The following is a 144,179-nucleotide window of genomic DNA, read 5'->3' on the forward strand; positions in this document are numbered from 1 at the left end:
CATCGTGGGAAGTCCTCTGCTACCCCCTCTTCCTTTCGGAGTTGTGCTTTTATTTGGGTAATGGCGCCACCGGAAGTCCCCAGTTATCACCTTTTCTGGCTGTGCCGGAAGAAGGTTAACGCACTTTATTTTGAAAAGTTCCAGGAATGTCCGTACCAGAGTTTTAGTGTTGAAATCCATGGCTGTAGGTCCCAACAGATGCTGTGGTGAGAATTTAGTGTAACTAATATTAAAGCATAGATACATCCTTCCTCATATCAGTGGTTGAGGCTGCTGGTGGTGCTGGTATAATGGTTTGCCCAATATTTTCTTGATGCTCTATGAGTTCCTTGGTACCAGATGAGGATTGTCTGAAAAAGTCAGTCTACTTGTGTGTTGTTGCTCACCATGTCCTTCCTTTATGAATATTTTCTGATGGCTACTTCCAGTAGGAACATGCACTATATTACAACGCTTGGATCATCTCAAACTGGGTGCTTGAACACAACAATGAGTTAACTGATCATCATCCAAAAGAGCACCTGTGGGATGTGATTGAACAGGAGATTTTGCATCATGGATGTGCAGCTAAAAAAAAATCCACAGCATCTGTGTAATGCTATCATGCCAAAATAAAGAAACATCTCAGAAATATTGTGTCATACCTTGTTCAACCTATGCCACGAAGAATTAAGAAAGTTCTGAAGCCAAAAAGGGAGTCCAACCCAGTACCAGAAAGGCATAGCAAATAAGGGACCCAGTAAGTGTATTTAGCTTTCTTTCAACCTTGGCTGTATTTTCTTCCCCACTTTGGTCCTGCAGTGAGCTGTGTATTCTGATGTTTCTCGACAGTTCAGACTTTAGGCTGCTGATTAAAATGCTGAAGTTCAAGCCTCAGCACAGGAAAGCTGGCTTAACCTCATCTGCTCAAAGGATGCAGCACCACGGCTGACCTACCAGTCCAGTCTGAGCTTCTTCAAAAGCCGGATCATCAGAAAGTGCACATATGACACAGAAAGTCATTTTATGTATTATTAATGTCTAGTCTTGTTTGAACAGTTGGGTAAACACTTGAAAGATGAGAGGGAGAGTTGTATTTCTCCTTTGCAGATGTGTGAATAGAAAACTAATCATTAGATTAGACCCATAAGATTTCCACAAGTGATAAATGAACATACAGCTTTTTTTTCTAACTTATGTTTAATAATCCAGCTAAAAGTGAAATATCTTTCTCAATGTCCTCTTCTGGCAGGCTTCACTGTCCTTATGTCAGAGACATTCCTGCTTCACTGCTGCAGCATAAAAATAAATGGGCATATACTGCCATCTTGTGGTTGCCAGCGAGCACTACAAAATCCCATCCTTCCGAGTGAACGTCAAGGAGAACTGAAGCTGAACGCCTCCTGTTTTCCTCAGACCTGCTTCCCTGGTTTCATATTATGAATAATGCATTAATACCCTTAATTATTTCAATGACAGAAAAATACCTGATGCTGTTTGCAGAGTTAATTGAATCTATCACGCATGAGATTAAAGAAACACATGAATGGTAAACAGAAATGTGGTTTGCCAACTCCATCAGTTGATGCAGATACACACACAAAAAAAGAATAAATTCTGAAATAGAAACTGTAAAGGTGCAACAGTAAGTATTCAACTTTTACCAACAGTATATATATTTTTTTTATTTTGATTTAGTTTGCTTATAAATACAAACAGAAAGCAGTGCGCAATATCTTGTTATTGTTGCTTAAAATGCACAGACAAAAAAACCAAGGATAAACAACCTAAAAATTTGCGACATTGAATGCCGGTGTGTGTGTGTTCCTGTCTTGGCATCACAGTGAGAACCATTTTCCCGATTTCACCATCAAATTGAGGACCGTTTGTACCAAAGTGAGGACATTTTGCTGGTCCTCACGACCTGTTTTGCTAATTGTTAGGTTTAGGATTAAGGTGTGAATTGAGTTTAGGTTAAGATTAGGGTTAGGCATGCCCTGGTAATGGTTAGGTTTAGGGTTATTGTCAGGGTTAGGGCATAGAAAGGGTTGAAAATAACTGAAAATCAAGGAAGTCAATGGGAGTCAACACATGGTCCTCACTACATATAGTAAAACAAGAGTGTGTGTGTGTAAGAGAGAGAGAGTGAGTGAAAGGTTTTCTATATTATTTAGGTCTGGAGACTGAGATAGCCATGGAAGGTTGACTTTGTGTCTGGTAAATCATTTCTGTGTTTATTTGGCATATGTTCAGATCATTACCCCACTTGAAAAACCCAGTGAAGAGCTATTTTCAGTTTTCTGTCAGAGACTAACATTTTTATCTAGTAGGCCCAGGTATTTTAAAGAGTTTGTTCATGATACCATGAGGGATCTGTGGAAGAGAAATGGGACCATCTTCACCCTAAACTGTATATCTGGTTCTTGATTCTGCTCTTGTCTGTGGTTGGGTTGCATGTAACCATCAGTGGTAGAAACTGAAAGGCTTAAAAATGCTGGGATGCGATTTGTGGAACCAAAATTAGGTGAGTCTATTCAACACAATGACTGGCAGCTGTGTGGAGAACATGAGTGGAGAGACTGAGGGACATAGCTTGAATAGCTACATTGAAAAATAAAGAGGGATGATAACAGTGATTGAACAACAAAATCATAAAACAGAACACAGATCAAATCAAACTATCATGAATCATAATGCAGATTTTTTCTTTTATCCTTGTGAGATAATCTTGCTGCAATAAAAGCTGAATTTAGGTTTCGGCTTTTTACACAACCCTTTTTACCAGGGTTTCCAAAGAGGCTCAGGGACTTTGGTTTTGTTCTTAAAGTTTTTTATGTGTTTATAGTTTCAGTCTGGTGTTTCTCCGAATCGATCTTACATCGTTCCGGTTATTGTGGGTTAATATGCCATCTCTTCTGCTCCTTGTTCCACTTGCATCTGGGTTCCCCATTGCTAAGGATTTTTTTGTCAGTTTGGTCTCACAATTCTTAAAAGTCTTGTGTTTGGTTATGCTCTGTTTAGTCAATATTTCTGTTTCCCATTTGTGTTCATCAGTCATTCTTCTAATAGTTTTCGTCTGTTCACTCTGGCTTCCTGCTTTCTTCTAGCTGCAGCCCGTTGCCTTTAGACTCACCTGTTTTGAAGCAAGTATTCACCATCCCAGTATATTTGTCGGTTTTGGATGAATTTGACCCTTCTTACTTCACCTGCTGTCAGGTCTTCATCTCATGCTAGATTCCTGACAGTGGAGGCCACTCTGAATCCATGATGAAACATAAAAATTAAATCTTATGAATATAACTAGACCACAAAAATTCTGGTTCTGATTTGTTCAAACCTAACAAACATCAATTTGTAAATTTTTATCAGAAATAAGGGTAAAAGTCATAAATATTTTTATTATGCCCTATAAGAGTTGCATGAATGCATTTGATAATGCATTTACTGAGTCTGTCTTACTTTACTCTAAGATAAGTCATTTTTTTATTCTTCTTTAAAATTTTTAGGGTTTACATTTTTTTTTTTACATTTAGAGTTTACAAATTATTTACATTTCAGTCTACAAACAAGAACGCGATGATGACCTCCAAATGATGATCTAGTCAGATTTTCTAACTTAAAGCATAAGTACTTCATGACAAGCTGTCAGGTCTTTGGTAGAAATAGTTTCTGTCCCAACTGTGATTCATTGTGTATAATTAAGTTGTAAAAGCTGCTGTCCTGTCATGCAGATAGTTCCTGTGAGGAATATTCACTCGTGGTTTTACTATGTGGTACTTTAGCATAACAGTCCGGTCAGTAAAAATGCATAATTGAAATTCAGTAGCTTGTTGCCATTGTATCTTAGAAGTTGCATGGAGTAATTCATTAAAAGGAGCCAAAGTCAGCTTTTCATAGCCTGTGACTCAGCTGTCAGGCTGAACTACTGAAGGCTTTTCTACCCCCACAAGGTGAAAAACACAGTCCTGTCGATCAGGTCACCACAGCACAACAAAACCAACAGAAAACACATAGGACATTTTTGGCGGTACCACTGGACTCAACCTGGAGGCATAAGGGTTCTGTTATATCCAACAGGCCCATGTCAGACTGCCATGGTTTATTGATACAAGCAGCTGGAGGCAGACAAGGAAGCGAGAACAAGCAGCCAGCCCACAGGTTTTCTGTGACATGAGAGAAAAAATAAATACATTTACCCAACATGCTCTGTATCACTCATTGACTGAATAGCATTTTTATTTTTTTTATCCAATTTGTTTCTGGAGTGACACCCACAGAATGTAACAAAACTAAAAATCTTCCACTATGAGTGATCTCTTTGGCCAGAACAGCAGCTGTTGTGCTAAGATTCCTGTCAGTGAAACAGTGTCTGCAAGAGTCGTCTAAACCCAAGTCCCAGCTGGTTCCATGAGAGAGAGCAAACAGCCTTAACCTGGACCTTCAAAGTATGCACCTTCTGATCTGCTTCTTCTGCTGAGGAAGGCCTGTCATTTTCTTCTCTCTCAAACTTTTAACGTCAGATATCACAACCTGTGAATAGGCCACAAGCCCTTTCTGTAAAGTCCAGATCGAGACCAGTTGAACCTTTTAATTAACTTAGATAATATTTTGACTGCTCATTTTAAAATCTGAAAATTTTATAGAGTTAGTATCTATGTTATTTTGTTTGGTCATCTATGATTTAAGTAAATATTAGTTTTTCTTTTATTACCATCAAGACTTTTTTGCTTCTTTAATTTTGGAATAGAAACGGTTTCCTGGGAGGGATTCATGTTTCCATACAGAGTTTGGATCGGTGTTTGACAGATAAGGAGACGGATTATTTATCTACAACAATAGAGTTTAAAGTAGCCATCAGACCTGCTAAAAGAGGTATCTACTGCAGGTAAGATATTAACTGCTTTTAACCTTCTAACACAGTCTCACATCAAAAATATTGAACCATCACTTTTTATCTACTTTTTTAAACAAACACCAAAATACCCGCGGCAGCATTGTTAAAGCTGAATTACTTAACATATACATCAATGTCAGTCATAAAAAACAGTCCAAAAATAAAAGCACACTACAGCATTTTTGCATTTTTTAGGAATAATTTATTGCCAGTAGGAAAGCGTGAGCTTGTGGCAGTACTCCATAAAAACCTTAACAAGACCATAACATTGCTCAGACACACACAGACACATGAAAACTTCCCCAGTGCCCATGAATAACTCTGCACTATAAATATATTTGGGTCCCATTATCTCAGTGGAAAAATAAAGAAGTTTCAGAGTCAAAATGTACAAACAGAAAAAAAATAACACAAGAATATGCAGTCGTTCATTGAAGACCCATTTTGCGAAGAGCATTTAGAGACGATAAACTTTTACAAGTACACTGTGATCAAAAAAGCCACGCTTCTATCTTTTTTTTTACGTTTTTTTTTTTTTTTTTGAGTGAATGTAAGCACAGAATGGTGGATTCACACCATTTAAATCATTTTTTCATTGAAAATAAACAGAAAATAAAAGCAAAGAATATCTACAAATCCTAGTAAACTTTGAAATCAAAACTGTACACGTAAATTTACATTTGAAATGAGGATTCGTATAAAAACATCTCGCTTGGTTTTGTCTTAGAAAAACAGAAATATTGTCAGGATTACATTTTTTTTAAGATGCTTTTCTGATTTACACTGAAATGTTGATCCTTCAGAAAACTCACCTTCTCTGCGAGATGAAAGTTACTAAAAGGGAACATATTATGCTTATTTTCAGCTTTTTCAGTTTTTTGTAGAGCTCCACTTTTGTGTTTTTTTTCACAATATACAAAAACAAAACAAGAATAAAGAACTTTCTTTAAATCTCGGGTCATTTTCTATCAACTTTTAGATCTGCTTTTAGTTTGATACATAATATAATTTTTATTTGAGGAATATGAATTTTATAACCATTAAATCCTTTTTTGTAAATGAGCTCCGGCTAAAATGACAACACCAAAAGTATACTAGGCAGTAACGTTCTGTCAAACAACTACAGCTAGTCTCTCAGTTTTATTTTTATTTTAGTGCATAGAAGGCTATAATATCACTCTGGTCGAATGTTTCTCAAGATTAGTTTGATCTTTATAGGTGCGGTGAAGCTGCTAACATAAGCTCGGACTGAATGTTTTAAATCATTTCATTTTTATTTATATTTAAGCCTTGGTTTAGTTGAAAATCCAACCAGAAGATGCTACTTCTAAAACAGAAAACAAAAGCATAATAGGTCTCCTTTAAAGTATTAGTAATGCCATCTCAAAGTGGCAAAAGTTGATATAAGCAGAAGTAGAACCAACAGAATGCCCCTCTTTTCCTTTTAATATTTTCTCTGGCCTTTCAATTATCTCTTTTGCTAATTTGTACCCTCGTTTCGTACCCATTTTGTCCCTTTCTGCCTGGCCAACATTAACGTATGGGGCCCATATAGGTTGGAAATGGAGAGAAAAATGGGTCCCAGATGGGAATGTCTGTGAGTTGCATATACCCCTTTTCCATGGTCTCTACTTTGGCCGGTTCCACTCCTCTTTCTATTACTGGATTTTCCAGCCCGGTACTGGCTGCCTTAGTACCTGCTCATCAGCAGGTCCCATCGGCACTGAGCAGGGCCGAAATGTGACATGAACAGACTGCTGTTTATTGACTGGCCATAAGCGTTGTCAGCCATATGTCAGCAAGATGAGAAAGTGTTCGCTGAGGTAGCGGAGAGAATGACAACGCACACCGTGGTTGTTCGAAATCATGAACGCCATTTATGGCCATCATCCAGCGAGTTGTGGACAGGAGGGTGGTCTGGACTCTACAACCTCACTGTTTAAGATGATGTGTGACAGTGGGTGTTTATTTTACTTTGCACAGCAAATGACTTTGTTAATGGAAAAACAACAGGTTTTGTGCCGGGTAGAGCGAGGTAGAGCTGACTGGAGCCGTGCAAAGCTGGAACCGTGGATGGAAAAGAGGCAATAGTGACCCGATGATAACTGTATGTATAAGTGTGATGTAATACAACCTGGGCAAAAAGTGGAAACTTGACAACCTTTAATATTTGAATTCATTTTCACTGCTGTTTAAGACCCAACTGACACCTGTAGGCTGCCCAACTTGTTTTCCAAATATAGATTATATTAACTTAATTGGATCTCATCCATGAGGCCCATTGACAGCCTATGTCCATTTAGTCCTAATTCAGTCTAAGCAAAATTCAGTACCGCATACGCACGTTGGCTGGGTCCTTCCAATTCATACCTGGGAAGAAACTGCTTTGTACCAATGTATTTAAACTACTGCATATCTTTTTATTTTTCTTTTAAGTCAAGTATCTCATGAAATAAATATCATGTGTAATTTAATTTGACTGTATATTGATTTCCAAAAACACCCTATTTCCATTGATTGTTGTTCTGATTCCTGTTTGGTACAGTTGATTTATATGGTAAATCATATTACAACCAAGAAAAACTGATCAGGGCAAAATAATCTTAAAGTGGAACTAAACCCCCAGTAAAAGAATAACTCCTCCCCCAGACAAATTTTGAAAAATGTTACCAACGTGGGCAGTGGCAAGTGTGGGGATGAGCAGAGGGGGTTAAGCAGGGTGTAGTCATGAGGACAGGAGAAAGTGGTAGCACCCCCTTCATCATTGGAGGTTAAGAGAGGCCCTGTGGGCTTGAGTCCTATCAGTTTGAGCCGCTGGCTCAAGGTGCTGACTAGGCGTAGTGGAGGAGCAGTTCCAACTCCTGACTCGCTACGGGGGTTTGTCAGAGTGAGATGGTTTTACCGCGGGGGCTCTGACGTAAGCATGTACCAAGCTGTACCGTTTGAACCAATAGGAAAATTCAACTGCAGTTACCACCACTCAACCCTAAGAGGGCAGCACTAAGAAAGTTTAGGACAAATATTGCAGAATTAAACAAGTTTACATGAAATTAAGAAAAATAGCACAGTAACATAAAGATACCCCACCTAAGGCCCAGTTTATACAGTTTATCTGCAAAAAAAGTTGATTTGGGGTTTAGTTCCACTTTAAGCAATCTGCTGGTGGTGGATATTATTTACTGGAGTCATATATTCCCATTTCCCTATAGTAGAATATCAGCAGCTTATAGAAAATTACTTTAAATCATTTGCCGTTTAAGTGGCATGAACTGTCCCCCTAGCCGAGACCAAATAACACATTGTCCTACGAAATGACCAAATCCAGAAAGGTACAAAATGGCAAAGGGGTGAATGACAAGCACCCCGGCCCTTTACAACTACTGTCAATTCTTTTGCATGACAGGTATGTGCGTGGTGCTCTTCTATGTTTCCACATACTGTGCATTTTTAGTGTTGTGTCAGGGCCTACCAATGAAAGTAGCTGTGGGTTCAGGCACTTTTGTTTGGATCCAGTGTCAGACTTCAGTGTGCTGTTGGGAATTCAGCATCGGGATGGTCAGCTGTTCAAAGTGTCCCTCCTCGCTGCTCTCGTAGTCGCTTATCATCACCTCAGACTCCTCGCAGCATGCCGACATGTCTGAGCAGGAGGCCGTGGATGTGTACAGAGACATGGACATGCTGTCTAGAGCTGAGGAGTCAAAGTCCCGGCTGCAACCTAAGGCATACCCCCCTCTGTAACCGTTGTTGCCCATGGTGGAAGCTGGGGTGATGGTAGCAGAGGTGGAGGAAGTGCCCTGGCCCTCAGTGTCACCACCGTCACTTGGGTAGGAGTGATGCGGCAGGTACTGGTTCAGGCTGTAGAGCTTGGGCAGGCCAGGGCGCTGGTGGATCGAGCTGGAGCTTCCCGGGCTGGGCTTCTCCAAGGATCGGTTCAGGGAACGCAGTGTGTCACAGCGATCGGTGTACTCTGGCAGAGGTGGCGGTGGGAGGTCGTCGTTTGCAGGGAAATCCTCTGGCGGTGGAGGAAAATCACTCTCGATGTCAAAGCCACCGGGATAGTAGTCGGTGTCTATGGCACTCGGATCATTGTACTGAGGCGCAGGAGTCTCCACAACCTCATAATGCGGAAACTCCTGGATTCCAGGAAGTTGAACACTTGGCATCCAATCAGATGTGTCCCAGTGATATCCTGTTGGATAAAGGCACAAATAATTAGGCATCTGCAATGAAAAATGGCCATACGTCATGTTAATGGTAAAAATCAACATCATGCAACAGTCACAGCTGAGTGAACACAAAAGGGACCTTAATCCTGATGTTTACGGCTTTATGCTTGCTTTAAAAACACTGATTTGTACAAATTATAAAAAGCTGGGTTTAGTAGAACATATGCCCCTTTTCCACTGGCTTGATTTGGCCAGCCCGGAACCTCTGCACGTTGTGTGTTGCATTTCCATAGACCCGCTTTTGCTCCGCTGAAGGGAACACCTCCTGGAGGCGCGGCTTTAAAGCATCATGTGCAAGAAACACCCAACCGCCAATGTAAAGAAGAAAAGCCCGAAACGCGTTACAAAAACAAGAAGTAACACGTCTATTGCCGGGGGATTAAATCTGCTGACTGCATTGACAATCAGATTTGATGAGTAGGATTTCGACATCCGTTTTATTATTATTAAAAATGTCACTTTCCCTTTAAGAGACTTTGAAAAGATTTGAATTAGGTCCCATTCTATTTCTAATAGTTGTTGCCTATATATTTATTCAGCTGCCGCTGAACATTGCAGTCTCCTATTATTGCTAGAAAAGCTTGCACCTCGTCGTTGCTCCAAGGGGTGACGTTTCCGGATAACTGTGCAAACTCCATCATATGTTTCTCTCACTCGCTTGAATGCACGTTTGAAAATAGCGGTTGGTTTTTTTTCACGCTGGTCAACTCTTACTGCTGGCCGCTTCCACGGCCAATCAGTGAACAGCCGTTTGTTCACGTCACGTACAGTAACGACTCGGCCTCGATTAGCCCTGCCAAGAAGGAGGTACCAATAAAGTAGGTACCGGTACTGAGATAACAGTAATGGAATGCTCGCAAAGCGAGCCGAGTGGAGCTGAGCCGGACTAAATCGAGCCAGTGGAAAAGGGGCAATAGAGTTTCTGGGTTATTGTAGTTTTTAAAATTAATATAGAAGTAGTTGTTTAGACATTAAATAGACAGAAATATATTTTTCAATATGACAAATGTATCAGTTTAAATTGTATTTTATTACAGATATTTGTCTAAAACAACATGGTTCAAGATTCTCAGTCTGTTCGTTCATGGGATTAGAGTCCTTTTGGCTTTTTCAGGTTGTTTTTTAAGGTATGGTGATAATGTTCCTCGCATTTTACTCAAGACATGCGTGTGAATTGATCCAAAGTGTGATACATTTATACGCTTGGATTTTATAAAGCAGCGACTCTACAGAGGGTTTAAACATGATGAAAGCAACATAAATAGCTGCTTCCATCCACTGCTACATATTAAAGTTCTCTTAAAGCAAAATGTTGCATGGTAGCATTTGAAACAGTTTATCTGAGATTCCTCAATATTAGGAAAATGTAGTGACCATATTATTGGCGGATACTGGGTTGAGGGTAAGTTTTAAATGAACTAGGACTGCACAATATAGTGCAGTAGTAAATACTGCAAAGATGAAATCCGTTACAATATATGCCTACTTTCATCTTCCTTTTCTTTTCATCTGTGCTTCCATCACTCTGTGGCCTTTAGCATTTTTAAGCAATGTCATTTGTGTCCAGCGTGAAACAACGATCAGAAGTTTCAGCTCCATCCAGTTTTTTCCTTATTTGTTTTACTTCTGTCTGGCAACATGACTGCAGCAGTCCAATCTTTTGCCTTCTAAAAATGAATCTGCAAGTTCCGAAATCTGAATTTTAAAATGTTACATAAGCACAGCAATGAAGCCACTGCAACATTAAATTGATAGGTTCAAATGCCATTTGTTGAATTGAACTTGGGTAAAAACGGGTCTTCCAGCTTCTGCCTGACTGTACGTTTAATGCAGATCTGTTCGTCTTGCATCCTGTTTCAGCAAAAATAATCCCTTTAAGTTTATTATAGAATATAGACTTTTAGACTTTTGGAATTTTAAAAATACATAATGAGAAAACAGATACAAAAACACAAATGGGAATACATTCAGTTAGGCACTGAGTAAGCAACACATTTGATCATACATTATGTCACAGCCTCAAACCATGCAAGGTAGTGCTTTAGAGGAGATCAATCAAAGATGGAGTCAACATATGACAATGTCACTGCAGTGTTCTGTCATTCCAGCTTCACCTTGCAGCGAAGGTTTAACACCTTTTTACCTCGGATTTCAGAGTTAGTGGTTAAACGTTTCAGGATGGGGTCAGGAGCAACAGTGACCACCAGACAAACAAAGATGTAAAAAGTCACCTCTTGGGTTCTTGAGATCATGAGCCAAAAAAGACTCTTTATGCGAGGCAGGATGGGGGAGAAAGAGAAAGAACAAGATACATTATAAACCTAAACAGTCAGCTAAGAATAACAATGAAAAAGCAATGGGCACATAATGAGAGGCACGTTAAAAAACACATAACAGCTTTGCCATTTTCTTACACATCAGGAGGTTTGTGACCTGTTCTGGCCAATTTCCTTTAGTCTTTTTACACACATACAATTCCAGTCCGAAGATTGTATATATGGCCAAAATGAATGATCCTTTTATTAATGTGTGCTAATAATGCAACATGCAACTTCATTTAATTAAAAAAACAAGAAATGGGTAAACAAGTTTGAATTCATTGTTAGTTTTCTTTAATCCACACAGGTTCAGAATTATGGGCTCAAATATATACATACAGCCCACTAATATTTGATGAATGCCTCTTAGCAAGATGCAGGGAAACCACACAATTTTAGAATCCAACAACAAGCTTCTGTCATGAATTGTGTTTATTTAATTGACCACCACACTTTGGTAGTTGACGTGAGTTTTTAACTACGCCTGCATACATGACGAGATGCAAAACATTGTTTTCATCTAAGGGTGACAGCTTGGGTAAGATGGTTAAAACTTGGAGACAAGTTGGTGTTCCAACAGGACAACAACCCCATACACACATAAAACCTGGTTTAATGAAGCTTACATAAGGCTTCTTGAATGGCCTCTCCAAAGCCATGGAGACTATGTTCAAAAGCTGGGTAGAGACAAGAAATTCAAACTTTTTCACCCAATGCCTTTTTTTAAAAAGTCACTGAAGTTGCATAATCAATCTGCCCTGATAAAAGAACAGTTCGAATAAATCACTAGAATCCCCAAAGTAACAAGACATTCCTGTCCAAATCACACTAAATCTAAAAATGAGGAGGACAGCATTGGATGAGAGTTGTTTGTGTAAGATAATGACAAGAGTCACAACCTGCACTTGACATCCAAACACAGAGGACAACAATACCAGTGGACGCAAGCTAGAAGAGTACCTTCTCCTTCCACCGTGTCAACAACAGGATTGACAAGGTGGATAACCGTCACAATGGAGGCTTGTGAGAGGCAGAGGAGGGGAGAGTGAATGAAAAAGACCTAAGATTAGTACAAATTAAAGCCTTGATCATTCATAAAACAAAAAACAAGCAAACACAGGTGGAATGTGGTTGGAGTGATGGCAGCACAGGCAATAGGTCCCACACACATTGCTGTCCTTGTTGCTGTTCACACTGTTTTAGTCTTTTAAGCATCAACACTGAGTCTCTGAGGGGGTTTATGGCTGGGGATGAGACAATGTCAGAGGGTTTGTTTGTAGCGAGGGGAATGGGGAAGGTCAGGTTCTGTTTGTGCAAGATAACACACAACAACTACATACTGTGAGCCAGAGGGTGCCACTGACAGTACAGATGGAAGAATCAGTGAAATTCCCCAGAGATACGAACACAGAGAAGATTGTGTGTTCAGAAAGCAGACTTATGTAATGTTTTTCTTTAAAATTTGAAAATGTTTGGCATTTTAAAAGTGTGGATGAACACTGTGATGATGGAATAATCTTTATCATATACAGGTACATCTCAGCAAATTAAACTTTCATCAAAAAGTTCCATAATTCACTTCAAAAAGTCAAACTCGTATTTTATTGATTGCTTATGTGCAAAAAAATGTTTTTCTTTACTGATACTAGCTGCAGTCAATGTCTTGTGAATCTAGAATTGGCTTGGATTCACAATCCTCTCAAGACTATGGCTATCAATTTTGAACACTTTTTCCTTCCACTAAACTTTCCATTGATGTGCTTGCCAACCCCTGTTGTGCCTTTGTGACTGTACTGAACAACGTTCAAGTCAGTGTTCCCTATGATTACTTAGGCCAGACTAAAGACATCCCATAATAAATCTGCAATGAAAATATACATTTTATTAGGTCTCATGTGATCTTCAAATTGTCTGAGAAACTGAATTTTTGTTTTTTATTAGTTGTAAGCCATAAAAATTAAAGGTACAATCTTAAAATGTATCCCTATGTGGTAAATGTATACATGTTTCACAATTTGAATAACATTTTTGAAAAAAAAAAACTTTTAGATCACCTTCTGCTTTACTGAGATGAAACTGTACATGAGATGAAGATAACATAAATAAAATGGAAAAAATAGGAGAACACAAAATGAATGTGTATACCCTGGTAAAATACTCTTTGATGTTAAACATCCATTTGCATCTAAAGTTTGGATGAAAAAGAGTGAGAGAAACAAAAAACAGAAAATAAGAATAAGTAATAAATAAAAGGTAAAATAAAAGTCACTGATGAGCAGATTTTGAACAACAGTTCAACTTGTTTTTGAAGATGAACTCAAACAGACTCGCAGAGTAAGTAAAAAAAAAAAAAAAAAAAGCCAGGTCTTAAATAAATAATCCCAGGAGAATTACAAGGCACAGGGAGTTGTGATTTCTTCCGTCTGTACCGACAGTGACTGAGGACTTACAGGCCGGACCCCCTTGCTTAAAACCTTGTTCTGGATCTGTGGACTGATTTGATCCATATGGGAGCTGAAGCCCCGCAGCGAAAAGAAACAGAAAAAAAGACATGTGACCCCACAGCCACTACCAGGTCATTTGTTCAGCACATGCAAAAATTCAAAGTTAGCTGTAAATATACGAGGCACTGCACAAAAGGAGAATAAACTTATTACAAAATGCTTGTTTGTTAAAAATAATGTAGCATTTCTGAAAGTGTGCTGTCAGGTTAGCATGTCCTGAAAAGATGGGAGCGTACCGTTGTCGTCGCATGACTCTGACTGGAAGGAGCTGAGGGAGTGGACCTCGGACATGCTGCCTCTGGTGTTGTACAGCTGGCAGGCGCTCTCCTCCACAGGCTTCTTGGTCAGGCAGGAGTCTAAGTCCACCACTTTAGCTGCAAAAGTAAAGATGTAAATAAATCGAGCATTAGGGGACAGTCAAATTTTAATCTCAAATACAAAACAAATCTTCTGTTAACTCATGTTAACAACTCATGTTAACAATCACATCTTTCTACATGTGTTGTAAATTACATTTACAAATATAATATATGATAATATATGAAAAGCTACAATTATAATGACTTCTGTTAGCTGAATTCTTTGCATATTATAAATAAATATAACTAAGGAGAGGCATTTCCTCTTCAGAGGAGTGCAAGAACTTTATCAGACAACAGAAAGGCTAACCAGATGACAAAAAGTTGCTTCATTTGATTCTGTTGAGCTTTCAAAAGACTGCAGAAGCTTTTCTTTTACTGCCTTGGTGTCTTGAATCTTAATGTGCCCCAACTTCCTCCCTCCCAGCAGTCTGTACTCAGATTTAGCAGGCTGACAGCGGACAGTATTGTGAAAATTGGCGTGAAATGATCGTTATGACGCCTGTTATGTACTGATTTAATCAATTATTTAAGTATAAATACAGGGGAAGGCTAAAACTGCAGTTGTATAACTGACGGTCCTTTCTTGATTTATTCATATTAATTTATAGAACACCATTAAAGTTTCAGCAACCTTTAACTGGTCAAACTGGAAAATATTGGTTTCAGCAGATACCTAAATTCAGAAATCTTTATTGGATCAAAATCCAAAAAAAGAACTGGATTCAGGAAACCTAATGCAAAGTGCTTTTTAATAAAGGCATACAATCAGGTATGTAAAATAGCTGCCAGATGGAAGCAAACTTACTGTCATAATCATAGTCCCAGTTGGGCTTCTGTATGGAGTCACTATCTGAGACCGAGTTGGACGGGGGAGGAGGGGGGAGATTGGGTGCCACGCTGCAGACAGCAACGGTTTTACGGTGTCCATGAACAGAATCTGGGTTGAATGTGGTGAACTCTGGGTGCTCTGGGATGGTTGAGCCTTCGAACGAGTTTCTGTCTAAGTTGTTCCGCGAGTCACTGGGAATGCTGGGAGTGTAGGAGATGGGACGCACAGGCACCTGAGGAGGGATGTCAGAGTAGATGTTCTTGTTGAGTTTGGAGTCAAAGTAAGGCCTCTGGAGAAAGGAGTGAGGCATGCTGGAACCCCCAGGGTGTTTGTCGTCGTTGCCTGTTTTTGACTTTCTGCAACAGGCTCTTTTGCGGATGATGATGAAGAGAAGGACCAGTATGAAGATGCAGAACACGAAAACCACAATGCCGATCGCCTCCTCTAGCCCGATGTTCCAGGAGGTAGAGACAAACTGATTCTGGACCTCTGCTGGGTGTTCACAAATCTGTCCATGGAAACCCAGTGAGCAGTTACACTTAAAAGAACCGTATGTGTTTTGGCACTGGCCTCCGTTGGTGCATGGGTTTTTGATGCACTCATCAACATCACTCAGGCACCTTGGACACAAAACGGTGGGATTCAGAGAGGCACTGATGCAAAACATCAAACATATCCAGTTGGAGAATTTCAATCCCAACAGACAAACCTGTCTCCTTGGAATCCAGCTTCACACTCACACACAGGACCATCCAGGCTGTCGATACACTTTCCACTGTTTTTGCAGGGGTTGTCTCTGCAGTACGGCCCTAATTGGCACCTGAATTTCATAAATGACCCGTATGAAAATACACAAGGGCTCAACTTCTGAAATGTGTTTACAGTGCTCATTTTTGTAATTTCTGCTGCATTAGTAGTTTTGTTAGCAGGTAACTTTCTAACGTTACAACCACAAACTTTTTTTTTTAAGTTGGATTTGATGTGATAAACCAACATAAGGTAGTGCATATTTGTGAAGTGGAGAAATATAAAAAAACTTTTTGTACAAATCTGAAAAACATTCAGTGTCTTTGTATTCAGACTCTTCGCTAAATAAAAATCCAGTGCAACCAACTGCACTCAGAGTCCACCTGTGTGTAATTTAATCTCAGTATAAGGTCACAATGGAGACGTACAAGAAGATGAGTGAATAATCAACATCATGAAGACCAAATAACACACCAGACAGGTCAGGGGTAAAGATGTGAAGATGTTCCAAACAGGCTGGGCAAGTAGATCAGAGAGAGAGCCATGAGGCCCATGCTAACTCGGGAGGAGGTACAGAGATCCATATTTCAGGTTGAGGAATATACAGTATGCAAATCTGTCCTTTGTGGAATGATGACAACACTCCATCTCTTCAGTGAGACACAGTATTGGCAGCATCATGCATGCGTCTGCAAGCTTTCATTTAGCAAGGACAGGTAAGCTGGTCATAGCTGATGGGAATATGGATGGAGCTGAATGTTGAGCAGATCCTGAGCTTAGATCCTAGCTTATTCCTATGTTAGAATTGCCTAGACTAAGTTCAGAATTAAATCAAATTAAGAATCTATAGCAAGAATAAAAACATATACACATCTATTCTGATTGAGTTTGACATATTTTGCAAGGAAGAATGGGCAAAAGATCTGCTCCAATAGAACTAGCAATAATATCAGTCAAATGTTGTTTTACAGTATTGACTTAAATAAGCTGAAAATAAAAGAACACCACACTTTTTAGAATATTATTTGCAAAGCAACTTGATCTTTGTGTGCTTGTCCTTCTATTTTATAAGTAAGCACTATTCTGTATTAGTCCATCACATAAAGTCCCAATAAAATACAATAATGTATGTGGTTGTAATGTAACAAATGCAGAAAAGTTCAAGGAGCAGGAATACTTTTCAAAGCCTAGTATGTTACAAACAAATTACACATATTAGCTGTGCAAATGTATATATATCTACATTTATATCTACAGAACATAAATGTTAATGTTAGGAAGATCCAGTAAGAAGCAGCGTGATACCTCTGTCCTGAGTACTGCCCTCTGCACTGGCAGTAGAAGTCATCTGCACGAGGTACACAGGTGCCACCGTACAGGCAGGGGTTGGAGGCACAAGGACTTATTGCAATCTCACAGTGTGTGCCCATGAAAGATGCAGGACACTTGCAGAAGTAGCCTGTGGAGTTCACCCAAGAGAAGGCTAATGAGGAAGTGCCACTGAGTGTAACATTTCTACAATCAGAATTCTGATAAGGAATGATTTTCTTCTTTATTATGCAGGTGTTTCCTTTGAAACTGAACAAATTAAGCATATTTCTAACAAAAACCCTCTGAAGAGGAGACTGCCTTGATTTGTCTCTTCTGTTTATAATTTATGATTCTCCAGGTTGAAAGTTAAATTAATTTGGTGCATATGATCAAAGTAGCAAAAGAATATTTACCTCCATTAGGCGAAGATACGCAGCTCCCTCCGTTGGTGCAGGGGTTGCTGGAACAACTCTCAGCAGGTGCGAGTGCACAGCCTGGTGCCACATCCACGATGTCTTCCAGCACCGCGTGGGCCCGCTGAGCTCTGGTGTTGAGAGGCAGCTCTTGGCCGTTCAGAGCGATGGCCTCCATGCAGCCACGCAGCCCATTGGTGACAGGCAGGCTGCGGCCGAGGCGCTGGGTGGAGAGCTGGCGGAGGTGTCCGCCGAAGTAAATGTTGTTGTCGAGGTTGAGAGTGCGCAGAGTGCCTGGAGCTGTGCCCGAGGCGGCGTGCACCCGGTCCAGTACCAGTTTGGCATAATTACCATCCACCTCCAGAGAAACAGAGTGCCACTCCCCGTCGTTAACTTGAGCGCTGTGCACTGACACCAGGCCGGGGCCGCTGCCGCAGTCAAATTTGTACTGCAGGCGTCCATTTACAATCTATTTCGAAGGTGAACACAGAGTTTGGATGAATAAAGGCAGAATATATCAAAACAGGCCAACCATGTAACCTGGCCTCAACTCTGACTTTTATATGGTAACAAATTGCTTTATTCGATGATATATTTCTATTCAAACATCTAAAATATAAAAACATAGATGGCAGCCTGAAATTTAAAGCCTCTTTGTTTGGCATGCAGGGTGCCCTTCCAGACAGACTAAATAAAAGGAATGTGTGTATGTCTGTTTCCTTTCACTGAAAAAATAACTTGTGTTAGTTTTTTTCCTCCCAACTAGCCACATTCCCATACTCAACCGTGTCAATGTTTTGTTGAGTTTTTAAATGCCCTTTTGAACTCATCAGTTCTCATACACATAACTGACAGGGCTCAGGAAGGGGCAAGGTTTGTTTTGCATTTATTTGGCTCTTTAGATATGGAGATGTTGGGCAGTTAAGAGGGCACAGGTTAAAAGTCTGAAGATACACATGTTGAACAAGACTACAAAATGAGTCACAACACACCTCAAGGATGCTATAGTCTGTCCCTTTAGCATACATGACAGTGGCATGGCTAGAGAAGGTCCTGAGCCTGAGAGACAGTTTCATCAGCTCCTTGTTGTCATTCTCCATCAGACGGTACTTCACATAACCATTTCCACTGAATGTCAGTGAGTGGCCATCTGAAACAAGATAAAAGACATTCACTAAGAACAGGTAGAGCAAAAATACATTGTGAATCCAGAAGGGGTGAAACATACATCGAGCTCAGGAGACAAGATGATGCACAACACTGGGTTCATGAGACAATATGTTAGCAATATTTTTTTTTTAAATAACCCCTTTTTGTTTACTTTTTTTTTACAGAAAATGGTTTTATAAACCTCAAATATGTGTAAAAGAATCTCTATTCAGAGTAGAATTACTCAGTTATGTATTAAATATGTTAGGGTTTGACCTAGAGGGGATCTAATTCAATCAATCCAATACTTTATTAATCCCAAAGGGAAATTAAATGTTGTTGTAGCTCATATTATGCAGGTTTTTACAGGTTTCCTCAAGGAACTGTTGTAGATGCTGATGGCCGTGGGCAGGAAGGATCTCCTGAAGCGGTCTGTCTTGCAGCAAATCTGAAGAAGCCTCTGACTGAAGACACTCTGTTGTTGTACAACAGTCTCATGAATGATCAGGGTTCTCCATAATGATCTTCATTGAATGAAGAATCCTTCTTTGCACAATGATCTCCAGGAGTCCCCAGAACAGAGCCATACTTCTTTATTAGCTTGTTGAGCTTTTTTATGTCTTTGGCTCTGATGCTGCGACCCCAGCAGATGATGGCAGAAGAGATCACACTCTCCACAACAGACTTATAGAAGATCTGCAGCATCCTGCTGCAAACACAGAAGGACCTAAGCTTCCTCCTGAGCTTCCGGTCTGCTCTGTCCCTTCTTGTAGAGTCCTTCACAGCTGCATCTCCACTCCAGTCTGTTGTCCAGGTGAACACCGAGGTATTTATACTCCTCCACCACCTCCACTTCTTCTCCCATGATGGAAATAGTGTTTGACCTATTCCTGTTTCTCTTAAAATCTACAATCATCTCCTTTGTTTTATTCACATTCAAGATTAGATTATTGTTTCCACACCATGCCACAAAGTGGTGTAATGCAGCCAACTGGCCCTTTAGTTTAGCATCAATAGTAGCAATAAAGCTGATGGCTTACTCTAGTGTTGTTAGCAGCCAATACCTAACCAGTCAAGGTATTCTTACAGTGCTTACAAATCATTTGTATATTGTCTACCAGCATCAGTTTCTTTCAACAGAGCAGCCAGAATTGCTTCCACACAAACAATTACTGAGGATTTCTTTATAAATGTAGCAAGAAATAAGCTGGTCATCAAAATGGTACTATTTTCAGCTTTATCTGCCCTGACTGGTGACCCATCAGTGAGAGACTCAAAGATTTGATTTTTTCCATTCAGTAAATGCTCCATTGTCAGCACTACCAGCTCGTGCTGACATCACCCTTTCGTGTTTACGCCATTCCTAAAAAGAGTATTTTTAGTATCACTAAAGCATTCAAAATGAAGTCAAAGTACAGTACAGACCAAACGTTTGGAAACACCTTCTCATTAAAAGAGTTTTCTTTATTTTAATGACTATGAATATTGTAGCTTCACACTGAAGGCCTCAAAACTATGAATTAACACATGTGGAATTATATACTGAACAAAAAAGTGTGAAACAACTGAAAATATGTCTTATATTCTAGGTTCTTCAAAGTAACCACCTTTTGCTTTGATTACTGCTCCGTACACTCTTGGTATTCTGTTGATGAGCTTCAAGAGGTAGTCATCTGAAATGGTTTTCACTTCACAGGTGTGCCCTGTCAGGCTTAATAAGTGGGATTTCAAGCCTTATAAATGGGGTTGGGACCATCAGTTATGTTGTGCAGGAGGTGGATACAGTACACAGCTGATAGTCCTACTGAATAGACTGTTAGAATTTGTATTATGGCAAGAAAAAAGCAGCTAAATAAAGAAAAACGAGTAGCCATCATTACTTTAAGAAATGAAGGTCAGTCGGTCCAAACAATTGGAAAAACTTTGAAAGTGTCCCCAAGTGCAGACGCAAAAACAGAACAACGCATCTTGTTAACCACTTATAAATTTCAGTTTCAGAATACAGTATATGTGAGTAAAGACGTGAGACCATTTCAAATACAGTTCCCTACAAGCCCTACAAAGAAACTGGCTCAAATGAGGACTGCCCCAGGAAAGGAAGACCAAGAGTCACCTCTGCTGCGGACGATAAGTTCATCCGAGTCACCAGCCTCAGAAATCGCAGGTTAACAGCAGCTCAGATTAGAGAACAGGTCAATGCCACACAGAGTTCTAGCAGCAGACACATCTCTAGAACAACTGTTAAGAGGAGACTGTGTGAATCAGGCCTTCATGGTAAAATAGCTGCAAGGAAACCACTGCTGAGGACAGGCAACAAGCAGAAGAGACTTGTTTGGGCTAAAGAACACAGGGAATGGACATTAGACCAGTGGAAATCTGTGTTTTGGTCTGATGAGTCCAAGTTTGAGATCTTTGGCGGCGCAGAAGAGGTGAACGGATGGACTCTACACGCCTGGTTCCCACCGTGTAGCATGGAGGAGGAGGTGTGATGGTGTGGGGGTGCTTTGCTGGTGACACTGTTGGGGATTTATTCAAAATTGAAGGCATACTGAACCAGCATGGCTACCACAGCATCTTGCAGCGGCATGCTATTCCATCCGGTTTGCGTTTAGTTGGACCATCATTTATTTTTCAACAGGACAATGACCCCAAACACACCTCCAGGCTGTGTAAGGGCTATTTGACCAAGAAGGAGAGTGATGGGGTGCTGCACCAGATGACCTGGCCTCCACAGTCACCGTACCTGAACCCAATCGAGATGGTTTGGGGTGAGCTGGACCACAGAGTGAAGGTTCAAGGGCCAACAAGTGCTAAGCATCTCTGGGAACTTTTGGAAAACCATTTCAGGTGACTACCTCTTGAAGCTCATCAACAGAATGCCAAGAGTGTGCGGAGCAGTAATCAAAGCAAAAGGTGGCTACTTTGAAGAACCTAGAATATAAGACATATTTTCAGTTGTTTCACACTTTTTTGTTCAGTATATAATTCCACATGTGTTAATTCATAGTTTTGATGCCTTCAGTGTGAAGCTACAATATTCATAGTCATGAAAATAAAAAAAAAACACTTTGAATGAGAAGCTGTGTCCAAACGTTTGGTCTGTACTGTATATAAAAAGCTATTTAAAAAAAAAAGTGTGTTTGTGGTTCATTCGGGTTGCCAGAGTGAGAGAGATAACAAAAAGGCCAAATTAGGTAAAACAAAAGCCTTTTCAGTTTTCAACCTCAGTCTGTCATGGAAAAGGCTGAATTTGGAAATTATTAGCCTCAAAGCATAATTGCTAAAGTTATATTTTGGCTTATATGACTTGGGCAATTATGCTATGAGGCTAATGGTTTCCATTTGAAGACAGTTTAAAATTCCAAATCCATTTCATTTTGTCTGTGTTTTTAATACTACAAATGTGTTTAAATGCTACTTGAAAGACATGGCATGACATCACATTTGCTCCAAATATACATAATGAATTATAGTTCTTAATGAAAAACCACAGGCATCGACAGGTCAAAGCTTTACAAAAACTAGAGATTAGAAATCGACCAAAAACTCTGATCGGCACACCTCTAGTTCTCCTCAGTGTTTTATGCAACAGACTGCTGCGAGCAGGCCCGATGAGCCGGTTCTGTCAACACACCAGCGCAAATAAAGAACTAATTCCTTTATTACTTCAAAATAAGACTCTCAAACAACATTACAGGTCGACATGCTTGAAGCACACACCCATAATAACTGCTTACACTCGCCAGACAAAGGCATATGCTGCCAGCAACTGGACAGGACTCACTTTGAGTAATATTGTGGGATTTTCTCGTGACACCCCTACTACCTAAAAAATCTTACAATATGCTGCATTTTACATTGGATTTAATATCAAAGATAGTAAGAAATGTGCAAAAGGATTTATTATATAAAGAGAAATATTCTTACCAGAGCATTTGCCCTTCTTGCCCTCAGGACACACACAGCTATAAACAGTATCTCTAGGGTCTGCCACACAGTCCATCCCCTCTGGACAGGGGTTGTTTTCACACAGGCTGTTCAGCACAGGGCACCTGCCACCTGAATGCCACAACACAGATCAAAGTTAAGAACAGGACCTTTAACAGACAACAAAACATCCAATATGTGTGCTTGTGTGATTAAAGTACCGTCACACTGGCAGGTGGCGGTCCTCACATGCCGTGATGTGACAAAGCTCAGGCGGGCAGTGCTGTAGGTTGACATGGCGCTTTTATCCAGGGAGACAACCTCGTCGCAGAAGTGCAGCGGACAATCCAGACCTGCACACAGCTTCTGAAGCACACGAACGATGCGGACCCCGATCATCTCCTCGATCACAGCCGCAGAGGAGTTCAGCTTGCGGAAGACAACCTTAGGAAAATTCAACAGCAAATGACTCAGTCAAAGGGATTAGTACTAATTAGAGTGTTATTCCTGCTCATTAGCAGGCCTAAAACAAAGAAACAGATGTGATGGAAAATTATTCTTTGTGGTAGTTTTATAAATAGATTTAGCAAACATTAGTGGGTTGAAGACACTTAAGAGAGAAGATGTTTGCTACCAAGTTGCCGGAAAATAATCAATAATCTTTTAACTTTAGACTGTTGAATTTTAAATTATGCAAATAAAACAAATCTCATGAGTTGAAAAAAATTATTTCTTCTGGAACTTCTTATTTTGGCTAATCTTACCTCCTGGGATTGGTACGGGCTGCCAGACCTCTCCAGAGTCAAGAGGACGTCTAGATCTCCTTGCTCAGGCTGAATGCTCACTAAATGAACCTCACTCCTCCTAACCCCAGCGATGTTCCTGAGTGCTCGCTGGAAGTTACGCCAGTAGTCCCCAACAAACTCCTCTGGAGCGATGTTTCCAAAGCGCACCGCGATGGAGTTGTCCAGGGCCTGACGAGCTGCTTGATGAATGTGCACATTGACGTCTGCGGGAGTTGTGAAGCGCCCGTCAGTCACCGTCACATTTAGAGGGTAGTGGCCGACGTCGAGTGGCCGCAGGGCGATGATTTTGCCATCTGAGGCCGACACTGAAAACAAAGCTCCGCTCTCATCCACAGATGAGGAAGCTGAAGGAGCGAGGCTGTAGGTGAGGGTGTCGTAGATGTCCTGGTCAGTGGCGTGGATCTTTCCTAAAACGCCCCCAGGGTATTCATCGCCAGCAACAGAGACATAAATGTCCAGTGGAAGTACTGCTGGGGGATAAATGCTCTCCTCAATGATATGCACGCTGATGAAGGCAGTGGAGAAGAGCTGAGGCTTGCCATTATCTGACACCTGCAAAAGAGAGGAGGACTGTGAACCTTTGTCTGTTTTTCAACACCAGAGGGCAATAAAACTCTTCCACTGCTTGCTCAGTCCCTCAGTTAAAAGGATCCACACTTTGCAAATGCACCAGATAGAGAGAGACAACAAAACATTAACGAGATCAAACATTTTAACAACCACACTTTCACAGGATTTGATATTTGGTTCTGCAGGAAAAAGAAAACCACAATGACTCAAATCTGAGTTCGAATCTTGTGTGCACAACGACATGACACTTTTCATGTCCCATCTGCCCACACATTTCTCCTCTGTTCCTTCCACTGATGAAGCTAAATCAAAGCTGCTGTCTCCTATTTAGTCTTCTATAAGGTGAACTGAAGCAGCTGCTTGACTTAATATCTAATTCCTTTCAGCTTCTCCGGAAAAGTTACTTTCAGTGCTACAAGCTCTTCATAAAATACTTCAGGGGGGCTTAGGTGATTGAGGTACTTAAAGAAACGCAGACTGGTTTCAGACTGAGTGTGGATGAACCAAAGTCTGCTGCAGCTTGACAGTTAAATCATTGCAAACTCTCAACCCTTGTCTCACCTTGCCTCTGTGACTCACCTGTGCTTGAAGTAGGTAGTGTTCTTTAGTTTTCCTGCTCAGCACCCCCATTGTCACAACAACTCCCTGCTGGTTGATGTGGAAAGCACCGCCCTCATTCCCGTCCACAATAGTGAAGGTGAAAGGTGGGCCGTTGTGTGAAGCGTCTCGATCGCTTACAGTGAGCTGAAGAATACTTGTGCCTTTTGGTCGATTCTCCTGAGACACGAGAGGTGCAAGCAGTGTTCAAAAGACATGGTTTACTTTACTGTATTTTATAAATGCTGTTTTGTGATGAAACATGCACTAAAAGAGCATCTGAACCTGATCCCATCTACAGGGAATACAGGTGCATCTCAGTAAATTAGAATGTTATTGAAAATGTATTATTTTTTCAGTAATTCATTTCAAAAAATGAAACTCATATATGATAGATTCATTACACACAGAATGATATATTTTAATCTTTTATTTCTGCTATTTTTTATTTATCATGACTTATAGCTAATGAAAACCCAACATTCAGGTTTAAAGAAAATTAGAATGATTCTAAAACACCATTAAAAAAAGTATTTCTCATTTAAAAATGTTATATTATGGCTTAATTTATGATCAGAAGATTGCTAACTTGGCACTTGTCCAGCAGGTATTTATTGACATCCTCCACAAGGAAGGTAAGCAATGTAGAAAAAAACAATAGAGATAGCCACAGAATTGAGAAGATTGTTGATGCAGCAATTAATGGGATCCCATTGAATTCATTTACAATTTAGTATATAGACATTAGCTTTAAGCCATCTGCATTTTGATTTGATTTCCTAAAAATAAAAAAAATCTTTTCAGTAGTATTTCTTTAAAAAATGATATTTGACCTCTTTATTATATTCACATCTCAATAACTTTAGTGGTCATATGTTAAAAAGACAAATGAAAAAAAGGATTTTTTTTTCAATAAGTAAAAGTCATAACTTTAGGCACATGATTTTGGATGTGTCAACCTAGATACCACAGATCCTAGTTGAAGTACCACCAAAATAAAAAAAATGTCTTGATAAAGACAGACCCAAAACACATAGAGAACCTCAAGTGTCGCAAGATTTTGGTAATGCAAAAATAACCCGATGATTCCACCAGCAACAGGGAATATTTGTTGACTTCTTCTATGAGTGACGCTGATCAACAGATGATTATCAGCTCATATATAAAAGATGTACCAAAACGTTTTATCTATTTTTGAGTAATGATGAAAATTTTACTTAGTCATATTTAAAATTACTTTTATTTTAAATATTCTCCTGCAACCATAGCCATGAAAATGAGTTGAAAGCGTAAACAACAGATCTTTACTGTTTTTGTTACTTTCGTCAAGGAAACAATGAAGTCAAACCAGACCAATGAAGACTCTGTGCTCCTGTAAAAATAGTTTATGAGTAACGGAAAGTCTTCAAAGCTGTCTATACCCATGTTAACACTGACTGTAGAAAATAACATGGTAATGTTAGAACTTTGCTTTAAGCTCCAACCTTCTCTAAGATTCTGCTTTAACCCTGATCACTTCTGACTTTTACTAGTTTGTTACCTGGACAACAGGAGAGATAACTGGATGTTTCATTTTGTTTATAAAGCTTGTGTTTGTTCTTATTGATCAGAAGTACAAGTTAAAAGAACAATATGACGTTTAAAAGAAGGTATTTGCCTTTTTGTGCCTTAATAAAGTCCAGATCTGACATTCTATTGTATCTTTTACATCCTGACTCCCTATTACATTCAGTCTCAGGTGCTAAAAAAAGCTATTGATCTTCCTGTGGGTGTGTACAGTATGTGTACCCTCTGGGTATTCCGTGCCTTAGATTTAAAGGAATTTACTGCAATAGTTGGTCAAGCCCTAATGTGAAGAGGTAAAACAACGTTCAGGTCTGACGCACTGTTGCAGGTTGGCATGTGTGCTGTCCTCCGATTACATATACAAAGAAGTTAAAGTCTAAGCCAGTATAAAGGAAAAACTTTGATAACCATACAGCCTGATTCATGGAATGCCCTGACAGTGGTAATTGGTCTCATTTATGTTGCATTAACTGAGTTGTGGAAACCTTTTTTCACCTGTGTTCAAACCACTCATCCTGTTTGTCTCGTAAAGTGAAATGAGACTACATTTTTGTGAATCAGCATTGGATAAATAAACTCTATTCCATTTTAAATATTGTCTGATCAAGGAGGTGTGAGACAAGCTGTAAAACCCATGTCAATACCCAGTGTGCATCTATAATCAATATCTTCAAATCATTTTAGTGTCATACATGATGTCCCTTATCCCACCACTGCATGTAGAAAATACATGTTTAGGGTTCCAACACATTTTAGGTTGAAATTTCATGCTCTTTTAAGGTTAGATGTTTACAGTGTTCTACCTGCTTTTAAAGTAATTAAAAATACGATTTTACTATTAATGTATGGCCAGAGATGGATGGATGGATGGATGATGGATGGATGGATGGATGGATGGATGGATGGATGGATGGATGGATGGATGGATGGATGGATGGATTTGTAGGAGCTCTGGAGTTTGACTTTCACCAAATCCAGCAAACATAAAAACTACTATTCATACAGCCTATTTATCATTTTATCCCTGATAATAAAAAGATCATGAACAAAGGGCTCAACTAGTTTAGTGGATGTTTTAAGTCTGACAGTACCTCTCACAGTGGGGTCGGTGTGACAGAGTCTTAATGAAAATAATCCAAAATGAAGTCTAAACATACCTGGCGAGTTTGTTCATTAGTTAATTTTAGTCTTCATTTATCATCTTACATATCACTCTTCTATGGCTTTCTAAAAGGGCATGGAAGAAGACATTCTCTCTTCTACTGAGCTTTAATCACTCCATTGATGCATCTCCTGTTAAAGCTTCTCATCTTTCCTTACTCTAATAAGCCATCCCTTCTCATCTTTGCACCTTGCAGATTTTACTCTCCATCACTCCCTCCATTCCTGATCTGCATTCCTACACTTAAGATTCAACCTCTGTCTTTCAACCCCCATTCTTCTTCCTTTTTCCTACCTTTGTTCTTCCTTCATTGTCCTACTTGGTTCTTGATATTCTACTCGCAAAGCCATCCATTATTTCTTTCTCTTAATCCCTCTCTGTGTCCATGGCAATCCCTCCTGCAGCCCCTCGTCTCTTTCTCCCTCTCAATTTGCCCTTTTCACTCTAATCAGCAATCTGCACCAACCCCTACCTCCCCCTCTCACCTGGATGATGAGGCTGTAGTTGGCCTGGGAGAAAAGGGGTGGGTTATCATTGACATCTGAGATGTCGATGTTGATTATGGCGCTGCTGGAAAGAGGAGGCACACCATTGTCCGTGGCAACCACCTTCAGCATGTACCCAGATGTCTGAGAGAAGCACAGAGTAGAAATTACTGTAAATAAACAAAGCTAATCTTCTAAGCAATAATATAGATCACTAAACAACTCTCCCTATTAAGTCTAGCATGAGTGTGATTGGATATTGCATAGACTGCAATTAGTTCCTCAATGGATTACATTGCATGAGAACAGTCATTAATGTATCTGCTGCTCCACTCACTCTCTCTCTGTCCAGCTGGCGAGCAACTTTAAGTTCCCCTCGGAGCGGATCCATGGTGAAAGGGCTGCCTTGATTGCCGTCCACAATGGAGTAATGGATGTGATTGTAGGAGGGTCCATCAGAATCCTCGGCCATCACCTTTGTGTCAAAGAAAATGACAATTAATCAGTTAACCGCCGGTTTGTGTCATTATGTCAATATAAAACGGGACGAAATTCAAGTCGGCTTCTAGATGATCAAAGGGTGCTTAAAAACAGCTACAGAACATTCTTATTATTTATTAACCAAGCATTTTTCAATACCAAGGTAATTTAATGTGTGTAATAACTATATTGCTCTCTGAATTAAAAAAAACCTGGATTTTAAATTAACTTTTGGATATTTTTTTAAACAACTGGCATTAAATCGTCAATTTAAATTAACGGTATGTCATCTGATCTGAATCTGACTATGTTGCTGGACTGCAATGGGAGGAATTAAAAACAGATGGTATATAAATTGAAAATAATAGGACCTTTTTTTTATTAAGTGCTTTGAGATGAGAAATAAGTGCTACACCAATAAACCACATTTAAGAAAAATATTAACTATTGTTGCTACTTTTATCGTTCGACCAGTGATTGACATCAGCCACTATTCCTTTCACTGACTCAGACTGCTGATCTGCTGGTAAAACACTGAAAAAAACTACTTTTTCTTTTACATTTTGTTTTGAATTCAATAAAACTCAACGGTCAGGAGGATATGGTTTGATACATAAATTGTAATATTCTTGCAATTCCTTCAATTTCTGTTGGATTCAAAACTACTTTTATTATCAAGAAACCAAGAGCATTTGTTTTCTTTTCTGGCCAAAGATTGTAACATTTAAATGTTGAACCGCCGCCTTAACGTGGTGGAGGGGTTTGAGTGCTCGAATGATCCTAGAGGCTATGTTGTCTGGGGCTTAAATGCCCCTGGTAGGGTCTCCCATGGCAAACAGGGTCTAGGTGACGGGTCAGACAAAGAGCGGTTCGAGAATCCCTCATGACGACTACAGAATCGAGGCACATGACGTCGCCCGGTACGGCGGAGCCGGTGTCCCACCCTGGAGCCAGGCCTGGGTTCGGGACTCGTCGGAGAGCGCCTGGTGGCCGGGTTGCTCCTCGCGGGACCCGGCCAGGCCAAGCCCAAACGAGAGACGCGAGACCATCCCTCAGTGGGCCCAAAACCTGCAGGGGGAACCGTGAGGGACCGGTGCAAAGAGGATTGGGCAGCAGACGAAGGTGGAGACCTCGGTGGCCCGATCCCCGGATGCTTAGGGTGGCTCTAGGGACGTGGAATGTCACCTCGCTGGGGGGGAAGGAGCCTGAGCTGGTGCAGGAGGTCGAGAGATATCGACTAGAAATAGTCGGGCTCGCCTCCGCACACAGCGTGGGCTCTGGAACCCATCTCCTCGAGAGGGGCTGGACTCTCTTCTACTCTGGAGTGGCCCGCGGGGAGAGGCGGCGGGCTGGGGTGGGTTTGCTTGTTGCCCCCCAGCTCAGCCGTCTCGTGTTGGGGTTTACCCCAGTGGATGTGAGGGTCGCATCCCTGCGCCTTTGGGTTGGGGAGAGGTCTCTGACTATCATTTCGGCCTACGGGCCGAGTGGTAGTGCGGAGTACCCGGCCTTCTTGGCGTCCCTGTCGGGGGTGCTGGATAGTGCCCCTCCTGGGGACTCCATTAAACACGACAGTGACACCTGGAGAGGCGTGATTGGGAGGAATGGCCTCCCCGATCTGAATCCAAGCGGTGTTTTGTTATTGGACTTCTGTGCTAGGGAAGAGAGGGGCTGACCTGTCCACTGATCACCACCTGGTGGTGAGTTGGATCCGCTGGAGGAGGAGAAAGCCGGACAGACTTGGCAGGCCCAAGCGCATAGTGAGGGTCTGCTGGGAGCGTTTGGCGGACCCCTTGGCCAGGGATGTATTCAACTCTCACCTCTGGGAGAGCTTTGACCAGATTCCGAGGGATGTTGGAGACATAGAGTCCGAATGGACCACATCTATTGTCGATGCTGCTGCCCGTAGCTGCGGCCGTAAGGTCTGCGGTGCCTTTCGCGGTGGCAATCCCCGAACCCGGTGGTGGACACCGGCAGTAAGGGACGCTGTCAAGCTGAAGAAGGAGTCCTATCGGCTGTGGTTGGCTTGTGGGACTCCTGAGGCGGCTGACGGGTACCGTGGGGCCAAGCGTGCCACGGCCTGGGCAGTGGCAGAGGCAAAAACTCGGACCTGGGAGGAGTTCGGTGAGGCCATGGAGAAGTACTACCGGTTGGCCCCGAAGCGATTCTGGCAAACCGTCCCAACGCCTCAGGAGGGGGAAGCAGTGCTTCGCCAACACGGTTTACAGTGGGGGTGGGGAGCTGCTGACCTCGACTGGGGACATTATTGGCTGGTGGAAGGAGTACTTCGAGGATCTCCTCAATCCTGCCATCACGCATTCCCTGGTGGAAACAGAGGCTGGGGACTCGGGGTTGGACTCTTTCATCACCCAGGCTGAAGTCACTGAGGTGGTTAAAAAGCTCCGCGGTGGCAAGGCTTCGGGGTTGGATGAGATCCGCCCTGAATACCTCAAGTCTTTGGATGTTGTGGGGCTGTCATGGTTGACACACCTCTTCAACATTGCGTGGCGGACGGGGACAGTGCCTTTGGATTGGCAGACTGGGGTGGTGGTCCCCCTACATAAGAAGGGTGACCGGAGGGTGTGTTCCAACTACAGGGGGATCACACTCCTCAGCCTCCCTGGTAAGGCCTATGCCAGGGTATTGGAGAGGAGAGTCCGGCCGATAGTCGAACCTCGGCTTCAGGAGGAGCAGTGTGATTTTCGTCCCGGCCGTGGGACACTGGACCAGCTCTATACCCTCTACAGGGTACTTGAGGGTTCATGGGAGTTTGCCCAACCGGTCCACATGTGTTTTGTGGACCTGGAGAAAGCATTCGACTGTGTCCCTTGTGATGCCCTGTGGGGGATGCTCCAGGAGTATGGAATCGGTGGCTTTTTACTAGGGGCCATCCGGTCTCTTTACAAGCGGAGCAGGAGTTTGGTTCGCATTGCCAGCACTAAGTCGGACCTGTTCCCGGTACATGTTGGACTTCGGCAGGGCTGCCCTTTGTCACCGGTCCTGTTCATAACTTTTATGGACAGGATTTCTAGGCGCAGCCAAGGGCCGGAGGTGGTCTGGTTTGGGGACCAGAGGATTTCGTCTCTTCTTTTTGCAGATGACGTGGTCCTGCTGGCCCCATCTAGCCAAGACCTACAGCATGCACTGGGGCGGTTCGCAGCCGAGTGTGAAGCGGCTGGGATGAAGATCAGCTCCTCCAAGTCCGAGGCCATGGTTCTCGACCGGAAAAGTGTGGCTTGTTCTCCTCAGGTTGGAGGGGAGTTCCTGCCTCAAGTGGAGGAGTTTAAGTATCTCGGGGTCTTGTTCACGAGTGAGGGAAGAATGGAGCGGGAGATTGACAGACGGATCGGTGCGGCTGCCACAGTAATGGGGGCGCTGTGCCGGTCCGTTGTGGTGAAGAGAGAGCTGAGCCGAAAAGCGAAGCTCTCGATTTACCGGTCGGTCTACGTTCCTACCCTCACCTATGGCCATGAACTTTGGGTCATGACCGAAAGAACGAGATCCCAGATACAAGCGGCTGAAATGACCTTCCTCCGTAGGGTGGCCGGGCAACCCCTTAGAGATAGGGTGAGGAGCTCGGCCATCCAGGAGGGGCTCGGAGTAGAGCCGCTGCTCCTTCACATCGAGAGGAGCCAGTTGAGGTCGCTTGGGCATCTATACCGGATGCCTCCTGGACACCTCCCTCAGGAGGTGTTCCAGGCACGTCCCACCGGGACATTTTGGAAATGTCAGGTCAGGCAACAAAATACACACTGTTGCCAGTAAAAGCCTGATCTGTGAATCTCTAGTTCAGGAGCCTCAAACTCCCAGACCCTGGGCCACTTTCGGCCCCCGCCCCAATATGAAATATATAACGGAGTTTAGCTCTTTACGATTTTTTTCAACATAAAATAAATATATTACAATTGCAAAATGAAGACAGTAGCTTTCCTGTATTAAAAAAAATCTAAAATCAAATACTAAAGTTTTTTTAAAGCAAAATAATTACAAAGGAATAGCACGCCAAAGAAAATTAGGAGGAGAAGAATTGGAAGAATACGTGAAGGAGAAATAGGTTAATATTAACAATAGAAGAAGAAACCAAAGATGTCGCTAATCAAACCTAAAAGAAAACTTGATGACGAAAACAGACGATTTCAAGACTGGTGGACATTGCAGAATTTTTTTGTTGAGTTTGGCAGAAATGCGTTTTGCCTTATATGTAAAGAGAAAATTGCTGTTCTTAAGGAATATAATTTCAAGCATCATCATGCGACTAAACATGGCGAGTATCACACGGAAGATGACAGAATAAAAATGTGTATCTGCTCCAAAAAGGATTACAATTCCAGCAAGAACTTTTCTAGAAGTCCAGTAAAGATGCTGATGCTGCGGTTCAAGCAAGTTATGGTATTGGTGAGTTAATCGCTAAAGCGGGAAAACCATTCACTGAAGGGGAATTTCTGAAAGACTGCAGGTTACGAGTTGCTGATATTCTCTGCCCTGAGAAGAGGAGCTTATTCAATAACATTTCTCTGTCAGCTAACACTGTGGCAGAACAAATTTGTGGGCAGTCAATTAACATTTATGAACAATTACAGGACAAAGCCCAAAGTTTTACTTCATATTACGGGGCGCTGGATGAAAGCACTGACAGGAGTGATACTGCACAGCTGGCAATATTTATCAGAGGTGTTGATGAGACGTTTGAGGTGACAGAAAAGTTTCCAAGTTTGTTTCCTATGTATGGCTGCACAACAGCCACAAATATATTTCAGCAGCTATGCGAAGTCATCGAGCAACTTGGTTTGCCATGGAACAGACTGGGGGGCGATATGACAGGCAAAAACAACGGATTGGTCGCGCTGGTCCAAAGAAAGGTAGAGGAGGAAAAGCAGAGGAACACTAACAAGCACTGTGCAACAAATGCTTGATATCAGACCACGTCATGTCTGTTGTACTGAAATGCGTGAATTACATCAGATCCAGAGCTTTGCAACATCGCCAGTTCTGTGTGTTTTAGGAGGAAGTCGAGGCATGTTATGGTGATGTTCTGTACTTCACTGAGGTCTGCTGGCTCAGCAGGGGAAATGTGTTGAAGAGGTTCTTTGAGTTAAGAGAAAAATTGAGGAGGTTCATAGAAGATGGCAGTCTGGATGTTCCTGAGCTAAATGATCCAAAGTGAATAATGGATTTGGCCTTCCTTGTGGACATAACACAGGAGCTAAACATTCGGAACCTAAAACTGCAGGGTCCTGATCAGCTCATAACAACAGCCTTTAAGAGTGTTAAAGCTTTCTGTACAAAGCTGAAACTGTGGAAGAGTCAGTTGTCTTTAAAAAACTTAAATCATTTTGATACCTACATATCTTTGGTGGAAGAGGGTGCAGCATTCTGTGCTGATGCATATGTGGCTGCTATTGAAAATCTGCAGCATGAGTTTGAAGAAAGATTTGCAGACTTCAAGGCACACTGTTACACATTCCAGCTCTTTGCAGACCCCTTCTCAGCTGATGTAGAGAAAGTGTCTAGCATACTACAAATGGAACTTGTTGACCTTCAGTGTAGCAATAACCTGAAAACTAAATTCAGAAAGGCACAGGGAAAGGCGGACGAGACTGGAAAATTTCTGCGAGAGCTTCCTCCATCGTTCCCAAAACTGTCAAGAGTTTTCGGTCATTTTTGGAAGCACATATTTGTGTGAGAAACTGTTCTCAACAATGAACTTTAATAAACATAGGAACAGATCCAGGCTTACAGATGCCCATCTTCAGTCTGTACACAGAGTTGCAACGGCAACGTGCATCAGAGCAAATGTGGCTCAGCTTTGTGAGCAGAAACGCTGCCAAGTATCTGGCAAGAAATAAAGCTGTGTATAGTAAAAATAATAATAAAAGAAAAACATTTACACTCTGAAATGCATCAGCAAATATACACATCTACTTCTTGTTGTGTTTCCAAGGTTTAAATAAGTTATCAGAAGAAAATGTTTGTGCTCAAATACGGTTTTATTAATTTATTTTTCCTTATTTATGTCTGGAGAGGGGCTAATCTGCATATTGCAAAAGAATAGGTACACAGGCATTCTGGGTTATTAATTTGGTCATTTTAAGGTTTAAAAATGTCTTTCAGGAGTTACAGAAAATTTAACAGTTTCTATAAACTGGAATAATAAAAAAAAAATTATTTGGCAAGTTTTTTTTTGCAGCTTTAAAAAACATAGCAGAAGACACAGATATGTTTAGGGATGAAGGTTAGTTCTAAGTAAAGCTATTTGTCAGTTGCTTATATGAATACAAAGCATAATTATTTTTAGCACAAAGGTGACATAAGTTTTAGGTCTGTCACATTTTTGGTACCAATTTATGTTGTTTTTTGTTTAAAGGTTTCCATTAGTCAAGGATGAGGGAACGAGGAAAATACACGATGTTCATTTTATTGTATTATTGGAAATAAACACTATATTGCAGTTCTTTGTGTGTTCGAGGTTTTTTCCTTCTAACTTCTAACCCGGGCTTTGTTTGTTTTTCACTTGTGTTTTGCAAGATAAGTGTCATATCATATGTAGAAAATGTTTTGAAATCATTTATCATGCCCTCTCTCGTGCCTTTTTCTACGTCACAAAAAATGGCATTTTACCGAGGATACACTTTCAAGAGCCAATGGCGATTTATTTCAGCTATGCAACAAATTCTATATGCACGCACTGAAAACCCCAAGAAATGTACTGTAATGTCACTCACAGATAGGGATCCCTGGGGAAATTAGCATACAGAGAGGATTTACAAGTATGAGACAATGGCAAGCATTAAAATCAAATTTTCAGATGGTTAATTTATATTCAGGTACCTAAGATAGATAAAGTGTTGTGAGTGAGGATCATTTTCAAACAGAGGGAAGACAGAAATTCAATACAGAGTTAAAATGTGACTCCCTAGGTTACAAATACCTGAAGTTAGATAGGAGGCCTAATGAGTCACATGCATTACATTTGTGTGTCAAATATTGCATAAGAACATAAGTTGCAGTGAGCATGAAGAACAGTGGTCCTAATTTAGCTGTTCCACCAGATGGTGGTTTGCCACAGGTGCAGATATGCAAAAATGAAGTCAGCAAATAATGGGTGTAGAGGAGATAGGCCGTGACCAAAGAAATGAACAACAGAGGGAGAAGGTGGATGAACTGACATTTGCCTGGAGGCAAATTAGGAGTGATGAAAAATGTCAACCCTTTCATATGGCTTTAGAATAATTCTGGGTTACATCACTGAAAAAAAACATCTGGCCTGTATAACATAAACATGTCTGTGAAAAAAAAATGAGCATCCTTACTGTTAAAACGGTCTTCCCTAGCTCGGCATCCTCGCTGATGACGGTAGTGTAGATCTCCTGGCTGAAGACCGGCTTGTTGTCATTTACATCAGTAAGGTTGATGTTCACAGAAGCAATGTCACTGAGCGGTGGAGAGCCCCCATCTGTGGCCTCTACGGTGATGTAGTATTCATGGGAAACCTCATAGTCCAAGGCTTCAATCACAAATACGTCACCTGCAAGTAAACAGGAAATGGGACTTCTGTAAATAAGATATAAAAAGTTTTCAAATGTAGCTTAGAATCAGAATTACCTAAGTCAAAAATGACAGCTCACAGTATAAAACAATCTTGCCCCAAGTGTTAAATGTGTTTTTGTTCCTGCTGCAAAAACCATTTTCACCAGGAAATCTGTGGCGATTAAGTCAATTTTGGAACCAGGAGCCAGTCAAGGAACTGCAGCTTTACGCTGCTCTGCAGCTCACCGTGATGTGACTGACAGATATAGCTACTTAGATTTACAGTAACTTTCCATGAGCAACAGAAAAATAAATTATCTCTAAATATTTGCAGAGATGCAGAAATGTTGTTAGATGTAGCCACAAAGGTGGTCATAAATAAATAAAGTTGAATCCAATTATTCTTTATGTTGACATACAAGCTAACATTAGCATTGAAGCACAAATAGAAGCTATTGGAAAATTTTAAAATAGCAACTCCTAGGGGTTTAAAAATATATTGTATTGCATTATTAAATCTATACTATATTTCTCTTTAAAGTGAAGTCAGTTTTGCAAATTCTGCTCATGTTAACCTGACTTTGTTTGGTAAAGTCTAAGTTATAGTCATTAGCTGCAGATGTGATGGATAAATGCTTTGTGGTTGGAGCCCAGTATCTACATTTAAGTCTGTTATTTTGGAATACAAAGAGAAAGTAGTCTTTATGTCACCCTGTTGCACTGACAGAGTCGACCAAAAAGTCTGCTAGCAGAGCAAACACTTGTTTACAACAGTACTGAATAAATAATAATCCTTAAATCTGTTTGGCTGTATTTGCGGTACTTGGTAGAAAAAAAGAAGAGACACTTTAGATAGGAGCAGTTTGTCCATATTGAGTGGCTAATGACGCTAAAATGGGAATCTGCTTCAGCTCTTCCTATCGGCGCTGAACTAAAGGGCTTTTTTCACTATGTTTTAGTCTTGACTGCATTTCATTATTTTAAGTTTAAAAAAGTATTTAGACTGATCAAATGTGAACTGGATAATTCTACACTGAACAGAGATTCTTTAAAACACAGATTGAGATTTATGAAACCTTTATTCTATTTGTGAAATAAAACAATGTTTTATCAATGTAATTTCACCATATACATCACCTTAGAATTAGTCACATAAAAACCGCCACATATGGACTTGTCAAACCTAGTCAAAAACTGGGAATCTTAGTTTTTCCACATTTTGTCTCATTCTCGTCTTATGAGCTTATTTATGTACAGTTACACCCCTGATTGTTTAGGATCTCTTTATTGCATTGATCTGTTTACCTTGAGGCAACCATTTCAGAAGAGAGTTATTACAATGCTGAGTAGTTTTCAGTAATGTTGTTGTGGTTGTTGGTTTAATGTTGGCAGCTAGGCACCTCAAAACCGCTTCTTCCAGCAGTAAGTCATGTGTTATTCAGGTAGAATAGCTGTGCAAAGCTAAAGCAATAACCCTTTGTTAAAAACACGTGCAAGTAAAGTACGTCAGGACTGATTCCCCCTCGTACAACATGTCTTCCCATGTGCCTGTTTGAGAATAGCAACTAATTACTGCTTGCAGAAGGAAAATAAAACCCCATCGTACTTTTTTTTTTGTGCCTGTAACTTTGGGGCTGCATGGGTCTTATTCAGTGAGATAATCACAACCCAGCCTGAAACTAATTCCTTTACAACATCCTAGAGAGCAAATAATAGCTCATGGTGAGTTTAATTTAAAAAGATTTCTTGTTACAATGTAAATCATGTTACCAGAAACGTTGAATATTAAGGCTGTACTTGCGGAGAAGAACACATCTAAAAATATGTTCATTAACAATAGAGCAGCATGAATTTTAAATTAAACTACAAAGCAATGAAGAATCTTTTTTTTTTTAATCCACAACCAGAAGCCATTCCCATCAAAATAAATTTGAAAACTGATATGGATCTAAACTGACCAGTAAGTTTGATAACATTTGGCCTGATAGTTTTAGCATGAAACAAAAACACAACCCATGCTGAAACCTTCAGCTACCAACTTGGCTGAGAAACGAGAAATTTTAGATTACATTAAAATAAAAACTGCCTGTTTCTCCACATACCTGTGTGGGGGTCCACACTGAACATGCCATGTTCATTCCCACTGATGATGCTGTAGGAAATCTCTCCGTTAGCATCTGCGTCGCGGCTGGCAGCCTGCACTCTTACAACCTGGGTGCCCACCGCCACGTCCTCGGACAGGCTGGCTGTGTATTCGCGGTGCTCGAACACTGGTGGGTTGTCATTTATGTCCAGCACCGAGACCACCACTTCACACAGCGAGGAATAACGTGGAGAGCCGTGGTCGCTAGCGCGGGCCTTCAGCTCGTATACGGATTGCAGCTCGCGGTCCAGGGGGCGCTCCAGGGTTATCACACCAGTTTGCTCATTGATAGAGAAGAATCCATCAGCAGAGTCAGCCAAGGAGTAGACGATGTCACTGTTAAGACCTGGAATAGCCAAAAAAGACCTTTCAGGAATTTTTGCTAAATAAAATCATTAATGACAGTTCAGCAATCACTTGTTTTATTCATCATGCGAAAGCTTTCAGTTTACAATTAGTTTGAGAGTCTGGCTGTACATAATTATGACTCCTCCCCAGGATCTCACTCTGCAAGCTGGTGAGAATAACATTGATCAACAGGAACACGGATACTCCTTGTAACCCATTTAACTGCTGCTTTAAAAGAAACATGCTGATATTTCTAAAGGTGTGTTGAATTTTTAGAATTTTAGAACATGGCTCCATTTAGTGCCTTGCAAAGTATTTTGTTACTATTTCTCACATTTCAACCACAAACATAAATACATTTTATTGTCAGTCAGTCAGTCATTTTCTACCGCTTATTCCATAGTGGGTCGCGGGGGAGCTGGTGCCTATCTCCAGCAGTCTATGGGCGAGAGGCAGGGTACACCCTGGACATGTCGCCAGTCCATCGCAGGGCAACACACAAACAACCATGCACAAACTCATTCATACACCTAAGGACAATTTAGAGTGACCAATTAACCTAACAGGCATGTCTTTGGACTGTGGGAGGAAGCCGGAGTACCCGGTGAGAACCCACGCATGCACGGGGAGAACATGCAAACTCCATGCAGAAAGACCCCTGGTCGGGAATCGAACCCAGGACCTTCTTGCTGCAAGGCAACAGTGCTACCAACTGTGCCACCGTGCAGCCCTACATTTTATTGCTACTTTCATATTTTTTGTAATACAAATCTAATCTGTGTGGCATATAAAAGCATTATTGATGCAAACAGAGCTGTAATTGCAAGTATGTTGTCTCCACCTGCTTTGCTGAGTTTGAGTTTAGGTGAAGAGCATCTGGATTAATACCAGACTCTGCGCTGCAGCTGGCAGGATTCCAGCTCTACAGAGCGGACAGAGACATGGAACTGTCCGGCAAAGCGAAAGGTGGAGGAATCTGTTTTTACCTCAACAGTGGTTGGTGCAACGACATGACAGTGATTCAGCAGCACTCTTCTCCAGACCTGGAAGCCTTCATCATAAACTGTAAGCCTTTCTATTCCCCCCGTGAGTTTGTTTCGTTCATCCTGGTCGGTGTTTACAGGTCCTTCTCAAAATATTAGCATATTGTGATAAAGTTCATTATTTTCCATAATGTCATGATGAAAATTTAACATTCATATATTTTAGATTCATTGCACACTAACTGAAATATGTCAGGTCTTTTATTGTCTTAATACGGATGATTTTGGCATACAGCTCATGAAAACCCAAAATTCCTATCTCACAAAATTAGCATATTTCATCCGACCAATAAAAGAAAAGTGTTTTTAATACAAAAATGTCAACCTTCAAATAATCATGTACAGTTATGCACTCAATACTTGGTCGGGAATCCTTTGGCAGAAATGACTGCTTCAATGCGGCGTGGCATGGAGGCAATCAGCCTGTGGCACTGCTGAGGTCTTATGGAGGCCCAGGATGCTTCGATAGCGGCCTTTAGCTCATCCAGAGTGTTGGGTCTTGAGTCTCTCAACGTTCTCTTCACAATATCCCACAGATTCTCTATGGGGTTCAGGTCAGGAGAGTTGGCAGGCCAATTGAGCACAGTGATACCATGGTCAGTAAACCATTTACCAGTGGTTTTGGCACTGTGAGCAGGTGCCAGGTCGTGCTGAAAAATGAAATCTTCATCTCCATAAAGCTTTTCAGCAGATGGAAGCATGAAGTGCTCCAAAATCTCCTGATAGCTAGCTGCATTGACCCTGCCCTTGATAAAACACAGTGGACCAACACCAGCAGCTGACACGGCACCCCAGACCATCACTGACTGTGGGTACTTGACACTGGACTTCTGGCATTTTGGCATTTCCTTCTCCCCAGTCTTCCTCCAGACTCTGGCACCTTGATTTCCGAATGACATGCAGAATTTGCTTTCATCCGAAAAAAGTACTTTGGACCACTGAGCAAAAGTCCAGTGCTGCTTCTCTGTAGCCCAGGTCATGCGCTTCTGCCGCTGTTTCTGGTTCAAAAGTGGCTTGACCTGGGGAATGCGGCACCTGTAGCCCATTTCCTGCACACGCCTGTGCACGGTGGCTCTGGATGTCTCTACTCCAGACTCAGTCCACTGCTTCCGCAGGTCCCCCAAGGTCTGGAATCGGCCCTTCTCCACAATCTTCCTCAGGGTCCGGTCACCTCTTCTCGTTGTGCAGCGTTTTCTGCCACACTTTTTCCTTCCCACAGACTTCCCACTGAGGTGCCTTGATACAGCACTCTGGGAACAGCCTATTCGTTCAGAAATTTCTTTCTGTGTCTTACCCTCTTGCTTGACGGTGTCAATAGTGGTCTTCTGGACAGCAGTCAGGTCGGCAGTCTTACCCATGATTGGGGTTTTGAGTGATGAACCAGACTGGGAGTTTTAAAGGCCTCAGGAATCTTTTGCAGGTGTTTAGCGTTAACTCGTTGATACAGATGATTAGGTTCATAGCTCGTTTAGAGACCCTTTTAATGATATGCTAATTTTGTGAGATAGGAATTTTGGGTTTTCGTGAGCTGTATGCCAAAATCATCCATATTAAGACAATAAAAGACCTGAAATATTTCAGTTAGTGTGCAATGAATCTAAAATATATGAATGTTAAATTTTCATCATGACATTATGGAAAATAATGAACTTTATCACAATATGCTAATATTTTGAGAAGGACCTGTACATCCCGGCGCAAGCTAACTTGCAGGTCGCACAGCGCATGCTCGCCGACCAGATACTGAGTGTGGAGCGGACCAACCCGGACTCCTTAGTTATTGTCGCTGGCGACTTTAACAAAGGTAATCTCACCCACGAACTTCCCAAATATAGACAGTTTATAAAATGTCCGACAAGAGAAGACAACATTCTGGATCACGGTTACACCACCATCAGAGACGCTTATCACGCCGTCCCACGTGATGGACTGGGCCAATCCGACCACATCATGGTCCACCTGATTCCTGCATACAGGCAGAAACTAAACCTCTGCAAATCTGTTGTGAGGACGACAAGGAAGTGGAGCAGTGAGGCTGTGGAGAATCTCCAGGCGTGTTTAGGCTGTACAGACTGGGATGTGTTCAGGACTACTACCAACAGTCTGGACGAGTACACAGAGGCTGTGACTTCCTACATCAGCTTCTGTGAGGACAGTTGTGTACCATCATGCATCAGGGTGAGTTACAACAATGACAAACCCTGGTTCACAGCTAAACTCAGAAGATTAAGACTGGATAATGAAGAGGCCTTCAGGAGTGGGGACAAAGACATATACAGAGAGACGAAGTACAAGTTTGGCAAGGCAGTGAAAGAGGCCAAACGACTGTACTCTGAGAAGCTCCAAAACCAGTTCTCAGCCAACAACTCTGCGTCTGTCTGGAAAGGGCTCAAGCAAATCACCAACCACAAGCCGAAAGCCCCCCACTCCATCAACGACCGACGCCTCGCCAACGACCTGAACGAGTTCTACTGCCGCATTGAAAGACAAAGGGGCAGTCCTGCAACCATCCCGCATGACACCCCCCAACGGCTGCAGCCACAATCCACCACCCCCATCTCTCCAACCTCAAGAGGGGCTTTTGGCACCTCCAACCCCCACCCTGAAGTTCCCCCCCATCAACCCCCTACCCACGCCGGGGACGGCTCTTTTCATCCAGGAGAGGGACGTCAACAAACTCTTCAGGAGACAGAACCCCCGGAAAGCTGCTGGACCGGATTCTGTCTCACCAGCCAGCCTGAAGCACTGCGCTGATCAGCTGTCTCCAGTCTTCACAGACATTTTTAACACCTCACTGAAGACATGTCATGTGCCAGCCTGCTTCAAGTCTTCCACCATCGTCCCTGTTTCCAAGAAGCCAAGGACCACAGGGCTTAATGACCTCAGACCCGTCGCCCTGACCTCTGTGGTGATGAAGTCCTTTGAGCGCCTTCTGCTCTCACACCTAAAAGACATCACCGACCCCCTCCTTGACCCCCTGCAGTTTGCCTACAGAGCCAACAGGTCTGTAGATGATGCAGTCAACTTAGCCCTTCACTTCCTCCTCGGGCACCTGGACTCCACAGGAACCTACGCCAGGATCCTGTTTGTGGATTTCAGCTCTGCCTTCAACACCATCGTCCCAGCTCTGCTCCAGGAGAAGCTCTCCCAGCTGAGTGTGCCCGACTCCACCTGCTGGTGGATCACTGACTTCCTGTCTGACAGGAAGCTGCGCGTGAGGCTGGGGAAGCACGTCTCTAACTCCCTGACCATCAGCACTGGTTCCCCCCAAGGCTGTGTTCTCTCTCCTCTGCTCTTCTCCCTGTACACCAACAGCTGCACCTCCAGTCACCAGTCTGTCAAGCTTCTGAAGTTTGCAGACGACACCACCCTGATCAGACTCATCTCTGATGGTGACGAGTCCGCGTACAGATGGGAGGTGGACCATCTGTTGGACTGGTGCAGCCAGAACAACCTTGAGCTCAACACTCTAAAGACAGTGAAGATGGTTGTGGACTTCAGGCAGAACCCAGCCCCACCTGCCCCCATCACCCTCTGTGACTCCACAATTGACACTGTGGAATCTTTCCGCTTCCTGGGAACCATCATCTCCCAGGATCTCATGTGGGAGCCAAACATCAGCTCCCTCATCAGGAAAGCCCAGCAGAGGATGTTCTTCTTGCGGCAGCTGAAGAAATTCAACCTGCCAAAGACTATGATAGTGCACTTCTACACAGCCATCATTGAGTCCATCCTCACCTCCTCCATCACCATCTGGTACACCGCTGCTACAGCCAAGGATAAGGGCAGGCTGCAGCGTGTCATTCGGTCTGCTGAGAAGGTGATTGGCTGCAGTCTACTGTCGCTCCAGGAACTGTACACCTCCAGGACCCTGAAGCGGGCAGGGAAGATTCTGGCTGATCCCTCCCACCCCGGTCACAGACTCTTTGAGACTCTCCCCTCTGGCAGGAGGCTGCGGCCCATCTGGACCAAAACCTCACGCCACAAGAACAATTTTTTCCCATCTGCCACCAGCCTTGTTAACAAAGCCCGGAAACCACCCTGACACTCTCCCTTTCCCCCACACCCTCCCTTTTTTGCTGACAGGACACCTGTAACCTGCAACTCTATGCGTTACATTAACGTTCAGCATGGACTCCTGCTTTACTTGCACAATGATCACCTGCACTGTTGTACTGCTCTCGCATCCTATATTGCTCTACATTTACCCTCACTCACTTAAAACTGTGCACATATATTTATATTATATTGTAGATATGTTTATACTGTTTAATTTGTACTGTATTGCACCGACTACGCCAAAACAAATTCCTTGTATGTCCAAAAACGTACTTGGCAATAAAGCTTATCTGATTCTGATTCTGATCTGAGGCTTTTTAGTACTGCCATGTATTTTTTGCCATCCACATTCCAATTAATTCTGACAAGCTTCAATGTTTCTTACTCATGTAAAGCCACTACTATGTTTAACAGTTGGGCTGGTTTGTTCATGGTTCAACAAATAGCATAATAATACTACCATTGGCCTCACAGTTTAGGGGGGCAGGTGGTTGGTTTGCAGTTAATCTATCTTTCTGTTTTCAGATGATGAATTGAACACTTCTCTGTGACATGTTCAAAGCTTAGAATTTTGTTTTAAAATCTACTTTTATTCTATCCACTGCTTTATCCCCGACCAGTCTGGTGTGCTTTTTGATCGTTATGATGCTGTTTGTTCACAAATGTTCTTTAGCAAACCTGTGAGGGCCACAAAAATTCTATTGTGTATAGGGGTATTAGAGTAAAGGGGGCTGAATGCATTAGGACGACAACCTTTTCAGATTAATTGTTTATCTTCACAAATATGCAGTACTTTGTTTGTCTATCACATAAAATCCCATTTGAAATACACTACTCCTTGTGGTTATAATGTGACAAAACGTGCAACAGTTCAAAGGGGAATAAATGCCTTTGCAATGCACTGTAAATTATCCATGCTTCACTGTGCTTCTGGTGAACACCAGCTGTAAACGTCTGATATACCCCGTCCTCATAACTCATGTCCTCCCACAAGTGTTATGTACCCAGAAACAAGACAAAGACTGATCACAATAATAATCATAATGCTTTCCTGCAGGTGGTCCCCATTTGGAATACGCTATTATAGTCCCATTTATCAGGTGAGTGCCCTCCATCCTGTCTAAATCTAATTATCATGGTGGAGAGATGACCATAGGGAACTCCGCATATATAGATTCTCATCGCTTTTATCCGGTCGGAACATTTAGAAGACGATTGCTTGATGATACTTAGGAGAATTGTTTTGCGTTATTTCTGCCTATATCGTCTTATATGGTTATTCTAATGATGCTCATCTCAGTCCCCTTGCTGAAATGCTGAAAATGAAACAGAGCTGAAAGCATTTGGTTAATTAAGCTGTTACTTTATAAGCAGAAAATAAAAAGGTTGCTCACATCACATGCAAAGGGTCCCTTTAAGCTCATAAAATTGTTTACTATTATATGAAACCTTGCTCATGTAGCGCAGCATGATTTCAGCATGCAGCAAGGTTGTTCACAGCCAAGTTAGTTCTCTTAGTTCTGAGGCCTATGGCTGTCAACCTTACAAATGTGGATTGCCCTCTCTAGGCCAGTGGTCAGGCTTTGCTTCAAGCAGAGACGTTCAAGTATCATGGTGTCTTGTTAACAGGTAATGGTAGGATAAAGAGGGAGATGGATGCGAGGAGACACCGTGGGATACCCAGAACTAGCTGAAGGGACTATATTTACCTTCTGACATGGGAATGTATTGGAATCCTCCAGAACTTCGTAAGGAGGCCAGCTGGGAATAGCAGCCCAATTTTGGATAGGCATAAGACAGTGAATGGATGAAGGAACATGGAAAGCCAAAACTAGACTGGAAAATGATTTTAATATTGTTTGTTTTGTGATCTCCATGTATCATCACACCCCTACCTGCTTCATGTTAGGAAACATGGAATTATGAGATGATTATACCATACTGTGGTGACAATTATGATTAAAGCACATTTCTTTATTCTTTTTAACTTGCATTTGACTTGCATCACCATGATGCCCCATTCCTTTTCAACAAGCTTTAGCATCTCTGTCACACATTGCATCAGCATTTTGCAAGTGCTGTAATGCAAACATTTATATCGTGATGACAATATGGTATTTTGCGCACCTCAATGTAATAGTAAAATGATAGATGGATTTAACGAAATCTTTGTCCAAAACATTTAATAATGCAAATGTGATGTTGCTTAAACTACAACTAGTCATTCATTTTAGGCAGGGGCCCAGCTCTTTGAACAAATCTTTAAGATTGACTGCAGTAACTTTGTGAAGATCAGTATGTCTCTGACAAAGCAACAAAAAGGACACAGCACAAAATGTTCAAATTCCTCCAAAGTGGTGAAACTTTAGAAGCAGAATGAAGGGAATAAGATTGTAGAGCAGTGCCGGGGGCAAAGAGATACACTCAAATCCAGGTGGTGAGATAAAGGACAAAGCAGAATCAGAGAGAGAATTTAGAAGTTTATCACAGATCAAGGGCACCAGTATGGCTCTGTGTCTCTGTCTGGTTTATAATCATTGCACTGATAAGTGCTGCTTCTCAAAGATTGTTACAGGAGGCTGAACTGGGGGAGCAACTATGTGGGCGAGGAACAGACATCATAGAGAGATCATACAGGCTGTGGCACACAGCAAGCAGTGCCAAGAATGAGTCCACTCTAAAATATGCAGAAACTATGGAAGATAATGCAATATTTTTCTCTGAGGAGGAGGGTTACATTAGATTTTAAAGTTTGATGCTTGGCTGGAAAGACAACTGATTGAAGGCAGCGTTAACTGGGTCAAACCTACATATTTTGGGTCTCTGCAAATATATCTGAGCCAAATATGCAGTGCTTGCAGCTAAATGAGAAATACTACACAGACAAACAAACAAAAACAAAAATTCTTCAGATATGTGCACATCTATGAGCCGATTGAAAACATCCCTACCTGCAACAAATAACTAATATTTACTGCCCCTGACTGAACTTCAGGGTGCACATTGTTTTTTTCCACCCTTTCTAAAACTGCTCTCATCTATGTTGTAAAATCAACTAAAATCCAAAACACATTTTTGCAAGGCAAGACTTCGCAATGAGAAGTCTTAATGCCAGGTTTGTTTACACCATTTATTATTTGTCTCTAAGGGGCCCATTTGAGGCATGTTATTCACTCTGTCAGCAGCCCCACTCCCAAAGAAAATAGAACGAGACAGACAGAGTTGATTCTCTGTCAGTCAACAATCTGAAACGGTTCCTTGAGTTTGGGTGTCCTGCTTCAGTAAACTCAGAAAGCAATCTGGAATGGCAGGTCCACCAGTCTCCAAGAAAAAAAAAACCTCAAGTAATTCCAACGGTTGTTAAATTGGAAGGTTTTAAGCTCTCGGAGCTATCCATGTGTGAGCCTCTTAGTGATTGGCAATGTTTGCTGAAAGGAATAGAGGCCTGAGATAAATATGTGGCCCCCATGGTGATGCGCTAGGTAAATGGAAAATTGCAATCCTCCCTTTTGAGAATTTACCCTGAAGAGAGAGGAATTTCATTAGAGTGTAATGGAGCTTTTAATTTCAGGGGTTGATCATTCATAAAATTTCACATTTGTTATCCTTCCCCCATGCCATTTAGCCTAATGCAGCTCTACGGTGAAAAGATAATAAGGGGACAGTGAGTCAGCACTGAGCCAAGATGAAGTGTAAACGCCTTAATTGTAAAGACTGATTGTCAGAGTATGTTCTTGAAATCCCCTGAGGTTAGTGTTTCTTTGTGACCAGGATTAATACACTGGCTCGCTGGTAATTTGCTGAATTCGTGGGTTTATTTTCTACCAATTAACTTTTATTGCAACAGCAGGAAACAAAGTCAATGTAAACAGATTTATCAGTGAATGTCAGGCTCTGACATTAAGCTTGGAGCCATATTCAACTATGAACTATATGGTAGTGCTTTTTAAACTTTTTGTAACAGTTGCCACCACAGTTAACAGAAGGTCTTCTAAGTACAACCTTTGGGACAGACATTGTGAAACAGCGGTACAGCAGGACATGTGTTGAACTTAGGCCCGGTTTGTTGCCGTCAATTTCTACCCTCATTTCCTACCCGTGTGTTGCCATTTTGTTCCCTCAAACCTCCATTTTATTATTTTTCCTACATGCATCTAGACCATATGCATCAGTTTTTTTTCTCTTTGCATATATTTTCTTCAGTTATGGAGTTGACTAATCATAAAATGCTCAGATCTCATGTATATACAATTTTAATTCAATTTGCTCTAATAAATACATTTTATCACACCCTCTATCCTTTAATTGTGTTGATTTTTCTTAAGAAAAAAGGCAGATTATGATAAAATGATTGTATATTGTCAATTGGGAAAGTTGGCATGAAACATTCCCAAGCCAGGTACAAATAGATGCGTGGTTGGTATGAAATATTTCATACCAGTCGACCCCTTCTGGCACCAAACGCGGAAATGACTAGCAAAATGTGGGTGACTTTGGTTTACTTGGTGGAATAGTCATCTTGGAAACTGAAAGGTGTAGGTTTGATTCAACCTTCTTCCTACCACTTGTCGATGTGTGCCTGGGCCAGGCACCTAACCCTAGGTTGTCTTTTGAGTATCAGTGTATGAATGTGAGTGCGATTGGGTGAAAAGCGCCTTTTCCATTGCAAATAGAACTCAGCCATTACCTGGGATATTGAAGGCTGTCAGCTCGTTTTGCAACAATTTTACAAGTGTAATTTTCACATTTGCGTGGATAAAAGGTCCTAATCTGAGTGTAGGACTTTGAGATTGCCCCAGAATTATTGAGAGGCTGGGTTGTGTGCTAAACGACAATGATCAGTGGACCTTTTCTAGGAATATTCTGACTTCCACTCACCCATCATATTTAAGACCAGTGTGTTGGTGCTGTTTCTTACTTTATACACGATTTATATTTAAGCGCACTTTTTGTGATCCAGAATGGACCAAAGGAAGCAGGCATGCAATAGGTGGACTGACGACGAGGTGCAGGCTTTTTGAGCGTTTTTGCTGATGAAGACATTCAAAAGGATTTTGAGTCAGGAGCACAGAATGATGGGGTGTACACCACAATTGTTGCAAAAAACGTATCGTATTTTTTACTGAACCCATTACAGTGGAGGTGCAGTGCAGGTTTAGGGTAATTTAAATAACTTTTCTGTACCGTTCAGAGCTGTGAAAACAGAACGCGCACAAACCGGGGACTCCTTTTACCTGGGTAAAAAAAAAGGGGCTTATATGGCTCTAGTGTGAAGTGCTTTGTGGGGTCTGTTCAACTAGAAAAGAGCTATATAAATTCAGCCCATTTAAAAGAGGAACATTTTCTTATCATTTGCCACTGCAATACTGGCCGTTTATTTATGCATACCACTTTTACTCAGAGGTTCAAGTGTCCCATTTCCAAGTTGAATTAATTAACAGAAAGGTCTTGTAGTAGAAAAGCAGAATGTCTCCAACAATGGACGGACAGACGGACAGATGGTTGGAAAATGTCCAGACTATGTAGGAACACTGCAGTAATTTTTTGATTTAATTCGTTTTGTATTGATTCTGAATCATTCTCAGCATTTACACGATGTGAAGATAGCCTTTTAAAGCTGTAAAAAATGAAACCTGCAAGAGCTGGTGATCCTGGTCTCCTTCATGGATCAATGAAGATGAAGGAAGAAAATAGGGTCCCCCAAACCGTGACAAGTTTTCATTTTTACTCAAGAACCTTTTCACATGGCTTTCCATGTAAAATAAATCAGGCGATAAAAAAAAAAATCATGACAGTTTTCAAGTGATTCATAAAACAAAAGCATATCTTCTCATAACTGTATTATTCAGCAAAAGTGATAACCAGTGGCATCAATCTGAGAAAATGAGAAGTCTTGTTTTGTCTTCTGGGAAACCATGGCCATAATGACTATGCATTGCATTTAACTGCTAAGTTTGACATGTTGTGTGAGAGTATAAAACTCTGTGATATGGCAGGAATGTAGACTCTAAAGTCAGGCCTAAGCTTTAGAAATATGGGCAAACTGTAAATTTGCAATCACATCTTAAAAGGAAAGCAAAAGAAAAGCAGAGCGGCTGAAAATCACTCGTAACAGGCCATGATGGGTTCTAGAGTACAAAAATGAAGTACAAAGAAGAATAAAGCTCCTTACCTGCATCAATATCATTCGCCAGCAGTTTTCCAACAAATGTGCCAGTCTCTGTGTTCTCAAACACCGTGATGGAGTAAGACTTGGATGAAAACTGTGGTAGGTTGTCGTTGATGTCCTCCACAGTGATGTGGATTTCGGCTTCGCAGTATCGCCCTCCTCCATCCACTGCCCGCACTCTGAACCTGTGTTCATCTTGCTCCTCTCTGTCAAGGGGCTGAAAGGTTTTCAATTCCCCTGGAGGGTAGAAATACACACATACAGGTCAGATTTGAGTTTGCAACTACAATGTAAGTGAAATATTGAGCTTTTTAGCAAATAATGTAAAACCTTTCCACTTCCCACCAGCTAAACAAAAAGCTTTCTAACAACTAATGGCTTTCAGGAGATAAAAGAGGGAAATGAAAAGTAACTGAAGCACAGGAGGAGGTAGAGCAAGGTAAAGAGAAGGGGAGGGGGGCTGATGAAGGAAAACATCAGAGTTGGCAGTAGTGAGCAGCTTGTAAGCATCTTGGGAAGCAAAGCAGCCAGCATTACCATAACCACGGTGGAAAACTCCAGAGCCTCTTAGCGATCATAATCAGCAATTCTCCTACTTGTCTGCACTAAAAAAAAAAAGAAATCCCTCTCCACAGCAGTAGCATGGAGTGCTGCCAGAAGACAGCTGGATGGCGTTTTTCATTCTCTGTCTGCGCGACAGCAGATGTGAGGCAAAGCAGCTAAAATCTACTATCTTAGTTTGGTATGCCTTAACTTTGCATAGAATCTAAAAAACCAGGTTGCTTTTGATTAACTAGTATTGTTTTAATTTCTTTATTTGTTTTAGCTTACTTTTCCACCCTAACCAGCCAGATGGAATGTCTGGTTTATAGTGATTCCCAGAGGAAATAATTTGTGAGAAGTATGGCAGACATTAAATTAATCTAACTGTGCTTCGCTTTGTTTTTGTTCCAGTGAAAGACTCTAAGAAGCACAGCAGGGAAATGTTCTGGGCCCTTTTTAAAAATGTATAAATAAAAAGTAAATAAAAAGCTGGGTAAAACTCCCCAACCTATTTTGGGGCTGACACAATCAGAGAAGTGCACATACAAAACAAAACACTTGCCAAAAGAATGACAATTCTCATGCTGACTGTCAACCTGCTCGCTGCTTTTTGGTAAGTTGCTTTAGGCTGAACCATGACAGACTAACACTTGTGTCTTACAAACTGCTCCCCACCAACTTGAGAAGCTCAATAAGAAAGGGACTAAAATCCAACATGGCTTCATAAAGAAAGAAAACTGCAAATTTAAATGTCATTTATCTTAGTTTTATGTGATAGACCAGAATAATGGTCTAAAATCTTCAGTGTGTTCGTATTCAACCCTCTTTACTCTGATACCACAAAATAAAATCCAGTGCAACCAACTGCCTTTATAGATAACCTAATCCCTCCACCAAGGAGTAAATTAATCTCAGTATAAAATGTTGCCTTAAATGTTTGTCATAGATGATTAGTGAACAAATGGCATCATGAAGACCAAGGAATGCACCAGACAGGTGAGGGATAACGTTTAGAAGAAGTTTAAAGCAAACCTAGGTAATAAAAGTACATCCTAAACGTTTAACATCTCAAGACTGGCTGAGATGTCTTAAAGGCAAACGTCTCAATACTTGACTCAGTAATTGCAACAAAAGGTGGTACTACGAAGTATTGACTCAGCTAATAGTAAATGCATGTCACACCTTTCAGTTGTGTTAAAAATGTAGAAAACCATGTATCATTTTCACTTTATTTCACAGTTATGTGTTAGTCTACTTTGTCAAATCTGTAACATTTTTCAGTTGTAAAGTGACAGAACGTGAAAAAAGTAGGAACTCATTTCTTGGTTTTTGTATTTGTCACCGCATAGATACCCACCTGTGTCTGAGTCAATGATGAACAATTCCGATCCAGCTCCCTGGAGTTCATAAGAGATTTGGGCGTTTGAGCGGATGTCAGCATCTGTGGCAGAGACCTGCAAGATGAGCCTGCCAGCCAGGGAGTCCTCTGGGACGCTTTCACTGTAGATGGACTGGAGGACACAAACAGGAGCAGACACGGAATATTAAAGAGGGGAAGAAACTAAGGTCCAAAGCAGGAAGTAACAAGCACAACAAAGGCAAATCACATGAGTAGATTTTACCTTCTCGCATACTGGGTCGTTATCATTGGCATCCAACACTTTGACTTCCACAACAGCTTTAGCGGTGAAGATGCCATCACTGGCAGTGATGTTAAGGAGGTAGTTGTCTGTCACCTCACGGTCTAAGGGCTTTCTGACAGAGACCTTCCACTCATTCTGGAGGTGTTCAATGGCAAATTGGCCAAGTGGGTCCCCTCCTGTAATATGACACATAACCCAATGTAGCATGACCAACAATATGGAAGAAGAAGAATAATGCAATCACAAAGCTGACCTGTCACTTCTGAAGCAAACATTTATACTAAATTGACCACAAAACCAAATAAAAAACAATGTGTGAAATATTTGATACCTCCTAATATTTTCCAACTTGACATAGCTCTTCAACCTTTCAAATTAGCACGTCAGTATGTTTTTACCTGCTGTATTTAAAACATTTGCATTATTGCACATTTCTGTAGCATATAGGATTAAATATTTGCAAAACGTTTAGTGGAATCTGGAAATAAGGCACTCTCCACACCTAATGGCCCCCCGATAAAAACGTGTAAAAAAAGCCTTAAAATAGATGTTGAATTCGTCACTCCACAATAGCACACTTTGCTTCAGTTCCCTAACAGAGAGCTTCTTTACACTCCCTTACCATCCTCCTCACAGTGCATGATGTAAAGATTAGCTTAGGTTCTGGTCCAGCCTTGTTTATCACACCTTCTGTGGTTTTTAACTTTAGAAATATTGTGCTGACTATTTAATGACTTAAGGAAATCAACACATGGCTGCCTTACTAGACTGTCATGTTCTCTCGCCATCCCATTTGAAAGAGCGGCTAAGAGAAATTAGCTTGATATACTTATCTTTTTTTTTTTTACCCCTGTGATTTTCTTAAAAACGGTTGAGATGTTTCCCCTGCTGAATAAATGTAGTCAAACTGAAAATCAGTTTGACTACATTTTACTCCATTAATAATACATTTTTTAAGAGACTTTTCACACATCTCTACCATGGGTGCAAATAGTTGTGGATCACACCGTAACTCTTACAGCATCTCTATTTTAAATAATCTCACCCTACGCTTTATTTGAGAAACATTGTTACACTAAGAAGTAGAAAACCCCACCTGTGATGAAGTAGTTCACTTGTTTGTTCAAGTCTTCAGAATCCTCATCTGTGGTGCTGAGGATGGCGATCACCCCACTGGGTGGGGGGTCATCCTCACTGACCGTTCCCTTGTAGATCTCTGCAGTGAATCGGGGCGAGTTGTCGTTCACGTCGGCCACCATCACCTCCACACTGGTGCCGGTAACGTGCTGGACCATGTCGCCTTGGTCAGTGGCAAGGACAGAGATAACGTACTTTTCTGTTTTTTCACGGTCAAGGTCCTTCAAGGTGGTCACCCATCCTGTTTCACTGTTAACAGCGAACAGCTCAAAGATCTCCTGTGAGGTTTGTCTGAGGTCCAGGCTGTAGACAATGTGGCCGTTGGTTCCGGAGTCGAGGTCAGTGGCTTTGACTTGAATGACCTGAGTCCCACTTGGGAGGTTCTCAACTGTGACAGCCTCATAGGGTTCTGCTTCAAAGATTGGTTTGTTATCATTGACATCTTTCACTTGGATATTTACATTAACTGAAGCAACTATTTCATAATTCTCATGTTTAGTTTGAGCAAGTAGAATCAGTTGGTACCATTTGGTCATCTCATGATCGAGTCTCTTCTCAAGCTTCAAGGCTCCAGTATCTCTGTTTACAACAAACACTTCATCCGCATTGCTTTCTGGCGTGCTGCCTCTTGCAAGGCTGTAAACAACTGACTGTCTACTCTCTGCCTGAATTATATCTATCACTGTTCCAATAGTAAGGTCCTCAGCAACAGTATACCTATAAAACGTTTCTGCAAACCTAGGAAGTGGGGTCTCTGATGAGACAATCCTGATGTAAACCTGGACAACTGAATGTCTGGGTGGATTCCCAGTGTCCTTAGCCCTTACGAAGAATGCATAGAGCTCATTTTCAAGTCCAATAAGGCTTTCTTTGGTAACAATGACCCCAGAGGTTTTGTGGATTTCAAAGTTTTCCCCCACATTTTCAACATCTGCTTCAATTGAGTACTCTATGTCAGCATTACTTCCCTCATCCATGTCCGAAGCGGCAATTTTGAGCACAGATGTTCCTCTTGGGACATCTGATGCAATGGTGGCCTTGTACTCAAATGCCCTGAACTGTGGAGAGTTGTCATTTGCATCTGTGACAATTACGTTGACGACACAAAATCCTACTTTTCCGCCACCATCTTTAGCTATCAGAGAAATTGGAATGACCTTCTCAACTGGGTTTTCACGATCAAGGGTTTCAAGAGTGAAAATCTCTCCTTTTCCATTGATAGAAAATTTGTCTTTGGCGAAGTCGTTGACTATGTGGTATGTAATCTGGCCATAGATCCCTTCATCATCATCTGTTGCCTCTGCTTCTGCTACTAGGGTGCCAACAGGTGAGTTCTCAACAACTTCAACCAAATACTCAGTCTGGGAGAAGGTAGGGTTGTGGAAGTTGGCTCCGATAACTGTCACCATGACGACGGCTGAGTTTCTAAATACACCATCTGACACTGATATGCTAAGATTGTAAAAAGGCTGCATATGTGGCCGGCGATGGTTTGAAATAACAATGGAACCAGTTTGTTTGTTGATGGCAAAGTTCTGCTCCTCGTTTCCAGATATAATCGAGAACTCCAGCTTGTTTACATCTGAGCTGTCAGCGTCAAAAGCTTTGACTTGGCTGACAAAGTGCCCGCGTGGGGCTAATTCACTGATAGTGGTTTCGTAAGTGTGCTCAGTAAAAACAGGAGCATTGTCATTCAGGTCTGTAACATCTACTGTCACAGTGATGTCACTCGTCAGAGCTGGGACGCCACCGTCCACTGCCCTGACTCTCAACTTGTGTTGCTGGACTTCTTCATGATCGAGAACTTGAGCTGTGGAGATTATTCCAGAGTCACGGTCAATGGTAAAAAAGTCTGAGCTCTTTCCCCTTTCCTCAACTAGCTGATAAAATACTTCCTTGTTATTTCCCATGTCAGAATCTCTGGCAACCACCTGCAAAACCGATGTGCCAATAACAGAAGCCTCAGATATATTGGCATAGTAGGAATTTGACAGAAACACAGGGGCGTTATCATTTACATCTTCCAGTATGATATCGACAAACACCTCAGAGTGAGCCCCAGTCAGAGAGTCTGTGGCCCTTATGTTTAACTTATAAGCAGGATGTGCCTCAAAGTCCAAAGGCTGAATCACATGAATGACCCCTGTGTTAAAATCAATCGAGAACTGTTTGAAAGGGTCTCCTTCAGAAATGGTGTACACAATGCGAGGCCCCTCAGAGTCACTGGCTTGCACATGGAGAACAGGGGAGTGCAGCTGAATGTTTTCAGGGATTTCAATGCTGTAAAAAGGCCTCTCAAACACAGGCATTGCTTTGTTCACTACTGTTACCGGCACTTCAACTTCTGCTGAGAGAGGTGGTTTCCCATTATCCTTCGCCACAACAACTAGAACAAACTTTGTGTCAAGTGAGTCTTTCTCAAACTTCTTTTTGAGCAGGATTTCTCCAGATGGGCTGATTTCAAAGTGATCCTCAGGCTCCTTTAGAGAGTAATGGATGTGTGCATTTGGGCCGATGTCTTTGTCCACTGCTGTGACCTGTCGGATGACATGACCTTCCTCAGCGTTCATTTGGACGAGGGCATGATAGGGGAGGTTGACAAACAATGGTTTGTTGTCATTTACATCTTCCACGTTAACAGTAACTAAAATATGAGCAGCGTCATCAGATTTCTTCTCTTCAGTGATTTCGACAATAATATCATATGTGTCCTGTGCTTCCCGATCAAACGGAATCCCAGTGGTTGACACAACTCCAGCAGTGCTGCTGACTTTAAACTTGTTGTCAGGGTTTAATATTCTGTAAAATAAAGGCTCATTCACTTGGTTCCCAACAGCAGCAATAACTGCTAGGGTTTTCTTGTCAGAAGAGTTCTCTTGAATGTAGGCTTGGTATGTCTCCTGAGTGAACTTTCTCTTGTTTTCCTTGTTTTCCTTTACAGTGACCTTTACTGTAGCTGCACTGGCAAATCTACCATCAGAAACTCTGACCTTTAATTCGTATCTGCTCCTAAGTTGTGTGACGTTCTGAATGGAGATAATGCCCGTGACTGGATCGATTTTAAACTTGTCACCAATATTTCCCTCAGAGATTGAGAAAAGCAGTTTGGATTTAGGCCCAGAGTCTAAGTCTGTGGCATTGACTTGAATTACCTCTACCCCTTTGTACGTTGGCACAATGACGGCTGCCTCATAGAGTTCTTGGCTGAAAACAGGTGAGCAGTCGTTAACATCAATTACTTCGATGGTCACATTAGCCGGCGTCTCTGCAAACAAGCGAGGCATTCCGAGATCGTGAACCTGAACTGTGAAGCGGAAAACGCTCTTCTGTTCGTAATCCAATGCTGTTGTGGTTCTGATGGCTCCAGTGCTTGAGTCAATGGCGAAATAGTTATGAGCAAAAGGTTCAACGATTTGATAAATGAGTCTGGCATTCTGGTCACAATCAGCATCAGAGGCATGAATGACAAAAGGAGTGTTTTCATGAGTCAGAACAACACTGTTGATGGAGGCCAGCTCACTGATTATTCCCTTGAATTCCCTCTGAGTGAAGACTGGAGCATTGTCGTTTTCATCCTTCAGATGGATCAGAAATGTTGTGTTAGTAGCAAGTCCAGCCATGTTGGTGCCCTGTACGATGAGCTTGTATTCAGACGTGGTCTCATAATCTAAAGGTTGCTGGGTTACAACCACTCCTGAGTTTGGGTTGATGTCAAAAGCATTGTTGATGTTGCCTCCTTTTATCTGGTAGAAAACAGAAGACTGGCTAACGGCTGTGACCATGCTCACAAAACTTCCTGGGGGGGCTAATTCGCTGACCTCTGCAGAGAACTCCTTTTCAGTGAATCTGGGGGCTGCATTGTCAGAAACCGTTACCTCGATGTTTACAGTGACCGTTGAGGACAATGGCGGTGCTCCGTTATCAGAGGCTTTAACAATGAGTTCAAATGATGATTTGCTGTTGCATTCAAGCTCTTTGGCCACTGTGATTGTTCCAAGGACAGGATCAATGGCAAAAGAGTTCCCAATGTTTCCTGTAAGGAAGAGAACAAGTTACTCACTTTGTACCAGCAGGTTACATAGCTGAGAAAGAGTAATCGCTCCCTTACAGATTTCTTTTGTTTTTGTTTTTTTGTCAGTCTTAAATGTTTCAGATCATCATACAGATATTAATATCGACAAAGATGAAATTGAGTAAATTCAAAAAGCAGTTTCCAAACAATTAAATTATTAATTAGGTGAAAGAAAGGTTTTTAAAACAACTTGGTCCAATGTGAAATAGTAATTGTCTCCTAAATCAATTTACTGGTTGTACGTCCACAACTGCCATCAAGTGTGAACCTTTAGACATAGCAGTGGAGAAACTGTGTCCCTTATTTGAAGAATTAGATTACCGTAATTCAGTCACATTTGATGGTTTTCAAAAATGATCTGTCAGTTTAAGGTCATACTATAAATTTTCAGTTGGCCATGGAACTCATTTTTGTCTAGTTTCTTTCTTACTATTAAATCATAAATAATAGCCTTAACTAAGAAAAGTGAGGTCTGCAGTGGTTTAGATGTTGTCTTTAGTGGCCTCCAGGATGAGTCATAGATATGCACTTGTAGTAATTGTGGTAGGCTGATAACTCCTGGGAAGGTTGTCTACTGTCTCTAGAAATGGCTTTGTAGAACTTTCTAAACTGATAGATCTCAGTGACTTAGTTTCTCATCTGCTCTTGAATATCTTAAGATCAGGGCATGATGCATTGCCCTCTGAGATCTTTTTGCCTGCTTCATGTTTTCAGACAGTTTCTACTTAAGTTATTTCTTGTTTCTACAGGTCTGGCAGCAATTCAGCCAGGGTGTGGCTGGTGAAATTGAACCAAAAATGTTGTTTGATCACAATTAATAAATTTTTTAACAGGGTGGGCAATTACTGTTTATACAGGGCTATGTTGGCTTGGATAACAGTTTTCCACTCATAAATGAAATTATGATTTGAAACTGTTTTTTTGCATTACCTCTGGCTATTTTTGTCTGATATAATTTTCATTTGACGATCTGAAATATTAATTTGTAATAAAAAGGCAAAAACAAAATAAATCTCTAAGGGGGCAAATAGTTGCTCACAACACTATGTCACAACAAGGAAACCAACATCATACAGTTATCTTAGCTATTTTAAGTGTGCATATCTGCAAACAAACAACAAACTGGAGCATGTTTCTTGCAGCTTAACATAGGAGATACACATTGTGGGAAAGTAACATTCTTGAGATTCTCTATGCAAAAACTTTGATAATTCCCTGCTCTGTGCACAGTCTTTCATTCATGATCAGGATCCAGTAGGCACCACGACTGATGACTCAGGCATGTTTAATGAGCTGATTTAATTTGCTTTATTTCATAATGAAAGCTTTCTAGTGCACGAGCAAAAAAGAACTGTGGCTCATTAGAATGGCAACATACCAGAATCAATGCTGTAAATGACTTCGGCATTATAGCCCTTGTCTTTGTCAAGAGCAGTAACCTGCAGCACAGCTGAGCCGATGGCAGCTGATTCAAACACACGGCCAGAGTAGGGTGTCCCTATGAACCAAGGTGCATTGTCGTTGGTGTCATCTACGTCAACAATAACACGAACAAGATTCCTTTTGACTGGAATGTCCTGATCCCGAACCTGAAAAACAAATAATGAAAAGGTAAAGAAAAGGAGGGAAAAAAGAAAAGTAGGAAAAGTAAAAATAAATTCCTGGAAGGAAAAATCTCAGAAATAGCAAACTAGTCACATTAGGGAAACCATAGGAAAATAACATTTGTATCTTAATTATATTGTTTTCCTTTTTTGGCAACACCCTCAAATGAACTCTTATATACCAAATGTAACATTATTTTCCTCTCAGCAAAGAAGGGCACTTTTTAGTGTGTCAACCGGTTCCTACCATTACAGTGAGGATGTGACGATGCATTGTCTCATGATCCAGATGCTCTGTGGTGTACAGAGTGCCCGTTCCTGGGTCCAGCCGGAACTTCCGTAGGCTGAAGGGATCAGTGCTGCTCAGGAGCGTGTAGGTCAGTTTGTTTTTCTCATCCCTGTCCAGAGCGCTGATCTGCAGGACCTCAGTGCCTGCTGGTTCATCCTCAGGGACGTTCACAACATACACCTGCTGGGAGAACTGCGGCCGGTGGTTGTTGGTGTCAATGACCCGGATCAGCACCTAAAGGAAAAAAAGCAATTAGATTCCAACAAATTAGCTTGGTTCTATTGTACAGTAAAAGGTTTGAGAGACTGATCATGCTCTTATGATTATGCTGAGCATTGCTACATGTATGGTATTCAAAGCAGTTTGATTAAATCAAGTATTAAAGTTTGTGCTATATTTATTTAAGATAGGGCATGGCAGAGAATCATTTTATGGTCATGGTAAATAGTGTAGTTGCACTGAGTTTTATGTAGGGTTGTCCGCTTGCATCAAACAACTGGTAAAAAAAGCACACAAAAGTGAAAATTCTTTTGGCCAACATGCAAAGCACTATGTGTGGTGGAAAACAAACAGAGCACAATATGAACACAATATCCCCACTGTGAAACATTATGGTGGCAGGATTGTACTGTGGGATACTTTAACCTTTATCAATGACAGCAAAACTAACATTATGTCCAGCTCAGTTCAGAATAGAACTGAGGTTCACAATAATGCACTAGTTTCAGTTGGCATGTCATATAAAATCCACCCAAAAATACAATAAGGCTTGTGTTGGTAACATAACAAAATGTGAAAAGTCCAAGAGGTATAAATACCTTTCCAAGCCACTATAGAATTTGCTATTAATCCACAGATAATGTGGATAATAGATTGAAGCTTATTTGCAATTGCTTTTTGTTTTTCTCTTTCAGGTTTCAGCGTAGGCACTTTATTCTTTCTCTCATCACATAAACGCATTCTAACTTTTTTTATTAGGATGGCCTAGACACCTGGATCGATACCTGAAACACAAAAGCTTTCAGTGAAACACCACTTGATGCAGTACAACTAAATTGATGCATCAATAAAACATCTTGATGAGTTGCAAGCTTTGTGCAGGAGCACATATGCGTAGGGAATGTAAGAGTCATAATCTGAAGGACAATGGGCTAACAAATGATGATAGCTGAAAAGGAAACTAACAGTTACACAAAAAAGGTTTATCTCTTTATGTTGTGACTACTGAAACAGTCAAAACATGTTTAAATGTCGTTGTTGAGGAGAAATCCATAAAACAACCTGCACGCATACAGTCTTGTGGAAAAATTGGACATTATATAACAGTCTGTTTTTCTAACACATTTGAGCATCTGCAAATTTAATATCAATTATCAATCAAAGAAAATTGTCTAAATCCAAGCTGGGTCTAAAAATCCAGAAACCCCGTAAACATCTCACAGCTGAAAGTGAGAACTGAGGCCCACTTTTCATACATCAATGTCAGAGACTGGTACATTGCTACAACAAGCATCTTCATGGCCATATCTCTCTTGAAAAATATTTTAATCTCAATGAGACATTTGCAAAGTTGAACCAAAGGGGTTAACCCTAGCTATTACAGAGTAGGTTGAAAATTAAGATTAGACATCAATATGTGAACAATTCTTCATAAAAAAACAATGTTCAATGGGTGTAGTAATTTTTTCATGAGTGTACTAACTTTTTGCTTTTTCATTTTAGGAATGTGTTCCTGTATGAGTGTTATTCCCCATTCCAAACTATAAATCGAATGCCTCCAAACTGTGAAATTCCACTGGGAGCATGTTTTATCAACACCAGCCACTTGTCTACTGGACTTCCGACAGAGGATTATGAAGAGCTGCCGGAATGCCATCTTTGCTTCCCAGAGCAGCCAGGGGCTTCCAACCTTGCCAAACATGGGGAACAAAGGGATCAGTCTAGATTTGACACCTACATACCAGACACCAGGGGGTGATGTCCTGTAGGAAAACAGTTGAAGCTGAGCTGCTAGGTGCCGGGTCGGTGGAGGGGGGGTTGAGGACACAAAAGCCTCGAACAGGTGGCAGCTCACTGGCTAACCCGAGTTTGTCAGATCTCTGGTCAAAACAATTGCCCACTTGGTTTGTTGTGGTAAGAGTGTTTGATAGCCATTGTAAGCTAAAACAAGAGACAAATATAGACTCAACCTGACAGGACTGATAACATTTACAATCTGCTGTGTGCTGTGATGTTGGCATTACTGCTGAAACTCACAGATGTCATCTTGCAGGGGGAGCGCTGGGATGCATGCTGTCTGTTTGCCACAACTCTTCTGTTATGAGCAACCAATATCACACTGCTAATCTGAATGTGAAAAGTAAAACAAGTATGTTTTTCTGAATCAATGTTAACTATGAGACAGCAAACAATTCCCACCGTCAGTGTGACAATCTGGTCTCATTCCAAGGTTGTCTTCTTATGTTCTGCCAAGCAACGTGTAGCTCCAGATCCCTGATGTCTACAAATCCACCTTTTATACACACGAAGCATGCACCCAACCTCCCACCCACGCCAAAACAAGCACATCAATTTTACACTGTCACATGTACCTCCAAACAAAGAGGCTGTGCAATGGTTCTCAATGTGGCCCGCAACAGATAACACCTTTTTTTAACAGTGAGAAAGGTGGAAAGAACTGACAGTGCTGCAAAAAGCCGAAAGGATTGGGACCTGGTCAGTTGCATCTACATCTATCCACAGTGTACTATTCCCATACGTTTTATAAAGCCCCACAAAAAGCCTATTTACCCCCACATCACACATACACACACAAACTCGCCTTTCCCTTTACAAGGAAGACTGACACAACACTTCAGAGGCACTTTGTACCCCAAACATCACAAAGCGGAATGATGCAGCCTGACTGCAGCAGAAACGCCAGTGTAGAGAAAAGCTCTGTAGCCTTTGTGCATGGCTTCCTGAGGGAATGCTGAGGAGAAACAAGATTGGGTCTGTGAAATAGACAAGACATGGAGATGCTGATGAGTAAAAAAAAAGATGAGAGTAAGAAAGATAAGCGACAATAAAAAAAACTAAGAAACGGTCAAGTTTAAAGTCTAGTTTAAAATCTAGTTGCAAACAGGAGTTGTGGTTAAGACTGAAACACACATAAGAAATGTAACCACCTTTGATATGCAAGGTAGCAAATAGCCAGCCTACATGTAAGATATAAAAAACTAGGGGTTTAACAAGATCCTGCAAAATTAAAACTGTCTTTCAAAGCTATATCAACTTTTTTTTAATATGAGCCCCTGATTTGAAGGGTAGTGATTCAAACTCCATATGTCAACATATTTAAGAGCAGGAAAGCCTACAAATCTTGAAAAAATGAAACAAATCACAGTTGGCCTTTCCATTGTTTGTCAAATCAGATTTTTGAACAAACCTTTTCGGAACAAACCAAAAAAAAAAAAACAATCCTATTTTATTACATCCATTAAAACAGTAAGGCACTGCCATTTAGCCTGTAATTACAATGTCTGGATGTCTAAAGCAAATACTGAATGGACAATTTTCTTCACAAAACATACCTTAACATAACAGGAACATGTCAAATTCATCTGTAGCCGCTTTAGGGAAAGCAGAAAACTGATGGAGTGAGCACTCTTGCTAAAAAGACCATCTACGTAGGAAACGTGGGTGAGCTCAGGTAAATGTGAGAAGCCAGATTTCTCATCCACAAAACAACAGCCTTTCTGTTGGAAATGTGTTTTGCGGCAAGATTACCTAACAACGAATTCATGTATTTAAGGAAACGAACAGTGCAAACGGAAGAGGACACAACACAGTTCTTGCCTCACCTTGGACAGATAGCTTAAGCGTGGAATATGCAGCCAGACTATCCATTGAAATATTCGCTGGTTTATAAAATGTTTATCATTTATACTTTTTTTGTTTCCTCTGTCAGTGCAAAACATGGGCTGATTTCTTACATTTGCTTTTTATTAAATAAATTTATAACTGGTCTCTATAAATGTTCCTCCTTTATGTTCCTCCACAATAATGAGCTGCAGCAGCTTTGTTTGTTTTCTCCGTGACTGAGCCAAATGATGGAGAGAACACTTGACTCTAGAAGCCTTATGAGTATTCCCTTCCATCCACCACTTGTGTATCCCTAGTGCAAGTTCACCTTTTAAGCCTAATGGCATGGTGTGACAAAAATGAACTGCAGACTGACTCGAGTTTTCGTGATTTGGCAGACAGTATCCTTGGAAAAACGTTTTAACAACTACATTATTGTAGTGCAAATAAAGTCACACAATTAAAACTTGGACTCATGTGGAGCAAAGTGAGACTAACACAACCGATGCATGATTAGCCAACATAATGTAGGTTATTACAATGGCATGGTCGTTTGGAAAGATGAGAATGCTGGTGCCAATAGACGTCAAAATAACAATTATGGTCTGAACCAGAATACCTGAATGCTGCTAGAATATTAGTTTTTGGAATTAGATATTTTGTCTCAAGCAGTCAATCATCACTTTGATGAATTACAGGCAGGCTGGTGCCAGAAAGTATTTTTAAATCCCTCTGAGAGTGCTTGACTGTTAGGTCTCCAAGCCACTGCTCACAGAAAAAACATTTTCCTCTTCCACCTGACTACATAAATCAACATATATATTTTCACTTTATGAACTCAGATTTGAGTTGTAGACTTTGGCATCAAAATGCTTGTTTCAAGTGGACTTTGTGTTATGCACTGATGCCCAAGTTCAGCATTCCATGTATAACATCATACGTTTTCTGCAACCTTCTGTTAAATTCTTTGTACTCTCCTTTTTCATGCTGTTTTTGATATATTTATCAATTCCAGCTATGAAAATTTATATGACTATAATGAGCTGCAGGCCCAAACCTAATTGAAGAGAATTATATATGCCCTCTAAAATCAACACCGAAGTATTAGCTATAGCTGAAAATGAAATGCAAATGAGCATTGAGAAGCAATAATCACCTCTGATGCTCACAGCAGCACAATATGTAATTATATCAAACCTTCAAGTGAGATATAAAGAAGGCTTACTAATGTGGAATAAGATAAGAGATACAGGAGATCAGGAACAGATTGTGAGCAGAACAGCTTGAGGTACTTCTCAACGGCCAAGGGAGGATGTCGTATAGCTGGAGACATGGGAGAGGAGGGTGGGCTCGGCTGCATGCCAAGGCTGCCTTGTTGGCGCAGCTCCTGGCTATGAGGTACAGGAGCTGGAATGTGGCTCCCCTCGTCTTCATCAGCTGATCCTTGAGAGACGCCTTCATAGAAATACGCTGGTTGAATGGAAAGCACATAGCAGAGTGGCCAACTGTTTTCTCTAGACCTCCCACGGGCCAAAATTCATTATACTGTTATTACCAATGGATTCCTGGAGCCTAAGATCTGATATGATCTAATTTTTTCAGATCAGTTTGCTACTGTTATTTGAAATTATACAGAATATTAAAAGGGAAATTTAAAACGGAGCCTCATAAAGCATGAAAATTCTTATGTGAGATATTGTAGAACAGGGCATGAGGGAGCATTCATTATCATTGTGCAGGAAAGAAAACCCCCTGCCAGGCGGTAGGTTCTGGGCAAAGGCAAGCCACTGGCACAGAGCGATCAACAATGTTCCCAAAACAGGATTACAACCCACTGAGGTCCGGTGCTCCTGTTTGTAGTTTAAACTACCCAAACAGAATGATCATCAGTCCTTCACATCTGGCCTATAAATGCAGAAAAGCTTGAAAAGGCTCATAGGGAGCATGCCAGAAGGAAACACAAAGAGGACTAGAAAGCAAAAGAGAACAAAAAGAAAGGAAACATTCCTAAGAGAGAGAAAATAGGCCAGCCTGTCTCGCAGCAAAGTCTCCACATGACTTTGATTTGAGGTATAGATAAGTCTAACTTTCAGCTTTCATGAGATGCACTGTGTATGACAGTGTAGATCTAATTTGCAAGAAAAATCTCTGCTTCTGTCAAGACAAAACCCATACTATGCCCAAAGAAAATAACTCCAGCGTTAACCAACCACCATAGCCTTTTTTGAATGTACTACTCAGTTGTATCGTATTGTCCAAAAAATAATATAAATTTTATTATTAACTTTTAAATATTAATTTTCAAATATTCTTGCGGAATAAAGTAAATATTTGTGGCGCTTTTATATTTTCTGGTGTGCAAAAATGAAAAATGTTCTTGAGCTAAAATTTATTTTGTAAAAGAGTAAATGTTTTATTGGGTTTTATCTCTGGATATCCATGTCACGTTACAAGGAGGATTACACTAGTGTGTTTGTAGAGAGTTCTGTAAATTTAGGAACTTTTTATACTTGTCATTGTTTTGTTTTACTATAAACAGAAAAAAAGTATTTTGTTATTCACAGGCAACGGTGGCAACAGTGGTAGGAGTTCCTGTAACTGATGCCGGTTTAAACCCACGCGCTGTCTGTCTCAGTTGTTGTGTGCTTAGGAAAGACATTTCACCTGCATTGCCTGCTGATGGTGATGCGCCGATTGTATGGCAGCCTCACTTCTGTCAGTCTGACCCAGGGCAGCTGTAGCTACAATTTAGCTTACCACTGTCGGTGTGTGAATGTGGGGGTGACTGATTGTAGTGTAAAGCGCTTTGGGGTCTCTGGAGACTTGATAAAGTGCTACAGAGGTGCAGGCCATTTACCATTTTACCATTCATTGTTCTGAACCAGGTCAGAGCTCTGATTGGTAAACTGATCTTTACTTTGTTGAAACCATCAAGCCTCCACTTTGCTATCATTATATTAAAAAAAAAAATTTGAATTGCTCTCTTAAAAATTGCTAAGATTTTCATTGATGATTCATATTCGTAGCACAAAACTTTAAGAAATTATATATATTTAAGTCAACAAACTGGCACTACACCTGGTTTGTCAAAAAAACACTGCAATATTAAAAATACCTATTACCCCATGGTCTAATGCTCAATTTGAAATTCAGTGTATCCACTTCCTTTACAGAAACAGCTGGCCTGGTCATCAGCTGGGTTAAAATGTCATAGACATAAGCACTTAGAGAACTATTAACTATAAAATGCCATTGTTTAAAATGTTGGTTAGCAACCATGCCAAACCAATTGACTTAAACTTCTACTTCAATTTATTCTCCTTTTTCTTAAAGGTTTTATGTGGCTCACAGCAGGACACCGTGGAGAGGAGAACTGTCTTAAACACGTCAAGACCACCAACAGAACCAGACCAAAGAAGCATCGCCATCTGCCCTGACCTTTAAAAGTGAATAATTTCACCTAAAATGTCACAGCATGGTGTTTTGCTAAAAGGCTTCTAAAAAACGTTCTGTTGCCAGAGCTTTAAGAGACTGCACAACAGAGAGAAAAATCTTAGCTGAGAAAACAGAAACCTTCGCTGTTATTAAGGTTTGCTCAAAACTAAAAGCCCTGCCTCTTTGGCGGATGAGCTCTAAAATGCCAGTGAAGGCGCTCTTCATCCAAGGCTCAGTGGAGCACAAGAGCCAGATGATGAAAGGCTTTATTCATACAGACTGACAACAAATACATTTCCCAGCACCAGTTCTCTAAAGCTCCACATTGAGGACAAAGGACAAAAGATTTTGAATGTCACCATCCTGTACGGCTATCATGTAAAAAACTACCATGTAAAAAACAAGTAAAATCTCATGGACAAGGCATGACTATCACAACAAAAACCAAATGCATCTTGCATACTTAAAAAGCTTTTATTGTGGCACTTAAGATTATCTATCAGCTGGGGTGTGACAAAGCTACTCCATATTTAGTTATTTAGTACACTCAAAAAGGGAGTTTCTATAGACTCCTCTCAGACAAAATGAAGAGAATCTCACTGATTAAAGGAGAGCAAATGAGGAGGAGCTGTGGGGACTCAGGATTGTACACTAGAAACAAAAAAGCTTTGGTTAGACAGCAGCATCAATACAGCAAGTCTGCATTAAAATGAGAAAAAGAGGGACTCCCAGTGCACGGCTCTCTAATTAAGTATCCTAGCTAACTACATGATGGAACACAATTCTCCTGCTGAAAGAGAATCATCTGCCTTTCTTTGTAAAATATACATACATTTTTTTGTAGGTTGGACCTTTCATACACCTGACAAAGGGACTAAGACCAACCCTGGGACTGTGAGCTTGTATCACATCCTGTATAGCTCATCAGTGTTTGGAGAGTCTGCTGCTGGAAATCTGAAACCTCAGTCTACAGCTGTAGGACTGCTCGACCTGCGGAATGACCTCTTCTTCCTTGTAAGGCTCACTGACAAGCACATCTCCACAAAGTGAAGTTTGTGCTGAGAAGGGGCACACTCTTGTAGTGTATATATGATATTTATTGAACTCCTAGGTTTCACTCATCATATGGTACAACCACACGTATTGTTCCACGATTGTAGAATGACCTAAAGAGCAGGTCTTGAAAACCCAGCTCTTCAGGGAGCATCTCCTACCCTAGCACCGACCCTGTACTTCCCTACCCCCTTTGCTGCAGTATCTCTTGCTGCACTGCACTCTATGCCTGCACTCTATTTCCACACTGTTGCCCCTGACAGAACCTGACAAGTGGTCTATTATTGTTAGCTTTGATATTAACTGCATTGGTACATCCTCATTTGTAAGGCATTTTGGATAAAAGAATCTTCTATAAAGATAAACACAAAGTAAATGTGACTCTACACCCAGACTAGCTCAAGGAGCAGGAAAAAATAGCTGGCCTTATGAAGGAAAGCTTGACAACTAGCTACGAGACTTAAGCTGGATTCACAGTGAAAGCTAGTGTATCTAAAAAGGTTTTTACATTGGTCTGAATATCCATTACGTCTTGTATTGTGAATATGCGAAAGGATTATGATTATGATTATGATTTTTCTTTTAAAATTTATTAGTAATTTAGTATATTGTAAAATATGCAGAAATAGGATAAAGGAGTATCTGTATCTTTATTTAATAATTAGAATTTAGCCCCTTGGTATGAAAAGAGAAATTTCAACCTAAAAAAAGCATTTTTGTTCTAATTCACCAGTTGAAAGCAGCGATAGCATCACAGCATCATTATAGCCCAACAGGTCATTTGATCTACTAATAAGCCATCCTTTAACTCCCACTACTCCTCACATGAGAAAAACAGAACAATGACAACCACCTCATCAGCCTCCAACTGTTTCATTAGTGTTTCAATTACCTGAGTGCTGACAGTTCGTGTCCCATCTGTAGCTTCCACTGTCAGGTTGTAATTTGATTTCTGCTCTGTGTCCAGGGGCCGTGCAACAATCAAGGTTCCACTGGCCTTGCCCACGTCAAAGCGGCTGTCATAATTGCCACCTGGGATTTTTTTTTCATGCAAAAAATGAAAAAAGAGACAGTATTAGGGAAAAATCCTGAAGTAGTTGCATGCATGTCACAAGTTTAGACAAACATTAAATGGGAGAAGAGGTGGACACATAAATATTAATTTAATGCTCTGCGAATGTCAAAGATAAAAACAAACACAAAACTAATGTAGATGTATTAACTAGCAATATAGATTTTCTTCTATTCATTTATTTAAACTAAATACAAGGGGTGAACTGATTGATCGACTGGCCGATTTCCTTCATTTTGGGAGATAAGTGATCGGCCAAAACTTATATGTCAAACCAATCTTATCCATCGGTTTTATCTACTTGTCTAACCTATTGTGCAAGTTTTGTTTCTTTTAAAAAGGTGAAAAAAATCAAAGAGTAAAGGAGCTCCAATGTTCTAAACTTTTCATTAGTATTTGAGAGCACTACCTCATGTGCAGTTAAAACAGGTTTGTATTATTTCACGGGTATTGTTCAATGTTTTAATAAAATAAAATTGGAACATTGAAGTTTTATTGTGACCTGACAAGTGTCATTTCTTTAAAAAAAAATCAGCCGAAATCAGAATCAGCAGGTCAGGCTTTTTAAAGATTGTTGCAATCGGTGCACCCCTACTAAATATCAATAGCACAGGAACACAATTGATCAGTCATACATCTGTAACAATACCATAAACTGATGAAACCTAAAACTGATGCTAAAATCCCAAAAAAAAAACATTCACCCCATGGAATATCACAAGCTAACCACAAACAACAGGTAGCACCAGAGACAGACAATGTCAGATGATCTCTTAATACAGCAAAGGCTATTAGGAGATCCCAGCAGCTACCTTCTGCTGTACAGTTGTGGTCACAAGCCATCTGAAGGATGTAAAACATCTCAGAATCCTCACTGCCGTCTTGCAAAAATCCAACCAAACAGAGCATTCCATAGAAAGAGGGAAAGCAATGAAAGAGCACAAAGGAGAGGAGAGAAAAAGGAGGTGTGTCAGTCAGAAATTGATTAGAAGGAAAACAGGCAGAGGAAAAGGGTGAGGAGCAAGCATTTTTTTAAAAAGAAGACGTTTTAAATATTTTCATGTTTAGAGTGGATGTTGAGAGTTAAAATGTAGACTTAGGAGAAGAAAAAATATGTTTGGACACTCAAAAAACACACCTACTTAAAATGTACTTGAATAGAAAATAGATTGGGGGAAGGGTGATTTACAATAGATTGTAAAGGTAATTGCTCAATTTAAACTGGTGATGTGGTAATATTTGTTCTCATTGTTTAAAATATGTTTTAACCTATTATTTTGTCTGCTTGTTAACTAATAGTTCAAACAGAAGAAATGGTGGTGTTGGTAAAGACCTTAACTGTTCCATAATGGGGGCTCATCATGGAGCTTAACAGCTCCATGATGTGTTATATTCTTAAAGGCTGCTAATTTTGTGAATGCTGTAAAGCATTCAACAGGAGTTTAGCATTTCTGTTTTCTTCGTATTCATTACATTTCAGCAGATTTTCTGCAGTCAATTTCAGCTTGTTTCTTCCAGCTTTCAGTTAAAAAATTCAGCTTACAGCATTCACACTGCATTTTCGCAGGAAATGCATATTTTTCTAGTCATGCATTCAAATTGTACTCTGAAGTCAGAACTTTCTTGTTGTCTTCTGGTTATCTGAGATCGGGTTGTAGCGGTAACAGATTCAGGATGGATATCCAGACATCCCACTCCCAAGGCATTAGCAGACCAGAAAGGATATTGTTGGTCCAGCAAATTCTAGGTCAGCCTTGGGGTCTTCTCCCAGTTCAATATGACTGCAAAACATCCAAAGCAGACACCCAGGAGACTTCCTTATCATATGCTTGGATCACCTCAAATTACTCCTTTCAATGCAGAAGTTTGAGTTCCAAGATGGAAAAATGTCACCTAAAGTTGGAATTCCGACTTGGAGAGTTGAAGGTCCTCTAGCCAATATCCAATATGGCTGCCTTATGCATAAAAGATAGTCAAAGTTGTACTTTACTGTATTTACATTTGAGATGCTTCTTTTAAAGTAACAAAAGGAAGTCGCACTTAGCAGGACAAAAATAAGCAAATTTCACTGGTTTTTCCCAATGAGAACACGGTCAACTCAAGGTTGATGTCATTCCAAGAACTACGTTCTGACTTCCGAGACAAATTCATCATCCACACAAAGAAATCTGACATGTGGCATCATCAGGATGCCACATGTCAGATTTGTTTCATAGCTTAGATGCTGATCTGGTTCACTTCACCAGGATTATAAAATGAATTACATGAAAAAATTATATCAAATCTTATCTACAGCTCCTTTTAGCTTTAGCAACAACATTGTACTTAATCTACCTTACTAATATCTCCATGACTTTTTACAATCTTCTTCCTAATAAAGGAATCATATATTCATTATATGTTAAATATAAAACTGAAAAAATAAAAATATGTAGTAAAACGGAATTGTTGCATTAGATGATACCTGTGTCAATTTCATTCTCCTCAATGTAACTTATGTAAATCTATGTAATGTTTTGACTGAACTCCCCCCATCAAAGTAATTAAACATTCATTATTTGTTAAAATAACATTGGACAAATAGTAGGTAAATCATAATGTATTGCTATGTCAGCTGATGCTAACAGACGTAGCTATCAGTTCCGTTCCACTCAATCTACCTTACCTAAATCTAGGGGATCTTATTACAAAGTACCAAAATGAACCTCTTACAGTTGTTAAAGCTAAATTAATTAAAAAACAAAAAACAAACTCAAGCTGCAGAAGAAACACATTCACTATATTAGTCCTAAAGACCACTGTTGTAACTACAAGCCATAGGAAAGAGAGCATTCACTCAGCGTGCAGAAGCGTAGCAAGAATGCCAATAAAGAAGGCGCTACCTGTGATTTCGAACCACACATGAACATCCGAGGACTCAGTGGCAACAACGCCCACCATATGTGCCACTGGATCACTTTCCATAACCGAAAAGGAGAAGGGAAATTCCTCAAAGCGCAGGGGAGCTGCATCAGCTGGCACCACTGGTTTGCGAATCCACTCGATGTGCAGGCGGCAAGTAGATGACTTCTGAGGACGTCCGTTGTCGACAGCTTTAATCTGAAAAAAGAAAAGAGGCAAAATCTGTTAGGGTTTAACTTAAATTAAATTAGTTTCTGAACATGTCCCTACCTTAAAGTTTAATCGTACAGATATTCAGAAATTTTCAGACAAGAGCTGACATTTAGCATATCAAATCTTCTTTTGTGTATTTTCTTTTGCTAGTGAACTAAAGTTTAATGAGCAGAATCTTGCAGCAGAATACATGTTGTCAAGAAAGAGTACAATTAACCTTACAAAAAGATAATCATTAACAATTCTACAAGCAACATGTGATGGGGAAACTTAGAACAAAAGCTGATGCAGAGTTCATTTGTACACACACATAACACAAGTGATCTTTGGGAAAACGTTGTTTCTGTATTGCTGTGATATAGTGATAAGACAGATCACAGCCAAAGTGTGAAGTCACATCAATGGCTGAGAAAAGTCGCTCATGGTTAGACAAACAAGGAATAAAATCTGGTTTATTCAGATCAATTAAGTGAATACTTTTGCTTTACACTTGTATTACGCATGTGGACTAATTAACACTGCATTTGCAGTAGAATAAAGTGGGGTAAGGAAACACGGGTTGTACAGTTTAGGAGAAATAAAGAGGAATAAAACAATAAAATAATAAACAAGCATCTGCTGTAACATTTTACAGCCTAATGAGCAATTATGTGTGGGCACAGGATTGTACCCCTTCTGTTTAAATACTTACCGTAAGAATGTCATATTCTTCAGCAGAGGAGAACTTCTTGGATGACACCAGACCGGTCTTGGGCTCAATAAAAAACTTGCCATGTTCGTCTCCTTCTTCGATACTATAGGAGATTTCAGCATTCGGGCCTTCGTCGCGGTCTGACGCAATCACCCGATACACCGGGTCTCTCTTAGTGGCTCGCTCTCTCTCGGGTCTCTCCCGCTCGGGCAGTTGAATCTTGTAGATCTTCTCCAGAAACAGCGGCCTGTTGTCATTCTCATCAAGGACCTGAACGATGACCCGGACGGTGGTGGATTTGGGAGGAACACCGTGGTCGGTAATGGTTATCTGAGGAGAGACAATAAAGATTTCAAAACTTGGCAGTTTATTGACTAAAAGCCTGAAATATTGTCTTACCCAACCAACTTTAAATCACATCTTATCTCTTGCACTCTCAAAGCCTCTTTGTGTCTGTTACAGTCATAATTTTGGGAGTGGACTAAGTAAATAATCAGAGACTTCTTTTACGGTCTCAAATTTAGGATTGAGAGCAATATCTAACCAGAAACCTCTAAATGTTTATCTTGAACTATGCTTTAAAAAATTTATTCAAAAGTATATAATTAAAAAAAGATTAGGTGACTGAAGCAAAAACAAACTATAAAATAAACAAATGAAATAAATACGAGGCTGTAAGAATCCAAGAGAATAATATAAAACTAAATGAAATTTATATCTGCATTTAGTGATACGTCACACAGTAGCTTATTTATTCGTTGTCCAACAATTCCTTGATTAGCAATAAATTATTAACAGTTAGTCCACTCCTTTGATACGAGGGACCTGCTTTCGAATACAAAGTCCTGATTTGGAATTTTTTCTTTTTTTTGTGGCACTAGTGGCCTATTTTTGTTAATTTTCTGAAAGTAGGCCGACAGGAAATGGGGTGGAGAGAGGGGAAAGACATGCAGCATAGGTGACCGGTGTCGGGGCTCGAACCCGGGACAGCTGTGTCGAGGACTGAAGCCTCCATATATGGGTCGTGCGCTCTATCGCTATGCCCACATGCTGCGCCCGTCCTGATTTAAATTTGATAGAGAATCTAAGGAGGGCGCAAATAGTTAGGGTGAGGGCAAAGAGGCCTTCCAACCTCAAAGACTTGGAGCTCGGCACAAAAAATAAATCATTAAAATAGCAGTGGAAACAAGCAAAAAGCTGGTTAGCAAGAAGAATGGTTTGACTGCAGTAATGCCAATAATTATTATTATTATTGAACAAAGGTATAAATAATTTTTGCCTTGCTACTTTGTAAAAGGTAAAAAAAACCATAAATTTTAAGAACTGATCCTTCTTTTATTTTGTTTTACAATGATTTGACAGATGATGCTCTCATTTATTTTAGAAACAAAGTTCTAAATCGAATGTAAATAATTTTAAACCTAGATCTACTTGTGATATATGTGATTTTGGCCTTAATGTACACAATAATACACAAATATACTGAGCTGAGAATATACAACATGACTTATTGCTCTTAGTGAAAGGTTGGGGGGTTCTCTTAGCCTCAGAGGTGCTCAGTATAAAAGTGAATGACAAATAAATAAATTAATCCTTTATAGCACCTTGATTGAAGTCATGTTATAGTTATTGGCTATGTTCGAAATTTTTTTCATTTGAACAATAATTTTACACATCACTAGGACTTTTGACAGCTGAGTTCACAATCCATGCAGCTTCCCTAAAAGAAAAGAGCCACAGCCTGACCATTTCCAGCTTTGAGCTGCAAAAATAAAATTTAAGTGCAGAACAAATGTCGCAGTCATTTAAAACCATCTGCTAAGTACTTTACTAAAAACGGCTAGCAGTCCAGAGCCATGCACGCACATTTGGTGCCATACTTTCAATTACTAAAGTAATGTGTTTCTGCTTTTCTCGCAGTGTCTGCAGCTGTCCATGCTGCTCACATGAGCGGAGTCAATTAAATCGGCTGACAAGAAACTTGAATGAGAATGTCTCTCCAAGGGATGATGCAGAGTGTTTGTGCTTTTCCTGTGCAGTGTCATGGAAAATTCCATGATAAACAAATTAGTTTTTAGCTCTCTGGATGCCTGATATCCTGCATTGGGTTAAAAATCCAATACAAATACTCTCCATATGTTTTGCTTTTGGGGTGATTTGTTAGGTATGTGTAACCTTCTGAGCACTTACATGATAATTACAAAAAGTGGACTGGGTGTGATGTAAAATCTGTTTAAAATGCTATCCTAGAGTTTTTAAGTCGTTAACCAATGCACAACATTTTGAATGTGGTGATGCAGTACAGTACAATCCTTGACTCTGGCATGGTTTCTGAGGTGTTCTGGACCACTTTTGGTATTTTAATGTGGAGGAAGACATTTCTAGAAACAACTGCATGTTTATAAAGAATATTTTAGAAAAACATTGTTTTGGAAAAACATTTGTGTGCAAAATGCCTAAAAACGTGGGTTTTCAAATTATTTGTTTCTGTTTGCATGTAGATGATGGAGGTTACCACAGGAGAAGATCTTAAGACTCATTCAATAAATTAGAATATTATTGAAAAGTCCATTATTTTAGTAACTTTATTCACTAAGTGAAACACATTATATATATATATATATTAATTATACAGGGACTTATGTTTTCCAGCCTTTATTTTAGGTAATTATTAATTAATTAATAAATTTTCTGCTTACAGTTAATGAAAACAACATTTAAGATTAGAATATTACATGAGACCAATTAGAAACAGGCATTAAACATACATAATGAAAAGTATGTTTAATACCTGCTTAAAGGTTGTAATTTTTAAAAGGTAGTTTTAATCTGACACGAGTCTCATTGGAATGCATATTCTAATTTCTTTAAATATGACTATATGTTAGTGAACAGGTCCTTGGCTACAGGACCTTTAATGTGTCTTAATTTGAGGGATTTTAATTAAAAGTATGGTTAAACATTTTTAAAATGTGGTCTTTATTTTTTAACCCAAGTAATTCCCTTAGTCATTAACCCGGAAATAATGTTTTAACAGTATTAAGAATCCCCTAATGATCTACCTCGTTACTTCGTGGTGTGATTATCCAGGTCAAGACAAAAGTTGACCATGCTGGTGCTCTTGTGTTTAAACGACAACCTTGAAAATCCATTAGGGTGATTAGTTAATATTTTTTAACCTTTAGCATGCCTGCTGGTTAATTACAAAAACGTGCACTGAGCAGGATCTAATATCTGTTAAATAGGCCAGAGTGCATGCTGGCAAAGGCTCCAGGCAACAGATGTGAACAGCCCATTCACCTCTGCTTTAACATTACAATATGTTCCCTGCAGTCCCAGGGCTGGATATTCAGCATGTCCCGGCATGTCCCACTTTTGCTGTTTACCCACCCCCCTCCTTCCATGGACGAAGGCCTCTGATCCTGCCGCTTGAGTCCAGACTCAGAACAACAAGAGCAGCTTTGCCTTTTTCTGAAATTCCCCCACTGCTTTTAGCTCCCTCTCTCTCTCTTTCACACACAGACACACGACAGCTACCAACCCCCATATGCCTCATCATAAAAGCTGAAGGCCTCCTGTGCTCCCTCCACCTCGTCTTGGCATTTAGTGCAAACAATGCTGACACAGCCCCCACTCTAATTGCTCCACATGTTTAGTTTCTTCTCCTGCAGCAAGTTGGTTTAGAACTCTTTAGCAACAATTTGGACTGATTTTCTCTGTTAGAGGCCAGGTAAAAAAAACTAAGCTGATCCCTTGAATGACAACATAGGAGGCTTCTTGTTGAATTTTAAATAATGCAGGACGAAGTTGACATCCCAGCTGAAAGTATCCCACTTACAATGTGCAATATAACCACCAAAGTGGCACATAGTATGAAACTTTTAAAAATGTCATTATGCACAAAATTTAAATTTTTATTGAAATTCTGTATTGCATTAATTTATTCATGTGTAGAGCACATTTAAAAATAACCTCAGTCCCACCAAAATGTTTTAGAAGGAAATACTAAAGAAATGTAGCACAATATAAGAAACTATTAAAAAGAATACCAATAAATAAGTAAAGACCAAATCATCCAAATAATAGTTAAAAGAAACTATAACATACTCAACAAGAGAAAAAGTCTTCTAAAGAGATGTTTTTTGAATAGTTCATAGTCGTAGACAGTTCTCATTTGAATTGGGAGACCTAAATGCTGGGTCTCCTTTGGTTCTTAGCCTGGTCTCTGGAACTTGTAGCAGGTTTGTTTACTCTGAAAACTAATAGTAAAAGTTTAAACTAGGTAATAAAATAATGTAGAAGTCGTTCGGCTCATTTTAACTATGACACCCACAACTTCATAAACTTATTTTCCTAGGTCACAGACGCTGTGCAGTAACTCATCTATTGTAGTTATTTCATTTCACCATTTCACTCTGGTTTTAAGTAAAAGCTGTGGTTGTCAGAAATAAAACTAAATTGGTCAAAGCTGCAACTGTAACCAATTTTGAAAAGGATTTCACCAACAAAGACTTAAGTTGTGTTCTAGCACTTATTAGAAGAGAGAAGGGGGAATAACAGCTGTGGTGTCAGGGTGTGACATTTTGGACTTTTGTTTGTGATTTTTTATTGTTTACTTTTCGTCCAGGTGTTTCTAGTTTGGGTTTTCCAGCTCTTCCTTATAGGTTAGCTTTAGTTATTGTTTATTTTTGGTTTGTACATATTCTGGTTCTCTCGTTCTGTTTCCTTTCCAGTTAATTCAGTCAGTGTGGTTAGGTTTGTTTACTTTTGTAATCAGGTTTTCTTTATGGGTTCTTTGTTTGTTCTTAGGTTGTTATTGTTGTTCCTATGTTCCCTCTAGTTTCTCTGTTTACTTTAGTTCATGGTTATTCTAGTTTTCTAATGCTTCATTTGATTATTTATCCTTGTTTATGGTTTTGCTTGGTCTGTGTTTCTCTTTATTGTTTATTAGTCACTTCGCCCATGCTCAGTTTTTGTATTTGTTTCACCTGTTCCTTCTGTCTCCTTGTCACACCTGTTCTTTATTCCTTTGATTACGTGCCTTTGTCTCCCTCTGTATATTAGTTACTACCCCTGATTCTGTTTTGCTACTTTCCTGCAGAGAGTACTTATGTAAGTTTTGGTCTTGACTCTTGTTAGAACCTGCAGTGATTTTTGCTACGTTTTTCTAAAAACCTCTGGAATAAAGACTGAAGACTTCTTACAACATACTGCTTCCAAGCTCTTGTCTGCACTTTGGTCCACCCCAAAACCCCACCGTGACATGTGGTTGGAAATTAATATCGCTGTTCCAGCCATAAACCTGTGATTATTTCACAATATAAAACTGTATTATAACCACTTCAAATACAGAGGAAATATGCAACATGCATATTTTATAAATAAAACTTGAGATGTGTACTAAAGTACCACTGACCACACATGCAGCAGTGTCTTGCTTCCTAAAAATTTGTTTAGGATCCATAGAGGTTGTGGTTGGTTTTCATTAAAAGAGAATTTAAAATTCGCATTCTCACATATAAAGCACTTAATGATCTACCTCCATCATACATAAGAAATCTGATTGTTCAATATATTCGTAACAGAGCACTTCGTTCTCAGACTGCAGGTTTATTGGTGGTTTCCTGGAGTCTCTAGAAGTACAATGGCAGGCGGATCTTCTAGTCATCAGGCTCCTGTCCTGTGAAACAAACTCACAGTTTTAGTCTGTGAGGCAGAAGCTATTGGCTGAGTTTTTGCTGTGACTAAGTGTATGTGCTCTTTTTAATACACTGAGCCTGGTTCTGCTGGAGGTTTCTTCCTGTTAAAAGGGAGTTTTCCTTTCCACTGTCGCTACATGCATGCTCAGTATGAGCGATTGCTGCAAAGTCAATGCAAGCCACTGTTCACTGGTGCTACATGCTCATCCAGAAGGAGTGAATGCTACAAGTTACTGACTGGGTTTCCTTAGATAGAAAAACGTTTTAACCAATTTGAATAATAAACAGAATTTGACTGCATTGTTTGATAGGATTAATTGGAATGTTTGTACCTGACTTGAAATCTGTATGATTCAATTGAATTGACTTTGTAAAGTGCCTTGAGATGACAAATTGTGAATTGGCGGTATATAAATAAACTGAAATAAATGGCTGTAACATCCTATATTAAAACTATTTAATAATTCAAAAAAAGGATTTGTTTCCTCTTTAACAACAGACGGCTGTAAATAGACGATGCTTTAAAATCTAAAGTTAAAGTTAACAGAAAGTATGAACTTTACGCTATTTTAATCTGGCTACTGAATTATAATGCTGAAAAATTCCTCCATTTCAAAATGCTTAATATTCTCCTTACACAAAATTCCATCCACAAGTTCATTTCATCCACAAGGGCATTTTTATCGGGCACTTTTCTAATTTTTCTTTACCTGTTAAATGCAGTGAGTTATAAGGCCCCTTGGAAAACAAACCTGGTCCAGGAAAAGGTTCCTTTTGTGGAAACACACCTACAGTAAGGAAACTAACGGCCTCATTTAGCTTCAGTAAGATGGTGTGCGGCTAAATTTAGGAGGCTTTGGAGGTAACTAAGTAAAGAGTAGTCCAGTGCAACATCCACTTGCGTTCTCAAAGTCCTGTTCTGGTGATCAGGCCTTCACCTTAGAAATCAACTTTAAATGAAATAATCCTGTCTTAAGAACAAAGATAATTTGAACATCAAGTTGTAAATGAAAAGAACAATAAAATCAGGGTACTGGTGTTTTGAATGGCAAACTGACACAGACATAGCCATCCAACACTCCCAAATATAAAATTTCTAAACAGAAGAATTTCTTATTTGTTTTAAGTTGTGGATATTGATCTACAGCCAAGACCATATGTGTTTAAGACAGTTCCTTATCAACTAGACAGAAATAGCTTGAATGGGCAAACAGATCTCATCATCAGTGAATCAATGGAAGCATGTTTTCTTTTTTTGTTTTTGCATGTTTTCTAATTACTGATCCCCATGGTGGCAAATACAATGAAAACAGAATGGGACAGAGCTCTGGGGCACCCCACAACTAAGACAGGACACTGATGAATAATGATGACCTAGTTAACTGGAAGTTTAAAAACCAGGGAATCACTGACAGAATGTTGCTTAACATAAAAAGCTCAAAGTAATATTTAATGTGGTTATTACATGTCTCTGGAGGCATTTTGAACATTCATGAAGTGACAAAAATTCAGAAACAAAGCCTAAGTTGGTCTTGGATGACAATAACACTACCTTCTATACTGAGACCTTTACTCAGATGCATAAGGTAGCAACTATAGGATAGAGTAGCTTTGGTATTTTGATGATATCTACAATAAAATAAAACATGCACCTATTTTCTCTAGTGCAAAAGGGGATCCTCCTTATCTATTCCCTAGTTTAACACCACTTTTTTTTCTTAATCCTGCATTACAGCTGGTGCAGTGAAACATGAGCAGAGTACAATGTATGAAACGACCCTGACAGATGCAGCAGTTCTAACAATAACCAAGAAATAACTAGTTTGTATTGCTTTTAATAATAATTAAAAGATGTTTTGTTCTCTGTCAGCCATAGAAGCACAATTAAAAGAGCTATTATCAACATTGCTTCTGTGGTGTGAAAGAAGAAGGGAAGCATTAAAGGAAGAGAGAAATGTGCTCAATTAAATCCCACAAGTTTAGACATTGGCCTAGTAGGTTTACAGCAGTTTCCTGTCTCAGCCTGCTCCATCCATCCACGAGACGCAACATTGGGAAAGAACAAAGGAACAGTCACCAGCCTCTCCCACACACCTCTCTCCCTCCTACCCCGTCCGGAAATCAGTAGGAGAAATTACTCCTAAAAGACCGTTCTTGCATATCTATGAAGGCTTCTCGGTTGGCAACATGTGGCACTCGGTCAAAGTTGGCTGAAAAGGCCAAACCTCACATACGGAAAATCCCCAGCTCCCCAGTTCAATTTTCTTTTTTCTGCTGTTCTGAGTAACTGAATATGTTAACCTTTTTCATTTTTTCCTTTTTATTTTCCTAATTATCATGTCGCTACATGAAAAAACTAAATATTATATATTTTCATAGTAATAACATAGAAAGACAAATATTAGTTAAAATGTTTACCTCAAGTATGTGCTCATCCTGTTGTTCCCTGTCAAGTTTCCTTGAAGTGGTGGTAACAAGACCTGTTAAAGACAACCAACAACAAAATAAATATATTAATAATATATGTAAATATAAAACAAATATAAACAGATAAGCTATACAAACAATACAAATATATAACAACCTATGTAACTTTCTATTTATTAAGTGAGGTAACCAAAAAAACCTGGCAATACACAAACTGTACCTGCCAGAATGCAGATTGATAGGTTGATTGAACAAACCTTTGCAGTTTTGGTCATTTTGTACCCAACATTTTCAGATGCAAATTAGTTCCTTCTGCCACAGGATACTTTGTACCAACTAAGCCTTAATTCTTACCCGCCAGTGTGACGTTTCATACTGATTTACTGACAACCAGTGTAGTTTTCTATACTCTGATCATAGTTTAATATTATTTAACATCCGGGGTATGGCGAATTGAAGAATTGACCTGGAGCCTTGTTTGTCAAAAAGTAAAGAACAAAATTCTTTTCTTCCCTTCTCTCATTTTCGATACAGGCAGGTTGTCTTTATGGGTGTTTCATTACATTCTGAATGGCTCTATGGTAAGTAGCCTTCATGAGTATAGTATGTAAATATGGGACGAAATATTAGGCATGCAGTTATGAAGTGCTTTGTTCACTAGTATTGAATGGTAGTAGGAGGGGATGAAATGCCATTGTAGAGGTACAAATGGTAATGCGCGTACTGGCCGACACAGCAGATTAAGAAAACAGCGAGTCAGATGGTGAACAGAAGAAAAACAAAAATGACATGTTTAAAAAAGTGAATGGTGTGATCTGCTGTTTTACTAATTTGGATAATTTGTCTCTCAGGAACCACAATGTTGTCCTTGCTTTGATAATCTGGTGAGAAATCTTTGTATTCTTTTCAGCTCTGTTCTTCTATTCTTTTGTGCAGACAGGGTACAAACCACCATGGCCTCCAACAAGTTTTTAGTGAAAACTGTATAACTGTAAGCAAAACACAGGTTCAACTAAAAGGTAATGCTAATGCCTTAACAGAAATTTTACACAGAAACAACAATTACATTTTTAGTAAGAAGTGACCACATCTACAACATTCTAGTTCTGTCTTGGAAGAAGGCAGAAATGAAATTACATCACTAAAATTGAATTGTACTTTGTCCTGATTTTTCACAAGTATTAGCAATGCATCACAGCTTGCCAGAACAGGAAGTTAGAAAAGTAGTAGTTAAAGGCTTTGTTAGCCATTGCTAAAGGTTTTAGCAATGTTTATTACCTTGTTATTAATTCTTACCCCATGAAAACCATTTAGGTAGATAATTATTATAGTGAGCATGTTCAATAGTTTTTCATAATGACATTTCTGACAGTGTTGCTTAAATATCAGCAATTTGTGGCCTCTATAATGGAAGTTCCACTGACAAAAATATTCTTCTAGTGTTTGTTGCAAACCTGTGAAATACAAATGCATTACCAGCAAGCACACAACTATGAAGTATATTTGCTAGTGTTTCCCTTGTAAAACGTCAGTGCTTGAATTGCTGATAACCATTCATGGCAAGGCCATCTTCTAGGACACCTTTTTAAGGTGTTTAAAAAAAATGTCTCTTAAAAAGAAATCATTGTCCTTATCGTCAATGATTTCTTACTAGGCTGGAATAGACAGCTGGCAAACACTGAGAAGATAAAAATGCATGGCACCAATATCTGATTGGTAAAAAAAGAGATAAAAACAACTCAAAAAATGCTACCACTCACTGTACTTGAACTAATCCAAACCCAGCTGGTTATTTCATCAGTTTGAGTGACATGTCTGAATCTGCGGGAGTATTTTGCCTGTGGTCTCCCCCATTGTCAGACAGCGCCCCCCCATACTGTCTGACAAGTGTGAAATATCACAAAGATCTGCAAATAGTAACCATACAACAGTGTAGGCTTGACACCCTACTTTTAGTTTCTCCACAAGCTGAATAAATAGATGGCTAAGTCAGAGATTAAACACGAGAGAAAGTACATTTTACACCAAAGAAAGTTCAGAAAAGCTCCTGCTGTTAGTTTGAATGCTTTAATGGACTGATGTCATGTGACATCAATCCCAGAGGGAACTTTGATAGTGAAAGTACAAACTGTTTATGTAATTTTGCACCAAACTCACAAACAAGGCAAGAACAGAAAGAATGGGGGAAGGGTATCGCTACATCCTCCATTATAGGCAGCGTTAGGTACTCACTCCCAAAGTAATTGCAACTTTGCAGAGACTGAATGTAGAGTAGACATGCCAACTTCGACCGCACCGGAGTTCTCTGCCTGCCACAGTGCATTTGATTAACATAAAGCAAAAGGATTTCGGAAACCCAAACCCATCAGTGGCACATATGTCTGCAACAAGAATAGCCGGCCACAACTTCTAGGTCCACATAAATACCCATCCCTTGCACTGAGATTGAGGGATATGAAAGAGGCACTACTGCTTGCTCTTCTTTTTTTATAATCCTCTTGGTCTTAGGCTTTATTTAATCTTCAGAGTGAGCTGCAAAGATGTAAGTCCTCTTATATTTGCTCAGAAAATTGAATGTCTGAAGGTGCAACCAATTTTTTTTGCTCTTCTTGCCAATCATGGCTGCTTACCAGTGGTGGCTTATTTACATTTTGCAACAGCTCTTACTTAAATTACAAATCTAAAGAAAAAATATAAATAACTTGAAAGAGAAGACATTCCTCTATCTTTCTTGAACCACAAACTCTACCAACACAAAGTAAAAAAGATGTTCCAGCAGTGACATCACAAATTATGTTGAATAAATGTGTGTGTCATGCAGATTATTCTTTGCCATTTTGCACGGTGTCTCGAGAATTATCATCAAAACAAATAGTTCTGGTGTGCAACATCAGAACAGGCCACACTGAACAATTATTCATGTGCTCCAGCAGGGCCGGAGAAGATGGATGATCATGTTTTTTGCCTCCCCCGTGTGCTATGTTAGGCAACTATTCACCTAACATGTATTCTACAGCAGAATACAGATGACAACATTTTTCTCACCAAATCCATAAGTCAGATATATTATTTGTCTGCAAATCAACTGCTTAATCAACATTAAGATGGATTCTATAAGAGCTACACATCTTATAATGCAAACATATTACGTATAATCTGCACGCCAAATGTTTCTTTGAAACATTTCAACCAAGCTAGTGTTGTTTTGTATTTTTTTGCATAAATATAAGCTTGTGACTGGACTTGTAGTTAGTTTACACTTCAATACTAAGGCAGCAGGCTTCAAGGAAGACGCGTTAATGACAGGTTGTATTTATTTTTTTCTCCGCTGTTTATAGCTGCCTGCATGGATGAGAAGATGTGTGAAATAAGACCTTGTTAGAGAGACAAAGAGCTGGCACACAAAAGGGCAATAAACAGTTGAAGAGGCATTTATCCCTTCTCAAATGATGGATGGTTGTTTATTGAAGTTAAAATAAGAGCATCTTAACCTCTCAGCATACCCAAATTATTAAACATGAACCGATTTCATATAAAAATATATTATGAAATGATTTTATGTATCACCTAAAAGAGCTTAAAATCACTGAGGTCTCAGCTTTTCAGGAATGTAATCAGATCATCACATTTTACCACTTAAAGATACAATCCCTGAAGTTTAATTAGGTACACTTCGCCAATTAGGACTGATGTTATGTTCTAGTTAACTGTTAAGTTTGTTCATGTGCAACCAGGTAAAAGGTTTGATCTCACAAGAAGGAATATAACAAGATATTGCGCTATGAGATTTTGTGTAATTAAAAGGCTTCAAACAGCTCTCCAAGTCAGAACATGACTTTGTTTGGTAATGTAAGTTTAAACTATTACTATAAGGCTAAAATAAGAGGCTATTTCACAGTTTTTGAATGAATGATTTATAAAACCTTTACTCTTTCTTAAAAAAGGATTCTTAAATTTCTCAAAATTCTTATTAAAATCCTATTTCGTCTTGGCATGGTGAGCTGCACGTATTGTATACATATAAGCATTTAGGCAGTTTTTGTAACATTTTGGAATAAAATTCCATCTTTTGGTTTATTCACCGATGTTTCTTACACTGCCCTGATGCTCTCCCTGTTTGGTGAGGTTTTAACGACAACCTTACAGAATAAACAGCTGAAATACTCCCCCCGCTCAAAGAATGATACGCTTTGTTTTTGTTCTCTGACACTGTTAGGCCAACAGAAGCGGCTTCTATCTGAAACTAAATTTTGACATTTTTTCTTTACTGTAGCTCAACAAAAAGTGAATAGTTTTGGGTGAAACATTTTACAACTTAAATAGAATTGTGAAGCTTGGATCCTGTTTAAAGAGGACTAAGGTTGCTGTTCACTGACCAAGCCTAATGGACATGAACACAACAAAGAACACAACAAAGAAATTTGAATCAGAAACTGATTTTGAACTAAGTTAAGGCAGATAAACCAGACTGGGTAAGACTACTTTAGTAAAAATTAAAGGAAGATAAAAAAATAAAAAAAAACATAATAAGTTGTAAGAGAAAAATGAAGAGAGCTTTTCTTTTTAGATTATTCTGGTTCACTAGGATATGTGGAACATTTTGTAAGAAAATAATGTGCTTTGAGCCGCCGAACAAACAAAAACAAAAAACACTTTAAACTTGCATAGAAATCTTTTTGTGGAGTAGAGGGTTGTTTTCCACTCTTTACATTCACCCTGTCATGTTCTCAGTTGAATCGGAAATGGAAGCCTGATTTTGCGGCTATTTTGAACCATGCTGTGTTCTGGCTTGATACTTTGATTGGCTGTTGTTGCATTTTTGTTGATATGCTCCCAGCTGGCTCCTAAATGTATTACTGTGGGATCTGTAATATTAAGCTACTGCTTTTGCTTTCAGATAATTGTTCAAAACTAAACTCTCCAAGATGTTATTTATCCAGCAAAGCCAGACAGTCACCAGAGACTCTCAAGACTCTGTTGGCACTTTAGTTTCAGTTCAAGTCAGTAAAGGTGCATACCTTTCTACCACTACCTAAATGTTAAAGAACCGTATAATAACTGGTTTTAGAGCCAGAGCTGACCAAAGAAGAACACACACATATTCACACAAACGTGGGCTGAGCTAGGCCCACAGTAATTACAGCCATGCTGGTTTGAGATGGGGAGTAAAACAACAATGAAGGCACAGTGGCACACTCAACCATGTCCTTCAGCACTACAGCTAGTGTTCAAATGGAGACCTGGAGGGAATTTAGGCATCCTGAAGACTGTTGGTGTGCTTCGCTCCTGGCACACTGTCACTATGATTAGCAATGTTAAGAGCTGCACACAGTTTCATGTGGCACACAGATCAGTCAGTGATATACTAATACAAACCCAAATGCCAATCCAAACTGTAGGGGTAGTAGTAGGAGCTTTTTCTTTTTATTAAATGCATCCAGACATCACACACTAAACACTTATTGAAGGGGAGTGCAATGCTTTGCATGTTGTCAAACAAATGCCTTCTTCAGAAACACTGATTAATAATGACATCAAGAAAGGCCATATATTCATTCATAAATACATTAGGGTTCTAAGAAAATGAATAAAAAATTGTGAAAGAGGCTGTTTACATTATGACTGAATTATAGCTGTGTTCCGTTTGCCTTGGAAGTCAGCACTAAGACTTAAGAATTACTTTCCGCCAACTTTACTGTGTTCCAGTTTCAAATTGAAAAGCCAGTAGCATTTGCCAAAGGTTGTGCTGGGTGACCAGATTAGCTGCTATTACATTTTAAAATCCAATAATAACCTATTTGTCAGCAATTAATTAATTCTACCTAGAACTGCATGGGTCTATAAAGTGGGCTCAAGTACCCAAATGCTAGTTAGGGTCATACCTGAGATGCACAGTAAAATCAGCTCGTGATCAGAATCAAGCAATTTTCAGCTTGGGGTATTTCTCCAGGACATGTTGACAGATGTCAATGCTTCATTTGACTTGACAGAGCAAGAAATTCAGCAGATAACAGGAAGCCTAAACATAGTTTGCTCTGTTTGATCCTTTTGAGCTTCCAACTTCTGTTACAGAACATACTGAAACTGGAAGTACTGGCATGTATATTTGGGAATCTCCGACATCTAGGTTCTCTGAACACCTGCCTTAATGCTAGCCACATGAATTGTGCCAGTTGCTAAAATTTGGAAATGCAGCCACGCCAAGGGAAGTATAGGGTTATAATAGGCAAGTGAAACATGTAGTACAAACCAAAAACTTAGTAATGAGACTTATTGACCTTTTGCGAAAATGAAGTGTAATGCCTTTGATGTTCAACAAGAAGCTCTTTGTTAAGTGAAATTACAAATTAACTCAAAAACACCATGGGGACCACGTGGCTCAGTGGTAAAGGAAGTGGTCCTCGGTCTTTCCCTTTTGGTTTACCAAAGTGGTCATTGCTTCGGTAAACCAATGATAATACCAGAATATCCCCTTTTTATTGAGCTCTACTTTGACCGGCTCCACTCCACTTTTGCGACCATTTCCATTACTGGCTTTTCTGGCCTGGCTTTCTTGGTCCCCCCTCAACAGCAGGTCCCATTGGGGCTGACCAGTGCTGAAATGTGATGTAAAAGGACTGCTGTTCACTGATTGGCCATGGACGTGGTCAGCAGTATGTCAGCAGCATGAGAAGGTGTTTGCCGAGGTAGTGCAGAGAATGACAAGCCTTGCATTTTACTGCACTCCACAGTGCCGGAAAAGGCTCAAAGACTAAACTTACAAAGTGACAACAAAAGAATTAAGGACCCCAATAACCCAAGCAGGTCAAATCCAAAGCCGTGGCCCTGGATCCAAATCACTGTTGGAGGACATGATGTGCAACGGTGATTTTTGTATTTTACTTTCCATGTTTGTACTTGAAACCTATCTCATGTTTGGTAGGCTCACACCGAATCAGAAGACAGTAAGGGTTAACAGCGTCACAGCGCACAACGCTGACAGCTGGAGGTGGGGCTTCATGCTTCATAACTCCAGCCGTCACTTTGTCAACGGATACAAAACGGGTTTGGCGTTGAGTGGAAAGAGGCCGAGTGCGGTGGAGCTGTGCGGAAAAGAGGCAAATTTGTGTGTTTTCTCTCTTAAACAGTAAAAGCATTAATAAAAGCATGAATAAAAAATTGTATGTTAGACCCAATCCCAACCAAATTATTTAAGGAAGTGTTCCCTCTGATTACCAGCCCCATTTTAGATATGATTAATCTATCTTTAGTAAGTGGATATGTACCACAGGCTTTTAAGTTGGCTGGTTTAAATCTTATCTGTCTGAATGATTCCAGTTTGTTCATGTAAATGATAAATCATCTTTAAACTCCAGGGTTAATTGTGGAGTACCACAGGGTTCAGTACTTGGGCCAATTCTCTTTACTATATACAGGGGTTGGACAATGAAACTGAAACACCTGGTTTTAGACCACAATAATTTATTAGTATGGTGTAGGGCCTCCTTTTGCGGCCAATACAGCGTCAATTCGTCTTGGGAATGACATATACAAGTCCTGCACAGTGGTCAGAGGGATTTTAAGCCATTCTTCTTGCAGGATAGTGGCCAGGTCACTACGTGATACTGGTGGAGGAAAACGTTTCCTGACTCGCTCCTCCAAAACACCCCAAAGTGGCTCAATAATATTTAGATCTGGTGACTGTGCAGGCCATGGGAGATGTTCAACTTCATTTTCATGTTCATCAAACCAATGTTTCAGCAGTCTTGCTGTGTGTATTGGTGCATTGTCATCCTGATACACGGCACCGCCTTCAGGATACAATGTTCGAACCATTGGATGCACACGGTCCTCAAGAATGGTTCGGTAGTCCTTGGCAGTGACGCGCCCATTTAGCACAAGTATTGGGTCAAGGGAATGCCATGATATGGCAGCCCAAACCATCACTGATCCACCCCCATGCTTCACTCTGGGCATGCAACAGTCTGGGTGGTACGCTTCTTTGGGGCTTCTCCACACCGTAACTCTCCCAGATGTGGGGAAAACAGTAAAGGTGGACTCATCAGAGAACAATACATGTTTCACATTGTCCACAGCCCAAGATTTGTGCTCCTTGCACCATTGAAACTGATGTTTGGCATTGGCATGAGTGACCAAAGGTTTGACTATAGCAGCCCGGCCGTGTATATTGACCATGTGGAGCTCCCGACGGACAGTTCTGGTGGAAACAGGAGAGTTGAGGTGCACATTTAATTCTGCCGTGATTTGGGCAGCCGTGGCTTTATGTTTTTTGGATACAATCCGGGTTAGCACCCGGACATCCCTTTCAGACAGCTTCCTCTTGCATCCACAGTTAATCCTGTTGGATGTGGTTCGTCCTTCTTGGTGGTAAGCTGACATTACCCTGGATACCGTGGCTCTTGATACATCACAAAGACTTGCTGTCTTGGTCACAGATGCACCAGCAAGATGTGCACCAACAATTTATCCCCTTTTGAACTCTGGTATGTCACCCATAATGTTGTGTGAATTTCAATATTTTGAGCAAAACTGTGCTCTTACCCTGCTAATTGAACCTTCACACTCTGCTCTTACTGGTGCAATGTGCAATCAATGAAGGCTGGCTACCAGGCTGGTCCAGTTTAGCCATGAAACCTCCCACACTAAAATGACAGGTGTTTCAGTTTCATTGTCCAATCCCTGTATATGCTTCCAATAGGTCAAATTATCAGGCAGCATGGGATAAATTTTCACTGTTACGCTGATGATACTCAGCTTTACTTATCCATAAATCCTGATGAGCCCAACCAGTTAGATAGACTACAAGCATGTCTTGAAGATATAAAAACTTGGATGACGTTAAATTTTTTGCTTCTAAATTCAGACAAGACAGAAGTTGTCGTCTTTGGACCGGAGTCTTTAAAACATCAACTGCTTAGTCAATTACTTAACCTGGATGGCATTAAATTGACCTCTGATGATAAAGTGAAAAACCTTGGTGTTATTTTTGACCAGGACATGTAATTTAAATCCCATATTAAACAGGTTTCTAGGATTTCCTTCTTTCATCTCCGGAATATTGCCAAAATTAGAAATATCCTATCCAGGAGTGACGCTGAAAAACTAGTCCATGCATTTGTTACTTCAAGGCTGGACTATTGTAATTTGTTACTATCAAGATGTCCACAAAATGCAGTTAAAAGCCTTCAGCTGATTCAAAATGCTGCAGCAAGAGTTCTGATGACAATTAAAAAGAGAGATCATATTTCTCCTATTTTAGCTTCCCTTCATTGGCTCCCTGTTAAATCCAGAATAGAATTTAAAATTCTCCTCCTCACATATAAAGCCCTTAATGATCTAGCTCCATCATACATCAGAGATCTGATTGTTCCATATGTTCCTAACAGAGCACTTCGTTCTCAGACTGCAGGTTTACTGGTGGTTTCTAGAGTCTCTAGAAGTAGAATGGGAGGCAGATCCTTTAGTTATCAGGCTCCTCTCCTGTGGAACCAGCTCCCAGTTTTAGTCCGTGGGGCAGACACCCTGTCTACTTTTAAGGCTAGGCTTAAAACTTTCCTTTTTGATAAAGCTTATAGTTAGAGTGGCTTAGTTCATCAGGGAGGGAGCCTTCTTCCCTCCCTGTTGGTTGGAGTAAGGGGGAGTCAGGTTTAGCCTAAACCGGCTCAGTTATGGTTGAGGTGCAAACCATTTCTGCTACCTGTATGACCCCTTCTCTTTTCCGATGGTTGCGATCAGTCTGACAGAGAGAGGTATCCCAATCCTTGTTGTTTTTAGTATAACAATGACCATAAGTGGGACCCTTTGTGGGGTGCCTTGAGACGACATTGTTGTAAATAAGTGCCGTTTAATTAAATAATCTGAACTGAAACAATCTGTGTAGTTATGCTGCTATAGGCTTAGGCTGCTGGAGGACATAACGACCACTTTCACCCTCTTCGCTACATTCTCACACTACTCTCCAATTTTGCATTATTTGCTGTTATTTCAGCTTTTAACCTTGTTTTCTCTTTTCTCTTCCTAGAAGCTACACCTGGACTGACCCTGTGTCTACCTGTGACACCATTCTGGAGAGGGGAATCGTCCGAGCTTCTGCTGGCAACAACTTAATGCTCACCCTCTACCGATGATCCACATAGCCCTGTCTTTTAGTGTTTAACCCTTTCTATCTCCTAGACATGGAAATTGACTGAGCTTTTACTGTAACTAATTATATGTGCTGGAGGTTTCTTCCTGTTAAAAGGGAGTTTTTCCTCTCCACTGTTGCTACATGCATGCTCAGTATGAGGGATTGCTGCAAAGTCAACGCCAGTGACTGTCCACTGTCTCTACATGCTCATCCGGGAGGAGTGAATGCTGCAAGTCACTGACTGGATGCAATCTGCTGGGTTTCCTTAGATAGAAAAACTTTTTATCCAATTTGAATAAATAACTGAATCTGACTGCACTGTTCAATGGTTACCTGACTGCTGTGAAGTGCCTTGAGACAACATGTGTTGTGAATTGGCGCTATATAACTAAAACTGAATTGAATTGAATTGAAAAAAGTTCAAACGAGTGGAATAAGAAGGGAATGACTTGTGGCTGCGAACCCAACTGGCTGTTTCCTGCACTTTATTGCAGTATGAATGCTGCTGCAGAAGCATTGTCAACATAATTCCCTTTAAGACAATAACAATGAGTTCTTAAAAAAGAGACCATGAACTGTTAATTTACAACAGAATGCACCTGGAAGTATTTGTCTTTCATTTTGTGCGACAACTGGAATGAAAGACGCCATTTAAAGGCAATAACAACTATGTATAGACAGCCATCTGATCAGATGCGAGCTCTTATCAGCTGAAACTACACCGCATTCTAACAACAGATAAGCCTTTATTCTAAGGTGAAGTTTACTGGATCCAATTACAAATGTCCTGTGTCTGCACGTCCTAAATTAATGATAATCTATTTGGAAAAGTCAATAAGACTTTTAGTCAATACTGGGGCACTTATGGTAGGTAGGTACAAAAAGGCAAAATGCTACACATGCAGGTTGTACACAACAGGAAGTATAATAATGAGCATTTACTGAGATAAGACAGCTATCGTAAAAATCTTTGCACCAGCATTCCCTCCTTAGCTCAGGTATAGTAAACTTCCTGTTGTGTGTGTTTATGTGTGTGTCTGTGATTCTGACTGCTTGTTCTGCTCGGGTGCTTCATTTTAACACATATGTGCTCTGGCACAAAACCTTTGGTCAAAGTCTGTTGCAGAGCAGAGAGGCATTTCAGAGGAGGCAGGAAATGATTCAGCTGGTAATGATCACTGCTCACTCTCCCACAGAAAAAAGGTGGAAAACCTGCCTGAACAACCCTGGAAGCTCAGAGTGCTGACATCTCTGCATGAAGAGAAAATAAAACTAGGTGGTGGGCTGGCAATCTGAAAGTGTTGGATGTATAAACATGTTCTATATTCTAATTTTACTCAAAATGTAATAATCATTCTTTGATTATTCGTCCATACAGCCACTATCATTGAGACACAAATCAATTTATTTGTCTCAGATCCTGCTCTGATCTATAGACAACATGCCGCTCTGTCTTTATTCAGAAAATTCACTTTGCTTTAGGTATCAAATCAAGGCTAACAAGCCTGAAACAACTATGGTCACATCTGTGAGAGGGTAAAGATGTGAGCTACAAGACAACTCAGCACTGGTTCTTCTTTTAAATGTCAGACAAGCGCAGTATCATTCAAATTCAACTATCTGGAACCGACATAGAAAAACTAATTCATATGCAGCTGACAGGGATAATCTCTCTTTGTTGCAATGCCTGGTTTCCTCACCCATTTACGATTATTTTAGGAACAAGGTTACATCAAGACGTTTGTTCTGCATTTTCCAATGATGGGGCTGCAAAAATGTCCTGCAAGACAGGAGACCTGGCCTTGCACTTAGATGACAAAATACATTTAGGGAGCTTGTCAGAAATAGTTTTATTGAAGGCTTGAGTAAACCAGAGTGAATCTGTGTGAAAAATAAAAAGAAGAAGTCGACCAGCACCACCCAAAGCGTGAAGAGAAGTCCTTGCGCTGTATACATGTGGAGGCTGAGCAGGCAGTAAAAGACCATAGCCCATGATAGATCTGTTTAGCTTGGAACGCAGACCTATGAAGTTTCATTACCCGCACAAAAACACAGGCCTTAACGTCTTTTCCTTTTTCCCACCCCTTTGTAGATGTGCCAAGACAGTGCCTGTGCCTTCAATGCAAATTTAGAACATGTAATTACAGATACTTGGATGTAGTAAATTTAAACCTTTTCAAAAACGCGTAATATGCGGTGAGATCGTCGCATGGAGTTTATGATGTGGGAAGGTGTTGGACTATTTTTAAGCTGTTTTATACCGCAGATTTAAATAAATAAAAGAATATTTGTAATTAATGTTTTGTGGGAGAAGGAAATCCACAGGACGATGGTCAGTTTGCAGTTGAGCTACACTCTTTCTATGTCCAGATGATGCACTGAAAGGTGCACAGGGTTCAAATCTGGAGATGTTGTTTTATAACCTAACTCTGCTTTACACTTTTCTATAACTTTATCCCTGACCTGCCTACTGTGTTCCTTAGTCTTTTAAAACATTAATGGTAACTCCTGAGAACAATTCATCAATAATGTTAACTAGCAAACCTCTGAGGCTTTACAGAGCAGAGATTAGATTACACAAAGGCCGGTGGCATTTACTAATTAGATAACTAAAGCCGAATTGTCGTACTGAATTTTATTTAGGGCTATGAGAGAAGGTTATGAGAGAGGGGTCCGAATGCAAATGCACAGCACACTTATCAGGACAAAAAAACCCCCCAGGAAAACAATTAATACTTTTCCTTCTTCTTCACTAGCGTGAATTATGGTCGATAACATAAAATCCCCCCAAAAATATATTTTTTTGTAAAGTGACAAAAATGGGAAGAAGCTCTATAATTAAATTGCTATTATGAAGTATATTTTGTACTTTTTACTGCCTTCTTTAGTTTTTCAGCACCTTCTGTTTCCTCTCTTTTCTCTTGCTCCACTCATAGCTCAATGCAGCAGACATAAAAAATAAATAAATAAATCTAAAAGAAAGAGCCGTGATTCAATGAAGCTTCCTCTGTACAAACCCGTGTTCGCTAAACTTGATGTAAGCACCACGAGTATCCCACTAATAAAAATTTTAACAAGCTTTGACATGCATGAATGGGCGTTATCCTTCTGCTTCTATGTGATGCTCCTTTTTTCTTTGTTCAATTAGCTCCACTGACAGTTATAAAAAATTTAGTAGATGTTAAAATGTTGCTGTTATGAGATTTTACTCATGATGGACGTGAGCATGGGCTTCATTATATAATTTGAAATCTATATGTGGGGTAGGGACCTTAATCCAACTGTTATAAGTAATAGTGTATGAAAATCTGTAAGTACAAAGTAATAAACAGGACATTTTTAGGATAATTTCAAATGTTATTTTTGTGGGTAGATATAAGGCCATAAATGTTCATACCATGGTCTTATTTTATTTGGGGTTGACTGCTCATATAAAGAGAAAAACCAATATAAACGTCTTCAAAAGTCATTTATGAATCCTTTCTTAGCAGATATATACATGTATTATTACCAAGACCTCTTATCTCGTCTAAGCTGAGCTTTTCATGCATGCAAACAGAGCACAAACCATATGTGCAAACTGAAAAGTATTATTTTTCTTTATTCCTCTATCATTTCTCTTTTTCTAGCCATCAGGGAGAGTGCTGAATTGCCGCAAGCCTCGTTTGGGAGGTAACTTAAATAAAGAATCCTTATTTGGTCAGAAAATTCCCACAGCCACTTCCAACAAAAATAACTCCAGTTTGTTGATGAGATTACCTTGAGAACAAGACCACACACATTAGCGCGGACAAACTGGAGCAACTGCCGCTCTACAACCCCCCGGCCTCCTGATCAGCTGCATTCAAAGAAGTGACAGAGCCGTTCATGAGGCAGCAGCACACAACTGTCAACTCTTCATTTTAACCTTTCCCTAGACAGTCCCTTGCTCTCTTGCCAACTTCGGCTGGCCATGCTCGATTCAACCAAAAACCAGCCCCTAGTTTAGCCTTTGAAAAGGCTCTCTCACAATAATAAGCTAGTTTGTGAAATTAATTCATGTTTTTCTGACCTTCCAATCTTACCTAATATTTTGCTGTCGCTTCCTTTGCATCCCTTGTTTTTTTTTTTTCCTTTTTTCATCTCCCCCTCTTTGATGAAAGCATGGTTAAAACACAGGATCATATCAAAAACTAACTTTAAACACATTTAAACTAAAACTTAATCACCACTGGCCAATTTAGATTTAAAATGAGTTTATATAAAACTATATAAAGGGAGGATTAACAAAATACGTTTTCATTTACATTTTATTTTTAAAAAAAGCTATATTTAAAATTATTTATACCCTTGTCAATAATTAATAGAAAAATGTGACCAGCTTTTTGCATGTTTGCACTGGTATCTTAAACCTAAATCTGCCAGGGGTATGAATAATTATGGCCTTACCTGTAACCTTTAGTTTTTTTGAGAGACTGATAACTTTTAGGTTCTTCAGGTCAGCTTTGATTTCTATAGTTTGCTTGCTCTCCTAACAATTATTATCCTTTTAATTGAATCAGTAGGAAGCAGTCAGTTGATTTATAATTAACTTAATTTTTGGCTGTTGGTTCTATAATCTTTACTTTAGTAGTTAATTATCTATGTTGATCTGTTTTCCTAAAGATTTCAAAAAATATAGAAATAACTTCTTCTTTTGAGCCCAATTATTAATTCATAATTCAGTTTGGTTTTTTGAGACATTATGACACTTGATTTATTTCATGTAGTTTAACGTAGCATATCAATGCTACAGTAGGCTAGGCAGAAAGATTAACCTACTCTAAACAACCCAATATTCTTAATACATTTCAAATCTGCTCCTTACCTTTAGGAAGGATGTATAAGAAAATAGGAAACCTCTGTCTTTACATGAAGCTTTACTTTCCAGTCATCAAAAGCACCCTTTCCTGCTCTACCACTAAACACAACCAGAATGATCTGCTTTAAAAGGACTCAATGAAATATTAATCATGACATCACTTCCAGAGAACCATGTGAGAACGCACTTAAGAGTGTTAGAGTGAAAAAAAACCCAAAGGCTCAGCCCACTGTTGTTGTGGGTGAAAACACAGTGTTCATACTGCGCACAGTTTTAAAAGCAGAGCAACTTGCAGCTTGATGCTTGTCGCTTGCCATTGTGATCCATTTCATACATTGCAAAGAGCTCTTTATGTCCAAGGCATTCATCGCCTTTAAAGATGTTGATTTGTTTGGATGAGAAAAGCATAACCTTAGCAAACTAAGACCACATAGTTATTAATAAATCAACCCATATGGACATGGATTCTTGGGAACAGTCTGCTTCCATAATAATATGGTTATGAGTCTGCAACCTGAAAGTGAGACTGTATATTGCTTAGGCTAACAGCTGTCTTACCCGTCTTGGTGTTGATGGCAAAGAAGCCCTGCGGATTCCCACTGGTGATCCTGTAGCTGAGTTTATCACTGGCCTTCGAATCAGGATCAGCTGCGTTGATCTGGATGATTGACACATCTTTCGGGGAGTTCTCCATGACAGAGGGGTAGTACACGGGTTCGGACGTTTGCGGTGCATTGTCGTTGACATCCTGGACTTCAATGTAGACCTCAACGAAAGCCGAGAGGGGCACCACGCCACGATCCACTGCATAGACTGTTAGCCAGTAGTGAGGGGTCGTCTCATGATCCAGCAGTTCTTGTGTTCGAATAACACCTAAGACATAAAAATAACAAAGAATGAATGACTTTTAAAGTTTGCATCATATTAGTATCACAGATCTCTTAAGTCTTTTCTAGCAATAAGTAAAAATCAGTGAGTTCTGAACAAGAAGGTGGATTTGTTCGGACCCTTTCCTGAAACATGTCAAGGTGGTACGTAAACAACTACCAGTCATTGCTCTCCTGTTTACATTACTCTACTATGCAGAGGCTCTAATCTTCAGCTGAGCAAACAAAAGAGCTTTCAAACACACATACGGTATACGAATAGTATGAGATGACAATGGCTGAATGCACTGCTGAATGAGGAGCTCCTGCAACATGAAAGAACCGTATATGGCACAGAACTGGACAGATATGTCCTGGATGGATACCATACATTATTGATCTTATAGCTGCCACTGACTCTCAATCAACGGGAGATTGTTTGAATGTGACCAGCAGTAGGAAAGTGGCTTGTTGATCTTTCCTTTAGAAAAGCTAAAAGCAAAGTTCACATCAGTGAATTTGCTTTGCTTTTGTGCTTTTTATCTTCTTCCAGCTCCACTTAAGCAAGCACTCATCAGGTGCTCAGCAGGAACATACCAGCATGGGAACAGATAAGTGTGAGTAGGTGTAGAAAAGACCAAGGACATTTCTCAAAATCTGTTTCTGCTGTTAGAGAATATAAAATTGCAGTGATTCTGACCATATTGACAAATTCATACACATCTAATTTTTATTTTTTTTGCAATGATCCCTAAACAGCAGCAAAGTAAAACAGAAGAAAAGCTGAGCTCTCATAAAAAAGAGAAATATTCTTAATTTTGGGTTGTTGAGTTTTTAGTGACTGTAATTTATCCTTCTATATTCCAACATCATTTACTGCAATACTTGTGAAATACAAACAAGATCATAGTTCATAGTTTTTATCTACTGTAAAACAGACACAATTTACTAAATAATCTGAATACAAAACACCAAAGAAGATATGTTAAATCGCCATGACTGCGTATTGGAGAGTGATCACCACGGAGATGACAAAAGCAATTACTTCTGCACAACATCCTTCTACTACCTTATGTTCAATAGAGGAACACTAAAAACAAAAATATCTAAAGACTGGGATCATTCTGAACTAAGGAAAAACAAAAAAAATAAAACAAATTTGTCTTCCAGTAAGGCATAATGTCAAAAAGTCAATATCTTAACAAAACCAATCTAAATGGAGTGTTGGTCATTTCACCTCTTCGCTCGTTGGTACTTTTCCAGTTGATGTTTTTTCGTTTTTTACTTTTCAATTAAATATTTTTTGTTTACCAATGTGTCAGCTCATACCAGCATTTGGGACGTTTGGTAATACTCTACGAAACAGAAACTTGTTTCTTTTACTCCAGCAGGTAATATCTACCGATAGGAGGCCATATGTTCTGTATTATATGAGGTTACAATTTGCCATATTTCATGAAAGTTAACTGGCCCAAGCAGGGATCAGAATAACAATTAACGGAAACAGAGTTTAATATAAAATCCCCAGGAAATAATCTAGAATAAAATAAAAATTTATGCAAGATTTGAACATGTTTGTTATGATTTATCCCCATAATTCATCAACATACTTGTCTATGAAGAGAAATGTGCAATGTGCATGGGTACCCAAAGTTTCCAAGTACAAAAAGGATCTGTACACCAAGAGACATTTTGTGCCAATGATGCATCAGATTATACCCACCTCGGACAACAAGTTTGACAACCGACAATTCAAAGTAATTTTCCATAACCTACTTATTCTTTGTTCGCTGTGAAGAAATGTGCTTATTTGACTTAAATAAATAACACCCACCAGCAGGAGGCGCACACAATTATTTTCAGTAAGATATGCAGTAATTTCCTGTCATGTTTAATAAGTGTCAACTGGCCCAAACAGTTGAATCAATCAGCATTAATTACTATGATATGATTTTGAGCGTTTCCTGAGTCGGCGTAAAACTATGCTGAGGCTAAACTGATAAACTTTTATTTTGTGTCCTTGAATTAAGCAGAACAAAAGGCGAAGCTCTTAAATGGCTGAACAGCTATCAATATTATTACAGCATTTATTATCCAGATAACATTCCCGTTGAAAGGCTCCACTTTTCAACAAACACGTGAAGTACAATTATGAAGGGCATAATAAAAATCTATTATTTTTGCAAGACAATGGAACCCCTGTTGTTAGTGATCCTGTAAATGCCTTTGTTAGTCATATCACTTGAATAACCATCATGAATTGCCAAAGAAATGAATGCCTATATTTGAGTGTGCTGTTATCTCAAGCTACTAAAAAGAATCCTGCTATGGAGTATTATTAGCAGATATGAGTGTTTTTCAGTTTCAGTTACTGACTTGTATCCATTAGGACCTCTACAGTCACCGGTGGCTTAGATAAGAAGCCTGTAGAAGACCATAAAAACACTTTTCCGATAGCTTACAAAGTATCTCGGCTCTGCTCCACCCTTTGTTTGCTCACTCCAACTTACGAAAATGAAATGTGATGCACACAAACCTTTAGCCTTGGGTAATGGATATTTTTAAAGAGATATACTCCACATGACATGTCACAACTCTGACACTTTTCTCATGAGGGCAATAAGGCCAATTTAATCTATACCACTGCTTTATTTTATCTTTGTTGCTTTTGGTTTTGGGTCATCATAACTTAAAGTAAGCGATGTAAAAAGAAATGAAGCCAGGCAAAAGCAGTCAGCTCCAAAAAGTGCTATAATGCTAAGAGCCCCTTGGCAACAACAACCACCCCCGGTATGACCAGCATGCAAATGAGAGGACTTTGTACACAAAGTTTTCTTAGAGGTGAGAGAGCTCATGTAGTGGATACATTTCATGAACACTTTTATGAGCTTTCAAACTCAGTCTGATTTAATAAAAATATTACTTTTAAAATTAAATAAACATCCATCCACTATAAAAACCAAAAAAAAAACAAAAAAACATCTAGAAACCTGGAAGATAAATATAGTAAATTATAGCATACAATACTAACTCTGCATCCTGATATATGGATCTAGACCCTTTATAGAAAAAGTAAAGTCTTTTAGAAGATAAGCTGCTGTCGCTTTGGTTTTTACCATGTCATAAATGCTGGCATTTCCAAAAACAGGTTTTACATGGGTCTAAATGTGAATAAACTAAGCACATTTGGTGAAACATTCTGTCCTGCCACATCTTTTAATACACTTATTAAGAATGATGTGGGATGAATGTTGTAAAATTTAGGTAATGCTCCTGCATAAAGACAGAATGCGTTACCTTTATCCTATTGTCACTCTGTTTTTTTTTATTTTCCCATACTTAATGGTCGCCTGACCGTCTTGAGCTGAAAGTTTAACCTCATCCTACCCATCCCCACAAACGGGGGATGGTGTGTACTTATTTTTTTCTATGTTCGTTGCTCAACCTTCCCTTAGGTAAATACAGATGTGTGGTATCCTCTAAAACCTCAGAATTGTGGCTAAACGTGGATTTAAACCACTTCTACGAACACCAAACACAGCCAATGATCTATACACAAACAATAAGTGCCTCAATAGTGAAACAATTCTTAGATTTGAGAAAATACATTAGACTGCCCTAATGTTGAAGCCACTTTAAGTATTCAGCATGCTGAGGAGAATGAATCACAGATCAGAGTTTAGTAGGTGATCTCAATTTCTGACTTAAATTTCTTTTTAAGAACTATACTATTAGTTCAGTGAACATGGCTTTATTCCCAAGAGAATCCAGACCCGTCTTCAATTTAAACATCTCACTAACAATATATAGCTGACACTGAGTCTTCTTCGCACAGTAACAGCTTCCACACTAGAAGTAATGGTAAGCTGGTCAACTGTTAGAGCTGATCAAGCTCAAAATTGGTTTGCAGCCAAGTTCTTTGAGTTCAACTGAATAGCGTAGCATTAGATTAAGGAACGTTATTGGGTTATTGCTGCAACATGTGTGTAAAACTTTGAGGAGAACTTGCATAAATACCAAAGCAGTGACTGCTATGAGTGTATATGTAATGTGTGTTGCAACGTTCATGTCATACTTTTTTTGACATGTCCAAAAAAATCTGTTAAATCTTGGTTTAGCATGAATGTATACAAAGGTGAGGCTGTGGTGTTCCTCACTTAAAGCTTTAAACTCAAGGCAGATTCATAATTGTGTGACAGGATTTAGACAGTAGTTGGATCAAGACGGAACATTGAAGAGAGTCAAACACAAGATTGAAAAGGCAGTTAATATGTTGGTAAGATTGGCTTGAAGAGAAAAGGTGCAACAGAGAAATTAATCATGTGAAGATGTGAATTTGCAGAAGAAAATACAGGTCCTTCTCAAAATATTAGCATATTGTGATAAAGTTCATTATTTTCCATAATGTCATGATGAAAATTTAACATTCATATATTTTAGATTCATTGCACACTAACTGCAATATTTCAGGTCTTTTATTGTCTTAATACAGATGATTTTGGCATGCAGCTCATGAAAACCCAAAATCCCTATCTCACAAAATTAGCACATCATTAAAAGGGTCTCTAAACGAGCTATGAACCTAATCATCTGAATCAATGAGTTAACTCTAAACACCTGCAAAAGATTCCTGAGGCCTTTAAAACTCCCAGCCTGGTTCATCACTCAAAACCCCAATCATGGGTAAGACTGCCGACCTGACTGCTGTCCAGAAGGCCACTATTGACACCCTCAAGCAAGAGGGTAAGACACAGAAAGAAATTTCTGAACAAATAGGCTGTTCCCAGAGTGCTGTATCAAGGCACCTCAGTGGGAAGTCTGTGGGAAGGAAAAAGTGTGGCAGAAAACGCTGCACAACGAGAAGAGGTGACCGGACCCTGAGGAAGATTGTGGAGAAGGGCCAATTCCAGACCTTGGGGGACCTGCAGAAGCAGTGGACTGAGTCTGGAGTAGAAACATCCAGAGCCACCGTGCACAGGCATGTGCAGGAAATGGGCTACAGGTACCGCATTCCCCAGGTCAAGCCACTTTTGAACCAGAAACAGCGGCAGAAGCGCCTGACCTGGGCTACAGAGAAGCAGCACTGGACTGTTGCTCAGTGGTCCAAAGTACTTTTTTCGGATGAAAGCAAATTCTGCATGTCATTCGGAAATCAAGGTGCCAGAGTCTGGAGGAAGACTGGGGAGAAGGAAATGCCAAAATGCCAGAAGTCCAGTGTCAAGTACCCACAGTCAGTGATGGTCTGGGGTGCCGTGTCAGCTGCTGGTGTTGGTCCACTGTGTTTTATCAAGGGCAGGGTCAATGCAGCTAGCTATCAGGAGATTTTGGAGCACTTCATGCTTCCATCTGCTGAAAAGCTTTATGGAGATGAAGATTTCATTTTTCAGCACAACCTGGCACCTGGTCACAGTGCCAAAACCACTGGTAAATGGTTTACTGACCATGGTATCACTGTGCTCAATTGGCCTGCCAACTCTCCTGACCTGAACCCCATAGAGAATCTGTGGGATATTGTGAAGAGAACGTTGAGAGACTCAAGACCCAACACTCTGGATGAGCTAAAGGCCGCTATCGAAGCATCCTGGGCCTCCATAAGACCTCAGCAGTGCCACAGGCTGATTGCCTCCATGCCACGCCGCATTGAAGCAGTCATTTCTGCAAAAGGATTTCCGACCAAGTATTGAGTGCATAACTGTACATGATTATTTGAAGGTTGACGTTTTTTGTATTAAAAACACTTTTCTTTTATTGGTCGGATGAAATATGCTAATTTTGTGAGATAGGAATTTTGGGTTTTCATGAGCTGTATGCCAAAATCATCCGTATTAAGACAATAAAAGACCTGAAATATTTCAGTTAGTGTGCAATGAATCTAAAATATATGAATGTTAAATTTTCATCATCACATTATGGAGAATAATGAACTTTATCACAATATGCTAATATTTTGAGAAGGACCTGTATAACTAGGAAAATACAAATCATCGATGGTCTGCCAAGTAGATGCTCATGCTTCTGAGCTCAGAGCTTTTAGTGGCAGACATTGGTGTTGAACAATTATTCTACTTCTAGCTGAGTCCTGTTTTTGCTTTGGATATGTCAAAATACAAAAAATAACTTTATCCTAAACTTGCAACAAATGGATTAGGAGGTGACTTTTGTCAAATACTTAAAAATTTTTTTAAGAATCTTATGTTTTTTCTTTGTCCTTACTTATTTAAACCAGTAAAAAAAATTATGAAGTTTACCGTAAACAAGAAAATGCACAGACGAAAATCTGTCAGCCACTGCTTCTGGGGGAACCGTTTCTAACAAACTTTCTAACAAAGCAGATGAAAGATGAATCTGAAAAATTTACTTGTCACACCCTTCACATATACTAACCTACTGAGTATCGCAAGAACAAAACCTGCCCTGAGGCCACAAGAAAAAAAAACACGCCATGCAAAAGCCTCTGCCAAGACCGCCTTCCGCTTTTTTTCTTACTCTTTTCTTTTCCCTCCGGCTTTGTTCTACAAAGCTACTTGAACACAGCGGCAGTGACCTCAGACAGCCAGCAGTTTTCAGCTCTCAGGACCAGCAGGTATTTCATGAGTGTGTCTATATAATCTACAGTTTATTCAATAAAAACTTAACTGTCTATTATTTTAAGGCACTGACATTTGTTCTGAATAAAGTGATTTAAACAGTTCACTAAATGTCAGAAAATCAAATCTAAAGGTAGTACATGCTCAGTGCAATAATAAAATACAGTTCACTGCTCATTCTCCAGCTTAAAAAGGTAAATGAGTTTTCTTTGAGCTACGTCGGTTAATTTTGCTCACCTCTACCCCACATTCCTGTGCCCTCTCAGGCCTCTAGCTCACATGCTTGCATAAACTTTCTCAGTATCTCCCCCCCCCCCACCCCCTTCTAAAGCCTTGGCAAAATGTTTCAAATTCCTCTACCTCGTTGAGCCCAGTGTAATAAGAAGACTCCTAAACTTAGCTTCTTATTACCCAGCCGCTTGATTTTCACATCACCCCCGAGTTCCCAGACATCCATAGCTGATATCTCTGCTGTAAAGGTTTTTAATCCTGAAGCATATTCCAAGAATTTTCTGTGACGTAAAACATAAAAAATATCATCTAAAGCAAAGATTTTACCATTTATTTAATTTGATTATTAGGCCTTGTCAACACAAAAACTGATATTCTAAGAGGTTCGTCATAATCACAACATAATAAATCTTAATATATTTAGCCACTTGGATGGACTTTTATCTGATTTAAATCTTACTTATTAACATCCTAAAGCTCGAGGGGAGTGATGGGAATATTGTGAATATTGCATTTTTCTCACATGCAAAAGCAGTGAGGAAAATGTGCAAGATTCAATAATAATTGTACTAAATTGTGTTTTCCTTATGCAACCCTTGTTGCATAGTTGTATTGGGGACAAAAGCAATCCTAACTGGGATTGTCTCTAAGGCTAAATCCTATTTCATTGCATTTTTAAAGTTTTTAAGTTTCCCCATTTCCTTAATTTGATGTTAATATGCCATCAATTGTCATTAGTAGTTCTACCATCTAACTAGTTATCTACTTTGCAGTAAAAAGCAATTTGCCCTCGTACATTTTTTTCTGTTTTTTTTTAACCTTTTTGTAAAACTTAAATATTTCAGTTCTTTAAGCATATTTTAATATGTCAGTTTTAAATAATCCTTTCATTTTTGAAGGGGAGTTGAAGCTTTCAAAACTAACCTGGCACTATGTGAAAATATATGTGCCTCCTTGTTAAATCGCACATTAGCTGTGATTAAACCTATTTTAAGGTTTAGTTCCACTAGCCATGCACAAGCTAAGGCTTATTAAATTACAGTGAACCACAGTGAGAACAATGATCCACAAATGGAGACATGGAACAAAAGAACCCAGAATATTACTGAAAGTAATCTAGGCCTCATTGTGTATGTTAGTCTTTAGTTAAGTGGGTGAATACTTCAAAAGATATAAGTAAACACCATGGATTTTCTGTGCCTGTTAAGGAAGACCAACAGTGTTAACGAACGTAACACATCTGAAACCATCAACTTAGGTTGTTTAACAGTTGTGATGGTAAAATATTTTTGGTCAAGAGAAAATCTCCCATTTCATTCTCCCTCCCGAACAAAAGAACATTTGGGACATCCATATTCTGTTTGCGAACGTGCTGAGCGGATGAAACTGTGTTGCCAAGTGGCTGCTGAAAACTGGGATTCACCCTAAATTAAACCTAGTTTGCTTATTCCAACTAATTTCTGTTCAGTGACATGTTCAGTCAACAGGTTGTTACATTACATTACAGTGTATTTTAGCCTTTATACTGGAAGCCACCATGATGGCAGAACTACACTAAGCAGATCAAATGCTTTAATAATACTAGCAAATCTGAACCACTGGACATAAGTCCACCAGAAACAGCATTTATGTAAGTAACATGACTCACATAAATTCCTCTAGTCCGTTTGGAGGGCACAGAGAGGTCATAATATTGGGATTGGTCTAAAAGATTATCTTGATGATAAAGAGCTGATAAAACCTTGTCTCTCAAATCTCCTTCAACATACCAGGCAAACTACTACACCCTTTTGAGTCCGTGAGCCATTTCCACTTCATGCATGACGAGGCACCGTCACTTGTTGCAAAAATGGCTGTTAGCGGCTAGATTATAGCAATGGTTTTTATTTTGATAAATGTATTCAGTGTGGTGAGTTTAGGGGGTTGAAACACTAGGTGGGGCAAGAATAGGTATCGGGTTCCTGGTATAAACAGCCATGGAAATTCTGGAGTATATAATGCCTAAAGAACATAATAGTTATTAGTTTGTACACTTGAGTAAGCTAAGATAAAACAGGATTGCTAGACATCTAGAATAAAATGACTAAATGGATTTTCCTGTCCATATTAAAAAATCTCTTTAATTCCACTTGAGATAGCTTTTGAGATTTAGTTGACAATACAAAGCTTCCATTGTTAATGAAAACTCTGTTCAAAGGTCCCTTCAAAAGAAGAAAGCCTCTGAGTAATACAAAATCACAGCTGTATTTCAGAGCAGCCTTTACTGTATGCCTCAGAGCCCTGAGAATCTCCCTGCCCATTCCTCTGATAATAATGAGAACATTTTAGTTTATTTCTGCACAGTATTTCCTGAACATTATTCCATTCACAACACTACAATGATGTCTCCAACAGCACAACTGGATCTTTATTGATTTGCTCCTCCATAAAAATCTATCTCTATTAGTATTGTAACCTTTCCACTGATGCAGTACAACTGCATAATTTCTCAAAAGAATAATTCATTGTGTTCCGGTACCACTCCACAGACCAAGCGACAGATCTCCTGCAGGGATCCTGCATATAAAACACATATAATCCCGAAAAATGCAAAGCAAGACAAAAATACTAGTTTTATGGAACCATTTACAGAGAAATTGACAAATATTTTTGACAATATTGTTAATGGTCACCTGTGCAGCTGAGACTGTACTGTATGTCATGTTTGTAGTGTCTGCTGGTTGCCTTCCAACGCCACAGCAATAACAGGCCTCAATACTTTAAATACATCCACAAAATAGTTCACCATATAATTGACAAAACCACAAGTTCTTAAATATTTAGTTTTTTCTATATATTTAACAAATAGAGGGTGTTGTTTGGTTAATTTTAGACATGATAGTCAGATTAATGCTTTAAACTTAAGCAAGAATTCTAAATATGTTAAATAAATTTAGAGATGCACCTATTAATAAGCTGGGAGATTAGACAATTAGACATTTTTTTAATTGACTGGCTCTAATTGACCACTGGCAGGTCAAGTACTGAAAAGTCGGACATTCTATCATGTTTATTAAATGCATCAAAACTAAGACGTCCCACCGTTTTTGGTCTATAATACATTAACCAACAGCTTGTGCTTTAAATAACTGCTGGTCATAGAATTATTCTGAGTTTAATAAGAAAAAATCTGAATAAAAACATGCAGTACATATTTTCCTTTTATGTCCTTAGAAAAAAAGCGGAATTGGTCAAAATGTGTATCAGCCAATCAAACTAAAAACTAAACAGGATATTGGTCTCAACTAAAGCCTGAGGATATTTAGGCAACGTTATGACTTACAGACCTGAAGATCATCGAAGTAGATCTGCATTAGGAATGCACAATGGCCTTCAAATTTAATTTTCATTATATTTTTTGGTATTTAGTGTTAAAACAGTAAAAGTGAATGTAAATTATTTAAAAGCAAACCTCCGAAACCCTAGATACATTCCAGGCACAGCAACTACCAACATTTATTTTCACCTCTTGTAAAGATGAGTTAAAAGCCTTAAAATAAATAAATCTTTTGTCGCAGAAAAGTACTCCCACGGAAATAGCAAAATCAAACTGTTAACTCTAATGCATCTATTCCGTTGGTGTGTGTAAAATGTATATAAATTTACAATTTTTCTTTAGTTGACCAAAGTATCTAGGAACTCTTATAAAGTAATCCGTGACTTATGACAGATGGAGGAGGGAGGGATTGTATGTAATATCCTATAATTTAATAGGTTATGCTTTCAATTATATAATAATTAATGTATTAATAAGTTCACTGGTGAATTTCAGTATGGCAGTAACTTAACACGTAATTAGGCACATCCAGTGCACGAGGCAGATCTATGTTTCTTTAAAAAGATTTAATGGACTGAAAGCACAACATACTTTTAACTGGAGAAAGTGTGTTTTTCATTTAGGAACCTACAATCAACTCTGTACCACCACACATTCCTGGTCCCATCTCCACAGTAACCCCACTCAGGCAAAGACTCTTTGGAATCATGTGCCACTTCGCAGCCCAACATTTATCTCTGACAAATGGAAGATGAGGGACAGAGGGCAACAGTTCACAGTTTTCAACCCCAAACTTATGCAAAAGAACTGACTGGCCTTTTCTGAGGGATGTATTTACTCTTATATGGAGAGCTTGAAAATAAAGACAAAGCCAAAAAGGCAATTTTATGTGGAAATGGAACAGAACTTTGTCATTACCCATCAAATTGTTTCGTTTACTTTCACAAAGAGTGCTTTCACAGCACAGGCTGCTAACAGCTTAAGTGAAAGGGCAATGCATATTTTATCCATGAAGAAAGGGCATTGCATGCATTATACAGCCAACATCTGCTTCCCATGTACAATGAACACACTCTGCTCTGGTCACCCTGTACACTCAATAATTTTACTTCAAGCCAGGACACTACAGTTTTGATTACATTTTCAGAGTAAAGTTCTTCTGCATTTGTTTGCCCTTTTCCTGCATATGAATGACACAACAAAGGAAAAACAACAATTACAAAGCAAAATCCTGGGGGGAAAGTATCACTGAGCATTTTAAACAATACAAATTAGAAATAGGTCAACAAAAACATTACTAGTGAGATCTGTGAGCAGAGCTTAAGGTGAAGAATTATGAGTTGACAAGTTCATATAAATATGCTCTTAATCTTGATTTCTTTTATGTGTTTATATTGTTTGTCGACTGAAACAGCTGCATCTGCTTCAGAATTACTGAATATACATGGCCCTTTATTTATTTTTTCCGGACTTACTCGTAGCTACATGATCTTTTTATTAACTGGACCTCAGCTCCCCAGACAGCAAAAATCCCTGTTATGTTTAACACATGGAAAAAGAGGTGTTTTCCTGGTGTAACATGCACTTATGTTCTTCTAAATTTGCAAGCTGCTTTAAGACATATAGAGTTTTCTAAATGACTAAAGGTAAATGAACAGACAATTACTCACTGGAATTTTAAGTCTTTATCTGTGGATTGTTGACTGATTTAAGGTGTGTCAGGATGAATCAGGTGCACTTTGAAGAATGGGGACTTGCCCAGGTTCATCAAGATAAGCATTATTTTATTGCTATCCTGCATTGAGCTTTGGTTACTGCTTTTAAGGATGGTTTTAAAATGAAATGCTTTTAATGAGACACAACAACGCACTGAAATCTTCTACGGCTGTATGGAGTACAAAGTTAGGCAGCACTGCCCTTTCCCCACTTGTTGCTGTACACTGCCTCCAAGATGACTGAAAAAAAGGCTACTGAACAAATAAATGACATATTTGGCTGTTTGGATGCATTTCTATTCGAAAAAAGCATGGCCAGTCATTGTGTGGAAACTAAGAGAGCCTCACCCAACACTCAACTACACTGAAAACTACAGCTGTCAAGCTGCTAAAGGTACAGCAACACAAAGCACTTTACATAAGATAAAAACAGACAGCAATGGATATGCAATTAGATATAAAATGTAGATAAAATGTAGATATAAACATTCTAGGGACAGTTACATATAACATTCTAAGAAAAATAGATCACAAAATTAAAAACTAAGGTCACAAATAAATAAATGACAGATTTAACCGTACAATTAAAATACAACTAAACTTAAATTTACACTTTAACAACTGGTGTAAAATTTTACAATTCACATCAATAAAACTAAATATATAAAAAGGTACAGGAAATGAAAATTATTTAAAATTAATAAAATGTCAAACTAAAAGTACAGTTAAGCTACAGATATAATACCTAAGGTTAGTTTAGGACTAAATAATTCACTTTATATGCTTATTCTATATTTCTTTAATTTACGTTAATTTAAGCGTCAAAATAAAACTAAAACCATCATAATGAATCTAATAACCAATATGTTAAGTTTTAGAAAATGCAAGAATTGTCAGTAAAAGTTAGCAAACTGGCCCAAGTCTAATTGAGCCATAAAGGAAGTCGATCTCATATGCTCTTAATTGTTTTGAATATTTTTTAAATTAACTTTTCAAGCTTTAAGTTAATTTTATTTTCAACAGGCAGCATGTTTTTGAGGAGTTACATGCAATCACAGCTTTCTCAAGATTATTACTGACCTACATACAAAATGTAGTGTTCCAGTGGCTTACTCTACAGCCAGACTGTTAGCTAAGCAACATTTTATGGTGAATGTAAAGCTAAGAGTGTTGGAATTAGGAGGACTAGGTGAAAAATATACCCATCATTTTTCTTTTCAATCAAAGGAACACTGTCTCCTTTTTTAATCAGTTCCTCTCAACCTACAAAAAACAGAAGTTAAACCATTTAAACTAGAGGTAAAGTAGGTGGTGGGTAAGGGGTCTCTGCTTATTCAGCTAAGTTTGCAACATCCTGACTCTTTTATGATTTCTGCAAGCATTAAGGCTGACCTGACTGTGCAGCAAGATCCTCAAATTTAGCTCCGCTGCTATAGCGCTCATCTGTCAACCACAAGATTAGTAGCTCAATTGCCGCTGTCAGCCCTACAGACAGCAAATTGGTTGTTTTCATGTGAAGTTTGACAAAATGGGTTTAAAAAAGCAGAAAGACATAAAAGAAAGAGAAACAAGAGCTCATTTGAAAACAAACATTTCAGCACTCAAATACACCAGATTCACACCAAAGCTTAAAATCCCTAAGTTGTGTTTTTAAAAATCAGAATTCAAAAGAACTTTTATTATCCTGGAGAGAAATTGCTTGTGTTACAACTGCAAAACTATAAGTAGAAGAGACAAAACAGATTCAAACTAAATTAAGGTTAAAAACTAAAACTGTACTTAATTATTGTACTTATCGTTATGTAGTAGTTATTGCACAAAAACAGAATTTCTGTACTAGTAATACTCAGCAAAATTCCTAATTATGTATTGCAAGTCAGTGTCCAGAGAAGATTCCCTTATCAGTTCTGACTGGTGATTGGTAGGCGGATGCTAAAAATCTTATGTTTTTTATATCTAATTGTTAAATGCATCAAAACTCATCAATGCATCAATCAACTGGCCAGAGATCCGAATCAGACCATTTCCCCTTGATTCATTCTGATAGTTGGCATTTTTTTTTTACCTGCTTATGAAATGCATGAAAATGACACCCTTCCTTTGTGGTCTATAAACGTATCAGCCTTTCATAAAAATCAGATTAAAGTTAGGAACACGTGCTTTGCCATACGAACAGGAGCAATCTTGTAATTCCTTCATTTTCGGTTAGATTCAAAACTTTTACCTCAATTAAATAATGTGCAACACATTTTTATACTTAGAATAAAACTTTTAGAAATGTTGAAAGTTGGAATCGTCAGGTCAGTCCTACAAGAATATCGGAGACCAGTATAGTTCAATATAAGTATTAAGCCATGCAATGTTGATGAAACCATTGGAACTGCATAAATGGGATTAAAGATATTAAAAACTTCTGTTTAGTCCCCAGAGATTTAAAATGGCTTTAAGCAAACATAGCAATAAAAGCCTTTGAATGTAAACTTGGTGTACAGCAATGGAAGAAGCCTTGATAAGACTACGTTTAAATTAAAATGGCAACAATACAGTGACCACAGAGCTTTTAATAGCCGAGAGAATGTCTGGACAAACAGTTGCTATGGGCTCCCGTAGCAGCCTGACAGCAAGAAACCGGTAGAAGTTAATGCAAGCATGGAGGGTTTCCTTCAAATGTGCTGATATAAATTAGAACAAGATATTCTGAAGACTACAATTACTATTTTTAATCACAGTCACTTAAACGAATAAATTAATTATGTCCTTGCTGGTTTGAATGCTTCATTCTATTGGGTTGCAAAAATGTTTTATCTGTCTTCAGATCTGCTAGACACAACACAGAGTGAGAGTATTTTATTCATGTGGAAGCATTATAGATATCAGAGGAAAGGTAAAGGGGATTAGTAAGTGGTTATACAAAACGCAAATGCAACGCAAACATAGTAATTGTCTTTACAAATGCATACGCATGGGTGTAAGATTACACACCTCCACGTAAAAGAACCCGTTGAATGGTTAGTAGGCAACTTGGGATTTACTGCCCTGCCCAGGGACACATCAACATGTGACAGCAGGAAGCTGGAATCAAACCCACAACTTTTAGATTGTAAGATTTTCCACTGAGAAAGAAGACTGCGATGTGGAGCTTTTGTCACCTCTTTGCATGCTGAGAAACACATTTCAGAGCTGGTGTTTGGTTTCTGGCAGATTTTGCTCACACCACTTTTTTCTAACTTTAAACCATTCTGGTAAAAATTCACAACATGCATCTGCAAGACCCAGTATATTTTGGTGCATATACTTATACATATTTATTTATATATTGCTAGAAGCATTATATTCTAAACACATATGTCTCCTTTCATAAAGCTCACCCTTCATCTAGTTAAGTCATGGGAGTGGCATCACAACCTCAGCTGCACTTAGTTGTCTGCTGACCTCACATGTAAACCATAATAACAGGACCAAGCCCAAGACAAGCTTACTATTGCACCTCTTGATAATCACTTAATAAAGGCCTCTGAAATTAAGTAAATTATAAAACCTGGTTCTCAGTATTTGTGCCTTGCTGCAGATTTGATGTTAGATGTGGCAACTAGTGGTAGCCTTGTGGCTCCCGAAAGTGCTTGGACTTCAACAGTCAACGAGAATGAAAGAAATGATAAAACATCTGTCATAAGTTATCATTTAAAAACTGCTTAGATTGACTTAATTATAAGAAGGTAATTTTAAGATGATTTTGTAACATAAAATATGCAAATTTTGGTAACAGTTCAACTAAATCTCACATATAGCATTAGATCCCATCATAATTCTGGCAGCTTTGCTACTCTTTTTCACAAGCAGGCAGTCAGATTTTTATGTGCAGCAGACACCCGTATGCAACAGTGTAAAGCAGAGGTTAACCAGACACATTGTATGTTTGGCTTCAATGCAGTCTGTAATATCACACCATATGTGTAACAGGTTTCAAATGTTGATTGGATGGTGATAGGTTCATTAAACTCAACAGTAGATAAAATATTATGTTTGTCATTTTTGTGTTAAGGTGTTCTGAACATTTAAAGGACCCATCTCCCTACAGTTTTAATTTGGCTGCAATTATAATCATATATGAAAATTATTTATATTGTAGTACACAAAGATAGGATAACTAACAGAAAAAGGAAGATTACAGATAATTGATTTCTCTGTGTTTGGTGGTAAACATCCTCAAATCTTTAGGAACCAGTCAACATATAACACAGCAATATGCCGTATTTTTAAAAACAAAGCTTTAACTTGCCAAAACCATTACTGATTACAGCCCAATTCTAGAGAAGGTGTACTTTCATGCAGCATCTGAATGAATAATCTGCACAGCAGGAAGCACAGTCACTCCTAAATACTTGTCAGTAAAGCCGGACAAAGCAAATAAGCTTATTTTGTTGGCTAATAACCTGAATTAACAGGACCATTGGACTTACTTGCCCTACACATATTAAAGGACAATCAGATACTTTTGGAATTTAGATTATTTCTTTAGTTATGCACTAATTAGAGATGCACCAATCAGAGATCTTTTGACCATTTTTCATCTATTTTGGATGGGGTGATTAGCATTAATAAACGTGATTTCCTTGTGAAGTTAGTAGAGCCTTGGCTTAACTTTGAGATTCCCAAAAGGCTAGCAACATTTCCAAATTCATTTCAAACAATTAACTGATGCTAAAATACATACATTTCTGTGTGGCGCATACAGTGACGTCTGCACTGAAGAGTGCTGTTTATACAATCTATTAGACCTGAATGTTGTGTGTTCACTGATCAGAAAAGAAAAATATCAGATTTTTAGTTTCTCATGGGTTGATTACCAATCTAGGATATTCTAGCGTAAAATTTGCTAATTCCAGTCGACCAACTTTATCGTGTATTTCTAGCACTAATCTGTTGCCCAGTGATTGACAACAGTGAAGTTTTCTTTGATCTTCTCTTACAGCAAAAACTGAAAATTTTTTATTTCTCTCTTGTTCACTAAAATTAGCAAAACCAAACACTACAGTAAGCACACCTATAACAGAATACGAGCACTGATGTTGTAGAATCTAGTTTTCATATAAAATGATAAAAACTGCTGACACCAGGAAAATATTCTCAACGCTTGTCTTCTGTTCTGCTTATATTGCAGCTCCTAAAAGAAAAATTTGAATCTTCTAAAACTGGTCGGTCACAAATCTTTGGATGGTGTATCTCGACTTTTTTTTTTTAAAGATTTTACACTTATGAATCGGTCAATAGCATTTAATTTCTGGCGACACACACAAGTCAGAAGAACATCATGCCGTTAATGACAAAACTTTTTCTTGAAGCAAAAAAGTGCCATACAAAAATCCCTTCTTTTTATAACACCTACTCTAAATGCTCTCACACACCAAGCTGGTCAGATGTCGAAGAGGCAATCAGGCCTGAAAAAGTGAGTCCTTCCAAACTTACATTAGTATTATTTCCTCTGTAATTCAATAGCACAAATGCCACAGTATCTAATTTTGAAGGAAAAGATTTTATAATAAATCATACACATCTTTTCTTCACACAAAACCAGCAAATGTGCAAGTTTTATATATCTCAGTATCTATATTTATAAACCAGATCTTATTTCAGATCAGATATCTTAGAACAATCACAGAAACAATCACAGACACGTCACAGTTGACAAACAACCTAGAGTAAACAACTCATACTGAATTTATTAGGTAAGTCTTTTCCACAGAGATTCACTGAAGAGACTTCCTGTCAATTTATTGAATTATTCAGATGTATCTTATTTAACCTGAAAGTATAAACCATCTCTTGAACAGGTAAAGCAGCCAACTGATAAATTCCTTTTTTCTAGTTTCCTTCTGGAGATGAACCAGTGTGCTTGCAAGTGCCAAGCCAATATATTTTACATAAAGTTTCACTGTCTCATTCAGATATTAAATATGTATAGCAGAAAGAGAACTTTAATTAAAAGTGGGAAAAAAGCCACTTTAAGACCCCCAAGAGAGAAATAACAACATTCAAAAATCAAGGGCAGCTAAAGTGATCCACCATCTCTAACTCGGGTGATCAGGGGTCGTATTAGAATTCCAGGCTGAATATTTAGAGCTAATTTGAGTCAGCTGTTGAAATTATTAAAGACAGCTGAGCATGTATTAACATATATTTTGCAACATAAGAAATCCACAAAAATCCTTGCAATCAACACTAATAAAAAATGGTGTACTAAGAGCTGCTTTTCACAGACTGGAAACATCTGAATCAAAACTATCTGTATTGTGAAGGATTGGATTGGTTGTTTAAGAAGAGGATGTGAAATCACTCCAAATCTTTTTTCTACCGAGGTAACTAGACAGGACTGTCCACAAAGGTCTGAGAAACAGCTGCACCATCTGTTCCCGTCATCAGCTATTTCACAAAAAGGAAAAATGACTGGAATAAGAAAACCAGCCTGTAAAAAAACACCCTTACACCATAGTTCCAAACAGGAAAATGCATCAGAGATAGCTATCCAAACTCTAAACTTTATTGAAAGATGCACCAATCAATAGGTAAGAGATGGCAGGTTTTTCTTGATCGGCTCTAATTGGGGATCGGCCGGTGAAATACAGAAAAGTCTGATTTCTATAATTTTCATAAAATGCAACCAAACCAAATATCAAGCTTTATTTCTATCTTAAATGCATTAACCAACACCCTTTAACTTTATGCACTTTTGTTACTTTAATAAAATGAGATACAAGGAGCGTAAATTGACAGATCAGTTGTGGAGGATTCTTAAATGGACACAGTTTTTTAATTTCATTATTTATGTTAAGAGTAAAAAAGATTGGTCCAATTTTGGAATTAGCAGTTTCAAACTTCAAAGAAAGAAAGATATTGGGATCAGCCAGTAAAAACCCTGATTGGTGCATGTCCAAATACAATGGATTCCTCTTTAGAGTTAATAACAACTACACATAGATTGTTATAATACAGAAACTCACCAGTTTCTTCATCAATGGAAAAGGTTCCTAAGCCAGATCCATCCCTTATGGAGTACCGAATCTCTCCATCTTGTCCTGAGTCCTCATCTTCAGCTGAAACTGTTATCACAGAAGTCCCAATGAGGGCATCCTCTTTTATAACTCCTTTTTCCACAAACGACCGAAAGAAAGGCCTGTGGAGGTTCTCATTCACATCCACCACCACCACCTCAATGAAGCAGGTGGTAGACAAAGATATCGGCTTTCCTTTGTCTTTAGCCTTTGCTGTCAAGTTAAACACCTGTTTGGTCTCATAGTCCAGATTCTGGACAATCCGAAGAGCTCCGCTGAGTTTGTCCACTTCAAAACGTCCTTCTCCATTATCAATCAGGCTGTACCGTACTTGACTGGAAGGCCCGACGTCAGGGTCATGTGCTTCTAGCCACATGATTACAGTACCAATAGGAAGGTCCTCCCTCACTTTCACACGGTAATTAGGGGGAACAAATTTAGGAGGATTATCGTTCCCATCTTCCAGGGTGATTTTAAGCGGCACTGTGGACACTAACTGAGGCTCGCTCACTGCCTGGTCTCGTGCTGCGATCTTTAAAACATAAAACGGATAGCGCTCCCGATCCAACGGCTTTGTCACCGTCACTACTCCGGTTAGTTCATTGATGACAAAATGATCTGTGCCTCCTAAAATTGAGTACTTGACAATTCCATTATCCCCTTCATCCTTATCTGACGAGTCCACCTGGATAATTTCCGTCCCAACTGGTGTGCTCTCACTTATTTCAACTGAGTAGGAACCCTGCAAAAACTGAGGGCTGTTATCATTGGCGTCCAGGATTCTCACATCCAACAGACGTGAGGAGGATTTCTGTGGTATCCCGAGATCGTAAACAGTAATGTTGAGGGTGTAGTGGTCTATGGTTTCACGGTCAAGTGGAGAATAAACCAAGAGCCAACCACTTTCCATGTCAATGATAAAGCGGCTTTCTGTGTCTCCTCCTGAAATAACATACACTAATTTCCCATTGAATCCATTGTCTGGGTCTGTAGCACCTAAATGGACAATCCGAGCCCCAACAGGGAGGTCCTCTTTAACTTCAACAAAACTTGGGAAAGAGTCATCAAACTGAGGGGAGTACCGATTGACTGAGTAAATGTCTACAAAGTTATCTTCTGGCTCAGTTTGGGTATGGATTTTGCTTCCTTGGAGTAGCTTCTCAGCCAGCATGGTGGCAACACCGGTTTCCACACATTTCACCTGGACGGGCTTGCGTGCCGTAATGACAGTTATGTTCATACTCATTGGCTGTGTCTCATGCTCACCATCAGTTGCTACAACTTGTAAACTATGAAACGACACTTTAGCTGCTTCCCCTTCGCTCAGTGTGCGCTTCAGCGACAGCAGACCTGAGTTTGGGTTCATTTCAAACAGATCAAGATCATTCCCAGATTTAATGTAGTACCGCACGAGCTGCAGTTCATCAGCATCTATGGCAGAAGCTGTTGTAATCTGCTCTCCCACCCCGTGATCTCTTGGCACAGTGACCTCACAGTCTATGTTTTCAAACAAAGGCTTATTGTCATTCAGGTTATTTAAAGTGATGGTAACTGATGCCTCCACTTCTCTTCGGAAAGGGGATCCCCAGTCGGATGCCCGGACTTTTAGATTGTAAATCCTGGGCATGAGTTCATAATCCAGAACCTCTGCAATGCTAATGACACCAGAAAAGTAGTCAATGACAAAGGGCTGAGGACTGAGGTTGGTAATGCTGTAGGTCACATAGCCATTCTCCCCTTTGTCTAGATCAGTGGCTCTCACTGTTACAACGCTGGTCCCAGTGGGTACGTTCTCATCAACACTGGCCTTGTAAGATGTCTGCTGGAACTCAGGTACATTGTTATTCACATCAATCACATCAACAATCACTTTTGTGGCTGCTTTTTTGTCCGTTGTGATCACCTCTAGCTCATATTGCGAGAAAATATCAGCATTGATGGGTCCTGCTGTGCTAATGAAACCAGTATCTGCATTAATGCTAAATCTATTCTTGTCAGAGCTGTGTTTAAAGGCATACTTCTGAAGGGGATAACTTGGCACAGCTGTCACCATAGCCACAGGTGTGTGAAGAGGGGCAAATTCACTCAGATTGACTCTGTAGACAGCTTTTTCAAATACTGGAGGGCCCTTTTGGAACTCCGCAGAGGTGATGTGTACCAGTTTAGCAGATGAAAACTGAGGTGGGGTGCCCTTGTCCTTGGCCTGTAAGGTGAGGTTGTATCCAAATGGCTGGCTGTCCCAGTCTACATCCTTAACAGCTTTTATTTTATACTCTTTGCTCCCAGGGCTGCTTCTCACAGCTTTAAATTGCTGCAGCGGGTCACCAGCCACAACACTCAGTGACGATATTTCTCCATTTGGTCCCTGGTCTTTGTCCTCCACTGTCACGATGGCATATGTGGGGTCATGATCTGCATCGGAGGGTGCCAAGGTTACTGCGGTGATCACAGGTGCATGCTCATTGGCCTGCTCTACCCGCACAGTAAGTTTGGCCATGCTGCTGAAGCCGCTGCTGCCGTACAACTTCATGCCCCTGTCTACGGCCAGTATCTCCAGCTCGTACAACTTTGTCTCGGAGTAGTCCAGTTTGCCAGTGAGTGTCACCACCCCGCTCGTTGGATGAACAGCAAACATGTCCGTCCACTCTCTGAAACTGTAGTAGTACTCTCCGTTCGTACCGATATCTGCATCAGTTGCCGTCACCTTTGCCACGCTTGTGCGAATGGCCGTGTTCTCTGGCAGAGAGATGCTGTAGGACGTTGGTGAGAAGAGAGGCCTCAGATCATTGGTGTCCAGTACCTGCACCTTCACTCTTGAGCGACACTCCAAATTTGTGTTCCTCTCTGAAGCTTTGACAGTAAGCATATAGTGGTCTTTAACCTCTCGGTTGAGAATGGCAGTGCTGCCTCCTTTGGTCCTTATCCTCAAAAAACTGAAATCTCCCAGCAAGTAGTCCTCAGCTTTGAACAAGTTTTCATTGTCCCCAGAAATGATTTTGTACCGTATCTCCCACGTTGGGTTTGCGACGTAAATCCCCATCTTGGTGTGACTTTCCAAGTAGGTCTTAGCAGCAGAGTTCTCATATATGGTGGCATTGTAAACAGAGTGGGTGAACTGCATGGAGGCAGCCCTCGCAAACCTTTGGCTTCCTGTGCAGCCAGAGTAGAGCTGCAGGAGCAGTACAAGCAGTGCCACTGATCGCTTCCCCATTATCGTACCGTAGTCTTCACAGAGCCACCTGGAACAGAGCAACATAAGAAAAAATATAATGTTAGCATTAACTGATAGAAGGATTACAATTAAAGAAAACAATTGCAAGAAACCAGACTGCCTTAAAAGCCTAAACAAATGTGGGCCAGGCTGGTGAGTGGCTTGATGGGTTCCATGTGGAAATAGAATGAAGCAGAGCAGCCAATCGGGTGACAGATCTGAGCTGGCAATGCACCTATTATGAGCACATTGCCAAGATAACAACCATGCACGCTTTTGAACCGTTAAATTGAACTCCAGTGTGTGCAAATCATTGCCAATAGAAAAAAAGGGGTAAAATGCTTTAATTTAATAGATTTAAATTCTGAAATTCAAATGCAACAGACACATAAAAGTATTTCTAATAATTTCTGATTTTTAAAGATACAAACAAATGGTATATATATTTTTCACTAATAAAATGTAAAATGACAATAAAAACTGGATACTGAAGTGTTTTCATTGGTTTCATTGTAGATTCTGGAACGTTCAAGTTGCATTTAAGTTACACGATGTTTGGCCTTTCACTGCAGTAGTACAGAATCAACATAAACACACGACGGATAAATTTGATTAAGAGGAAGAAAGAAAACGAACTCTGATCAGCTCCCATATACCTTCTATGATGTCACTAGAATCATATGTGCATGGAAGCTTGTTGTGGAGAAGGAATATTATATTTCTTTCATTTACAACAAAATGGAAAAACAAATAGAGACAATTGCTCTGTTCTGTAGGTGATAAACTATACTTTGTTTGGTTTTACAAAACAGCCTGAATGTTGCTTTAAAACTAAATTATAAATCCAGGTACAATTCTTTTAGGAAAAAAGCACAGCCTGAATCGGTCAACAATCTGCGCCGAGGCGGCTGAGAAACTGTTACAACCGCTTTCCAGCCTCCCTCCTGGCTCTGTGTGGGAGTCCATACAAAGACAAATAAAAAGCAGGAGGTTGCTATGTCTGCGCAGGAATGGTTCTAATAAAAAAACCTACATTATATAGACTTTTGGCGTGTCACATATGAGCCTGACAGAGTTTAGTTATTAAGGCTGTATGCAGGGTTAATAAGTGACGTGGTACAAGACCAATCACTCCTTAATCTCAAAACACTTCCTTCAGGTATGAAAAGAACCATCTTGAGGAAGCGCATTGTGAAAAATTCAAATTAAACACACAGCTTATTTATTATTTCTAGGCAAAAAAATATAAAATATAAAGCATCTGCTTGAATGCATCACAACGCAAACTCTACCTGTTCTTGTTAAGAAAAGAAAGTTAACAGTTGAAGATAATAAGTTAGGTGCCTGGAGAGTCTTTCATTTGAAACCCCATCCCCCAACTCCATTCACTTCTTGAAACGATGGCAGCCGAGCGCTTTGCAGAGATTTGCTTTAAAATAGCCACAGCACAGAACTAAACAACGCATAAACCTTCCTTAAAGTGACCGATGTGAGTCTATAATCTCAAAGGTGGAAATAAATCGTTTGTTTTGTTCAGAGCAAACTTCTGTAAAGCATGCTGCAGCTTTTGGTTTCTTTCACAGTCCGCAGCACACAATAGCTTCAACTTTTACCCAGCTTAAAAAGATGCGAATGTGGCCCATTAAGGAATGCGTGTTAGAATAAAAAAAAAAAAACGTACCTCTCTTATTAATAAACTCGAAGATTTGGAGGTTTGGCATGAAGTTTTTGTAGTCCAAATCTCCTCATGGTAATACGTGGACTTCTCTCCTCTCCGTTACTCCGTCTGCCACCAGTCGGCAGGCTCTGTTTTTCCACGCTCACTAACTCGCTGCTCTGCTCTCCTTTCTCTCTTCCACTCGGGATCTAACCGATATCTCTCCGCGCTGCGCACGTCCGGATCTACTTACCGGGATGGCAGCGGCATGGAAAGCGCCAGGCTGGACTCGGGCGCCTGGCTGTGGCAGCTCTGTTTTACCACGAATATTTTTTCGGTTCCAACTATTATTACAAACGTGTAACAACAGATTTAAAATATGTATCAATTTTTACACACTTCTATTGCATTTAACACATTGCATTTGTTAAAATGTGTATATTGTGAGCCATTTAAAAAAATACTTGGATAAATAATTTTTTCAAGCTTTAAAATAGCCAAATTGTGATAATTAGGATAAAGCTCCGAAAACGGACCACTCTTTCTATGACAGCATTGACTTCTTGCTATGTTCAGGTAGAAATGCACCAACCAATCAGTCAGAGACTGGAATCAGCTACTTTTTTCTTATCTGGCTGTGGTCACTCACACTTATGCATTAAATGCATTAAAAGTAAAAATTCTCACCATTCTTGGTCAACCACCAGCATCATGCAATTTTATGCACTTTTTGAGGTTAATCAAAGTCAGATAAAGGTTCAGGGCAATGGTTTTGATGCATTATTGTGAATCCTTAAATTTCTTTGAATAAATAAATAAACGAAATCGGTCAAAAACTGAATCGACATGTCAGACCTAAAAAAAAAAAAAAACATAAATTGGTATCGGCCACGAAAAGTCTGATTGATGCATCTCTAAACACAGCTAAACCATGCCCGCGTTTTGCTGCTATCATAAATGATAACTCCACCTTCACCTAGCCCGCTTTGTGCCTGTCTTCTTGGCAATCAAAGCATGGGCAAATTTAATTGCATATAAGTGTTGCTTACTTTGATGAAAAGCTGTGATTTGCGAATTAAACAGTAAATCAAAGCTTGCCAGAGGAGGATTATTAGGTGGAGTAATACATTTTTGAGAATAGGGTTTTTCATACTGTTTACTTCAGCTCAATGTTTTAGATTTTGCTAAATTAAAGCAAATGTTATGTAGAGTCCAGTACGGTCCAAAATGAATTCAATATATTCTAATGCAATACATCATGCAGTCACATTCAGATCTAACTACATACACTGCAATTTTATAATCCTTGTTATAAAACAACCAGTCAGTTATTTCTACCATGCTAATTGCAAAAAATAAAAATAAAAAAATAAAAACGTTGCGTATATAAGGAAGCCCAGCTGTAGTGCTAATTTGTTTTTTTATGTTTGTTTGTCCCTCATATCCATGGGTCAGGCTGAAAATGCGTCCTGCAGTGAGTATACTATCCTATTATAGGTACTGGGAGATGCACTAAGTCGCTGATCCCATCAGCCTCCTTCGGTCACTTGGAGATCCACTGGGAACTGGATCACCTTCTCTTTGCATGCACGCAGGACGGAGCTGCTGTGCGACTGATGGCGCTCTCTCACTGCTCTTGTCCGGACTACGGGGATCCAGCTGGTGCGCCTGAAGAAAAGCCTTCGCTGTTCGCAGCTTGACAACCTGTCAACATCCGCTTATGAAGTATTATATGCGCGTGCGTGTGTCTACAAGTGTATGGGAGTGCGTGATCGGCGCGCGTGTTTGTGCGCTGTTTTGGGGGGAGCAGATAGAAGCACTATAACAACCTTTGAAAGATGCTGCTAAGTCCAAAGTTTAAAAAGTCTCATAAAAATAATTCATTGGGAAAAAGACATTAGGACTACCCACCTCTAAAGTTGACCTTACATAAATCCTGACTGTTTCACATGACGGACCCTCCTCCTGTTCAGCAAGAAGCTTTGTTCCTCCTTGTTCCGTTCCGATCCGCTCACAGTGATCCTACATAGTCCCCTGCTACAGTAGAAGCCGTGGTTCGCTCCGCGCCTCTCCTCCAGAATGGCACAGGTGGGGTGGCATGCTGTTGCTACCTTCAGGTGATTTAGGAAATATCGCGATCCGTACAGGCGCTTAGAGGCAGACGAGAATAGTAAAGATGCGGTGTTGCAGCTTTCCCTCCGGGAAGATGCAGGACTGAGAGAAGATCACAGCATCAGCTGGTGATGAAAGTGATAGACTTAATGTTTTTGTTCCGGTGTCTGCTTATCTTATCATTTCATGCTGATAAATTCTAGCCTAATGGATTCATTAAAATGCGTAGCTGCACAGTTTCTGCTATAGCTTGGAAATCTCTTCAGCATCCTGCATTTATAGTTTCTTGCAAAAATATTTATTGTCCTTGATTCTTTTTACATTTTGCCACATTACAACCACAAACTACAATATATTTTTAGTGGAATTTCCTGTGATAGACCAACACAAATGATCTAAAAATCCATAAAGACATCTTTACAGTAAGCTGTGTCCTGATTTTCTTGGAAACTCGTTATCCTGGCAATTGTATAAAGATGTGGGTAGCCTAATTTAGTAAACATTTGGATTTTAATATATATGTCTGACTAGGTTTTTTCTAGGGTTGTCACAAAACTGAAATTTCAAACTCCTTACAGATAGCAATAAAAGTAGTTGACACAATTTTTGACACCGCGGCAAATTTGTTTTGAAGGTACAGGGGTCTTTCTTGTTAAGAACAAGATATGATTGATTGCAATCTTACAATATTTTAACTTACTTAATTAGGGTAAAACCAATATGTAGAGTACAATTCAGGCTTCCTTTAGAAAATATATATCATTTAAGTTCCATTTCCCTGTTTTGCAAAACAGTAGACAAGATACCACTTTGTATTAGCGTTAATATCCTTTTTGGAAGTATTTACTTTTGATTGAGTCAGTGAATCATTTTAGTAATTGCTTATCTTTAGTGTGCTATTGTCTGCTTCCATATGCCTGTCAGTTTGCTTTTCATTCAAATACATTTGACTACTGAAGGACAAATAAAATTTATCCCACACAAATTCATTCAGCAGCAGCCCTGTGCAATTTCTGTCATTCTGGTAATATTGCAGAATACTTTCTTTAGTGGTCTTCAGTAACATGGTAGGTTACTATGGGTTCCTACTTTTTTCTGCTCTAATGCCACTTTTCCACTGGCTCTATTTAGCCTTGCTCCGCTCCACTCAGCCCATTTTTGAGAGCACCATTACTGTTTTTTCCACACCGGTACCTAGTTTTTTGGTCTCTGTTCCTTAGCGGGTACAACCGGGCTCAATAGGGACTACTGGCCGTTTTCCAATGGCTCTTTTTAGGCAGCGCGGCTCCGCTCCACTCAGTCTCTCTCTACTCAGCATGTACCTGTTTGTGTTTTCACTGACCCACTGAGGCTGGACCTATCCACTGCTCCAGCTGTCAGTGCAGTGTGCTGTGCTGCTATGAACTGCTATTACTGTGTGACATTGTCACATTAAAGTAATAGGCATGAAATGATAAAAATATTATAAATAATATTTAGAAAATTAAAATATAAATAAACAAAATACAAATAATGTTTGTATTATTGAATATGCAAGAATGTCATGTCTTATATATGTTTTTTGTTATGTATAAAATAATTCACTGGGATAATTATCTGGACCACAGCCCAGCCAGAACCATAAAATAAGGCTCAGGGGTTCTGATGTGAGGGGGATGTGGCAGGAGAAGCAAGAGGAGAGACGCTGCTGTCTGGACTGGGGAAGATACAAAGTTTGCCTGAAGAAGTTACAGTTTGGGCTTTATGATGAGGTTTTTGTCTTAGCCATGGTAATAATGAGGACAAGGATTTTGAAGCACAAACTTGCTGACTTTTGACTGCAGTGAAGTTAGTTGGGTTGGATATTGGAAATTCGTGCTCTGCCATTCAGAGGGGTCTTCATAACATTTGATCAAACGCAGGAAGTCTATTTATTGGTTGCTGCTCTCTGTCTGCTCTCTCCTCCTGCAGATGGTGGTTCACCTAAGGGTCAATATATTTCCGAACCAAACACGCGGTTTCATGGTGTTTTGTGTGTATTCAGCTGGTTTAGGATGTTTTTAAATATAGCGTCCCCTAACTCTGTGTAATTCAGAAAGCTGATGTGTCCTTTTTCTTTTCTTTCAACCTTCAGGCATGGTTTATGATTTGTAAATAGTAAAATTATATTTTGGTTTGACCCGCTCCGGCCATTGTGGTCCTTAATATTATCGTAGTCACTCTCAAGTTTTATTAACTTTTCTCTGCACCAGCTAGCCAATCAGTGAACAGCAGTGTGTTCACGTTACGTGACTGTAGAGGAGTGTGGTGTTGGGGAAATACAAAGTTGTATATCATTGACATCCACATTCACTCACCGGCCACTTAGGTACATCTGCCCAACTGCTTGTTAACGCAAATTTCTAATCAGTCAATCACATAGCAGCAACTCAATGCATTTAGGCATGTAGAGATGGTCAAGATGATCTGCTGCAGTTCAAACCGAGCATCAGAATGGGGAAGAAAGGTGATTTAAGTGACTTTGAATGTGGCATGGCTGTTGGTGCCAGACGGGCTGGTCTGAGTATTTCAGAAACTGGTGATCTACTGGGATTTCACGCAATACCATCTCTAGGGTTTACAGAGAATGGTCTGAAAAAGATAAAATATCCAGTGAGTGCCAGTTCTGTGGGTGCAAATGCTTTGTTGATGCCAGAGGTCAGAGGAGAATGGCCAGACTGGTTGGAACTGATAGAAAGGTAACAGTAACTCAAATAACCACTCGTTACAACCAAGGCATGCAGAAGAGCATCTTTGAACGCACAACACGTCGAACTTTGAGATGGATGAGCTACAGCAGCAGAAGACCACACCGGGTGCCACTACTGTCAGCTAAGAACAGGAAACTGAGGTTACAATTTGCACAGGCTCACCAAAATTGGACAATAGAAGATTGGAAAAATGTTGCCTGGTCTGGTCTGATGAGTCTCAATTTCTGCTGCGACATTCGGATGGTAGGGTCAGAATTTGGCGTCAAGAACATGAAAGCATAGATCCATCCTGCCTTGTATCAACAGTTCAGGCTGGTGGTGTGGTGTGGTGTAATGGTGTGGGGGATATTTTCTTGGTACACTTTGGGCTCCTTAGTACCAATTGAGCATCATGTCAATGCCACAGCCTACCTGAGTATGGTTGATCATAAAGCACGAATCATCTCAGACTGGTTTCTTGAACATGACAATGAGTTCACTGAACTCAAATGGCCTTCACAGTCACCAGCCAGGTCCAACCCAGGACTAGAAAGGTGTACCTAATAAAGTGGCGGTGAGTGTATATATGGTAAGAGATACACCACCATCTGAACTATTGAATACAAGTGTCATGAATCTAGAGCATTGACAAATCCCACATGTGGTCATTGTCGTTCTTACAGATTTATATTTGCCAAATAATATAAGATGGTCTTGTTTACCAAGAAGAATAGAATATAATAGAATAGAATAGAATAATCCTCTTTTTGTTCCTCTGTAGAAAAACATTTGTGTGTCAGCAGCAACATGACATTCAAAAGGAAAATCATCCACATTAAAAATAGGCATAACAATAAAAATAAATAAGAAACTGAATGAATCTAGCACAGCACCAAACAATCACATCCTGGTTTATCAACCTGCATGTTAAAATTACCTGTCTCAGACAGCACTGGGATCTAGTAATTAAGAACATTAATAAATTCCTAAATTGTTTTATCACTGTAATTTCTCCTTTAATAGATGTGCGTTTGTGACCCCCATGAAAGCACCATCTAGATTTAATAGTGATCTATGCACAACTAAACGTCTTCAGGCAGCTCCCAGAACATGTGGTCAACTGCTAAACTTGACACCATGCTGGGAAGTGGCTGCCAAAAAATGCCAGAGCACAAAGGGCAGTTGGAGCCAAAGCTTGAGTGTGAGAGTTCTTACCCAATGTCCATTCGGCACTGGCTCATTAAAGTCTCATACACCCACAGGCTGGGTAAACGAAAGAGACCTATGGGCTTGCTGAGCAAATTTGTGTAACAGAGGGAGGGAGGGAGAAAGGAAGGGAAGGAAGGCAAAAAAGACAATTCTTTTTTGTAAGAAAGCGAGTGTGTAATATTTCAGCTGTCTTTAAGCGATTCTCTGCTTGTTCTCTCTGAGAGGTTTTTTCTATACACTTTCTGAAACTGCAATTTTCGTTTTTAGCCTGCCCTCTGATCTGCCTGTAAAGCTTTAATTGAATTCAGGTCAGGTGATGCCCTGGGCGGGTTCCACTGCTTTGATCTCACAAAGTGTTTGCAGTCCTGGTTACTGTGGGTCAGGTCCTTCTGCCTTATAGACCTTATAGAGGTATAGTGGGGAACTCTTCTAGCCACTGAACAATGGATTAAATCTACCACACTGTGGGAATTGGAGATCATCTAAAATCACTAAGAATATGAGAGGGACTTGTACCTTTCCAAGGATGCAGTCTAACTTGTTTGCAGACCTAAGCAGAGAGGGTATTAAGGGTAAATGACTGCAGATGACTTGCAGCAGAGAGAACATAAACACCTTCCGTATCCTAGCTTCAGGTTACTTTTTCACATGTCTCAAGTTTACAAAGAAGGCAAAAACAAATTTAATGTATAACATCTTTTAGCTAAGAGAAAACATTTTCAGTAACAGCAAATCACAATTTAACAACCCAAATTTATTTATAAACAACATCTCACTTGTGGTAGCTAAGGACAGAAAACACACAATGGCAAGTCAAATAGACTAGAATACTAATAAATGAAAATATGTCCTTCACCAAGTCTTGATGCAAGGAGAAGATTTAATTGGAAGGGAGATCATTTTGGACAAGTTGGTATTTGAACAGAGAGAACTGATTGAGAACAGTGTAAAGGGAGCTGGACAATCTAAGTAACAGTCAAAGTGAGGGTAATGGGGGTGTGAATTTCAGTCTAAACATCTCTTGCAGAAAGAATGTGCTTGATTTCTGATATGGAGCAGAGATGAAAATAGATGATTTTAAACAATGATTTAATTTCCACGTCTGAACCAGAGTGAATTATTGACCCAAGAGTTTGGCATGGGGCCTGATGTGATGGGATAGGTTGCCAAGCTGAACCAAAAACCTGATAGAATCAGGGCAGCAAAAGAGGGCAGTATCTGTTCCTTCTTTATTCTGCTGATGTGACCTATAACTCACTTTGATAGCCTTTTCTGCAAGTCACGATACTGTAAATGGCATCATTGGGCCACAGATCTATTCAAATCGAACTTCCTATCCACACAAGTGGCATCTGAGAATTAAACAACATCAGGAATAAATTACATTCTTTATAATTAAGCTAAAGCTGTTTTAAATGAATGCCTGTCAATAAATGTCAACGTTGACCTTATAGGAATAATCTTATTTTGCTAAATTTAAAAATCTAGAAAGCTTAAAACATTCCATAGCTACAATTAAATTCAACATTGATTTTTCATACTATGATTATGAACCTGTCTCCTATTCACTTGAATAGTTACATGTTTAATGTTTATTACAAAAACTGCCCCAGTCATGAGATAGTATGGCTAAAATGGTTGTTTACATTTTTAAAACTAAGAGGTCTCTCAGAGGCATAATGGAGCTGTTTTAGAAAAACAGGGAATTCCATTTATCACGGTTCTCTCCGGGTACTTTGGCTTCCTCCCAAAGTCCAACAACATGACTGTTAGGTTCTTTGGTCTCTGCCCTTAGACAGGGGTGTTTGTGCACATGGTTGTCTGTCCTGTGTGTTTTTGTGGTTGTCTTGCCCTGCAATGGACTGGCAGCCAATCCAGGATGTACCTTGCCTTTTGCCCTATGATAGACAGCCTTGGAGAAACCCCAACCCAGCCATGTCTTATTCCATTAGAGATGCGGATGGAGAACCTGTTATGATTTGGGGTTTTTTGGTTTTTGGTTTCTGTTTTTTTCTTATGTTTTTCACAGTTAAGGTTTTGACTCATTATTATTTTTCTTAGATTTTGAATCATGCTTCTGTTATTTTTATGGTCATGCTTTAGCTTTGTCGTCTTGTTCATGTTTTGTCAAGTTTGATTTTCGGATCCGGTTATGCTTTTGCTTCATGTTTTTTCTAGTATCTGTTAGTTTGTGTTCAAGAGTCTCTGTTTTTGCCGCAGCCACGTTTTGTTTTGTCTGTCAATTAAGTTTATTCGGTTCACCTGCCCAAACTAATCTGTCTCCTAGCTCCACATGGTTTACTCTCCGTATATACACTCCTGTTCAGTTGTTTTTCTCGGAAACATTTCTCAAACCAAGTCTTGTTTTTTTGATCATGCCATGCCTGTCTTGCCTGCCCATTTGTTTTGTTCCTGCCTCCTGCTGAGTGTGAGTTTTTGTTATTAAACCTTTTTTCACTTACCATTATGCTGCCTGCTTGTCTGAATTCTGGGGTCCTATATCTGGCAAACCATAACAGAACCCCATGAGTAGAGCTGCAAGATGGTTGCGTGACAGTTAAACTGCTTACACATGACCAAGTTGTTCTGTTATGGGGCTTCTGGTGATAAGGCAGATTCAGAGTTTCATCTGACCTTTTATTTTATTTTCCTGTCTTAGATGAAAGTAATTATTAGAACTAAATTAGAACTAGGCTAAAAAAGCAATTTTTTAAAAGTTTTTTAAACTCCGGAAAAGGTTTTAGTTTAAACTTTTCTAATTTGGGTTGTGTTTGTTTCTTCATTATTAATAATTTCTTTAAGTCTTCAGTAGATATTAGATTATTAATAGTAAAATAGATTCTTGATTCTCTGGTTACTGGTTTTTATTGTCTCTTTTTAAAATCCTTAGTTGTTTGTTTGTTTTAGCCTGGATTTTAAATACATTTTGAAACCTGAGATATAAATAGAGATATTTCTTGTGTTTCTTTTAATGTAATAGAGATCGTTTAAAGGAAAGTTAGGCTTCATTCTTCAGATAGATGTTGATGTTGCAAGACTGATTTATTTATAAATTTATATCATTTCAATCTGCTTCTTTGCTACAGGGTATACTGTTTCTAATGTACATATAAGTTCTAAACAACATTTGTCATTTCTGGCTCCTGCGTATTAAAAAAACCAAATATAGCCTCATATGATTATTAACATGGGAGTTCTAAACAAGACAAATTCAGAAATGTGCGGAGATTAACAAGGCAGCATTCTGAGCTTGAGGCAGTACTGTGATTTTGTAAAATGTCATAATGTACAAGAGTGAGGATTGCAAAATGATCCCAGTGTTTACCAAGCAGGAAATCCAATTTCTGGTGGCCTTTTGTTTGAATACACCCAACGCTAGAATAAATCAGGGTCAGTGCTTCTTTCTTTGCTCATGAAAGAACACATTAAGCTTGCGTGAAGAATTTTGAAATGTTGCAAGATCTTTTCAGAATCTTTATGGAAGTATAGGTAGTGACACCGTGTTAATAATTGGTTGTTAATGTCTTTGTAATTCCTTCCTTCCTTGGTGTTGTCTGAACCTCACACAAGCTTAGCTGTTTTTGTTTTGGATTTGTGGGAATTATCTTTTTGATTCCAGTTTTCTTCACAATGAATTTAACTGGGCTGCCATCACATTTTACAGCTGGCCATTTTACTGGGAGCCCTGGTGTAGATATCATAGATTTAATGCAGTTCATCTATAGGCTATTAAAGTGATGCATTTTACAGCTCTTTCACTCAGGCTTGAACTTAAAATGCCCTTTATAAAACAGATTAAACATCGGGGAAACACCTCAATCTTCTTTGTCCCTATTGGGGGAATATTTTAATTAAACCTTCAAATTAAGCAGTGAATAATTTAGTGCAACCCATCTATTTCATAACTACATCGCTCTGATTTTAAAATAGCATTATTTTAGATATGATAGAAAGGCATGAAAGTATGGGCCCCTCTGATACCACTTGTAAATATGGGTATATAGGGTTTTATTGGTGGTTTTAAATGTTTTCTTTATTTCACTGGCAGAGGAAGTAGGCAAGTTTAGGTCAGTAGCTATTTTCTTTTAGGCATTTATTGTCTTATAAAGATCAGCATACCTCTTACTTACTTTAATGGCATGTTTTCTGGTCCTTCCCATTTTGAAGAGTGGTTCACTGAAAGAGGGCATCTGTGTCACGTCATATTTGCCTCCCAAGGAAACATGAAGCCAAATTGTTGTTCCAAATCACATAAAATATGTTTGAACATAGAGGAAGCTTTGTGTTTATAAAAGCAAAAAAAATATAACACATTTTCAAAAGAGGGTTTAGTTACATGGGATTAATTTGGTGATGAGCTGAAAACATGTAAAGCTCAGAGGAGATTTAAATTGCTCTTGAAGAAAAAAGGTAATAATTCCTACAAGAGTGAGGTGATTATGTTAATACTTTGTTCATTAATTGTTTGTTATTGTTGAAATTACTTTGTTAGATAGGCAATAAACAGACTTCTCCCAGGGTCATCACAAGCATTAATGTATAAGAATTACCCACGGCGAACGTATTACAGACAATGTCACCAGCTTGAATTTAGCAAAGATTTATATTCCGATTTATGAACTGAGGAGGGCGAAGTCTGGAGAAATGTTGTCTGAATAGTCTAGATAGTTAACAAACCAGCCCCCCACCCACTGATTTTAAAAGAGTTCTGTCGTGAGGCCAGTCTGGCTGTTTTTACCACTGTGATGAATGACCTGTTGTGACAAACAGCGTAATTTAATAATCAAAAAAATCTAAATAAAAAATTCTGGCAGCATTCTGACAGTCGTAACCTCTGTTCAGCTTCTTACCAGCATTGTTACCATCAGAGGGGCAGGTTACACCCTGGACACGTCGCCAGTCCATCACAGGGCAACACAGAGACGCAGGACAAACAACCATGCACACACTCATTCATACCTAAGGGCAATTTAGAGAGACCAATTAACCTAACAGTCATGGTTTAGGACTGTGGGAGGAAGCTGGAGTACCCTGAGAGAACCCACGCATGTACGGGGAAAACATGCAAATTCCATGCAGAAAGAACCTAGACAGGGAGTGGAACCCAGGATCTTCTCGCTGCAAGTCAACAGTGATACCAACTGTGCCATCATGCAGCCCAGGAACAAAGATTTTACTAAAAATAATTATTTCTTAATATTTCCCCCACTGAAAAGGTAGGATTTTTTCCCCAAAGCTTTAATTCTGAGATTATCTAAAAGATGAGTTTATTATACACATCTTTAGCAGGGGTGCCCGTAATTGTGGTGGACATTGGATCTTGCTAAGAAAAAGGTTGTAGAAATGTAGCAAGCTCAGTTTCCTTTTGAAATTAGACAAGTGTATCAAAATGTTTTTTGCATTGCACTTCAAAGTCCAGATCAGGCAGAAACTGTTATGCTGAGGGACGTACCTCTCCTTAGCCTATGACTAATGTCTTAAACTTTGTGTTCCCTGCAACTTGAAAATGGATGGAAATTAGAGAGAGATATAAGTGTATTGTGCCTTCAGGAGCATAGCACCTAGGTATTGGTTTCCCCACCCCCATGTTGGTGCAGATAGAATCGGAATCCTGAGGCAGAGCTTAACTGTAAGAGAGATTGGAATAACTGAGTTCCCATCCATTCTGAAGTGTCCTCTTGTAAATAAACTGACCCTCCTAAAGCTGGTGGCTGATACGACTGCGTGTAACCAAACCCTGTATTATTACACACATCACAAAGGGCAGAGCTCTTCATATTAGGCTGTAGTCTTTTTACATAATAGAACGGCTGCCAGTTGAATTGGAGGCGTTTAGACAAATAGCAAGAAATTTAAATGAAGTCATAAAAAAACAATAGAATTTTTTTTTCCTTGAAGCTAAAGACAAACTACTGTGCTATGAAAATAGTTTCTATTCCCTGAGATGCCCCAAGCAAAGCAAAGGATTTGCTTAGTGAAGTCCCTTTTGGTAATTACCTAAAAGATGACACAAAAAACACTGTGCTATATCTGGAATAACCTGTTTGGAGAGTTAATATCACTGTATTAGTTATTGTTGCTGCTGCCTTGCGAGAGTATGCAAGTGCTAGGTAGAACCACGAAGAGCTGTTCTGAGTCCTCAGGGAAATTAATTAGCTCTTTTCCTCCTTTAAACTCTACATTTGACTTGGATTGCTTTGCATTTTGAAGCCTTTTGTTAGTTACGATAGCTCATAATCCAAATAGGATTGTGCTCCCTCGAGATGAACTTGGCCCTAAAAAGAAAATCAAAGTCCACCTTGCTGCTCAGGTAAAGGGGGGACACTGGTAATAAACTATGTTTTTAAAGGTGACTGTGTAAGCTTTTTTTCTTATCACTGTCACATAAGTCTGACAGAAAATAAGGCAAAGATTGATAGTGCTGTTATCTTAAACTTGTTCAGGAGTTCCTGTTGTAAGCAGAGATCCATAGCTCAGGTGGGAGAATCTGTTGACAGAATAACTATATCTGCCCTTCATGGAAAAGTGTTTTTGTTACAAAAATCTGCCCAAAGCACATTGTGAATAAAAATGTAAATATGAAAAGCTGTTGAAAAAGAAAGACAAACAAAACCCTGAAATTACTTTCAGCCTATTTGTTTGAAAGACAGCAGTCAGATGCACTACTAAGCAATATAAAGCATTCTGTATTCCACAAACAGTTACGAGCCAGATTTTACAAATGTGTTTACATTAAGTAAAGCAGGAAAATGCTTTAACGTACTCCCTGTTTAATTTTAGTTGTTTACAAGGTGTAAACTGTGGCTTAGTTTTCAGTACATTCCTGGATTTAAAATAATTTCTATTTTTTTATTGTTGTTGGTTTTATGCTTTTCTTCTTTAAAGTTTGAATTAAAATCTATGAAAAATCTAAGTTTTTATTTATTGTTTTATTTATACCATATTCCTTCAAGAAGTCCTGGTTTTCATAAAATACTTTAAAGGTGAAAATTGTGTGGCTACTCATTTGGATTCTAAATGCTATGCTTTTTGCCTTCAGCTTTACATTTGATTAGAAATGTTGGAGATATATTACTTCCTGTGTGACTATAAGCATTAAAGCAGTCAAGTGTAGTTGTCAGTAATACATGTATCCAGGCATGTACTGAAAAAATAACTGTTATTTGGTTTGTTCATTGGGCTGGGATAAGGTGGAGCATCTTTTTCACCCCCTCAGGATACCATCCCTCTGTTCCTAAGTCTGAACTGTGCTGTGCTCTTTCACTGACTGGAGCAGATGGCCTGGGAAGATAATGGCTTGTCTTTGAGGAGTACTAAACCTACCATGACTGCTTACATATGCAGAGCAGCCTGTCTAAACAGTGCATAGCATAGAACTAGACTGATCTAGAATAAATTGTCAGAGTTGTTCTGTTGTCTGGTTCTACTGGGCAAATACTATTTTTGCACGCATACAGGGAGCATGTCAACATGCAGTTTTTGATTAAAATATCTATTATGCGAACCCCTCCCCTTCTTCCAAAAGGACAGCTCTTTGATGTGATGCAGCAAATAAACACAGTGCAGAATAAATCACCAACTGAACACAACATTTCCTAATATTTTAGATGCCACCAGTCATTTTTTTTCCTTGCTAAATCCTAATCCCACAGAAACTGTGTCGGGATTATACACAAAAGGCACATTTTGGACATGGATTTTCACAGATGCATTAATAAAGTCTTGCAATAGAGGCTAGCGTTTGCAGAGAAACCTCCATCTCCTTGATGCTGCACTGGATGATGATGATGCTGAGCTCCACTTCATGTTAACACACATTATCTCCCTCACTGGGACAGCGGATAATTTCTCATTACTGTAGATGCTGGGAAATTTTATATATCGGCTAGAAACAGATGTCCAAGTCAGGAATATGCTGCTTTACAAGGGCAGTTTCACATGTCAACAAGCTACACAAAACAACACGAAACAAATGCTGTGTGGACATTGGCAGCATGGGGTTTCAGACAGAGATACAGAGGACTGGGACTGCTTCAAACCCTGAGGATGGTGGTTCTTTTTATCATCACACTACCCATTTTACCCTGGAACTAATTGGAGCCCACAAAAATAAAACTGCAGCTAAAATAATCATAGTCATTGACAGTATTCAAACACCACTTTGGTCACCTGCAGAAACAAAGATGTACCCTCTGGCAGAATTGAATTATGAGTTTCCTTTACATTTGCTCATCTACCAGAATCATTGCTAGGGCTGAAAAACTATCCTGTGGCGATCATGTAACCATCTCATCCTGAGATTTGTAACACATATGATCAATTTTCCATTAAACACATTTGGAAAAAGGCAGAGTTTCTATTCTTCTCATTGTGTCTAATCTTGAACAGAAAATGATGAAAATCTGTGGGACCAGGAGCTGGGGTAATGCGTTTTCCCAGTCCAGTCTCAACAGTGGGAGGACAGGAAAGCTAGACCACCCCCTGGGGTTTCTGAATGGCTAAAATTAGAACCTCTAAACTCAAGAATCTTGAGAAACCTCCCAGGATCTTACCAAAGTACCTTTTATTTTTCTCATATGTCCTCAAAGTGGGGCATAGTAGGTTTGGAGTCTGTCTGACAAAGGAAATCCCACCATAATCCCATTGTAATAAGGGACCGTCTTTTTCCAGTTTTTGTTTCTCCATCTTTTTTCCCCTGTGAGTCAAGCACAGATATATACTATGTAGTTCAATATTTGCCCCCTTACAGATTTCTTCTGTTTTTGCTTTGTTGTCACAAATCAAACAAATTGTAACATCTGATAAAGTTAATCTAAAGTTCAAAAAGCAAGTACATCAAGATACGTTTTCACAATGATTATTTTATTTATTGGCACAATTCTGATTACAACCTGAAGTAAGCTAAAATATTTCAAAAATGAACTCATCATGCCACAAACTAAAGAATTTCAAGACCAGATGACAAATACTTTTGCCAAAAATCATCTAGGTGACCCACAAGACCTTTGAGAAAATCTTCAGTAGACTGATGGGACGAAAGTGGACATTTTTTGAAGGTGTGTGTCTCCGTAGTTGTAGATTAAAACTAACACAGCACCTCAGAAAAAGAACATGCAAACAGTTAAACATGGTGGTGGTAGTCTGATGGTATGGGGCTGCTCTGCTGCTCAATTACCCTAATGACTTGCTGTAGTTGATAGAATGAAGAATTTTGCTCTCTACCACTAAACCATAAGAAATCCTTCAGTTTGAGGCTTTAAACTCAAGCACCCTTGGCTCATGCAGCAGGACAAAGATCCAAAGCGCACCAGCAAGTCTGCCTATGAACAGGCCAAAAAAAGCTAAATGAAGGTTTTTGAGTGGCCTAGCCAAAGTTTGTACTTGATGCTCTTGCTTGACTTTTCACTGTAAAAACTGAAAGCCCCCTTAGGTTAAATGCACTTATTTTATCTTTTAAACTCCACCTGTTATAATGAGTTTTCTTTTACACAGAAAGTAAGTTTATGTGTTTTCTAATGTTTAACTTCTAATAGAACATTTTCCTGAATGTTATTAAGCTTGTCAGAGGCAAGACCATGCAAATGTCAAAGTTGACAGTATTCATAGTTTTAAGGCAACCGTTCAATTTTCTTTTCTAGGTTAAGAGACATACAATTTATTACAGTGTAAAGGATTAGTTAAAACTTTTTTTGGTGAAATTCTGTTATTATTAGTAGTATTTGATACAACTGCAGGCTAAGCCAAGGTAAGCACACATAGGAACACAGACATTATTGGGCTGAAAAAATAACCTAACTTAAGAACGTTCCTTTCGCAAGTTGTGGACTGTTAATGTCCACTAACGCAGTGTTGTATCTCACTGATATGAACAATTTCACTTTGGTCTGTTTTAAATTGCTGAAATCAGCTACAACAGAAATTGTAGGTCTGGCTAGCTATTTAGTCAGCTAGGGAACCATTGCCAATGATAATTTCACAGACAATATTATTGGTAATAGGGTGGCACAGGGACATTAGGTTTCGGGATAATCAGTTTTTGACAATGAGCCAGGTTGGTTTGGATAGCATTTTTTCCTTAATAAATGAAATCATGATTTAAAAACTGCTTTTGGACTTACTCAGGCTACCTTTGTTAATGTTAAAAATTATTTCATGACCTCAGACATTTAAAAGCAGAAAAAAATCTTTATGGGAGCAAATACATTTTCACAGCACTGTACATAAACATACTGTTCACCCTTAGTAATTTTGTTCAACCTTGTTAATGATAACACATTTAATCCACTTTACATTTTTACAGAATTTCAGAAGATTGCCTTCAAATACACTCAACAGTAAAATATAATCACAGTTAAAGCTTTTCATCATTGCAGGCAATCTCACTCCTGTATGCTGAGAAACTGTGACTGATAACCAGAGCACACTGTGGAAAAGAGTCAGTCTGTAACCCCCTGACTGCAGGGACTTTATAATGATAAGCCTATCGAAGAGGTGAAGCCATAACTTTTCCATCCCTACTTTAATAACAGTGGTTCATAAGCTTCCTCCTCTGCCCAGGCACTTATGATCAGCACTGGAGTTATACCGTCCTTTTTGTTTTCCTACATTAGCACGCCTCTAGAAAAATACAGTTTCATGGTTGCCTCCTGCTCCAGAAGCTTGGAGAACATAAAAGATGTATTGTTATGGTGTTTTATGTGCATAAAGCTGACAGGACATCAGTTCTGCTTCACCTCACTGACTTGCAGGTGGGAAATCTTGCTTTGTTGGCAAATAATCTGCCCTTAGGACATGTACAGACAGGCAGCCCAATCAGCATTATTATATCACAGCATGTTCCTTTGGAAAAAAAAGAAATACTGGTCTGCTTCAGAATGGAAACATTTCACATGATAAATAAACTTTGTAATAGACAACGAGTTTAATTGGTATTCACTTTGCATGTTTACATTTTGTCTGCAAGGCTCTGAGGGGGAAATCAGTGTCATGACAAAGATGTAAATCAGCTGAGCAGCAGGCAGAGAGTGACATTCATCAATGTTTCATGACCTCCATCTATTTTTGTGGCAGACTGGCAAACTTAGAGCAGAGAAACATTAGCAACAACCAGATACAAAAAGCCAATCCACAGCACTGAGGGTCATAATAACTGCCTTGATTTAGCCTGAATCAATATGTTTTATGTAGTAAACATTTAGTAGGAAAAAAACAACCAGATTAAATAAATTATTCAGGAGGTTTTTGTCAGTGTGGAAACCTGAATGCTCTTTTCTCATTGTTCAATTCACCATCATGAGGTAAATTCTTGTTGATTTGAGTGCTTGAGGGGTTTTGAGGGTGAAAGCTAATATCTGTAAAAAAACCATCAAAAACTCAAACAGCGGGCAGATTTGCTTTTACAAGCAGGAAAAAGGTAAATTATTCCTTATCTCTAATTAAATTTGTTTTTTAAGACAACCTAAATAACCTACGTTTTAGCAGTAACTATATTTACAATTTGTATTATTATTATTATTATTTATTATTATGGGAAATTTTCCTATAACAGTAAAAAAGTCTGTTGTACAATAATTTAAGTATTTGCACGATGTCAAAATATCTTTGTGTAGGTTGTCTAAATCTAAGAAATTCAGGAAGTGACCTTTGTTGTCCTTGTGTGTGTCATGGTGTGTTGCCATGTGTGGGGGATGGCTTGTGTCAAGGTAAGCTCCAAGTGCTATCTGTAAATAAAGTGTGGACTTTTATCCATTTATTCATTGCCCTTCAGATCAGGCTAAGAGTAAAACCCAGATATAGTCCTAAAGGATAGTGTCCAGCTAATTTTGAAGGATTGTTAGATGTTCCCAGGACAGAAAGATATAGTAATAATACAACAAAACCCCCCAGTGAATTCTGGGTCTGGCCCAGGGTCTTATTTCAGTGGAAGATGCCAGAAAAACATCCAAAGGGAGGTATTAAGTAGGCCTACTTAGATCACTGAACCATCTCAGAAGGCCTTCACCTTGTGCTTATCAGAGATTGGTTGCATAGCTAAATGGTCCAGGAAAGGAACCCAGACAATCTTCTTTCCAACAACACTCTCTTACTCATTGTGAGGGATCAGAAGGGTTCAAAAGGAGACAAAATGGATCCATAGCCCCTTGAATGACTTCATGGTCTGCCCAAAAGTAAGACATTTAGGAGGCATTCTGATTAGACACCCAAATTACCTCAGTTAACTCCTTTCACTACGGAGGAGCAGTGGCCCTGCTGCGAAGAAAAAAAATGGCAAAGCTTGTGTTAAAGACAGACATCAAGGAAATATCTTTGGTTTTCTCAATGTGAATAATACGTCTCTCAGGGATAACCAAGAGATCATTTTGGTCTTTATTTTGGGTTCTTTTCTTTTTTCCTCCTCTGAGAAGAGTCTAAACCAATGCATTATCACCCTCTATGTGGGACGTTCATGAGAGTTGGCTACAATGACTTATAACCTGTTTATGTTTGTTGTAGCATCATAAAAATAGCCACATAGATTGCTCTCAAACTGAGCTCTGTATTAAATGACTTTTGGTCATTTCAGAACAAATCAAATTTAACCTCACTGTTAGGCTGGCGTCATTACAAAGACACTTCTGGGTCTCCAAAATGAAAGCACTTCTGGCTTGATTATATTTAGAAATTTGACATTAACAGGTGTAAACCTATTTCTAAAGATGCTGATTTAAATTTATAACGAACCACATTGTCTTTTTCACGCAGACTGGACACCATGCATCTGATGTGAGAATGTTAATTTAAATGATTAAAGATGTGAGACATGACTTAGACTTGGAAAAAAAACAAAAACATTGCAAACACCACTATGGCACTAACAGAAAATTATAATCTGCAAAAAAGCAGGTCAGAATTCAAAACCAACCGAACAGGTGACTAAATCCTAAATGATCTATCCAGAGGGTTTATGAACCAAATCAGTGACACAGAGGAATCTTGGCAGAGGTAACGCTCACCAGAAGCAAGGCTGTGTTTGACAAGAACCTTTTTGCCCATATCCAGATCCCAAACCACCTCAATATGACACCACAACACAAGGAAAGAGCCTTTTCCAAGATAACGAAACAGGAAAATTTGTCAGGTAAACTACAGGGGTTGGACAATGAAACTGAAACACCTGGTTTTAGACCACAATAATTTATTAGTATGGCGTAGGGCCTCCTTTTGTGGTCAATACAGCGTCAATTCGTCTTGGGAATGACATATACAGGTCCTGCACAGTGGTCAGAGGGATTTTAAGCCATTCTTCTTGCAGGATAGTGGCCAGGTCACTACGTTATACTGGTGGAGGAAAACGTTTCCTGACTCGCTCCTCCAAAACACCCCAAAGTGGCTGAATAATATTTAGATCTGGTGACTGGCCAGGGAGATGTTCAACTTCACTTTCATGTTCATCAAACCAATCTTTCACCAGTCTTGCTGTGTGTATTGGTGCATTGTCATCCTGATACACGGCACCGCCTTCAGGATACAATGTTCGAACCATTGGATGCACATGGTCCTCAAGAATGGTTCGGTAGTCCTTGGCAGTGACGCGCCCATCTAGAACAAGTATTGGACCATGGGAATGCCATGATATGGGAGCCCAAACCATCACTGATCCACCCCCATGTTTCACTCTGGGCATGCAACAGTCTGGGTGGTACGCTTCTTTGGGGTTTCTCCACACCGTAACTCTCCCGGATGTGGGGAAAACATTAAAGGTGGACTCATCAGAGAACAATACATGTTTCACATTGTCCACAACCCAAGATTTGCACTCCTTGCACCATTGAAACTGACGTTTGGCATTGGCATGAGTGACCAAAGGTTTAGCTATAGCAGCCCGGCCGTGTATATTGACCCTGTGGAGCTCCCGATGGACAGTTCTGGTGGAAACAGGAGAGTTGAGGTACACATTTAATCCTGCCGGAATTTGGGCAGCCGTGGTTTTATGTTTTTTGGATACAATCCGGGTTAGCACCCGGACATCCCTTTCAGACAGCTTCCTCTTGCATCCACAGTTAATCCTGTTGGATGTGGTTCGTCCTTCTTGGTGGTATGCTGACATTACCCTGGATACCGTGGCTCTTGATACATCACAAAAACTTGCTGTTTGGTCACAGATGCGCCAGCAAGACGTGCACCAACAATGTGTCCTCTTTTGAACTCTGGTATGTCACCCTTAATGTTGTGTTCATTTCAATATTTTCAGCAAAACTGTGCTCTTACCCTGCTAATTGAACCTTCACACTCTGCTCTTACTGGTGCAATGTGCAATCAATGAAGACTGGCCACGAGGCTGGTCCAATTTAGCCATGAAACCTCCCAAACTAAAATGACAAGTGTTTCAGTTTAATTGTCCAAACCCTGTACATTGCATGAATAAATATTTTTGCAGAGCTGAAGTGCAAGCTTTGCAGAAATAGTTTTTTGTGCAGTGCTGTGTTTAGCAAGCCAGGATAAAAAAAAACATTTTTCTTTATAGAAAATATATATATTCTTTAAAGTATTTTTTGGTCAAATTGTGATTTAAATTTTGAATAATTAACCCCCAAATAACAATGAAAGTCTACATAATCAGAAAAAAGTAGCATTATTACTTTTTCAATCTATGAACCTAAAATCCGTTCACCCCTTTCCTGCTTTCTTGCCTCTGAGTACAGTGATTAGCTATTTAGCAGAAATTAGACTGGCTCCAATTTGCCAATGACCTGCCACACACACACACACACACACACACACACACAAAACCATACTGCTTACTAAGCACAGACACCCAGCCAATGTGAAGCTAAAGTACTGTACCCATAAATTACACAGCGAAGTGCATAAAATTTGAATGAACCTCTGTTGCCAAAAGAATAACAAGTCAGTACAGTCAAATGTCATTGTCTCCTGACTTGCAAAATTCAAAAATTCACTGGCTGTTTTTTCTTGCTTATCTAATAACAATCACCTCTCAAGTGCATGACCTTTCTGAGAACAGGGATCAATACAGCATGCCATAAAGCTGCAAGCTACCCACTGTTTACCTTAGCGTATCTTTCACCCATTTAAAAAGGTCAGCAGACTCTGTTATTCTGATAGGGCGAGAATCCTGCCCTTTAATTTTTGGATTGATCCGAAGGGTACTGCAAAATGGAGTCTACTTGCACCGGCAATCAGTCTTCCATCTGTGCCAGTTCGAATTTTTGGCTATGCTTGTAAATGTCTATGTACATAAAATAGTTCATAGGTGTGCTCTTTTCTTTGGTACAGTTGATGTGTTGCAACACTTCTCAAAGCCATGGGTCAAAATTGTGTTTTATCATCAAGCACCTTCAGCTTCTCTTTGAAGGTCTAACGAGTTCTTTCAAACCGGACCCTGGTTTGGTTTGTGTGCAAAACACTGCAGAGGCTGTAGTTGTGGGGGAAGTGGCAACAGCGGCAGCTATTGAAGTTAGGGAAGAATGAAGGCTGGAGATTAGGATGTTCAAACATAGCTGTCCTGTGCAAGCCTTGATATGACTGCACCTGGGAACAGACTGTGTGGCGACAGGTTCCCAGAGTCCAAGAGGGGTATTATCGATGCAATAAAACAACCCTATAAGGGCCAAAGAGACTATTTCCTGCCATTAACGAATGCATGACACTTTTCATTGCAAAATAGTCCTGATTTCTTATGTGGTACAAAATATCACCAGTATGTATAACTAAGGTTGGTTTGTCTCTTGATATCTGTTTGTATAAACATCAGCTTTAGACGACTATGCACCATGATCAAACTAATGCCTTTTGTTAGGTGCCCTTTTGCTGAACAATCTAGTTGCACTGGCAGGAATGATTCATGGTTTTGCACAGCAGAGGTTAGCATTTAACAGACTGTGCTTATTTCATAAAATTGCATTGGCCCATTGAATCCTTTGAAACAGCGAGATATTGAGCAAATGTCAGAAAGAATACCCTAACTTTAAGCTTGGCTGCAATGCATTGAGCTAAGAATTACATGAGCATAGGTGAGCACAAAGGTAATGGTGGAGAATTTGGGAATAAATACTTTGGTCAGTTTTGTGCAGTCAGGTTCCTTCTCACAAACCTCTGTGTTTACAATACTGTAAGAATCTTTTAACAAAAAATTTATTGTTTCATAAATGACCATACGTTGGTAAGCCTTCCCACTATAATTTTATCAAATACAGTCAAATCAGCTACACTGATCTCTGACATTCACACTATTTTATGTTGTTTAGTATTGATCTTTTGTTTAGATGTTTTTGCTGATTATCAAAAGCTAATATTTGCTCAGTTCTGAAATCTGAATCTGTTTAGACCTATAGATTCTACAGTACATAAATGAATCCCAAGGTCACAAACCTACAGAAAAGGAAAATGAAAATGAAAACTATGTACAATGTACTCTGGGGAGTAACTGTAATGGGAATACTGAATTGAATACTCCCATCACATATTTCTGCTCTGCATTTCAGTGCTATAGGAAGATGCACAGCTTAGCTTTGAATAACTTACCTATCAAAAAAGCCTTCCTTTGCATTTGACACGGCAGAATGCACTCTTTGATCATCAGCTAAGACAACCTGCCATGAATTTTTTGGACATGTATAAAAATTTCAAAGCACAAGTGTTGCAACTTAAAGAAGTCATATACAACTACAGCTCCAAAATTTAGAATATCATGAAATTTGTTTTGTCACTCATTTCAGAAAGTGAAACTGATATTTAATTCAGATCCATTAAACACAGAGTAAGACATTTCAAGTCTTTATTTCTTAATATAAGCATATGAACATGATTTTGATGATGTAGACGCAACTGCAAAGCCGTCTACAATGAGGATAGAGCAGACTGTACTTCTTGAGGAAGTTTAGATTCTTCATTGTTTGCAGCACGATGCTGCATATATTATACAAGTCTGTTTTGAAGAGTACAATGTCTTCTGCAATCATCTGTTGAGGTAGCATCAGAGCCAGTGACTTAAAAAAGCTCAACAAGCTGATAAAGAGGGCTGGCTCTGTTTTGGGGACTGCTCTGATGCCATTGGAGATTATGTTGTAAAGAAGGATTCTCATTAAAATAAAGAACCGTATGGACAAAAAAGCATAGTTAGTTCAGTCAGACGCTTCTTCAGATCTGATGCAACACAGACTACTACAGGAGATCCTTCCTACCCACAGCCATCAGCATCAACAACAACCCTTTTAAAACATTTAATTGTTTAAGAATCAAGATATTTTACATATTGACTCACCAGCCAATTTATTATGTACACCTTGGAAGTAACAGGTTGGACTCACTTTTCAGGTCTTGGTCCATATTGACAAGATCAAACCAGGAAACATTTTTCCAATCTATTATTATCAAGTTTTGGTGACCCTGCGTAAATCACAGCATCAGTTTCAGTCCATAGTTGACAGGAGCAGCACCCACTGGGATCTTTTGCTGCTGTAGTCCATCTGCTTCGTGGTTCAGCGTGTTGTTGGGACCCACAGCCATGGAAACAACATGAAAGATGCGGTACAAACTTTCCTGGAACTTTCAAAATAAATTGCATTAACCTACTTCCGGCACAGCCAGGAAACAGGGTAACTGCTAACCGTTTGTTCATAGTGGATGTTTCTTCAAACCTCGTCGCCCCGGACAACGTTTCCTCACCACGGTTCATGAGGTTAGGTTTTGGGCAGAGAGATAGAAGTGATTTAGCATGAAATAATCTAAAATTTTTTTATTTTATGAAGTTTGGTTTTATTTGTGTTGAACTCAGCTATCTTGGTGCTAGCAGGCTAACTGCAGCACACCTGCTCAGTTTTGTGTTCTGTTTGTGTGTTTTTAAAGTTAAGACAAACTTTATTTGAAGGGTGATTTTAAACACAGAAGATTGATTGTAACGCGCTGTCTGCGCTTATGCATTTTAACCCCTTTATTGACGGTATTTTAAAGGTGTGTGTTTGATTTTGGTGCTAAGCTATCAGTTTCTTTTGTTAGCTTTCACTGCTAACAGCTAAGAACACGTGCTTTCATACTTAGGCCCATTTCTCCAGAAAGATTTGGCTCTTTTCCAAAATATTTCCTTAAATATTTGACCATTTCCTTAATAATATTTCTTTAAAAATTATTTTAACAAATAAAGGCAGCTAATTAAACACCATTAAGAATTAGTCATCCAGAAGGTTGGTTTTATTCAGCAGATCATTCTTTAAAACATTATTTTATTAAAATAATATTTTACCTGATCTTGCATTGTGAATGGTTGTCTAAACATTTGCTGATTATTGCCTAAGTTGATTCCAAGACTTACTTAACTTCA

At 39.5% G+C, this 144,179-nt stretch overlaps 1 protein-coding gene across 8 annotated transcripts; it reads right to left on the reverse strand.

Moving 5' to 3' along the window:
• Positions 1-7,931: 7,931 nt before the first annotated feature.
• Positions 7,932-119,990, reverse strand: fat1a (FAT atypical cadherin 1a). Of its 8 annotated transcripts, XR_007038167.1 has the most exons (32): positions 119,856-119,990; positions 114,913-118,202; positions 95,758-96,072; positions 80,225-80,286; positions 72,108-72,437; positions 71,185-71,401; positions 69,115-69,183; positions 68,123-68,262; positions 58,858-59,133; positions 58,385-58,595; positions 52,894-56,967; positions 51,777-51,973; positions 51,512-51,665; positions 49,615-49,848; positions 37,952-38,338; positions 35,633-35,847; positions 28,183-28,320; positions 27,846-27,989; positions 24,615-24,812; positions 23,424-24,017; positions 22,881-23,103; positions 22,660-22,791; positions 18,576-18,733; positions 17,584-18,052; positions 17,165-17,318; positions 15,822-15,932; positions 15,089-15,732; positions 14,158-14,295; positions 13,868-13,931; positions 12,378-12,437; positions 11,331-11,366; positions 9,021-9,062 (listed from the first exon to the last, which is right to left on the reverse strand). XR_007038167.1 is itself a non-coding variant. In XM_047364571.1 (31 exons), exons 2-30 carry the CDS (start codon positions 118,172-118,174, stop codon positions 11,348-11,350), a joined length of 13,305 nt encoding a protein of 4,434 aa, XP_047220527.1. In that variant the 5' UTR covers positions 118,175-118,202; positions 119,856-119,990; the 3' UTR covers positions 8,927-9,062; positions 11,331-11,347. The 8 variants fall into 8 exon arrangements, 6 of the variants coding, with proteins under 6 accessions (XP_047220528.1, XP_047220522.1, XP_047220525.1 ...); XM_047364571.1 differs by lacking the exon at positions 12,378-12,437 and having other exon boundaries at positions 8,927-9,062; positions 13,892-13,931; XR_007038166.1 differs by lacking the exon at positions 12,378-12,437 and having other exon boundaries at positions 8,958-9,062.
• Between the last annotated feature and the right edge of the window lie 24,189 nt (positions 119,991-144,179).

The sequence above is a fragment of the Girardinichthys multiradiatus genome, chromosome 5, assembly GCF_021462225.1.
Source record: "Girardinichthys multiradiatus isolate DD_20200921_A chromosome 5, DD_fGirMul_XY1, whole genome shotgun sequence".
Classification (NCBI taxonomy): Eukaryota; Metazoa; Chordata; class Actinopteri; order Cyprinodontiformes; family Goodeidae; genus Girardinichthys; species Girardinichthys multiradiatus.

What these genes read in the sequence shown, in the direction of transcription:
- fat1a (XM_047364566.1), bottom strand. Translation starts at nt 118,174, where the DNA reads ATGGGGAAGCGATCAGTGGCACTGCTTGTACTGCTCCTGCAGCTCTAC. An exon ending in CACGAACTGTCAGCACTCAG is followed by an intron (nt 59,134 to 68,122) that starts GTAATTGAAACA and finishes TTTTTCCTTTAG; the next exon opens with GTGCTGATCCGGGTCATTGA. An exon ending in TGATCTCAAGAACCCAAGAG is followed by an intron (nt 9,063 to 11,330) that starts GTGACTTTTTAC and finishes TTTATCCAACAG; the next exon opens with GATATCACTGGGACACATCT.